Source organism: Caloenas nicobarica, chromosome 22 (assembly GCF_036013445.1).
Source record: "Caloenas nicobarica isolate bCalNic1 chromosome 22, bCalNic1.hap1, whole genome shotgun sequence".
NCBI lineage: Eukaryota > Metazoa > Chordata > Aves > Columbiformes > Columbidae > Caloenas > Caloenas nicobarica.
This window is the reverse complement of record NC_088266.1, coordinates 7,044,519-7,181,029: the sequence shown is the minus strand read 5'-3', so window position 1 is coordinate 7,181,029 and position 136,511 is coordinate 7,044,519. Positions and strand designations below refer to the sequence as shown.

Sequence of the window (136,511 nt, the reverse complement as noted above, 5' to 3'; positions counted from 1 at the left end):
TGGTGGGAGGGGGACTGGGATGCTGTGGTGGGAGGGGGACCAGGATGCTCTGGCGAGTAGGGGACCGGGATGCTGTGGTGGGAGGGGGACTGGGATGCTCTGGTGGGAGGGGGACCAGGATGCTGTGGTGGGAGGGGGACCAGGATGCTCTGGCGAGTAGGGGACCGGGATGCTGTGGTGGGAGGGGGACCGGGATGCTCTGGTGGGAGGGGGACGGGGATGCTCTGGCAAGTAGGGGACCGGGATGCTGTGGTGGGAGGGGGACCGGGATGCTCATCCCAAACAAGCGGCAGGCACTGGCTGTTCTCCCCCGGACCCAGCAGCTCTTCATCCCTGGGAAGGAGCCGGTTAACACAGCCCAGAAAGCAGGTTCTGGGAGCATAACTCCCCGTTCAAATGTCACACCGATACCCGGCACTCACCCGTATCGATGCATCTCTCTCCACCTGGGCAAGTAAACTAACACGAGGATGTCCCTGGCTGCGGTGGGAGGGGGCACGGTATGGGATTCTATACTTCCTCCTCCATTTAGATGGATTAATTGACCTTTAAAAATGTAGCCAGAAAATAAATGACCTAATAAAATGAATTATGCTCTTCCACACAGTTCTCAAAACTCACTGTAACTTGAGAGGAGACTAATGAAACATTGAAAGTGCTGAAGAAATGACTAATGAGAGAAATAAACCTAATAAAGGATAATTGATTAGTCACTTGGAAGCGCAGCAAAGCGAAAGGCTCAGCCAGGCCACGGGCCCAGGAGACCCTGAGCCACTCAGCGACCCCCCGGCCACCAGCAGCTGCCCCAAAATCACATTTTGAATTCCCTCTGGGATGCAGGAACACCAGCCCCTGCCATATTAGTGCTCTGCTGCCCGTTCAGCAAAGCCTGAGCATTGGAGAATGAGCAAAGATCAAAAACCACCTGACCTTGCTGGTTTTCCCCCATTTCTGCCCCCTCGGTGCTGAGCGGGAGCTGCTGCCGAGTCTCGTGCGGGACCTGCACACGACCAGCGTGTTGCTCACGTCAAATTATCCTTCCTGGGACAAAATTAAGGGTTAAGGAAAAGCTTAACGAGACATCTGGAATGGCTGTTGTTTCTTTAATTGTAGTTTACAAGAATTCGGTAAATTGGACGCGGAAAAAGAAAGCTCGCTACGCTGCAATCGTCTCCTCAGGCTGCAGCGATTTTGTGCTTCATTTTTGGCAACCATGGAGCCCTTATCTTGCTGAATAAAAAACATTCCTTAATTTTTATGAGCTCCTTGGTCAGGCCGGTGGAGCAGAATGATCGCAGTATATCCTCCGCTCTCCCCCCGGTTTGGTCTGGGGGGATATGGTTCCCTGGGTGAGACATAAAGGTGAAAGTGTCTGCGCCAAATTTACGGCTCGCAATAAGCAGGGTTTTATCAACAGCCCTCCGACAAATTATTTTTATTGTCAGCCTCTTACTGCCTGGAGCTGCGGCCGTGAAAAAGCAATTCAGTGGCACTGTAATTGTGTCACCTCTTGCGGGGACACGGCGATGCCCAGAGAGGCTGAGACCCTGCGAGCCACGTCTGGGCGGCTCCACCTCGGCTGCCGCGCAGAATCGCGTTTTCCCTGCAAAAGGCGTCATGGAGCGAAGCGAGGGAAGAGCAGAGCGCCGGCTTTATTGGCGTCCGCCGCTAAAACGGATGGATGCAGATTTACATATTTATTAAGCAGTTATTAGAAATTCCGCAAAAGAAAGTCACGCCGAAGTGCTCATTAATAATCCTGCATAGGCCGCTGGGTCTCAGGGCTGTGATGCAATTGTTTAAACAAGCGACATGTTTTACAATACAAATAGGGTGTACTCCTGCGATGATTCCATCCATAATTCTATATTAAAAAGTGTCAGATGAAGCTTGCACTCGTTACTCAAACTCTGTTTCTTCCATTTGTTTATTTGCTCTTCCAGCACAAAACAATTCAACCTTTACAGTTATTTTAAGCAAATTAGGTTTTGCTCAGAGTTTCATTTCCATTTCAAAATATGTCCTTGCATGAGCTGCCGGAGGTGCGGACATTTTCAGCAAATCAATACATTCCAGTTGAACTATTTTTTTAACAGGATCATTAACATCCACAGCAATTGATGGGGCTCCGGTAACGCGACTCGATTGAGCACGAGCACAGGTCCCCCCTCAGGTGTGCCAGTGCAGAAACCGGGGGGCACTGGGTGACCAAACTGGGGTGCGGAGACATGAGCCCGTGGTGCTGCTCCAGGCACGGGCTGATCATCCCGTCCGCCTCATTTCCTCATCTTCCCAATCATAATGACCGTAAGATTAGCTAGAGGTGAAAGGAGCATTAAAACTTTCATACAGCTGTCAAGACTGACACCACCTCCAGGCTCTGATCTTGCCTGTGCATTACCTTTGATTATCATTTATATTATATAAAAAGAGTTGAGATCTGTAGTGGGCTGGGAGGACAAACTCAGGCTCTGGTGTGGTTATTGGTAGTCCCAGAGCTGAGGGGCAGTGACATGAGTGGACCTAGTGATGGGGATGCAGCTGTGTCCGTCCGGGATGCGCAGCTGTGCCCGTCCGGGATGCTGCAGCTGTGCCCGTCCGGGATGCTGCAGGCATGTCCGTCCGGGATGCTGCAGCTGTGTCCGTCCGGGATGCTGCAGGCGTGTCCGTCCGGGATGCTGCAGGCGTGTCCATCCGGGATGCTGCAGGCGTGTCCGTCCGGGATGCTGCAGGCGTGTCCGTTCGGGATGCTGCAGGCGTGTCCGGCTGGGATGCTGCAGCTGTGTCCGTCCGGGATGCTGCAGCAGAGCAAACCTCACCTGCATCCCCACTGCCAGGCTGCAAGTGGAGAAAAGGCTCCGTTCTCCCCGCAAAAGTGTCTGCAAATCCCTGTAAAATGATATTTTTCATCAAGTGGGGCTTCTGCCGGGCAGACCCACAGGGCAGTGGCTGAGGGAGGCGGCAGGACCCAGCTCCAGGATTGTTCCCATCACTCCAGCCCTCACCGATTGATTTTTCTACCACTCGCCCAGCTGCACCGGCACATGATGGATCTGGTTAATAAAAGCTGAGTGGGAGCTCACGTTCATTACCTGGAGCCCCGCTGCTCATATCCCTTGACACCCTTGTCCCCAGCTCCCAGCATCTCCAGGCTCAGAGAACACGAGGGCGATTTGTTTGCAGGTAGAAGAAATTTGGAACAACTTCCAAACTTTCAAGTGCAAATCTAAATGACAAATACATTACAATGATTTTTCTTTCTTTTTTTTTTTTTTTTTAAATCGTCATCTCTCAATTCATCATTTGAGTTAATTGCTTGGAGAAAACAGCTCCCCAAAAGCTTTGACAGGTACACAGCCATGCTGATTCATTTAGTAATTCCTCAGTTCTCGTGTTTTTTCCTTCTGACAAATCTTAGCAGATACAGAAACCCGCACACAAGGAAAGCTGCAATTAATGCTAACGCAACACATCTCCGTGTTGCACAAGTGTATTATCCAGAACAAGGGACAGCTGGGAGCTGCAGCTGAAATGCTTTTAGGTGTGAGATACACGCAGGTTTGGTGGTTGACTCAGGCAATGAGGGGGAGATGAAAAGTCCCCTGTGATGTTACAGGCATGAAGGTCCTTGCACCCCAGGAACTGAATCCTGTCTTTCCTCCAGCTCAGAGCTTGTGCAGAAGAAATGGAACGTTTCTGTGCAGGTCAGGGGTGCGTGGGCAGAATTCGGGATGCAGCAGCTCTGATTACTTGTGATGCTGAACCGTGCACTCGCATACCCTTTGCTAATTAATCTCTGTATCCCTGTTTGTGCAGCCCTGCGATGTTTCGGGCTGACGATTAATCGCAGTGCTGAGTTTCAGATTGCAATGAGTGCAAATTGAACAATAGTTCAAAACCAACACTGAGGTCATTGTCTCGAGGTATTGAAGAAATGTCTGCCCGGCACAATAAGTCCTAATTCGGGTTTATTACAGCTTGGTCGGGATGGCCCTGCCAGCCGGGGTGGCACGGCTTTGCTGCTGCCCCTTGTGCCAGCACTGGGTACCGGGCACGGGAGCATCCCCGGCCCATCAGCGAGCACCAAGTGATGCTGCCGCTGCGTCAGATGGGTGCAGCCTTCATCATAGGACCTTAAGTGGAGACTCCTCAGATTCCACACAGAAATTCGTCTTAAAAGAACAGCTTGACAAGTGCACTTGGTGCTAATGAGATGAAAAATGTTTCTGTTAACATAGAGAAACGCTTAAGACAGCTTTAAATATTGTGCTATTCTGTCGACTCTGAAGTGGACACATTTTCCGCGATGTTCTTATATATATTTGCTCTTAACCTTAAGAATATCATTGTAGGGATAATAATTCAACTTAGCGAGCAGGAGAGAAAGCAAACAGAAAGCTGCCCCGCTGTTGGCCTTGGCAGAGGCAGAGCCCTTGCAGAGCCCGGAGGTGAGGCTGGTGAGCCCTGAAAGTCGATCTGCTTAACCCAGAACCGGAGCCCTGAAATCGCCGTGTTACATAAACCTCGGTGACAGCTGGGGGCTGTTTTGGGGCACTCTGCTTTCCTCGAGGACCGCGGAGCATCGTCCTGGTCATCAGCAGCTTTTCTCTTTTACTGCCAGTGTGTGCAGGGCTCGCACAGCAGCTACTCTCTGCTTGTATTTTCTGCAGACCCGGGTGAAATAGCCGTTAACTGAGAAAAGTCAGCAATAACAAACAGCCCTTTTGTGGGTCCTCAGTTACAGACCCACAACTGATCCTCAGCACGCAGGAAAATCTGCTCAGGAGAAACAAATGCGTTTTCTACCGTTGAGCGATTAATGCTGCAAGTCATTCACGCAGTGACAAACTCGAGCTCTAAATGAACTGAGATTGTCCTCTAGCTGGAGTGCAGGCAGGAAACTCCTATTTTTCATGACAGAAACAACATTTGGATGCAGATTTCCCGGTTCTGTTGGTAATCCTTAACTGGCCAGTGTATCAAAACGGCTATAAATGCAGTTCCATTCCCAGGATATGATACTTACCTCCGGCTCTCAGAAGTGGGCTTATGTGTTTTCCAAATTGTTTTTCAGCTTTGAAAAACCTAATGCAGCCTGAACAACCCAAATGAAGAACTGCAAACCAGCTGTCGTCTCTGTGCAGGATCCAAATCCCTGAGCAGCAGCATCAGAACAGCTGGGGAGCAATAGCACAGAGTAAGTGTTATAAATTACCTGATATCTCCTGCTTCTTTTTTCCCCTTTTTTAGCAAAATGTGAATTTATGAACACAGACTATGAATTATTATCCCAAAAAGGCACATTAGGTGTTTTACACCATATTTCACATAGTTTCTCATCTAAAAAAAAAAAGGCAGATAGTCAGAAGAGTATAAGAACAAACTGTTCTTCGCTAATAAAGTGTCACGGAAGATAATCGGCAATTTCCTTTTACTGTAGAACATGGGCACGGAGCTGGTGTTGCCAGTCCCGGGGGGGCCGCTGCCCCGCGCTGCTGGGGGGACTCGTCCTTCCTCCCGAGCTCCTCGGCGGTGACAAAAATCTCTATTAAGTCCTACAGCAGAGCCTGGAGCCCACGTTTCTGCCTGACATTATGATATCGCTAGAAACAGCTCAAAATCCAGCCTCGCCAAGTCCGCGGGAGTAAGAGGATTAGGAGCGATGAGAAATTAAATGCCAGTTTCTCTGGAAGATGAGAGGGGGAGAGCTCTGCGGGCGCCCTCCTGGGCTCGCTGCTGAGAGGTGCCGCCTGCCGAAAACGTCCTTGCTCGGGCACGGAGCCCGAGCGATGCCCTGAACGGTCCCCTCGCTCTTGGGTGCACCCCTCGCCGAGCCCCCCGGGTTTGGCGTGTCCCCCAGACGGCCCCAGCTCTCGGCTTGGGTTGCCAGGCCAGAGCTGGGAGGAAGAGACGACGTTTGCCTAAAAACGCGAGGCTGAGAAATACAATATGAACTGAGTGTATCCATCTGCTATAAAATATGATTAACTCCCTGACCTGGAGAAGAGTTATGGCCACTTTGGGAACTCTCGGGGAGAGCAGCAATGTTGGGCAGATTGGTCAAGGCAAATGGTAATGAAGATTTATGGGCTCTGCCATTGGCAGGGGTTTATTTAGGTTTTTACAAAGTGCTCCTGAGAGAGGGGTACGGCCGTGTAACTCCAGGGGATGGCAGAGGTGACCAGTCGTGTCCCTCAGCCAAGCTTGGACGAGGGAGCTGAACTGGCCACACGAGAAATTAATGTTGGCACAAGACTCCCCAGTGGCTTTTCCACTGGAAAGCCGCTCACTTTGGGGTTCCTTGGAACCCCCCTGTAGCACAGAGCCCTTTCTGCCCCGCGTTTGGAGCTCAGATCCTGCGCAGGCACTGACCGCACTGTCCAGGGCTGCCAACATCAGCAGGTCTTTCTGCTCCTTCCAGTAACCGCAGCTGGAACCTGCCTCCTGTATGTGGCAGCTTCAGAAAAATGTGCAATTAAACCAGGGGCTGGAAATGAAGTTGGAGAAGAGTCTGCTCTGCTGTGGATGTAGGAAAGGAAACAAATGCTTTCATATAAAGGAAGTTTACGCTGCATATAAATCTGAATGCCAGAAGCTTAATATATTGTGGACAGAAGCTGTTCCATCATTCTGGGGCTATTAAATTTTTTAATCAAACGCTTTAGCTATTAAACTGCTTGGGGTTGGCAGAAGCTTGCTGCTACTATAGGTTAAAACCCATCACGGTCCAAACAAATACAAAATTAATTTCAGGTGCCAAAGGAACAGAGGAGTGAATAGAACAGGAATATTTCCCAGGGGCCGGCTGTTCAGCTGCTGTTTCCACCCCAGCTGATGGAGGTGAGTCCCGGTTTTTGGGAGGTTCCATTATCTGCCCAAAGTACCCAGGGAATGCATGGGAAACCTCCTGGGATCTCCCACCCGAGGGGAAGAACCACCACAGGGAGGAAAATATCTGCAGCCTGGCACTTCGAAGCTGGTTTTAAGGCTACGGAGGAAATCCGTGATGGGTGAGACGTGTACGAGTTCACTTGGATTAATAAGCAGCCTGAAACACAGCGGCTCGCTGCCCTCCCGGGCTCCGGCAGCCGGGCCATTGTTGTTGCTGGTGACATTGCTGGTGTCACCTGCGCTGCAGAGATGCTGGGAGCAGATTTCCCACCCCGAGAGCCGCCTGCCCAGCCCCTCCGCAGGGCAGCCCGGCCGGAGCCGTGACCAGCGGCTTCTCTCCCGGAATAACCCAGCACTGAGGCCATAGACAAACTTCCAGGGCAGGCGGCAGCAGGTAATTATGATTTCCCACCCGCACCTTGGCTTCTTCCTTCACATACTGAAACCCTGGCGTGTTTTCCCTTGTGCAGAACTATCGCTTTGCTCTTTATCCCTCTGAACACAGAATCCACCCCAAACCCCGCTGGTCCCTCACAGCTCATCCTGACAAGGCAGCGCCATGTGCACCTAATAACACATTATTTTAGAAAACATTTGATTTTGTCCCTTCTAGTTGTCTTGCCCTGTAATTTAAGGGGAAAAAATATGTAAATCTGCCAGCTTCTAAGCCTGTGAAGCTGTATCTTCACGAGCTCCCTGCATTCGGACAGCGTTTCTTCGAGGGCGGTTCGCTGCCACTTTTGCACTGCGGGTGCTGACGTCTTCGCTGCTTTCATTACATCTTGTACAATTAGGCTTAAAAAATATATAATGGTATCAAATTAGAATAATAGCCAAGAAAAGACCGAGGCACTTAAGCGGGAAATGGAAGCATGTGCGTGACAGCAGCACAGAGCGAAGACAAGCCGCCCAGGAAATTGAGTTGAGTTTCAATCACTGTAATGACACCTTGTCCGACTGTGCACCGAGGCGGAGGAGAGTTCAGCAAACAGGGACCAGCTGTGACAAACGGCGCTGGGGTGTCGGCAGGGTGACATTCGCGGGCAGGGTGACACTTGCGGGCAGGATGCGATGAGCAACGGGGGTGCTGGAGCTCAGGCTCTTGGACCACGAGCAGCTTCTCCCGTCCTCCCCCTGGCACGCGGACCCTGCCAGCGCTCTGTGTCTGTTCCAGCAACAACATTTTATTCTTTACGGAGAATCCTGGTCAGCACGAGCCCCCTCCAGCTCTGCGTGCCACATAGCGGGACCTGCGCATCGCCTGCCCATAATTCAGCCTTAGGAAAACACGGGCTGCTTAATTAGTGTGTGCAAAGAGAATGATGTGATTTCTGCTTATCGGAGATCTCTGGCTGGAGCTGAAATGATATATGTGGCTTTAGGGACAGTGGGAATGTTTTTTCTTTTAAATAACAGCACCTACACTTTTAATTTAGGTAACACAATAGCCATAAACCCTACAAAGCAATTCTTAATTTCAATAACTCATCTCCTCAAGTTTTACTGTGATTGATCAAAGATATTAAATTTAATAAGAGAATTTATCAAGGTTATCTGATGTCAAAATGAAAGAGCGTCTGGCCCTTTGTCACTAGCTGGGGGACGCTGTGTGTTTGTGCATGTTCACGTCGTGTATCTGGGTCCCAAAGGCAGGGGGTGGTGGGGAAACCGAGGCCACGGCGCTGCCACGGCGTCCCTGGTCGGGGCCGGGAGGGCAGGGCGAGCAGGTCGGAGCCACCGCTGAGCCCGAGCTCGGTCCTGGCGTCCGAACCTGCACGGGGAGGCAGCAAAAGCAGCGTCTTTAATCAAGGTTTCCAAGCGGTTGCATTGACACCGGGAATTTAGCATACATCACCTAACACTGGTGGTGATTAAAATCATTTTGACTTCAATGCTGTAGGTGTAACTCAATTATGGAAGGGAAAACCCGCTACTTTAATGCAGTTATCAATCTGAATTAAATTGAGCATTTTTAATAATGTAGCTCGTTCCAGGAGGCTTTCCATGCCAGCTTCAGCATCTTTACCCCTTCCACAGTTTTAAAAGTGACCCAAAGGGAGAGGTGAGCAGTGGGAGCTGGTGGGGGTCAGCAGGCACAGCAAAGCGTGTCTGTGGGCACAGACTCTGCTCCGGCCACCGGCCCGGGCAGGAGGGGACAGTGGGTGACGCCATCGGCACCGCCCTTGTGCCGGCTCCTGCCGCACAGCCGGCCCCGGCCGGGAATTATTCTGCTCGTGAAGAGGCCAAATTGCATTTTATATTTCTTGTTAATGTTTCATTCTCCCCTCGAGCTGAAGGATAAGCTCCGTTTATGAAAGAGGTTGAATATCCATCGAGAGGTTGTTCAGACAGGTCAAGTGGAAACTGATGTATCCAAATAATAGCTGTAAAAAAATGTCCATTATCTATAAATTAAGGCCTGTCAGGAGCAGATAACTGCGGCACATTAAGGGCTGCAGGCTGAGGTCCTTGGTTTGCAGGGCCACAGCCGGTGGGAGGAAAACGGGTCCCCGTGTGTCCCGAGGAGGAGGAGGAGCCGCCTTCCTCCCCTGGGGGGAAGCCACTGGGCTGACAGCCCTTGGGACACAAATCCTCTTGGCTCGCTGCTCAGGAGCAATTCTGCTTTGGAGCATTACATCTTGCCCAGAAGAGAAAAAAAAAAAAGACCCTTAATTTGCATAGCTACAATATTGAATTACCATTAGGCTTCTGAATAAATAAAGAATGTTGTTGCTGGAAATTCCCATAGATCAACAATCAACGTAAAATGCCTCATTATTGTCGATGTGGTTTATGACAGGGGGCTATTAACAGGAAATGGGATCAATAACGAGACAACGCGCAGGGAACGTGCTGTGCAATGGAAACCACAGCGCAGAAGGTGGTTTATAAGGCCAGTGAGCAAGAACCTGCCTCAGCCTTCCCTTGGGCAAAACCTGCTCCATCGTCAGAGCTCCCAGCAAACGGCCCTGCGCCCAGCACGCTTCCCAGGCAAGCAGCTCCGCTGGCCAGAGAGGAGGAACCATTCATTGGAAAGACTAAAGTACATCTTGCTAATCAGGATTACAAAGAGCAGAGGGAAAAAAAGAACCCAGCAACAACTCTGTCCTCTAAATGCTAAATTTGCCCTTGGATACAAAGAACAAATTGATAATTATTGTTCTAATTATTTTCCCTGGAGGTCTGGCTAGATAATTAAATGTGTGAGCTTTCCAGAGATTGAATACCTCTATTTATAATTTGTTGCTTCCCAAAGCGTGTTGTCCTATTGCTCGTACCTGCTCCGACTCCATCGGCGCTGATTGCTCACCATGCACACCGGTCGCTCTTGTTCCTGGCTAAGGGGTTTCAGGGAGCCCCTTCGTAATTTGTTCTGTGTTATAACGAGTAAATAAACTTGTCAGCTGGTGATCACGAGTGTTCGGAGACAAGGGAGTGAATACAGAACCCAGCGCTGGGAGAGGAGCCGGGGCTGGCACGGCCCCGCGGGTGCGGAGCACTTGTACCGGCACCGCAGCGGGATGGGACGTCTTCTCACCGTGTTAACAGCAAACGCTGCTGCTGTTTGATCCTTTAAAAGCCTCGCCGGGCTGTGTGACAGCTGCTTAGGCATTTCCCAACCCGCCTCGCCTGCCGAGGGAACCTGGTGCTGCAAATCTGTGCCAGCTCCCGCCCCGCGGCATCTCCCGGGTGCTCAGCGCATCCCAGGATGCAGGGAAACAGCATCCCTGGGGCACGCGGCTCCCTCGCCACGACTCCTTATGCTGACAGGAACGAAGCTTTGCTGAAAATGTGTTTGCTTTTCATGTTACAATAGAAGCCCCAAAGCGTGAAGCAAAACTTGCTTCAAAAACCAGGAACATGAACGCTGAAATCACAAGCCACGCATGACTCTGAATTAGGGAGAGGACAGCCCCATAAATCCCCGGGCTTAGACCTTAAAACCTGATCAGGGATATTAAAAGAAAGTAGATTTGAAAGATACACAGGGTCAAATATTATTTAAAGCCTCATAAGTCAGTAATAACGCTTCAAAATCCACTCTAAATCTTGCCAGGAGCCGAGGAGGGTTTGACGCCGGGAGCTGATGAGCTACAGTTTATGTGTCCTGGAGACCATTGTCAGTAACAGGTCGCACTGCGGCGGGGAAGGGACAGACCCTGAGAAACCCCCGGTGTTTGCACCGGCCGGGACACCAGCAGCATGCAGTGATGGCCCCGCACGGGGGGCTCACGGGCAGCATCGGCAGGAAAGCCCTGAGGACCACAGCTTTGTCATCCTGGTGTCTAAAGTGTGGAAGCCACGCGGGGTTATTTAGTTCTCATCCTCCGAGCTTTGCCAGTCAAAATAACAGCGACGTTTCCACCGAGAACCTCACAGCAAGCAAACTGGTGAAGCAAGACGTGACCGTGCTGGCGTCGCCCACCGCCCGGGTAGGATGCAGCTGTTTGCCACTGGCAAGAAAAGCTTCTTCAGCAGTGCAAAAGAGTAGTGTGTGCCTCTCCCCACCACCCAGGCACGCAGAGCCCTTCGGCACCGCTGAACACCGATGGATTTCCCGGCAGCTGGAGCAGCAGGGGTTATTTGGCTTCGCGCCCTCGCAACCCCGCTGAGCCGCAGCCCCCCGCTCCGAGCTCCTTCCCCAGGGCCAGGCGGCCGGCGGGCAGGCACCGCGGGGAGGTGCAGAATGCACACACAGACCCTGGTTCCTCGGCTGGCAATGATGAATTTTCCAGCTGTACTCTGAGTTCAGCCTGGCTGATCTCCCTCCCTCAGCAAAGCCACACGCCTTGACCCCCAGCAGCGCGGTGCTGCTTCAAAACACCCAAAACAGCCCCGTGGTGGGACCGTCGTGCCATCCCGGCAGAAGCACAGCTGGCTCGGTGTCCAGGCTGGCCGTCACCGTGCCCTTCTGCCGTCACAGGGACGTCTGGTTTTCCTCCGGGTTTCCAAGTGCCGCTGTGCCCATCACCGCCCAGACAGAGCGACCCGGATATTTATAGCCTGGCGAGGATGTCGAGAGCCTTGGAGACGAGGGACAGCGGCCGGGGATGGAAACAATAGGAGTGCATTATCTGGCCGCCCTGCCAGCCAAAGGCATCTCTCCTCCCGCTGACCGAGAGCAGGAGTCACCGGTGCCGCCGCGGGAGCATCGCGCCGGGGGCTGCTCCGGCACGCGGTGCGGGACGCGGCACGGAGCCAGCCCGGCGGCTGTCAGCATCCTCACCACCGCCACTCGCTCGTCACAACGTGGGCTGGAGATGGGAGATCTGTTTTTCCTGGTTAATAAGGTTTATTTTTGTTCTGAATGAATAATACATGATTAGTGTCAAAATAAATTACAGTCCTTCCATTATAAACCACTTTGCCGTTCTGTATCTTCTCCTCTCCCTGTCTTTCTGCTTCTTTCAACTATCTTTCTTTCTCTTCGGCTTCTTCTCTTTCTTTAAAGCTCCTTCTTCCTCTTGTCACCGTCACACCATTCATTTTCCCAGCAGCAGAGCAGAATATAAATTCGCTGCCTTAGGGCTCAGCAAAGTTAAGAGCATGTTGCATCGGGCAGCGCGTGGACTGGTCTGAATTATGTAAGAGCAAAGCAAAAGCGGCTGGGAATTCACTCGTCTGCTATAAACAATAACCATATAAAAATCTAAATGCCGGCGTTTTCCGGGCGCGCGGGGTTGGGTTGAGGGGAGGGGGCAGCGCTGGTGCCCCAGCCCACCCGCGGGTGCCAAGTTCAAGTGCACCTGTCACTGTGACGGTGTCCTGGAGCGTGTCCCCCGCAGAGCCAGGGCTCAGCGGAGCGGCCAGCTCCAGCGTGTTTCATTTTACAGAGAATATCGTATTTCAGGCTCTTTCCTAAGACGCCTGGAGAAGGTGACTCAGGTGAAGTGCTGCAGGCTTTGAGATTGGATTGCTGCGTTGCTTTTTATCGCTAAAGACCAAAATGGCTGTATTTTTCTTTATTCCATCATTAGAAGAAGAAGCAGCTTCATAAAATATTTATATTTCTAAAAATAATTGATTTCCTTTTAATACCCTTGAAGCGAAACCTTACAATGGTATAAGCATTGTCTGGGTCATATTCCAAAGAGTAAAAATCGTAATGAAACAGCCAGTACCAGCCACTTCAGAAGGAAGACTGATGGCTTCATTGAATGACTTTATACAATGCAGGCTTTGCTTTTCAGCCCTAATGAGAAATGCTCTGAACCTCCACAACAGCCCAGGGCCCAGGCAGCCGTGGCTCCCGCGGAGGTTTTGGGGGCTCTGGGAGGTGGGATGGGGAGCGGCAGCTGCCCCGAGGTTCCCTCCGTTCCCCCAGCTGCTGGCTGGTACCCAACCGGCTGCAAGGGGCTGTTTGCAAACGCCATGAGAGCAGCAACAACACACAAGCACTCAAATGTAAATATTTTCTATGAAAAGGAAGGATTTGCACAGTGTTTGCCTCTCCTCGTTTGTTAGGAAACCTCGATCCACACAGGTCAGCGGGAGGCAGAGCAGCCGCAGCAACCCCGGCCGGGGCACACGGGAAACCGCAGGATGTGCAAGGCCAGCCCAGCTAAAACTAGATGAGAACAGCTGCAAGGGCCTGGCTTTGCTGTCCATCAGCTTGCTGTGGACTTGCCATGAGCAACGCCTTTCCACCCACAGGTTTTCTAAACAGACACTCAGTCACGCACCAGGGTAGCTGCCCTTGATCTTCCGTGTGCCATAAAATAAGGTGTATCGTGACCTTTCCTGAAAGAGAAAGACGATCTCAGTTCGATAAATTCCAGGGAACAACGTACATCTCATTCTGTTTTATTACCCTTGTCGTAAGGTTACAGAAATGCTGTTTCAGATTATTGCACTTAACCCACTGCCAGCCCCCCAGTAAATCAGCAGCCGCTGCCCTGACACAGAGCAGGGCTCGGGCAGGCAGGGCTCAGCCAGGCAGGGTTCGGGCAGGCAGGGCTCAGCCAGGCAGGGCTCAGCCAGGCAGGGTTCGGGCAGGCAGGGCTCGGGCAGGCCAGGTTTAGCCAGGCAGGGTTCGGGCAGGCAGGGTTCAGGCAGGCCAGGTTTAGCCAGGCAGGGTTCAGGCAGGCCAGGTTTAGCCAGGCAGGGTTCGGGCAGGCAGGGCTCAGCCAGGCAGGGTTCGGGCAGGCAGGGTTTGGGCAGGCAGGGCTCAGCCAGGCAGGGTTCGGGCAGGCAGGGTGACAGCCTCCATGGAGGAATCCACTATAGTTTTAACCTCACATGCAATTTCTTCCAGTAAACCTCCTTCAGGGCGTGAATATATCATAACCGGCTGTTTTACAGGCACGATGTTTCTGCCTTCACAAGGTACAAACCCAGCCAGGGAAATATCTCCCGGGTTGATTTGTGCCAACAGCTGAGTCATTTAAATGGTAGAATTTATACAGCCAGGAACAAATTGGACACCTGTGCTGAGAAAGCTGAGTTAAAGCCAAAATAAAAATCAAACCCCAATTGTTCGGAGATGGCTCTGCTATTATGCATCAAGGGCATTGTCTTGGGCAAGACAATTCATTTTCTGAGCTCATCCTCAAGATGCCACAGGAGAAAAGCAGTATCATCTTTCTCCAGCTCTTGTCAATTGTTCAAGATGATGGCATGTACATAAAAACCCTCTAAATTCCAGCATGTTTCAGCTTTGCTGTTTAAGAATCAGGCCTTAACAATACGCTAGGGGATAAAGGTTAAACCACGGGTGTTATCTAACATACAGCACTTGCTGCTGCGGAGCAGGGTGGCAGAGGGTTTTGCTGTGGACACACACAACGCGATGTCCAGACGAAGCACAAATGGCTCATCTGCAGCAACGGTGCCACGGCTGAACTGGAGCAAACTGAGAAGCGAGTTCTGCTGGACCACGGCGCTATGAATTCCTCATTCCTCTGCCCAGGCTGCTCAGCACGGCTCGGCGGAGGAACGCTAACGACAGAGGCTTGCTCATAAGAAATAAAACACGAGGGCAAAGAGCCGAGGCCACGGGCATTGGCGGCCCCGCAGCAGCGCAGTCAGTGTGAGCAGGACAGAGGGTCCCGCACGGGGCAGGGGGTGGCGGGGACATGGGGACACGGGGTCTGTGGGGTCTTGGGCTTCCAACCTGCTCCACCCAGCTGTGAGGGATTCACATGTCCCTTTTAATCGGACATCAAAACCAGAGTAATGACTTAAAAGTAAGCAAAGGAAGCAGCCAACAAAGACATAAGGGCTTGTTTGATCTTTCTCTAAAAGGAGATTAGGAATCAATTCGTAATAGAAAATGTGTAAGTGACGGTGCTGGAAGGAAAAGACAGACAAGAGCTGGGACCAGCTGCACATGAGGGTTTGTGTCCCCAGGACGCTCTTGGCACCTCGGAAAGGAGGAGGAGGAGGAGGAGGAGCACAGCAAAGCCCCATGATGTTGATCGGGCTGGAGGGCGCAGGGCTGGGAGGGACAGGGTGTGATTACCCCGGCTGTCCTGCCTGCACCATCCCCTCCAGAGCATCTTCCCGGCTCTCCCGTCTCACCCAAGCACCAGCCTCGCTGCTGCCTGGGGTTACGATTTAGTGCCAGGATTTGGAAGAATAAAATCTAAAAGCTGGCATGAGGCACGAAGCGAAGTCGCTGCCTCCAACAATAACAGTGTATTTTGGGAGCTGATTGGAATATGACCCCTCTTATGCAGCAGGTCAGCAAATAAACTGAGGGATTAATTGCTGCTGTCAATACAGATCTCAGCAGTATCCAAACATTTACAAACATGAGCTCAGCACTGCAGTGGCGATGCTGGAGCTGGCATGGCCAGGGCTGGCACCGGCGGCCGGTCCCCTCACACTGAGCAGCGTTGGGGACGTCACCTTCTCGTCCTGCTCTGCTCCCAGCTCCAGACTCTGCACAGCGACTCCAGCTCCTTCCAGCCGTTTCCAAACCCTGGTTTCCCAAGCTGGTTTTGGCCCTGGATGGCGCTCAAGCCCGGTGTCCCCGGGGCACGTCCCCGCTGTGCGCCCGCAGCTCCGCGGTGGCCGTCCCCGTGCCGCCCCGCTCATCACACCGCTTTCAGAAGGGGGCTGCTGACAATCCCAGCATGCTGCTTCTCACGCTCTCCTCCGCTGGCAAACCCTGCCAGCAGCCTCGGCTGCTGCCTAAGAAGCAGCAAAAGAGCAAAAATGGCTCAGCCGCCTGCTCGGAGCTGAGCTACCGGCATGGAACAGGGAAACGGTGCAAAGAGCTGGGGGGAGCGGGGGCTGGAGCTGCCGTGCAGGGCGGAGGATGCTCAGCACCCCCAGCAAAGGCTCCGTGTCCCTGTCCCCAACACCAGCCAGCCGCAGCGGCGGGGCTGCAGCCCAGAGAGGCTGCTGGTCTCGCCAGACCGCGCACATTTAATGTTCCGCTTCGGTATTTTAATTCTGCATCTGAGATTCTACCGCTAATAGAGCAAAACATTATTGAACTGGAAATGTCGCTTAATTATTTTTTAAAAAATAGACTCTAGAAGGTCAGTAAATGGAAATACCAGTGAACACAGAGCGCGTTGCGAGTCTTACAGCAACAAATGTGTCCTCCGCTCGCAGGGCAAGTCAGCTGTGACTTCATCAGCCACCAGCCTGCAAATTATCCCTGTCCTCTGATGACCATCCTCAAGAAATCATGAGTCCTCCTGCTCCTGAAAGAGCTTCGAGATAGATATAATGACCTATTTATATTCATGCATTCATCATAGAGATTATTAATGAACATGTCTTATTGGTTTTGTTAAAATCATCTGTGCTAATTTTAGGGGGGATTTTAGCAATATCATTGCATTAAGTGCAAATAACCTGGAACTAAGGGATTGTTTTTGTGAATGTGGATATTAATGCCTCTCCTGGAGATGCTCTGCAGCGGGGGAAGGGGAAGCATTAATGGTTCCATTACGCTGTATTACACAAACGGCATGTTTCGCTCATGGAGGGGATTTAATGGCTTGGTGCAATAACAGTCTAAAAGCTGGCAAGGATAAGATAATGGACTGTAAAAAATATATGTTTATTGACACTTCTCCCTCATTGTTTGGATTTCTGCAGGGCTGAACCTCCCGGGTGAGCCACACTGTGTGGGACGGTGCCCGTGTGGGACGAGACCCTCGTTTGGTGGCCGGGGCGGGAGGGAGGGGACCCGGCACGTGGTCCCTCCAAGCTGCACTTGGCCACGGTCCGGCTGGGAAATGGAAAAAAACAACCCCTGTAGTGCTGAGTGACGCGATAAGACCCCCCTGCCTGGGGAGGGATGCACCCCACGAGCCAGGGGACACGGCTCTGTCCCCTGTGCCAGCGCCAGCTGCTGGGGGTGTGAGGGATGCGAGGGATGCGGGGATGCTGGCCCGTGCCCCGCGGGAGGGACAGGTCCTGACCCTGCTCTCTGCTCGCCCGTGTGCCCGGGAGTGAGGCAGCTCCAGCCGAATGCTGAGCTCTCCTGCACCTGCCTGCGAGCATCGGCTGACACCGAGGAGAGGCAGCCCTCAGAAATATGTCAAATTAGCGTTCCAGCACAGTGCACAGGCTTTAAATATAAACTTGGTGAAGAGAGGCTGACACCGCTGTCTGTCTCCAGGTCCTCAGAGTCATTTGATCATCTCCCTAACAAAACACTGAGCCCTCCCAAAGACACACTGCTGCAGGCTAAGAAATAAAATCCCCACTAAAGATGCCACGATTTGGCATTATATCATCTCTCGTTACACAATGAGATGGCACATTCTGGCCCCTGAAGTCTAAGATGCATTTGTCAGACGTATGCAGGATGTATTTTTGTTTGACGTGTTCATGCCCGGGCTGCATCCCCACGGAGATGGGGCCCCGTTCCCATGGTGGTTGTGCTGGTCCCAGCGCCGTGAGCTGGGCTGGGACACCCCAGAGCCGGACAGACATCGCAGAGCCGGACAGACATTGCAGAGCCAGACAGACACCCCAGAGCAGGAAAGACATCCCAGAGCCGGACAGACATCCCAGAGCCGGACAGACATCCCAGAGCCGGACAGACATCGCGGAGCTGGACAGACACCCCACAGCTGGACAGACAGCCCAGAGCCAGACACCACCCGCATGTCCCCACGCTGCTCCTCGCGCGGTTTGGGCTCTTGTGAAGGCGCTGGAGCGGGCAGCGCTGCACGGCTGATTTTCTAACCTGGCCAGGGAGTCCAATAGCGCTGACATCCAACAGCGGGCACAGGTTTGTTCATCTTCAGCTTCTAAACATGGGGTTATAAGGGAAAGAAACGGCTTGGCTACTTCCCCAAGCCGTAGCAGCTGGGCAAGAAAGTGCTCTTCCAGCCCAGGGCTGTGCGGTGCAAAAACAAACCGGGGAGTGGGATATGCCTGCGGAGACCGAGGCAGCTAGCGATCCGGCACTTGTGATAATTGTTCTGCTTGGAATCCTATGCGCTGGTAATTATTACTCTCCTAATTTCATTTATTCACTATTGTGATAGGTAGCTTCACCTCTATTTCTCTCTGTCACACAAACCTCTTATTAGCATTCCCTGCAATTAAATTATTCCCTGTCCTACAGCTGAAACAAGCCAAGAGCAGGCTGGTGCACAAGACCATCATGTTACAGGTGATTTCTGCAGCTCCTGCCTTCTGCGCACGCTATGATACCAAAATCAGTGTCACGGGAGGGTGGTGCAGGGCAGCTTCCCAATGGGCTGAGGGGCGCGTGTCCCTCCCCGGGGGAGCACAGCCGGGACGCAGCAGAGACCCCCCATCACCTCCTGCCCCAGGGACTGTCACACAGGTCTCTGCTCCAGACCACACAAAGCTATTTGACGAGGGCTGTTTGATCTGCTTCCAAGAAAAAAAAAAAAAAAAGGAAAACTTCCACTTAGTTATGATCCATAAAACGCTGCTGGAGGCAGAGACAACTGCCGGTATAAAAAAGTTACAGCTGGTAAAGAGACCTTATTGCGGTTGTACGGGATGGCTGTGACTGTGCAAGCGCTAGGCTGCTAATGCAGAAATAAAGCACCGTGGCTGCTGCATTCCCGGGTCGTCACGTGTGCACAGGCCAGGGACACTGAGTGGGCAGCAGAGGGTTAACGGAGGTACCAGAGCACCTAGTTACCCTCAGGTGCAAGGAATCACCTAATTACCCTCAGGTGCAAAGCTATAAAAGCTGCAGGGGAGGAAGGGCTCTAGAGTTCCCTGTCCCGGGGTTGGAAGGTGAGGGTGCTGCTGGCAGGAGGCTGATGGAGCATCCTGGAGGTGAGGCTGGGCTGGGGCAGCCAGGCGATGTGCAGCTCTAAAAGGGGGTCCCTGCAACCCACCATTCGAATCAGGAAAGCCAGAAGCCTCCAAATTCTTGTTCATGATCCATCACCTTGTTTTGCCTCCTGGAAACTTAAGAGGGGCAGGCGTAAGGAGGGAGGGGGTGTGTGGAAGACTAATTGCAGCTACACTTAGGGGCTGTGGGTGCTGCAGGCATTTGAGATGGAAGAAAAAGTAATTTTCAACTGCAAATTGGTAACTGGATCCTTAATGCTAGCTTTGCAGTGCCAGAAAATGCAGCAACCTGTTGTAACGCCCCGTCACACGGCGCTGGGACGTGCCCATGCAGAGCCAGGATGGTGCCCCTGCCGCGGCTCCTGTGGTCTGCAGAGGGCTCATGATGCTCCCATAGGGTTCGTGCAACTGTTTGAGAGCGGTGTTTAAAGCGAGCGGTTGCCATGGCAGCTGCCACCCAGGTTTTTGGTATGGGAGATGCTGGCACAGTGGTCACGCTCCTCTGCCTGCTCTGCTCCCCAGGCACATCGGAGGGTCCCGTGGCCCCGAGCACACCGTGCTCTCGCCCGAGCTCTGCTTTCCTCTGGCAAACACTTGCCTTCCAGCTCCCAGTGATGAGCAGAGTGGGCAGGAGCTCGTGCTATTCGTTAAGCAGGGACTTCTGCACTGGCCGAGAGCGGGCGGCTGCAGGGACGAGCAGGAGTCATCAGGGAGGTGACTCTTCATCTCCCTTGCGGAATCACCTTGTGTGCTGTCCTAATAGCTTAGTTGCTAACTAGGACTAGATCTTTGGTAGTAATAAAAGCGGCCCCTTGGTGGGTGGGGTTTTTGGCATTTCATCTCAGTTCCAAAATGAATAATTTATACTAAGCCTTTATTGGAGCCCAGAGTTATACAATAAATGTTCCATGCAAACACGCTCACATATTTCAATGTTAATATCTCTCCAGCGAATTTCCCTGGCAGGCTGAGCCAGTCTGGGATTGCCACATTGCTTATTTACGTAAAATATCATAATCTCACTTTTATTTGCATTTCTGAAGTGCCATTAGGGTGATTTGGAGCATATGAGCCCAGCCAATTGATTGCAGCTGCAGCTCCTGGTCCAGGGTGCGAAATGACTTTCAGGACTCAGAGGTGAGATGTGGCCAAGAGCAGAGATGCTGTTTGGTGGCAGTTGGGTGCTGTGGGAGCACGGAGCCCAGAGTGCGGGTGATGAGTGTTTGTGTGTTTGCAAGGGGCGATGTGTCTGTGTGGGGCTGAGCAGACGGGGATGGAACAGCTGGTGTCACCAGGAGCTGCTGAGCTGCAGCCACAGCCCATCCTCCTGTCTGGCTTTGGGCAGCAAAGCCTGGGAGGTGGTTTAAATCCAAGGCAGTTTAAATCCAGGGCGGCTCTTGCGGGAGAAGGGTGGCAGCTTTGGGCAGGGATAGCAGGGCTGCAGCCCGACCCCAAACCAGCGTGCTCGTTAGGGGTTTCTTCCTTTCTCAGGTGAAATTGTACCCATCTAAAATGATTTCATTGCTTAAATCCCAATTGTAGCCTCCAGAGACTAATTACCTTCTTCCTGCTTTTGCATCGTTTACATTCAAGTCAGTTTAAGGGCGATGTGATGTTTTGGAAGGAGATGTGAGTCTGAGAGGCAAAAATCTCCTAAGAAGTACAGGGTTTGGCAGAAAGCTGTGAGAACAGGCGCGTGGAGAGCACAGCCATTTTGAGGTGGGTCCGATCCCCGTTCCCAGTGGGACGGGGGTGACGGAGGGTCGGTGTCCCGCGGACGAGCACTTGCCGGTGTCCTGCCCGCGGAAGGGCTCTCTGGTGGGAGCAGGGATGTGTGGCCGTGCTCCTGCATCCCGCAGAGGGAGGGCCGCGCAGCAGCTCCGTGATGCTCTGCCCGTCTGCATCCAGCTGCCTGGCTCCCGTACAGATCTGCGCTGCTCACAGCAGAGAGGCAGCTTGGAGACAGGCAGAAATGATTTCTGAGTGGTTGCTCTGTGCGCTGTTGTCTTCAGCTAAGAGAGCTGCTGCTGGGGCTTTCTGATGTTCTTTGTGTGGTTTGAGGCTCACTTTAAAGCTCAGGACTGTGCAGGTCTCAGGGATGGAGAGGAGGGAATGGTCTCCTTGCAGCTGGGATGCCTGTTGACATGTCTCCGGCTTTGCTCTGCTCCAAAGCAGGACACAGAAATGACTTTCCAGGCCTCTGTGCCTGCCACTCAGCCCTCCCAGCTTCAGCATTTTAAGCACATTCTCATCTGGTTTTCTTCTGTCCCTGCAAACTCTGATGATCCAGTTCAGCTCATGTGGCTGGGAGTCACAGCTCCGCAGGTGGAAGGTGGCCGGGGTGTCCCCTGTCCCGTGGCCGGGGTGTCCCCTGTCCCGTGGCCGGGGTGTCCCCTGCGCCGTGGCCGGGGTGTCCCCTGCGCCGTGGCCAGGATGTCCCGTGGCCGGGGTGTCCCCTGCGCCGTGGCCGGGGTGTCCCGTGGCCGGGGTGTCCCCTGCGCCGTGGCCGGGATGTCCCGTGGCCGGGGTGTCCCCTGCGCCGTGGCCGGGGTGTCCCGTGGCCGGGGTGTCCCCTGCGCCGTGGCCGGGGTGTCCCCTGCGCCGTGGCCGGGGTGTCCCCTGCGCCGTGGCCGGGGTGTCCCATGGCCAGGATGTCCCGTGGCCGGGGTGTCCCCTGCGCCGTGGCCGGGGTGTCCCCGTCCCGTGGCCAGGATGTCCCGTGGCCGGGGTGTCCCCTGCGCCGTGGCCAGGATGTCCCGTGGCCGGGGTGTCCCCGTCCCGTGGCCGGGGTGTCCCCTGCGCTGTGGCCGGTGGCCAGCAGCCCTCCCAGGACCTGGAGCAGCTCGTGCTGTCCGCTAGTTACAGCAGGTTACAGCAGCTCTCTGGGGAATAAGGACTTAAAATGTCACAGGTGAGCTCAGCGGTTTCCCATGAAAAGCAGTAGCAGTTGTTTGAGAAAATTAATTGAATTTATTTGACAAATACTTGCAGATCTAGGGAGCAAGTGCATATATATCAGGAAGAATTTTTTCAAAGAAAGCCTATTGTGGCTGCTGTCGCTTGTTCTGCTCCTTTTTCGTATTTTTTTTCCCTTTGAAACTGATATGAGCTGGAGAGCTAGTGAAAGAGGACTTCATTTCATCCGAAAGCAAACTCAGTGGCACCTGGCATGTTCTGGAGATCTCGATGGGGCGGCATTGTCTGGTCCTGCTGCTGGCTGGGCAAATTTAGCACAGAGCCAGTGGGCTGCCTTAATAGGAGTGCTGCGATTTCAGGAGAGCCATAAATTTCTATTCCCCTGTAATTGCAATAGCACACCTTCGTGCTGCTGCTGTAGCAAGCAAATGGTTCCCCCAGTGCACTGGGGACTTGGCAAAGATGCTGGCACAAACAGGATAATGAATGTTAGATAACTTGTGTGTTTCACAGGCTGAGCTTGAATATTGAAAGAGCAGCATCCCTGCATCGGAGAGGGGCTTGAAATGCTGTTAAATCTGGGGAACGTTTTCTCCTCCGCACATGGGGATTTGCATGGGGACCTCACGTCAGCGTTAATGGGCTTTGTGAGTTTGGAACGTATCTTAATGCACCGCATCCCCCATAGCTCTTGTCTAAGTAAAATGAGTTTGAATTTTTCATCTTAATCGCAGGCTTGTGATCTGGAATAGACATTCTTGTACTGAAAAGCATCCTCTGTTAGATCCATTCCTCAGGGTATAGGATGACAAAGACACATCCCCGGTCTCTGCCGCCTGTACGCTGCATGGGGGGAGCGCAGTTGTGTTTGCATTTCAGGGGCCAGAAAATCTCAGAAAAGCCCCATGGCTTCAGCAAGACCCCCCTTCTATGGGCAGGTAATTCCTTGTGCCCCCAGACCGGCTTCGCCACCCTCAACACCCAGCTAATGGTTCTGGCTACTGCTGCTACCCTGCAAATGTACACACACTCTTGAAAGTTGCTGCTGTAGTGGAATGAAAAGTTATCTCTAACCCTGCAGGGATTTGGCAAAGATGCTGGCACAAAAATAGTTTGTAATGAGCTCTAAGACATATTAATGAAGAGAAGTATAATTATTATTACTGAGTTCAATTACAGCCCCTGGATTACAAATATTCTCCCACAATCCCTCAAGAAAGAAATGCATCTTGTCTCTGCAATTAAATAAACTGCATATCAAGGGGAGGGAAGAGGATTAAACTACAGAAGGAAGAATTGCTTCAACTTGACTGTGGTGGCCCCTCTCATCCCGCGACCAGCAATCTGTGCTTTGAGGAGAGGGATCCCTGCTCAGCGCAGCGCCATGGCGATAAAAATATTCTTTGGGAAACTGCTGCTTGGCTTCCTTCCAAAGTCCTGGGCATCAGTAATGCAGCAGCTGCCATGTTAGTAGAATCTAATAAACTCCTTTCTGAAATATTTATGGATGTGCGCACCTGTACATTTCTGTTTCCCAAAGATGCAACCCAGGCACTTCTTCAGGGGTTTTTCCTTCTCCAGTTACTGAGTGTAGAGACAAAATTGAGGAATTTGCGTGTTTCCCGCAAAGGAGCGTGACCGGGAGCACCGAGCGGTAAGAAATGTGCAGCTGCAAGTGCAGAGCTTTGCCACGGGTCAAGTGCTGGGGAAGCTGCTCATGAAGTGCAGGGAGCTCGACCTTGACTACGCAGCAGAAATGTCAGACAGCGGTAAGAACACCGTGTTCCCTGGAGAACAGCAAGATCCGGGGGCTGGAGCAGCTGCTGATGTGCCTCTGGGCTTCTGGGCCAGCGCAGCTCAGCTCTGGAGAGCGCTGAGGGACGATGAGGGGCACCGCGCTCCTGCCACCTGCGCCGAGAGACCCATTGCTGAGAGGGTCACCCTCACACGGGTGCTGGTGGCAAAGGACCAGGGTCCGGGCACTGGCGCAGAAGAGTCTGCGGGTGCCCAGGAGGTGGGCTGAGGGGCTGCAGAACAGCACAGGAAGGAGCCGTGTTCCCTCCCACATCCCAGCACGGGATGCTCCAAACTGGCCAGAGCGAGGAGTTCAGTGTGGCTCTACCGCTGGCTGCTCTTAACCCTAAACTCTATCCCAAAACACTCCTGGCATCAAACCCCACTGAGTTCAGCACGGGAGCAGAAGCCCTTGGTGACGTCGTGGCTGTTTTTCTGCAGGACATAAAGAAGCAATGATGATCCTCGGCAAGCGTCTGGCCGTGGTCGGAGCCCATGGTGGCAGCGGCACGGGGTAAGACACCAGCTGCCGTTCTGAGCGCTGCCGAGGAACTTGGCTGCTCTTCCTATTAAGCAGGATGACAAAATCACCACCACGCATATTGTAGTAGCTTCTCCTCAAACATTGCTATTGTCTGCAGACAGCGCGCTCGCTCTGCCTGCGCTCGTCGTCCCTGGAAATGACAGAGCTAACACTTGTTTAAGTTCTCTCAGAACCCACTATCTGAATACATTTCTTGTGCAGCCTGGTCATTGTTAAATCTTTCCTACCTAACCTGGTTTACACGCTGTTTCAGGGCTTGCTTTTGATCGCACTGGCTGTAGGACACTTGTTCCTCCTGTGAACCCTGCTGCTTTGTTCCTGCAAGTGTGCTACCCATGGGGAAACCTTTGTCCAAATAATCTCAGATTCCCCAAAGAGCAAGAGCTGCCGGCTTTGCTTTCTAGTTGGAGTGACAGCAAGGAATATATAGATTTATTCTTCTATTCACTAGTGGCTTTCTATTCGTGTGTCCCCACAGCAAATCAAAGTGTCAAAATAACATCCCCGGTTTGCCAGCTATGGCTTCTGGCCACCAGACGGACATCTGAGGAACGGATATTTTTAGTTGAAAAGCAGAACCAGCAAGGGTTATTTAGTGAAGAAGACCCAAGACACACGGTAAGGAGAAACTGTAATGCACGAACTTTCAGCAGAATCTGAGAGGACTGGAATTACAAGGTCGCCCCCCTGGTAGCTGCATTCCTGTGTGTGCCGGGAGCTCCGGTCCTGCCGCGCCCCGCAGCAGAGCCGTGGGGAGCTCCCGACGCCTGGCTGGGTACGCTCCTTGCAGGGATGGCTCAGCATTCCTGTTGGGCACAGGGCACAATGTGCTCAGACACCGGTGTCTGCTGGAGGAGGCGGTTTGCATCACCGCGGACCTGCCCTGGGTGAGGAGGGAGGGACAGAAACTGCGGCAGTCCGGTTTCCAGCTATATGACAGCTTTTGTGTTACTGCAACACTTCTAAGCTTTTCTTTCTAGGTTTTATTTAATTCTGACTCTGTTCAAGTATTGAGCACAATCGGCGCACGCAGAAAAGAGCCTCGGAAATGCGCTGCTTGTGTGGGAGTTCTCCATCAAAGCCTCTGTTCACTTACATGATGAATCTGTCTCCATCCAAGCTGCAGCCACTGCACACCAGCATGGGGTCTGGACACTCACACCATATTTTATTTCCAGCATGCGAGCGGGTGCAGGGCAAGGCACCCAGCCAGCCCTGCAAAGCGGTGGGAGATGACTTCGGTGCCGTGACATTGTGTAGTAGAGCTGCTCCTGCAAATAAACCATTTCAAAAGTGTCAGTACATAGGCGATCCACCAGTGACTTCTTGATGGAGGCACACTTGCATGTCAAAAATACTTAAAACAGATTGTAATGAAGATCTGGCTTCATCACCGGAGCCTTGTAGGGCTGATAACTGAATTGCTCCTGTTGCACTGGAGTCCCCAGTTGGAATGAATGTGCAAATGCGCAGCACTCCAGGCCGCTGGAGCAGTTGTCTTAGCGTGAATCCTGCCAATGGTACAATATTGCTTGCTGTTGCATGAACAGAACATGTCTCCTCTGATTGTTTTTTCCTGCTCTTTTGAGAGAGATGCTGTCTGAGGATCCCCACCGGTGGAAGGTCTTCTCTGAGGAACAGTTACAGCTCTTAACATGTAACCTCTGGCACCGGTAATGGAGGGGGAAAAAAAACCAAGTCTAAGTGCTTTTTGGATGAAGCTTGCTCCTTTTCTGGAAGGAGTTTGTGAGACTTGACAAGGGACTGACTTCAGTGGCCTGTCCCACGCTCCTCTCTAGGGCGTTTCAGCTGTAATTACCCTTTTTTAATTTGGGGAGCTATTGAGCTGTGGTAACGTTCCTGGGGTGGCTTAAACTCCCACTCCTGTAGGATGCCAGGGAAAAAGGTGCCTCTTGGGCAAACGCTGAGGGCTGTTTGCCCTGCTGAGGAGGTGCCACTGGGCCCATCTTGAGCAGTGATCACCTTTGCTGGGGCCAGCTCCATCCCTGGGGACATCATTCACTGCCCAGCAACTGGTGACTCTTAGGAGCCAAGAATTAGACTGTCGAGGCTTTATAAACTTTACGCGTGGAATTATGACAAGATAAGCGATGGAAAATGAGCAAGAGTTAATTATATGATAGAAGGAGAGTGCCACTGTGTAGCAATGATTTGAAAGGCAAATAGAAATATTTATAGGCTCAGGACCGCAAAACTTGCCACTGTGCTCTGACATGAGATGTGCTGTGGATTCACAGAGGACGGAGCTCTGACACCCATGTGGGCCACAGCTCTGTTGACAGGTGAGCCTCATCTCAAGCTGGCCTCAAAGGGATGTGCTAATGTGAAGAAATCGGGTAAAAATTTGTAAAATCAGAATCTAACATATCCTGGTGATCTTCTGTTTCCAGTCCCTCTTTAGAGTTCCCTCTCTGCATCGCTCGCTGATGACCAGAGCAGCCGGGAGGCCTTGCAGAGGTGGCCCCCACCCCATCGCACGGCGTCACCAGCTCAGGGTGTCCCTTCCAGGGAAGGCTGGTCACGGCTGTCGGGCTCGGTCGCCTTTGGGCAGCGCTCGCTGCTGCCTTGTGAGCCTGGATTTCGGGGTGTGCGCAGTTCGTGCAGATGTTCAGACATCCGAGAGCAGCCACCCCAAAGTCACCGGGATGCTCCCTGGCTTTCCCGTGTTGCTCTCAGGGTTACCCCGTGTTTGGGAGCACTTGGGAAGGAGAACAAACCCTGCAGACCTGGCCCGTGCTATTCCTGCATTGACCAACTCGGGGGGGAGCAGCAAGACTTTGCTATTACCTGCAGACAATAGAGGGAAGAAGATAATTCATCTCCATCCCCAAAGCAATCTCTGCAGGTGGGTTTTGAGACAGGTTTCCAACTGTCTCCCTTTGGAGACTACCGAGCAGGCTTTAAAGAATCCTTTGTATTTTTAGCAGCAACATAATAGTGATGGAAATTCAATAAACTTCACCATCAAATATTTATCCCATTACACTGGCTCAAGTAATTTAAGCTGCTGAAATCAACATTGTGGTTTTATTTTTAATGAGCCTTGTGTAAAACAGCATCTTCTATCATTGTCAGGTGTGTATGGAAGAGAGTCGCATTTACTCAAAGCATTTTTAATCTTCCCAAAGAAACAATGTTAAATAATGTAGAACATTTACCAAAATGTTACCTGTCACTGGTAGAAAATCTAGTTTATGGCTGGGGCTTAGGATGGAGGAAGAGCATCCCTTTGTTGTTGTTGTTGTTTAGGGGTTTTAAAAAATTTTTAAATTTTAAATTTTTAAATCACATTTGCCCAGAGAGGTGGTGGCTGAACCATCCCTGGAGACATCCCCGGCCAGGCTGGACGGGGCTCTGAGCAACCTGAGCTGGTGCAGATGTCCCTGCTCATGGCAGGGGGGCACTGGGGGAGCTGGGAAGGGCCCTCCAACGCGAACTATTCTGTGATTCTATGAAACAGAGTGAAGCTGCTTGTTACGGAGCCCACAGGGAGCAGCAACTGTCAGAGCTGCTGAACTCAACAGCTCCTGCTCCCTGCGGTTCCCCGCACAGAAAATGGGGAAAAAAAGGGCATCTGGGCCTCTCGCAGGAGGGCACCAAGGCGCCGTGTGTCCCGTCCCCCCCACCCACGCGTGGCCGCGGGCGCTGCATCCCCGGTCCCACACTGACCCCCCGCGTCAGTCCGAGCTGAACGGGAATGGAGCTGCAGCGACTGGTCAGTCTGGTATAAATTAAACCACCATCCCCGCAGCAAAGGCACAGGGAAAAGAAGCAAGCGGTGGGAAGAGGATGCTTGTTTGCACGGCTGCAGCTAAAGCAACTATTAAGTCAGGAAAAGGTTCCTGCGCGCTGCTGTTCTGCGTTTTAACAGCGGGGCTAAGTTGCCACGGTCCATGTAATCAGATTCCTGGAGCACTGGTAATGATTTGCTCTCAGTGGGATGCTTTGTGCTGGGAAAGATTTCCTCGCATTTTGTGAAACCCTTTAAAAAATCAGAGCCGCTCAAAGCAATTAAGGTCTTTGGAAGGGCAGGAAACCTTGGGCAAATCGGGTGCCCTGAATTCATTGCTTGGTGTTTGCAGAGTGCTTTGGAAAGGATTTGCCATGTAAGCACTAGAGATCGTTCCAAAAAAGGGGTATGTGCACCCATAGCGGGGAGGACCCGCTTGCCAGCAGCCCTGGGCAGGGGTCCAGTGTCTCCGGTCATTCCCGTCACGGGGAGGTCAGTCCCACGCAGCTCCTCGGGCAGACAAGAATTACAATATCCAACTTCATACGGGTTCTCTCATGTCCCTATGGGTTTTTTTTAGAGTAATGGATTTCATAGTTTTTATCATTGTTGCTCTTTCTTGTGAAGCCTATGTACTCCGCTCAGTTGTGTTAATTAATTTCTTCAGATACTGGCTTTCCACATTTGGTTCTCGATAAGATTCTAGAAAGAAATCCAGAATAAGACTCAGAGAGATTTCTTACAAGGCAAGGATGAAGTTTCATTATGTGTCATAAATTTCCTGTTATCTCTATGTTAGGGCTGTCCAGTTCCTGGTGTAAATACTCCTCAGTAATGAAAATGAAGCTCTAATTCAATTTGAGGGGTGCAAAGGTGCTCAGGGCAGCTGCATCAGAGGGTTACAGACCCTCTTGAATGTTTGGGTTCTAGCTGGGGTATCAGCTCATCGGAAATTCATCTGGGAGACAGAGTTCTGGGAGCCCAAAATCAGCAGTTCAATATTGACTGTCATTACCTGAGCTGGCATGACAACATCATTTAAGGGGAGAGAACAACAACTAAAAAGTTGTGACTTCCAGTCCGTACTGTGGATTCGGGCTCTGTGAGAAGGTGGCGGGCAGGAAGGTGCTCAGCGGGTCTGGGAGGGAGTGAAGGTCCCTGTGCCAGTCATTAGGCAGCGGATCCTCCTCCTGCTTCTCCCCTTATGCTGCTAATGAGGAAGAATTTCAGCCACCTGAACTAAAAATAACTTTCCCATAGCAGGAAAAGAGCAGCCAGTGCTCCTGCTGGCTGCCTGTTCGCTTTGATAGACCTCTCGTTCAGCACTTAACAGCCAGTATGTTTACAGGCAACAGTTTTTTTTGGCTGCTGTCCCTAGTATGTCACTAATGTTTAGCCAAATGAACTGGGAGGATTATAACAGACAGGGACACTGGTGCAAGTGACAGGCACAGAGACAAGTGCTGCAAGAAGCTAATTTACACATCGAGTTTCACAGCCCCAACCTCCCTTCCTGCTCAATAAGCTCCTCAGCTGCTGCTTCGTACCCGCCAGCCAGCTTGCAGAAAAATGAAGCAGCTCACAAATTCTGCTATTTTTTTTCCTGCCTGCTTAGACAACAGATTCTAATAAAAACCACTTTTTGATATTGTTGAAAATAAGTCCTCTTTTATGTGGCAATGTGAATTTAGTGTCAATAGTTTGGGCTGCTCTGATTCTCTTTACGGGCTGTTCGTGGTCCCTGCGCAGCTTTTCCAGCCGCTCGGGAGCTGCTGCGGGACGTGGGTGATCGCAGGCGGATCCGCATTCTCACTTGCACCCCTGGGTGTTTTCTGCACTGCACAACAGCTCTGTTCTCAGAGAGGCAGCAGCCGTATGTCAGAAAATGCAACAACATCTGTGGGTGAGAAATTTTCCACCATTTGCCCACAAAGTACTGTGGTTATAGGGGAGAATGCGGTGGCCGGGACACAAGAGCTTTGTGAGGGAGCCCTGGCACCCTGGCTTTGTCCCCTGGAAGTGTCCGAGGACACCTTACACGGCCCCAGGGGCTCGGCCACCCCTGCCCTCATCACTCTAATAACACACATCGGTTATACAGAGCAGCATAAAGAACAGAAACATACAGCACTGTGAGAAGTATTTATTGAAATTGTCAAAATTATTTTTTTCTTACTATTCGCAGTCCATTGAGGAAACTAAACCAACCACCGAGTTTTCCAGCCACAGAAATGCAGCTCTTCAGCCAGTCCTGGTCCTCTTCTGTTTACGAGACAGTAAAAGTTTTCACTGCCCAATAAAAACAATCATCTGTATTCGGTGCCTGCAAGCAACAACGCTGTGAGAGAGCGGAGCAAGTTGAAGCTTTTGGAGGAGAATATGAATTATCACAGCTAAACAACAAAGCTCAGAAGGAGCCCTGAGCACTGGGAGGAATTGCAGAACGTCTCAGGCATGTCTCCGAACCGCCGCAGCTTAGCGGGAAGACTTTCTGCTTTTGAGCAAAAGTGTCGTACTTGAATATTCCCATAGGTACATTCTTGCCACTTACTTCTGCAATTTAAGTTGTTCCTCATGTTTTTTAAGCCGAGGATGAACGGACAAGCATTTTATCAGCTAAGTTGGATTGAGGAGCACAGGTAATATCCTCAAACCACGGAGACTTGCGGTACGGCTCTGCACTGAGCCAGAACATTAAAGGCTGCTATAAAAAAACAAGCTCCTGTGCCCTCAGCCGGACAGAATTATAAAAATCCCCACAGCGTGCTCAAAGCACTGAATTAACAGAAGGGCGAGCTGTAGTTTAATGTGATGGATGGAGCCCCCGGGCTCCGTTGCGGCGGACGCCGCCGTCCCCCCGGCCAGCGCCTACGGCTCCTCCGAACGGGCAGCATGCTGCCTCGCCTCCCCCAGTAAAATAACTGAAGATAATTACATACTTAAATCTAGGTGTCAGGCTGCTTTGCTACACAGAAATTCATCTGCTATCGTCAGAGTCCTTGAAGTTAAAGAGGGATTTGAGTTACTGACATAATTTGTTCCCTGAGGACTGTGGGAGCGAACTGAGAGGCACATCTGAATAATAACTCCCTGGCCGCACATCTTCTAACCGGGGCGAGCATTGCTCCTGAAGGAAGACACAACGGGAAGCGAGATCTGAAATGTTTATGACCTATACAGCCATCAGGCAGAATTTGTTTGGTTTTTTGTTTTTTTCCCCTAGGCAGCAGCCCATCAGGGAGATCTGGAGGCGAGCTCCTCCGGTTTTGCTTTGTTAAGGCTTATTTTAATGTAACGCTGCCTGTGGGTCCCAAGTCAAGGTCTGTGTGATGGGTAGAGCAGGAACGGGGCTTCCCTTCGCCTGTCCCTTCGGGGTCGCTGCCCGGCCGGTTCCCGGTGCCGGGCCCCGGTGAGGCCCGGCGGGGCCGCTGCCCGGCCGGTTCCCGGTGCCGGGCCCCGGTGAGGCCCGGCGGGGCCGCTGCCCGGCCGGTTCCCGGTGCCGGGCCCCGGTGAGGCCCGGCGGGTCGCTGCCCGGCCGGTTCCCGGTGCCGGGCCCCGGTGAGGCCCGGCTGCCCCGGGGCGAGCGGCTCCACAAGATGGCGAGCGCGGGCTGCCGCGGCCTGCCCAAGATGGCGGCGGGCGGCGCCCGGGAGCGCAGCTGCTCGGAGCCCCGCGGGCCGGCCCTGCCGGGGCGCCGTGTGAAGGGGGCCCTGGAGAGCGGCTGCCCGCAAACCGCCGCAGCTCAGCCCGCGGGGGAAGCGCCGCCACCCGCCTGCAGCCGCCGGCCGGCGAGCTCGGTAGGAGGGCCGGGGAAAGGGCGGCGGGGTGGGGGGGGCAGCTTGTCATTAACAGCTGCAAACCGAGCATCGCCATGAGGGAATTACCTGGAGAATTTCGGTAAATTCTTCGCCTTTCCTACCTTCCTGCCCCTTTGTTAGATGCCCGCGTGCAGAAGTGCAGCGTGGGGCACGTTTGTGCGCTGCAGGGCCGGGTTTTGGGTCTGTTCGTGTTGAAATTGTGCCGATAGCCAGAGCGGGACGCTTTGCCGTGCGGGGCGATGGCTCGTTCTGCTCCATTAGTTGCCACCTACAGTATCTCTAAGAAAACATGAAAATGGTGATTAGCCACGTACGGTGCTAGTTTATGCTTTGCGATGGATGTACGCTGTGGTTTTGTGTAAGCTATCTGCTCCTCTTAGCATCTTTTCATGTGCACTTTCTACTCATTATTTTTCTAAGCGATGCAGTTTGGATCAAGGTTCCCCTCGCTTGATGGAGCCCCTCGGTTCCACATCCAGCCTTACAACTAAAGAGATACAGTGATTTTTTTTTTTTTTTTCTAACAGTGTTCTTCACGCAAAGTGGCTGACAGACGACCCTCAAAGAGGCTAAAATGTGAAGAAAATAGTCTAGTAAATTCAGAACTAGGAGGTCTTACATGTGGAAGTGAAAACCTTGCTGCACTGGGGGAAACACCTAAAACACCTGAGGGGGATCAACATTCAGAAGATCCAGGAGAGCACAACGTAATTCAACAGGGAAAAGGTGAAAGCGTTCCAGAGACTACGGGAGACAAACAGGAAAAGGAACGTAATGTTCCTGTGGGGCCAGGTGCAGTGCAATCCAGTCCGTCAGGAAGGGACAGCGATGGCGATGCGCGTGATCCCGCGTGCAGCGAGGAGGAGGAGGGCAGCTGCGGCGCGCGTTCCCACGGGTCCGGCTCGGAGGAGGCCGATCTCCCGAGGGAGCCCGCACAACCAGACAGCAGCGCTTTCCTGGACGAAGACAGCAACCAGCCCATGCCGGTGCACCGCTTCTTCGGGGATGGCGAGTTTCTGCAGGTGGGATGGTGACTGTTCACTCTGCACGTTCAGTTCTGTTCCACTTCAGTCTTGCATCTTCCAGCAGAAGTAGGTTAGCCTCAAAATTGTAGGCACACTTGGCCAGTGTTGGTTGACATCTGGAGCCATATCCCTGTCCCCTAGATAGAATTATTTGCCTCAGAGATGGAATTAATTGCCAAGGCAAGTTAGTTTCAGATGTAAAATCTTTCTTGTTTGGATTTTATTAATTCAGTTCCATAAGATAGATATTTTTACTCATAAAGATGCAGTGTTATTCTGTCAAAATAGATTTTCCCTGGTCATTGGTTCTTAATTGTGTTTACTGTCATTCTTGGGAATGGAGGTGTGTTGGTGCCTCATGTATCGATGTAGAAATGTGCGAACTTGGAGAGGTAGGAGTTCTGCCATTTGCCACAACAGCCTTTCCTTAACCATTTTCTCTGTTTTTAAAGGATCTCCCAGCAGCTGCGCTCCCAAGAACAAGGATGAGCAGGCGAGAATTCAGAAAGCTGCATTTCATTGCAAAGGAAGACGAGGAGGAGGAGGAAGAGGATGTTGTCTAACAACAAACTGTAAATAAATGAAACCTTTTTTCTTTGCAAGCACATAATGACGGTTGGCTGTGTCACTAACATAAGGTGTCTGCGTTTGCCTTTTCTTGAGAGAAAAACTGGTAGAGTTTGTTTCTCTGGAGTTGGCAGATACAGCATTCTCCCACCGTTAGGTGGGGAAAAGATTGACTGAATTTTCAGTTATTTGGAAAAAAATTGTAATTTATCATTTTACCACTAATAGTTAGGAAAAAACCCAGGGCGCGTCACACTGTCAGTGCGAGTTCAGCAGTGTTAATCTCTGGAAGTTCAGGATGTTTTTATTGCACGTCAGTTCTCTGAACAACCCCCCCATGACACTGGGCTCGTCACCCGCCACCAGCGCAGCCCTGAGCGCTGCCTTTTGGAACAGTCGTGTAATGCAGCTTGTGCAGTATTTTCTATTCACTTCTAAGGGTTATGAATAGGAATTTCCTAAACAAATATACGGGTCGTGATAAAGGAGGAATGAAGCCTGTCGGTGTTGGCCTGGGTAGATGAACGAGTATCGATAGCTGAGGATATGGGTGAGTCCACCAAACTGGTTATTCTGGCTGGCATTTATAGAAAATTATGAGCAGCCTCAGATGACTTCAGGAACTGTTAACTCACCCAATGTTTATGATAATACTTCTTTGAAAGTGTGATTATGCAATAAGCTTCCAGATCTTTATTGTTATAAATAGTTTTTTCTATGTTTCTAAAAATATAGAGAAAATGTTATCAGCAGATGGTTTAAATAAATATTAATTTCTACAGCTATAGGCTGTTAAACATTCAGAAGTTGTAAGCCAAACGAATTGTATATGCATGACATGTTAATACATTCACATTTCCACTCCAGCTGATGCATTGTTTCTGTCAACGATATTTCTTGGCTCCTTTTCACTCTAATTCTGTAACACAGAAAAATCTAATTTTTTAATAGCATATTCATGGTTTTCAGCACATCTCCATCTTGAAGTAGCTCTCCCAGCTTTCCTTCAATGCCATATTTGCTACTGTCTCTTTCTAGCAAATATGTCTTCGCACACACACATTCCTTGTGGTTTCAGCACTGTGTAAAATGTTGATTTTAAGTTGGTAGAAGTGTGCCAGACAGACGACACTGTGTTTGTCATCAGAACCTTTGTGGCGGTGCCTTCTCTAACGCCAAAACAGTGCAGTGTGCGTTTCCACCTTGGTGACGTATCTTCAGCGAGGCAATCTGGAGGGATCAATTCAGTGCTCTGCTATTAGAATTCCTGTCTTTCAAATGCACCTGGTCACTTTTCGTATTGAAACATTTGGGACGGGGATTGGGTTGTTTAAAGTGAATCAGTACTCTATGTAGTAAAGCTTGCGCGTTTCCAAGCCGTGGTAAGTTTGGCTCGTATTTCGGCTTGCCCAGCAGCGCTGCGTTACCGTGGTTCTGTGCGGGGTGGAACGAGGGCAGCGCCGTGGGGCGCAACCAAGCTCTTCCCACAGCCCAGTGCCGTTACTGACACGGCAGCTCGCTCTCCGTTCATAAACGCATTTCCCTGTGCTCAGTCTGGCCTGTATCGGCCACACTGTGTTGCACCTGATGAACCACTCGCGCACCGCTGCCTCCACACACACACATACAAAGATGGTGGTAATTTGTTTAAAAAAAAAAATCACATCATTTACACTGACAGTCACTGAAAGTTCAGTTTCTATCAGCTGATATTTAAAAACAAAAATCAAGTAAAAACTGATCTGTTTGCATTTTGTTACCTGAGGTAGAAGTGTTTTGCAGAGCAATATTCTCTAAAGCACCAGGTAAACATGATTATTATACAGTAACTTGGCATGTATTTCTTCAAGCAAACTCAAGCTAAAGAGGCAGAAACTCTTTGAAAGGAGAGGGAAAGCAATGGGGAAGCTGGCAGAGAGCAAAGGTGGTGAAAGCAAAGACATGCCATGGCCTGGCCCTTCCTGCCAGGAGACGCGCATCTAATGCAGCAGCAAGAAATAGGAGTCTGCAAGTCCCCTCAGATTAGTTTTTAAGAAATGTTTTGTCTGAGTTTCATTTCTCTGTACTGTGAGTTTTGGACCTACATTTGTCACGGCAAGAAAGAGATGATAGGGCATAATGGGTGTCTCCGGCCTCATTTCTCTGCGCTGACTCCAGCTGTATTTTATCGTGCTTCGCAGTGTGATCTGAGGACGGCTGCAGTCAGCCAGAGGGCAGGACAGCAGAATTAGGTGCCATATGAATGTATGCTTTGTGAGATTGCACTTGAATTACTTTGCGAGTCTCTTTTGCCAGGGACTCCTAAATCAGTTTTTGTTTAACAAACCAGAGCTATTTAAGAATCATACCACGTGACATCAGTTTTTAAAAAGCACAAGTCACTTCCAGAGATAGCACTACGAAATCTTGTGGTTTTGCTTCCTTTTTCTGTAAATTTTAGATTTGTCACAGCTGAGATTATGATTGGTTTTCTTATGGCAAGCAATATGTACAAGTTTTAAATTATCCACGGTAAACAGCAGCTGATAGAAGTACTCCCAGTTCACTTCTCTTCCATCTCGTGTTTTGACAGCTTCTGCCAGTTCTGGGATGACAGCACGTTTCTTCTCTATTCTTCAGTACACAAAAGAGAAAACAATATTGCCATCAAAAGTTTTTTTCGTAATAATCAAGTCTCCGTCTTCCTTTAAGAGCCAGGCAGAATTTGAATTCTTTCACCATAACTAAGTTTAGGAGGAAATTAGTTTAGCAGATTCTGTTTGCTTCACAAGTGCACAATGCCTGAAAATGGGTCTGAGGGTTTTTGTCAGACAGGAGTCTCCACAAAGGATTAACGCAAGGAGGGGTACGCTTCTGTACAAAGAAAACCTGAACAGAAGCAAAGCAGCTAATGAGGGGCAACATGATGATCTGTCTTCAGGATTTTGTTACCACAATGTACTGTTCACAGCAGAGCTCACTGCCCAGTGGGGGAAGGACGAGGTAAAGATACCACACCTCGCCTGCCTAAGAGGAGCGTGGAACAGGTAGGTCTGGATTAAAACTTGATACGTACATGTGATCGAGATTCCAGGTGCTGAAGAGGATTCTGCTTTCCCTGTTGCTGTAGGGGTTGATGGAATGCTTGCACGGGCAGTCAGCGCTGTCGAAAGGCCCCTGTAAAACACAACGGCTGCAGCGAGGGGCAGAACGCTTGTCAGCAGCGCAGCCCTTCTGCTGGCCCTAACCACAGGCAGCTCACGCGCTGTGACACTGTCACCCTGCCAAACCCGATCCCGTGCCACAAACATCCCAGTAACTGCCTCCTTCCCTCGTGTTGTCACCAGTCCCGCTGCACCACGGCTCTCTGGCACTGACCTGGCAGGAGAACCAGCCCTCCGCCGTGCACAGCCGCGCGGCTGCCTCCTCCCTTCTGTCAAAGTAGCACCCGTTGTACTTCACAGACTTCAGCTTGTCTGACATCAGGTCCATTATCCCTTTATATGCATCTCTTGCTGTAGGATCAACATTTGAAATAAAACTGCTAACCTAGGAGGGAGGGAAAACAACTCCAATCATTCCTCCGTGCCTATAGCAGCCTGAGGCTCTTTTCTACAACCAACGTTGCACAGTAAAAGCATTTTATATATATGTGGGCAAACAATTATTTTTACTAGAAGCTTGAAAATAAGTTATTTCAACAGAAACTTTTACCTCTTTCATGTAGCTTCGTATTCTGCTTTCGCAACTATATCGCATGTAGCTCGATTTGTTCTTAAAACGAGACTGGAGACCTAAAGGGAGTTAGATTGTGTTTTAACTCGGTACTTTTAGTGCTCTGCTTCTGCCCAGCTGGGTGGCCAGCCCTTCTTTTCACAAGCTCAGCATGCACATATTATTTTTCTTTCTCACTTCTATTTTACTGGCTCAATACTACCCTGCTCTGAGCACTTAAAAGGATGATGCAGAGCATCTGCTTTGAGAGAAGTAGCTGATATTAGAGCCATTAAATGTTTCTCATTAATGTGCATACACAGAACACTAAGAGATTGTGAAAACAAAACCAAATTGTTCAGGAGGAACTGAAACAATGACTTGGGAATGGGAGGCGGAACTTGCAATGAGAGTATAAATAAAATGTAACAAGATTAGCTGGCTGATGCATGTAAATTATCAATATATGATTAGCAAACTGTTAAAAGATTGTAAATACAGACCTATGTTAATGGAGAAAAATGTGTTCTGGAGTGAGCCTGGGTAAAGCAATAGGGAACATTGCTTTTTTTACCATTTTCTCATAGTAAATACGCATATATTAAAAAGAAACTTACAAATGCCTGCTACTGTGATAACTTATCCCTGACCAGGTACCGAATCACACCAGCCAGAAGGACTCCCAGATTTTTAAACTACTTAAACAGTCAAACTGACAGAAGCGACTCTTCAGAGCAGAGACCCGCTGCCCCTCAACAGCTCCCAGGGGTGACAGCCGGTACCTTCGAACCACTTCTCGTCGTCGCCCTTGTCCTCAGCCAGGATGTTTTCGCTCAGGTTGTGGATCAGATCCGCCAGCAGCTTTTGCCTGCCGGGGGCCCGCTCTCCGGAGAGCAGCGCCCGCGCCGCCGCCACCACGGCCTCCTGCTGCTTGGAGAACACGGCCAGGAGCCCCGCGATGTCGGTGGCACCTGCGGCGGTGAGGGGACACCGGGTGAGGGGACACGGCTGGGCCCGGGCCCTGCCCAACCGCTTCTTCACAGAACCCCAGCCTGGTTTGGTTTCGGGACCTCTGTAGATCCCCCAGCCCCACTCACGCAGGGTCACCAGAGCAGATCGCACAGGTCGGGCCAGGCGGGTTTGAATGTCTCCAGAGGAGACTCCACACCCGCTCTGGGCAGCCTGGGCCAGGCTCTGGCGCCTCCAGCAAAGAAGTTTCTCCTCCTGTTCAGATGGACCCTCCTGTGCTTCTGTCTGTGCCCGCTGCCCCTCACCCTGGCGTTGGGCACCACTGAACAGAGTCTGCTCCATCCTCTGACACCCGCCCTGAGATATCGATCCCATTGATCAGATCCCTCTCGGCTTCTCTTCTCCAGCTCAACAGCCCCAGCTCTCCCAGTCTCTCCTCACCAGAAAGATGCTCCAGACCCCTCAGCATCTTCGCAGCCCACCACCGGATCCCCTCCGGTGACTCCTTGTCCTTCTCAAACCGGGGAGCCCAGCACTGGACCCCGTTCTCCAGAGGGGCCTCCCCAGGGCCCCTCTCCCCGCCCCCCCGGCGCACTCACAGCCCCGCCAGGTCTCTCCGGGGCCCAGCAGCACCAGCTCGGTGTCGGGCGGCAAGGCGCGGAAGTAGCTCTCGCTCAGCTCCGTCCCGTCCTCGTAGAGGCAGAGCCGGCTGCCTGCCAAGGGAAGCTGCCCCCGGGGCGGGTGAGGGACGGGCGGGCCCCCGCCAACCGCCCCGCGCCCCGGCCCCGGCCCGCACCTGCAGCAGCTGGCAGCCCTTCCGCAGCAGCCCGCGCAGGCTCCCGGCCGCCACCCCGAACTTCCGCGGGCTGCCGCGGCCGCGCAGGCGGAACGGGCGCAGCGGCGCCGCCATGGCCGCGCTCCCGCGCCTGCTCGGCCCGCGCATGCGCCCCGGGGCGGCTGGGGCGGCCGCGCATGCGCAGGGGCGGGCGCGGCGTTGCCATGAGAGCGGGCGGTGGGGCTGCGCTGAGGCAAGTGAGTCCGGGGCCTGGCCCGGCCGCGTCCCCCGCTCCCCCCTTCCCTTCCTCTCCCCCCTTCCCTTCCTCTCCCCCCTTCCCTTCCTCTCCCCCCTTCCCTTCCTCTCCCCCCTTCCCTTCCTCTCCCCTTCTCTCCGCTCCGGCCGGCCGAGCCTCCCCCAGGCCCCGCCAGCCCGGTGCCGTGCGCTAGGCTGCCTGCAGGGAGGCCCTGTCCGCGGCCCAGCCGTGACCCCTCCGGGGCCTGCGGGCTGCTGCCTCGGCCTGGGGACGAGGGGACAAGGCGGGAGGCGTAAATTAACGGCACAATATCGCTGCGGGGTGGGGAGCGGCAGTCTTGGGCCCTTGTCGTGCCAGTCTGTGCCTCCCTGCGCTGCCGGCCCTGTGAGCAGCCCGGCTGGGAGCGCTGGGCTGAATTGATGCTCTGCCGCTTTATTGTCTGGTTTTCCCTTTGGTTCAAGTGCGCAGGTCGCTCCTGTGCGTGTCTTGGAACTCAAATAGTTTCAAGTTCCATCTCGTATTAGCAGGTTGAATTGAGTTCATTGGCAAACTGCTGCACGAATTAGCCAAACCTGCGTTTCGCTAACTACTAGTAAGATGCTCAGCATAAGAATATGGTGCCAATGTTAATTAAAGAAAATTCAGATTTGTAGCCATCAGCTAGTGACTTGTTGGACCACAGGATTCAATTCTTTGGCTGTAGTGTCTCAGTGTTCTTTTATTGACTTTCCAGGGATTGGCTTAAGCTTGAAACATCAGAGCTTTGACTCGCTGGCTTCTGCAGGATGCCACACAAGATCGGCTTTATAGTTGTGAGTTCATCGGGACACGAAGATGGGTTCAGCGCGAAAGAGCTGATGGTTCACGCACCAACAGTGAACGGTTGGCGATCGCCCAGGTACTGCGAGCGCGGGGAATGTGTGTAGTTGTAAAGCACTGAGTTTAAAATGAGTGGGAGATGTACCTTGCATGTTCAGAGTAGTTTACAGCATCCCAGACCAAACTGATTACAATACCAAAAGAGTTACTTTAATCCCATGGATTAAATAAAGTGACAAATTTTTCTGCTCTACTATTTGGTTTCTTTTTACAATATCTATAATGCTGAGTTAAACTATAGTAACTTTGGAAAGTTTCATAAATGTTATTAAGTTGGAAGTGAAGTTGTCTTTCAAAAGATGATTCAGAAATGGTATGTTTTCAGACTCTGTCAGTATCCACAGGAGATTGTCCTGCAGTTGGTGGAGAGATGTCGAATACGAAAACTGCAGTTGCTTGCTCACCAATACATGATTTCAAGCAAAATTGAGTTCTACATCAGTGAAAGCTTGCCTGCATACTTTGCTCCTTATCAGTCAGAGAGGTTTCACAGACTAGGGTAAGTCAAAAAGCTCTAAATGTTTTACTACCTTAATCAGAAAGGCCTCAGCAGCAAATGATATTCATTATTCCTTGCATGCAACATAGATACGCGGTGCTGCAAGCAGTAAAGCAAATCCGTACTTGCTTAGATCTGTAACAAAGCTGAAGACGCAGGTGTAAGAGTCATGATGCAGGTGATCAGCCTTGACAGGTGACAGCACAGTCTGTTGTACTTATGAGGGAGTTTTAAACCTTACCAAAGTACAGCTGTGTCTTTGAACTGCTCCCCTGCTTACTTGTTCCATTTTCCTTCTCAGTTATGTCCCTCTCTCGGACAATGAAAAGACTGATTTCAAAGCACGGGAGTTAAAATCTGTGTATATGGATGCAGTTGGCCAATACCTGAAGCTGATTTTCCATAAAAATTATGTCAATAAATACAACTTATATGGTCAGGTAAGTTAAGAGTCTTTACTCGGTGAGCTAGATGAAGTTTCAGTGGTACAGAACAGGCATAGAAATCTGCTCCCTTGATTGTAGAAGCTAAAAACATTGGTTGAAAGCTTTTGGGTTTATTTTTGGTTTATTTTAAGAGAGAATACAAATAAGAGGTTATGAGTGACTTAGAACCATGACCAAGTGCGTGCACCTTCCCCAGAACAAACAAGTCAAGCGCACGTTCCATTACTGCCTTTCACCCTGAGTTTTGGGCTGCACAGCAGGCTCAGTGCTGCAGACAAAGTTCTTCCTCTGAGAGCAGCTCTGCGGTCACAGCAAAGCCACTCTTAGTCTTGAGGATCTGGTGTGGCATGAAGTGGAGGTGTTCTACAGCCAGTCTGGTACAGAAAAAGCCAACATCTGCCCCAGTTCTGAGTGACTCTTTGTACTTCCAGACCAGAAAAGGGAACGACTGATGACTGTACAATATGGTCTATAGATACAGTAATAAATCTTTAATGAAGCATGAAGTACATTTAGCACTTAGTGCTTTCCTGTGCTTCCATACCACCCTGGAGACCACAGGTCCTAGTTTTTTGTTTCAGTTTTCATAAGATATGGCAAATGTAATGACCTTATGCATTTACATTTTCTTTAAATCTATCCCAGGTTGCCCTAGTAGCTATAAATATTATTGGAGATCCAGCAGACTACAGTAATGACTGTGATAATACTGTAAGTGTGAAGCATCCCTGCCTTTTTACTGTTGCTGTGCGTGTTCAGTTACAGGGTTCCTGGGGTAATGGAATGCATCTCCCGCTAGTTTTGTGCTGTAGCAGAGCTGCCATGTATTGATTTTTAAAATTTTTTTTAATGTTATCTCAAAGCAAGAAAGCTCTCAGAAATGGAGCCTAATTTGTGGATACAAAAAAACCCCCATAATCAATTGGAATGTTTGCATTTTCAGCCTCTTTGAATTCTCTTGTTTCAATATGCCACCAAACAGAAATATTAGAAGTTGCATAGCTTGTGTTGGCTGGGGAAGGTCAGAATTTCTGTCCTGAATGCACACTTAGTGTTGATGAACATGCATCAAGATATTTTTTTCCCCCCTACAAAGCCTTCCAGAGAGAAGCTGGTAGACCACTACCTGGGAATTAAATCAGATGATCCTGCCTTAGATGGAACGTACCTTGGGTAAGGATGTTCTTTTGCATATACCCTGGCAAAATGTCTCCTTGGTCTAAAGTAGTTCTAAGTCTGTATACCTTGTTAGTTTCCTGCTAGTGAAAAGAGGAGACATACACTCAGCCTGGTCTATTTTGGATTAGCTGAAAGCTTATTTTATTCATTTTATGTCTTCAGGAAACCTGACTCCATTTCACCTTTGGATGATTTGGCTTTTGACATGTACCAGGACCCAGAAGTGGCTCAGATAATCCGCAGGCTGGATGAGAAGAAGCGTGAAGCTGTCCATCACGAGCGCTACGACTACGCCAAGAAACTCAAACAAGCTATCGCGGACTTGCAAAAGGTATTATTGAGAGACTGTTTGTCTCTTGGGCCAAGCAGTGTTCCAGCAGGCACCCTAGCATTCATGTGGAGACGTAGTGAGTTCCAGTCTATTTTCAGAATAGTGATTTTAGAATCAGATAGCTTGGTTTAATAACTTGGTTGGAAATACTGAGACATATGTATGTGCAGAAATGTGACTCCAGGCTGGCTTGTTGTACCGTGTTCTAGGTAGGAGAACGACTTGGCCGGTATGAGGTGGAGAAGCGCTATGCTGTAGAGAAGGAGGATTATGATCTTGCTAAAAAGAAGAAGCAGCAAATGGAATCGTACCGCATGAGAGTGTATCAGCAGCTGGAGCTCCACGGCCTGCTGGATGCAGAGCTCGTGGTGGGTGCTGTTATTCCTCATTCAGGAGGCTTTGGCATGTGGCTGTTGTAAATAGAAATGGCAGAGCAACCAAAGTAAATTCAGGGAGTAAGAGTTGCTACATAGGTATTTTATAACAATTACACATGGGTTTTAAGTTTTCTGCTTGGATTGTGGATTTCCCAAACCAGAGACTTGCACGTGGCATTTTATGAACGTGCTCCGTTCTCCATAAATTACATTACATTAAACTGTTAAGGTATCAAGCAAATGACATTAGAATCCTGAATGTTTTGCATGATTTCAGGGCTACCCAATGCAGATTCATAAGGTACTTTCTTGAATTTTGAAGGCGTATAATGGGCTTATGCTGGCATCATACAGAATTCATGTGATAAAATACAGGTTTACATTGTTCTCAGAATGGGAAGCTTTATAATTTCTCTACACACACATTCACACACAATTAATTTCTGATTGTTTCATAAAGCTACATCCAGTGGAAATGATGACACGTCTCTGAGTTAGGTGTGATATTTACTTGAAAGCAGCAGAGTCTTGTTGACTGACAGAGTTGCAGCTGTATGAACAGTGATTTTAGTGCATTGTTAACCTTGCTTTACAAAGTCTCCTTCCCTTCCTCAGATTCAAAAACCGTCTGAATTGCCTTTGGAGTCTATGATTTATACTGTCAGTCCTCAGCGCACAAAAGCTACAAATTCCCCTCCTTGTGAGCACACAGAACTGCAGATGGGAGAGCCGTGGAGAGCAGAGCTTTTGCTGGAGGAGAAGTTGGCAGATCTCACCTCTGCTGAGCCCGCTGTGCCCCACGGGTCACCTGCTCCTCCTGTGATCCACCCCACAACCTCCGGGCAAGCTTTTCTCAAAGGAAATGTGAGTGGTGTTCCTTTGTTAATAGTAAAGCAATGCTGCCTCGAAAGGGGAAAAATGCATCACAGTGTATTCAGGTAGTGATGAAACAACTTCACATCTAAGTAATCCCTGGAATAGCAGATTTTATCTTCTCTGTTAGGTTGAATTTTTACCTTACGATGAGAGACCCCTTCCAGCTGTCTGCAAACAGCCCGAGGAGGTGATTGCGTACCCAGAGGTGGAGGTGACTGACGGGGGTGTCAGCGGTACCCCGAGAGGCGGCATCGCTGGGGAGCCGGAGCCGCTGTCAGAGAAGGTGCTGAGGGAGGCCAGCCCCGCCGTGGAAGTGTTTGGAGAAGCTCTGGTAAAGAACGACAAAACAAACACATAGTGCGTTGTGATCTGTGTTGAGCTGATTTGATACCTGCTCTGTCAACAAAGACCTACTATTTTGATTTTTACATGTTACGTAAAAATCCGAGATTAAAATTTGACCTTGGATATATGTGTGCCTGTTTTCAATCTTTACATGATGTTGTAGCGCTTATAATTGGTCACTTGATGAGCTATTAAGCAGATAGTGTCTGGCAGACTGCTTTAGGGTACGGACCCTGTTGGGGGGAGAGAAACCATCACTGTGTCTGAGCCTGACCTGTTAGTCCATTTTACTCATCATGTTTCAAATATATGTGCAGAAACACCTCTTTTATTAAAAGCCATATTCCTGTGGAAAACACCTGGGGATTTCATGCCCAAGTTCACATGTTCTTTTGAGGATGTTTCTATATATAAATGTTGAATTAATATTGAAGCACCAGTATTGACTTTTTCTGTGTTCAGGTTTCAGGAGCATATTCCAAAACTTGGTCATACCGAGAAGATGCATTACTGGCTGTATATAAGAAGCTGATGGAGATGTCAGTAAACACTCCAAAGGACGATTTAAAGAATGTGCTGAGGGCTGCCATTTTTCTTGTGAGGAGAGCCATCAAAGACATAGTGTCTTCGGTAAGTTGGGATATGTTTGATAAGAAATGCTCTAGTGAAGAACTAACAGCAAAAATTGTAGAACCATGTGGTTAACACACTTTAAGTTAAACAAATAGTTTGTAAAACTGCTTTTGAGTAAGTTATGAAGAAACCCAAAACAAACACTAAACAAATGAAAACAAAACAGAACAAACAAACCAACCAAAATGTCAAGTTTTAGTTAGGATCAAGGACTGGGCAGTGTCAAGGTTCAGCAGTGTGGAAAATACTGCCTTGGGCTGGGTGATGAGCTTGAGCAGCAACTGCTGAGGCAGTAAATGCACAGTGTGCTTGAGCCTTTTTTTTTTTTTTTTTAAAAGTTGAAATAAAGCAATGAAGTAACTTACTTGAGAGACTCCAGTTAGCCTAAGGAGACATAGGCTTCAAATTAGCCTTAAGCAAGAGGAGAAGAAAAAATCAAGAGCTGTGTTAGTCTTTATAAAACAAATTCTGAAGCTTTTCACCTAAGCACTGGCAACAAGTTTTCTGGAAGAGAGTTGTCTGAAGTGGCTTCCATTGAGAGCATTGCTGTAATTCTAGATTCCTGTTGCTGCTCTTCTTTGGAACTACAGAAAAGATTTTACAGTATTGGATGAAAACAGGGATCTGTGTGGTATTTTTGTTCAGTGTTTCCTTTTTCTTTTTAACTTAGGTTTTTCAAGCTTCCCTGAAACTTTTGAAGATGATCATTAGCCAATATATACCAAAACATAAACTAGGAAAACTAGAAACTTCTTATTGTGTGGAAAAAACACTTCCAAATTTGCTTTCTAGAACAGGAGACTCTTCATCCCGTCTTCGCCTTTTGGCTTCTACCTTTATTCAGGTGGGTGTGTTTTCTTCAAATGATGGTTTGATTTCCGTTAGGAATGTCACTGAGCTCACAGGTGGATAATGTCTCGTCAGACTTGACTTCAAGTCCGGAGTTTGCTGTAAAGGTTGATGCCCTATAGGGAAAGTGGTAGCACCTGCTCAGTATCTTTGGGCTGTTGTTTTAGCCGTATATTGTCACCTTTGTTGTGGGGGACAGTGTGGGGAGATGGCAGCTGCTGCAGATGCAAGAAGGTGTAACTCTTATGTTCTTCTTAGTTGCAAGCAATCTACAGAGATGAAAGCAAGAAGGTACAAGGTACTGCTCAGGCTGGTGTGGTTTGATTGCATTTTTGACAGTCGACATTTGAAAGTCAGCTTAGCAAAAGCATCAAAAAGACACCAGTTTTAGAAGACATGGTCCATTCCTCAGTAGTGGCGAAGAGCAACCCTGAATAGCTGCTAGAGGATTACAGACTCTCTTTTCCAGTAGAATTTAGAAGAAAGAAGAGTTGTTCTGTGTTCAGTCCCAGAGTGGAGTGAGTCCCTGGCTCTGGGTTATTTGTCCTTGTTTGCATCCACACATAGAGAGAAAAGACTCTTCTTTCGCTCTAGACATAACTAAAATTTTAACAGGGTTATTAAAGCCTTTGCAAGCAGCTTCTGGCTGCTGTAGTAACAAGTAAGCAGCTGCTTCTTATGGAAGGCTTATTCCGGTTTACTTGTTATAAGTGACTTAGAATAACTCTCCTTAGCAAAGACTGATCCTTTGCCTCATTTAGCATTCCCGCGGGCACACTGCCTCTCTCTGTGTTTATAGGAAATGGCACTGAGCAGTGAAGTTAAACCTCTTCAGATTGTTCCAGTTCATCTGGTTCAACCGTTGAAACCAAACTCCCCAGCACACCTGGCAATGAGTCGAGTGGAATTAGTGGAATGTCTCTTGAAAGACATGGGAACTGAGAACTCTGGGTTTACCGTCAGCAGCGTCATGAAGGTAGGAGCTTGAGTTTACGGCACATGAAGTGACTTCTGTTGTTGTTTTTTATTAGGGCTTGTCTGGTTTGGAGTGCTTGGTGAATTACTAAAGAGAGTTTGAACCTCTTGCAGGTGACAGCACACAACCATGTGAGGAAGCAAGATGCCAATATGGGGAAAAAAGAATCACTGGGTCAAAAAGTGTTTGCAAAACCCTGTCTGTATGAAGATTTCTCCCAATGCAGTGGAGTAATCGTCTTAGACTAATGAACAAGTCCCTAAAAAACATGTGGGAAAGGAGAAATGTAACTTTTTTGTTGTTATTATTTTCAGTTTGCAACGGGAGCTTTGGAACACCGAGTTTGTGAAGTTCGTGATGCAGCATTGCGGATTATCTTTGACATGTACAGGACGCACAAGGCCGCTATACTGGAATATCTTCCCCCAGATGATGCGAGCGTTCGCAAGACTGTTCTCTATAAATCACTCTTTGATGGATTTGCTAAAATAGACGGTAAACTTTCTGAAGCTGAAGTTAGGGTACGTAATAAGATTGTAGAACACACATAGCTGCTTTAAACATGGCGTTGAGTTGGGCAGTGTACTGATTTCATAGCTGCGTTAGACACGGAACGACACACGTAGCAGAGTAGCTGAAGGTGTGTTGTTAACGACACTTAGTGTAAAAAGCTGGTGTTCAGTTTATTCCCTACAAAGACTACAGAGGTAATGCTTCTGAAATAACACGCAATTGTTTTGGAAAATACAGATACACTATTTTATGCTGGAAAGGACACGCACAGAGGCAGTGCTGTGGAGTGCAGAGGAACTGGGGAAGGTGCTGTTCCTGCAGCCGCCCCGTCCTTTAACCACGCCGGATATTTCTTGTGCTGCATTGACTGTTTGTTCCATGCTGGTGTGTTTTGCAATCTTTTCTATATGACAGACGGTTCAAAAACTTTCCTGATTGAAAGGGTATTTCTTGACAGGCACAGAGAAAGGCAGCAACAGAAGAAGCAGAGAAACAGAAGGAGGAAGAAATAAGAGTTCTGCAAGGTCAGCTGGCAGCTCTAAAGGAGATACAAGCAGAAGTTCAAGCTGGAAAGGTTAGGCGGTTTGCAGTTTGATTTTTTTTTTTTAAGTTTGTTTGTTTGTTTGTTTGTTTTTTTAGTTTTTTTGATCCTTTTTTCCTCAGGTATCACAGGTTTAGATCATTAACACTACTGTTGTCTCATTAGAAACTAAAAAAAAAAAAAATAAATTTTCCTAAGACAGTATAAAATTTGGATTCTTTTTTATAACAGCTTTGTATATTGTATGGTGAATTTGAGAGTGTCTGACTTAAATTTCTTTGTTCCATAGGAGAAAGAATCTGATTTTCAGAAGCCAAAGCATCAAGGTAGGTAGTTTCAAATAGCATTAGGAAATTTAGAGATATTTCAAGATGTCTTTGGAACACTCTAGATGCCTAATGGATTATTGAATTCTCTCAGTTAAAAACATGCCAGAGTACTTCGGATTGGCTGAGTCAAACCAGTTAATTTATAACAAGAAAATAGCGTGGCTTGGCTTGAAGCCACTTTAGATTTCTCCCCAATGTGAGGCAGAATATGTGTTATGTGTAAAAGTAATCCGCAGGCTATTTTGCTGTTGTAGATCACTAAAGCAGTAGTTTCCCAGCTGCCTATAGAACTGTTGTCTGTCAGTGCTGCTTTACCAACATGCAATTCTTTACTTCTGTCAGGAGTTTTGCCGCTAAGATCCGGTGAAGCAGTATTGCTAGGCATGCACAAAAATCCAAAATGTGATCTTGGTTTGAATAGTTCTCTTTTTACAGGTTACCAGCTAAACGAAAGCCCACCGCCTGCAGCAGCAGAGATCCCAGATGATCATCCCTCTGTTGCAAATTACTTGGATAAGTAAGTTAGATAAGCAGCTTCTAATCACCTTAAGCACTTAGTATAACCTGCAGGCTAATAATGATAATAATACTGCTCCAGTAGATCAAAGCTAATACCTTCAGCATTTAAACAATTAAACAGAAAGTCTCTTCTAACAAATTTGGAATGATCACCAGGCAATCCTAGATGCTGATTTTTAAAGTTCTTGGACAGTGTGACCTTGAACTTGTTTCCTGAGTATTTGCTTGTGGGGTGTAAAATTGCCACAGTTTAATGTTCAACTGCCGGTATAAACTAAGGCAAAGATATATTGTAGCTTTCATGTGTGGTGTAGGATAAGGGCATAGAAAAACCATTTGAAAATTCTGGAGCCATGAAAGCCAGTTTCAGGGAGCTGTTCTCAGTGCTCTTCTGGAATTGTGTCTTTCTATAGGAACAAATGCTTTTTAGGTGTATTTACCATAAATTGTATAGTAGTATCTGTTCGAGCCCTGTCTGAAGATCAGCACTACATAGGGAAAATGAGCTATACCAGAATGTTAGCTGTTTTTCAAGATAGTTTATAACAGAGGAAACAGGGTTCATCTGTTTCACCCTGGGATGCTACTGATGTTTATATTTTTTTTTCCCTAGCTTATGTATTTTTTGTGGTGAAAGGGATGAATCCTTCACAGAGGAGGGGTTGGATCTGCACTACTGGAAACATTGTCCTATGCTAACCAGATGTGAGCACTGCAAACAGGTTGGGCATAAACTTTCTAGAGCTGCTGCAAGACATTTACTGTTGTTATTCTGGTTTTAAGGTGCCACAAGATATTTAACGCTAAGGCAGATGAATTCTGAACACAACTGTGTGATCTTGGATAGTGCTTTTTGAAAAGAGCAGCATTATATTATAGCAGCAGTATTAACTGGACTAAAATTTCATTTACCCTTTGTCATTATGGAAAGTGAGACTTCTAAAAATCACATAAGCAGTTTTTTAAATCCTACCCTTATTTACATGATACGATACAAATCTTGGGCGCCTCTTGCTCCATTGCAGGTGGTGGAAATAGCGAGCCTGACAGAGCACTTGTTGACTGACTGTGACAAAAAGGACAACTTTGGGAAATGTCACCGATGCGCTGAGGCCCTTCCAAAAGATGAGTTGCCCAAACATCTGAAGAACAAGACTTGCAATCGTGAGTACTTGCCAACAGGAAGGTTGAACTGCAAAAGTCAAGTCAGTCAGACTTTCAAATACTGTGTCTTTTTGGCAAGTCAGACTGCTGCTATTTAGGTACTGACTGTGGATTTAGGAATCTAAGTAAATCCTCCGGAGGGAACACTTGTGGAATAAATGCCTGAGTTTCCCAGTACTTGGAATGCTTCATTTCTGTGAATGCACGTGGGGAGGACAAGTGAGGAGAGCAGAGTCTGTACCGCATCCTTGTGGGTTAAGCCCCACCACTCCTTTTGGTCTTGTTTTGCTGTAGGTGGTTAAACACAGGACTTCTTTGGGAGCAATCAATGGTAATCGGGTAGGAGCTGGTTTAGCCATTCGGTAGTTTCATGTTCTTTGTTGTGCAAGTTCTCTTGTATTTGAAATTAGCCTGTCTTTGCCATTCTTACACTATTTTTCTAATTATTTCAGCTGCCAAACCAGAAAATGTGGCAAACCATTGCCCATTGTGCCATGACAACTTTCCCCCAGGAGAGGAGGTACGACTGCCTTCTAGATCGGTCTGATTTTGTCTTGGTGAAGAGGTGCTCATGTTTTCTGTAATAGCAGCTCCTACTCCTGGTTGCTGAATGTTTTAACTATTATCATAACCATGTAGTTGTGCCCACACTTTTCATGTATACACATTTTTAACTGAAAAAGATTTTCCGTGTTTTTTTCCTGATTTTTAACTCAGTTTTTAATTAATAAAATTTAAAAACCAAAATGAATGTCACTCACTTTCAACTTCTGGCATCTGGCTGTTGTGTGTTTTTTTTTTTTTTTTTTAGTGTGATATGACTTTTAAGTTATATTAAATTGGTATATTAATTTCTGTTCCACTCAGTCATAAGGTGTTCATGCTTTTATGAATGAGCAGATTAAAACGCTATTGCCATAAAATCTGTCTACAACTCTCATTTTCTCCATGTTTTAAAAAGTCTATGTGCACACGTAGTGACCAGCTAATTTTGCTGGGTTTGTAAGATAACTTCTTTTTAATTGACTTTAGGCCTGGAAGTTTCACCTCATGGGCAATGATGGCTGTAAAATGAATCAACGGAGGTTGTCCGCAATGAATAAAACTCTTCTGGTGCAGCCGGGTAAGATACAATTTTGTGATAATGATGATTATGTTTTTTATCGTATCACCTTTACTTAAGTATTTCATCCTTGAAAGCAAGCTGGCTCTTCATTGCTTGTTCAACGTGCTTTTTGCGTTTGTGTAACCTACTGAGATTTCTCATGCTGGTACAGAGGACAGTAGACTTAGGGAGCAAATTCTCAAAATCATTCAATAATAATAATTTCAAATCTAGGGCATTAGCTTGGTTGGTTGGGGAAACTGGCATACTTGAGAGTTTGATCAGTTCAGTCTCGTTTCTGCATAGTAGTGTGGCCGTGAGTAGAACAATTGGTGGTAATACCAAACAGTTAACGTTCTGGAAAGCTCCTGAATGCTGACACAGAGAAGCGAGAGCCTGATTTAGCTTTTAATGTCCAATCAGAGGATGCTAATCTAATCCTAATTACAAGATGAATTGAATAGTTAGTGCTGTGTACTGCTCTTCCTTTTCAGTTCAGACCCAGGAGCTAGGCAGAATTTATGATTGTGCAGCTTCTTCATCAGCAAAGATAAATTGATGCTGATGTCAGGTGTTTTTTTTAACAGTCATCTTTATTTATGAAGCACATGCAAAATCCTTTTATTTCCTGAACACAGAAGTTAAACAAACAAGCTGTTTTCACTGCCTGCAGCACCAAAGCTCTTTCAGCCAGTAACACCCAAAACCTTTCCTCCTTCAGACTCTTTTCAGAGTTCCGCAGTCCACTGCATGTTCGGGTCCTTGCTAGAGTTAACCTCCTCTCTCTGATATTTGTTTCGCTCACATCTGTGTTTCACAACAATCCCAAGTTCCTGGAAAGAATTGTTGAGTTTTCTATTTCAGCTCTTGTAAGTGAATGTGGTTAGACTCGAAAGTTTCCAGTCTTGAACTGGACCTACAATCATGTCTGTCTGTCTCCTCGCTATTAGTGCTTGCTAGTGAGAACACTGGTTAATTTCCTGCTGCTTAGAATTTGGAAACACAGTCAGAAGGAGCTGAAATCCTGCAGGGTAAAGCTAAAGCTCCAGAGCAGTTTCCTGGAGACAGAAAGGGTACCCTGCCCGTTCAGTCCCACCGCTCCTGGTTTGAGCTGCGCCTCAGGCTGGATGCCGGTCAGCTTTCAGTTGCTAGTATCTGTCATTCAGACTTCAAATATCTTGAGAATCAAAATAGGAGATAAAATTCCAGACTGGGACTAGATGTGCTTGCAATAACAATCTGTATTTTCTTTTCACAGGCAAACTAGGTGGCCTGTATTTCAGGAAGCCAGGTCCTTCGGGAGCAAAAGCTCGACCTCCCTCTATAGGAAGCAAGATCCCAACCCCAGTAGGGGGCCCAAATAAAAGCACTGGCAAAACATACTTAAAGCGATGACAGGACATTTTCTCCTTTGTCTTAATAACTGGGCATATAGTTATTAATAGTTTATTTTAAAAATGTGCACTACTCCTATCCTCTTTGTCGTTTGACTATCCAGGGTTGTTTGCCAGCCTGGAGCGGCACTCGCCTAGTGCAGTAACGGTGTTACTGGCTGTGCAGCGCTCTGGTTTTCTCCTAGAAACGCTCATGTTAGAAATGTGCACGAGTTCTGGGACAGCTCTCACCCCGCTCCCTGCGTGGCGCCAGGAAGGTCTTGCGTTGGCCTTTGACTGGTTCCTCGGGTTTGAGATCCAGTAAGGAATTTCCTGAAGGTGCAAACACTGCAGGCATTTGTGGTTTGGCTTTCTCTGGGGGAAGAGCAAGAAACCTACTATGCAGAAATTATACTAGACATGCAGGACAGAGCTGAAAAGCATTTTTCTTTTGATCTAAGCGTGACACTTGTTTGCAGTATATATTGTGAAAGCTTGGGCAGTAATACTTGTATTAGCTGACTTTACTACTTGATCACTTCAATGTAATAATTGCAGAATATATTGCTAATAGTTTTCTGCCAAAATTGACTTTATAACATGCTGAAAGTAATAGTCCAAATAATTTTTGTCTTACCATCAGTCACTTGTGGTAGACAAAGAGGTTGCAAGTTAAACTGTGTGTGCTGGCTGGCTGGGTGTATTTCTGCGTCGCATCGGTGCATTTACAGAGAATTCATCCCAATTAGACTGGAGCAAATGCCATTGAAAATGTGGATATACAAGGAGCAAAACAGGCGTGTTGCAGTCACACGGATTCCTTTGATGTGATGGTGATGTTGGTATCTCAGCAAGGCCATCGCTCATCGGCTGTGATGTGCAGCTGGTGAAATGAAAAATGTGTGCATGTGTAGAAGGAAATACATGTCAGGCTGTAGGAAATGTGTATCTTGGTTATCCGAAGGACTTGTATGATCCTGTATAGATAAACGCTGGAACCAATCAACGGGTAAACAATTCCATCCAGCAAAATCATTCCTCACAGGTTTGCTAAAAGAAAAAAGGTTTTGCTGTGGAAGCCTGGCCTTTGCAAATATTTCAGGTTTCGAGTTTTAAATGCAGTAGAGCAGTACCCAGAGTACTACTCAACGCCGAGAATTAGCACCAAATAGAACAGCGAAAGGGCTGGCTGGACATTGCATAGGAGGGAACATGAAATAGCTGTTGGCGCTGCCTCTCGCTGTGCACTAAGTGCCTTATTAGTCCACTTGACAAGAGAATGAAACTGAACTGTGAGAGTCCCATTTGGTGTGTAATAAGAGTGTGTATTGATGGAACTACTGTAAAAGTTCAAGTTATGCTTTAAAATCTCACAGTTAATTCTGAAATATATCCCTAAGAAATAGCCCCTTAAAGAAAAGAAAAAAAAAAACCTTAGTGGGGCCCTGAAAAGCTTGAATGAATACATGTAGGCTTTTTTCCTGCTGTAGTGCACCTGCTTTCAGCTCGCTCCTAAGCCCAGCTCTAATACTGAGTTTCTCTAGTCAGATCTGGATTGCAATCAGCATCCACAGGCTGCAGCGTGGGACCGTTCAATGGTTTAAAAGAGAACAGTTCTAGTAGGACACACTGAAGCTTTGTACCTAAGGCAACAAGCCTAACATTCCTACCTGTAACATTTCCGCAATTACGTTCCATGTACCCGCAGGTACAGGAATGAGTGATCATGGTGATGTAAGAAGTTTTGGGGGTTGTGTGTTTGTTTTGTTTTTTCTACCACAAAGTGAATTTGCGGTATTGTTTTGTATATGCAGCGCTGATTTTGTAAAATGCGGTTTTAATAGTTTTGCGTGCAGCCTATCTACAAGCATTTGAATTTTACAGGTAGATCAGTGCACTCGTATTTTGGAAGGCTTTATATAAACTGTTTCTTGAACTCTTCCAAATATATATATTAATGGTTATATATATATGCTAGGACTATCTATCTTAACAAATACATATGTATTTCTATTTCTACTTCAGTGACACAGGTTCCTATTTGAGAACCTGATTCCTTATGCAAGTAAAATAGCCATTGATTCTGCTCAGAGATGAGCACAGCAGTACCGCCAATGTCATTTCTCAAGGATGGTTTCACTGGGCTGCTTCCTTTCGTTTAATAAACAACCTGTGTTTTCTGCAGTGGCAAAATACACACTGGTGTGAAAAACACCGGGAAGTTTGTTCCTGTGCCGTGAAGTCTTGAGCAAAATATTCCAGAGCAAAACTGTTGCCCAGGTGCAGGTCTGGCTCACAGCAAGAAGTTCTCCAGAAAAGTTAAATCAGCAATGGTGGGACATCGTTGTTACAGGAGGAACAGACTGTCATCCCTATCCTGTGGGCTTTTTTTCTGTCTGATCTCTCTTTCTGTACTGTACCTGGATGTCAACCAAGCTGTTTTCATCCATCCAAACTGCAGAGACGATCCGGGAGCAGCCAGCGTCCCTGCGTGCAGGAATTCAGCTAAAGTGGCCGCCTGGAGTTCCGCTACCCCAAGAGAGCATTTATACAGTTATGCCGTCCCTAAGTACTGGATAAGCAGATAAGGTATTTGAAGCCTAGAGCTTTTATTGCTATCATTTCAAGAGAAAAGAGTCACTTGAGTGAACATCTAAGTTATTTTTATTGCACTTATTAAATAAATTTGTTTAGCAAGTTTAGACGGTACCTGTGCATTCTGGAGCTCTTGTGACGGCTGTGGGTCTGGGCTGGGACGAGTGTGGCCGCAGGACCAATGCCTGGGTAGCACCTTAGTGTGTTTGTGTTGCACTGCTGTGGCAAACGCTGCTCTGTAGTGATGTCCTTGTCCCAAACCCAGGGTTCTTTACCCGCTGTGCATACAAATGTGCCAAATTTAGCACACACAGATACTGTTTATTAAGGAGTTGTGCAAGTCTGGATGCTGGAATAAAGCCAGCACGCCAGTGAGAAAAGTAACAGCCATTAAATACAAAATGTTACCTACTCAGGGCAGTCCTTAAAGAGCCCGTTGGTTACACATTTGCGTATTGCATTACATAATCATAATGAGCAACGTTGAGCTAAAGGACACTTTATCCAAGGGTCTGGAGAGATGTGTTAGAGCAAGACTCAACTAATTGTGCGGGTTTCAGAGGGTCTAAAGCTGCAAGGTCGGTCTCTCCCATTGGTGTTTTGCAAGTCACTCTTTGTCAGGCTGGTTTAACCTGAAGGGATTTACGTACATTTAGTTTAGCGATTGCGGCCGGGGTTCATTCTTTTGAGTGACGATGACAACAGTGTGATCCCTCGGGTTACGTTTAAGACACCCCTGCCGCGGCAGGTCTTTGGTTGACCCTGGGGCGCGGTGGGGCCGCGGCGGCCGCCGCTCTCCGGGGCTCGGCGGCCGCGGTGCCCGCGCGGGCGGGGCCGCAGCTGCGCCGGGGCGGAGGCGGCGGGCGCGGCCGGGGCGGGGCGGAGCGCGGCCATGGCGGCGGGCTGGCCGGAGCTGGAGGCGGCGGCGCGGGAGCGGCGGCGGGAGCTGGCGCTGGCCGGGCCGGCCGTGGCGGAGCGGGTGGCGGCGGGCGGGGGGCGGCTGCCCGCGGCGCTGCTGGCGCTGCCGCTGCTGCAGTCGCTGGAGCTGAGCGGCTGCGCGGCGCTGCGGGAGCTGGGCCCGGGGCTGGCGGCCGCGCTGCCCGCGCTGCACACGCTGGTGCTGAGCGGCAACGCGCTGGGCCCCGCCGGGCTGGGCGCGGGGCTGGGCGGGCCGCTGCCGGCCCTCCGCCTGCTCGACCTGTCCGGGAACGGCCTGGAGGCGCTGCCTGCCGCGCTGGGCGGGCCGGGGGAAGCCCCGGGGGGAGCCCCGGCCTTCCCGCAGCTGCGCAGCCTCAACCTGAGCGGCAACCGGCTGCGGGAGCTGGGCCCCGGGCTGGCCCGCGCCGCGCCGCAGCTCCAGGCGCTGCTGCTCTCCGGGAACCGGCTGCGGGCGCTGCCCGGCGGGCTCCTGCCCCCCGCCGCTGCCGCCGGGCCCTTCCCGCTGCTCAGCCGCCTGGAAGCGGCCGACAACGAGCTGGAGGAGCTGGGCGCTGACATCGCCGCCCTGCCGGCGCTCAAGGTGCGGGCGGCCCCGCGCTCGCAGCCGCGCAGCCGGGTCCCACCAGCGCCCTGAGCGCCCCGTCTGTGTCTGTGTCTCCTGCAGAGCCTGGACGTGGCCAACAACCAGCTGCGGGAGCTGCCCGCCGCGCTGGCCGACTGCCCCCGCCTGAAGGAGGCCAACTTCAGGGGCAACCAGCTGAAGGACAAGCGGCTGGAGAAGATGGTCAACGGCTGCCAGACGAAGGCCATCCTGGAGTACCTGCGGGCCGGCGGCCGCGGGAAGGGGAAGGCCGAGAACGCCAGAGAGGAGGCCAGGAAGAAGAAGAGGGAGAAGCAGCAGAAGAAGGATGGTGGGGATGCAGAGCAGGATGAGCTGGAAGAGGCGAGCAAGCTGCTGGTGAAGGTTCTGCATGTCTCTGAAAACCCAGCACCCTTGGTGGTCAAAGCGAGCCCAGGCGTCAAAGATGTTCGACCCTTCATTGTGTGCTGCGTGCTGAAGGGAGTGAACCTGAAGCCGGGAAATGCTCTGAAGAGGTTTCTGACCACACAGGTAAGTGCTGCGGTCTTACGTTACTTGTTTGCAACGGGAACATTACTAGCAGCGCGGAAGTGTGCGGTTCTAGACTCCTTCTAGCAGATCAGTTCTGAACTGATGAGGCGGTGAGGGTCCGGCAGTGCAGCGTGGCCTCTGGCGGGGAGTGATTCCATGAAAGCAGAACTGGTTCTCCTGAAGAACCCAACAGGAGAGTTACCTTGAGAGGGTGACGAACACACGTGTGTTTGCGTTGCCTGTGTAACAATAGCTTGTTAGTGCTGTGGAACCTGTTGAGAACTAATAATAAACCTGCTTCCACACCAGAAGTACCCTGGTTTGGCGCCAGGTTCCCTGATCTGTGCTAAAACTGTCTCGCGTGCTGAACCTTCCAACCGAGGTATCGTAACCGCAGACTTTCACCTGGCACATTGTGCACCTCTCCATTAGATGGCAGGTGTTGGCTTCTTTCAGATTATGAGACTTGCGTATTTGTGATTGTTTGCTGATTTAAAACTGTTTATCTCCCAGCTAAGAAACATGCAATGTACTATGATTCATTATCTTTACGTTTGGGTTGTAACTCACATAAAATCATTTCACAGGTGAAGAGAAGGGCTCCATTGAATGCAAAAGGGTTATTCAACTAGCTGATAATGCTGCAAACATTAAATAGAGAAGAATCTGAACCTTAGGAGGAGTAAACCATGTAGATATTTTGGGTATATTTTGATGGCATTCTTTATGTTTTAGACTAAGCTGCACGAAGACATCTGTGAAAAGCGGACTGCGGCCACAATTGCCACCCACGACTTGCAGCTGATCAAAAGTCCTCTGATCTACGACGTTCGGCCTCCCGAGGAACTGAAGGTAGGGCCAGCAGCGTCGCTGGGCCTCTCCACGCCAGGTTCAGCGAATGAGCCTGTTTGTCCAGCGGGTGTTGTGGCTCACATAAAGGTTTAAACTTGGTGTGATCATCACAGTCTGTGTGAAATAGAAAGTGCATTTCCGTGCTGGAGAAGGTGTTGGGAATGGCGGTATTACAGAAGTATGATTGAATTATCAACTTGCTTACAGGAGAGTTTTAATAACCCCAGTGTCTGAGTCACTCTTAAGTTCAAGTGTTTTCTTGTACGGTGTAGATAACACCCCTGGGCCGAAAGGAGATCAAGGCAAAGGATCTTCTCCGCCAGCTGCAGTTAGAAGCTGAGGAGCAGAGGAAACAGAAGAAGCGTCAGAACGTTTCTGGGTTGCACAGGTCAGTACACTGATCTCTTGTTGCTTTTCTTCAGGTGAATTTGGTAACTCGTATGGAAAAACAACACTGCAGAAAGGGTTCTTGAATGTATTATAAAGCATAATCTGTAATAGTAATGGGGCTAACAAACCCAGCACGAGCTTGAGATGAAAACTACTGAGCTGAATTTACACGTAAAGAGTAACCTGGAGGGAAATGAGGGTGATGAATGCCTTCCATTATTTCTAGCTGCATCAAGAGTAAATTCTTGTCATGTGAATTATTCTTAGAGGTGACAAATATATTTAGAATAGGAAATAGGAAACAAGGAGGAATGAAGTGTGTGTCATGCACATTCAATAAACTAAGTGAATCAGAGGTGCGGTAAATCCACATGTAGGAACAGATGAACTATAATGCGCAGTGTCCCTGTTCACTGCCCAGATCCATCACTCGCACAGTGTGGGGAAATTGGGCAAGTACACGATGGGAGAACTGTATATCGCCATAGTATGTCAGAGAAAATAGAGTAAGCTGTCTGGAAGAATCAGGCAGCGGCCTCTGCTATTCCTGTTTGAGCACTGAGAACTTTGAAAGCTCTAGAAGCACATCTGTACTTCGACAGCGTGGATGTTTAAACGTGAGTTACTTTACGCTTCCAGCCCATCGCTTCCTGCAGCTGGTGCTTTCCGCAGCTCTACCACCTTGATACCGTTTTGCTGAAGTTTAGTGCTTTGACTTCTGGTTTTGCCAAGTGCTAGATCAGGAACGCGCTAATTTGCTTTCATCCCTATCTTGTGCTGCCGTATCCAGCTGCTGTTTCAGTTGCCCACTTTTTGTTCTTGGCAGGTATCTCCAGTTGTTGGATGGCAAAGATAACTACCCGTGTCTTGTGGATGCCGAGGGTGCCGTGATTTCTTTCCCACCCATAACCAATAGTGAGAAAACAAAGGTAATCTCTGTTAATGGAAATACATTAATCACAAACAGTATTTCTTTTTACTGATAGATATTTAACTCCAGGTTCAAAGATATGTGCAGTTCTGTGAAACTTGTGATTGCATTCCAAATATAAATCTTCAAAGCCTGAATCTTCTCTGCTGGACCATCAGATTGAGATGGATCTTGGAGTTGTATTTTTACTTTGTGAACGTGCAAAGCTCTGACAAGCTGTTCAATGCACCAGGGTGCAGAGGGGCTTCATTGGGGGCAAGAATAGGGAGTTGGACTTGTAAAGAAAGGCAGCGCTTGGCCTGCGGCTGAATGGAATGAAAAGGCTTTTAACTCCGTCTGTGTATGGAGATGGTGCCAGCTGACCGGGGTGAGTGTGTTGTGATTCCTTATTGTACCTGTGCAATTCTTACAGGTTAGAAAAGACACTCAGGATCTATTTCTAGAAGTGACAAGCGACACCAGTTTACAGATATGCAAAGATGTCATGGACACACTAATTCTGGTAAGAAGTTCAGTAAAATAATGCCATCTATTCTTCGTATGCTGCTTAGTGAAATGTTTAATTGCTCACATGTATCGAGAAGAATACAGAAGTTGATTTTTATTGTCGTAGCAGTATTATTATTCCCTCTGCTTCACATACACTTCTATTCATGCTGTATCACAATAGGTTTTATATTTTTGTATCCTAACTGGCAGACCTGAACATTCACCAGGGTAAATAATGTGTTACCGCAACTGGAAATTTATGGTTTGAGTTTGAACATAATTAATCTTGTTTTCTGTATTTTGCTTTTAACAGAAAATTGCAGAACTGAACAGATCTACCTTGGAAAATAAGGAAGATTCGGGCTCAGATAATGAATCAGATGCTCTTTGTGGACCAGTGAACTTGAACCCCAGGCAGAACGCACAGCCCATGAATGTTCCGTTGGCAGTGGAGCAGGTGCGAGTGGTGGACACAGATGGAAACTTGAAAGTACTTTATCCTTCAAAAACCGACCTAACCACAGTTTCCTCTCTTCTGACTGTAATACGTTAGCAGCTATCAAAGCTAAGAAAATTATTCCTTTTATTTTTTTTTTCCCGTATTCAACAATGCAACTTGTACGCAGTGAGGCGGTTTGTTTTTTTTAAGATGCAGTGCATCCTGCCAGGGCAGGGAGTGTTTCATTCTTTCAGCCTTCACAGAAAGTCATCAGTGTTCTGACCAGGTAGAGATAGCAGCATCTTCAAATGCAAACTTACAGGCAGAGAAGGTATTGGGAGACAGAATGCATGAACTTGTAGAGAAAATCGTTGTGACATCTTAGCATTTATAAAATGAGCGTGCAGTCATATTTTTCTGTAAGATCAGTATTACTTCCTGGTGCTTCAGCTGGATTATTGTTTTGGCAGCTAAACTGAGAAATCCAGTAGGTAACAGCAGTGAAACGAAGTCATGTTATATGTACTGGTACTGAAGACAGAACGCAAAACTGCTTCGCTAACACCTCATTCTGCATCATTTTATATCTGGAGTAATTGTGAAAATGTAGTTGCCGTTAGAACTTGAGGACTGAGTTCTGAAGCGATGGTTCCTGTGTTCAGCTGTGAACACAGCTTCCATTTTCAGGCTGAATTTACTGCAGGGGTTTGTGTGTCCCGGTGCGTTAGAGCCATTGTCCATCCCTGTGGAAGTGCCAATTGTAGTGACCTCATTATGTGCCCCTTGAGTTACTGTTGGTCGAGCACTGAGTTTATCCTTGCTCACGAAGTTCAGTTCCGTTCAGAGAGCTAACGCTGCCTTAGTCAGCACTACTAAAGCTCCTCAAATGCCCAGAATACCAGCACTCTTGCCCAGGGTGGCCCTCCTGGAGCTCTCTGTCACTCCCACATGAAGAATGTTGGGGACACCTTCCAAAATACAGGTGGTTGAGTGGTTCTAAGTTTTGTAGTCCGTGGGGGTGACTTTTCCATCCAGGCTACTACCTGGATGAATGTAAACTTCTCCATGAGTTGGGTGGCCTTGGGACATGGTTTAGTTGTGGACTTGACAGTGCTGGGTTAATGGTTGGACTGGATGATCTTAAAGGTCTTTTTGAACCAAAACGGTTCTATGATTCTGGTACTTTTTTCTGTTAAAAATTATATAGAGAGCTCTAACTGAACTTCCAGATAGCACATCAAATATGGCTGTGTGTTGGGACTTGCATATTGAATGGAAAAATAAACCAGTTCTTGCAGTCAGTGTCACTTGTTCTGGCATTGGTGAATTTTCCAGTCGTGTAACCACACAAACTTGCCAGAGCTGCTATTGTACACTGTGAAAATGGTGACGTCACGCTATCTAGCTACTCATGTTGAAACAATTGAAGTAGATATTCCCACAGAACTTGATTTCAGTAAAACAAGTTTAATTTGTTAGTAAATCAGCATCTGAAACCAAAGGAACAGGAGCCTGAATTGGTGGCGTGTTCTTCTTGGGCATTAGAAGATGCTACCTCGCCGGGCTCTTTCTCCTTCCCTTGGAACTGGGAGGCGTTAAAGTAGACATGTCGATGCTGGAGAGCGATGGGGTCTTGATGCCTTTCTGTTTCAGCAAGTGATAGAAATCCATCCGTTCGTTAATTATTTTCTGAAATGAGGGATGTGTAAAAAGGTGGAAGGCATTAGGTGGAGCGCGGTACTGCAGGGGTTCTCCCGTCAGCCCCTTGCCGGCTGCCAGGAGCAGGGTGGGAAGAGCCCCGTACCTGCATCGCCTCCAGCACCTCCTCATCCGTCAGCTCTGCCTGGGGAGGCTTCATGCCTGCTGTGCTGAATGTAGCCTGGATTATTTTGCTTCGATACCTTTCAAACTTTTGATTAAAAAGTAGGTGTGCTTAGTCTTTATATACAATTCTTTGACAAAGTACTAGTGAATGATGAAATGGAAAGTCTCTATGTGAAATTACAGGCAGTTTGGCTGGACTTTGTTGCAAGTACTGTGATAATGATGTGTTTCTGGGTGGACTGAGTCCCTTACCCAGGTATTGGGCTCTGTACTTGCTACCCAGCACATACACCTGCAGGAAATGGCTTTAAGGTGATACCTGTTATTTTGAGTCTGGAAGGATATTAGAAATCTGGTGATGTAACTGTTCTGAACTTGTTTCTCAAGGGCTCCTGGTATTTGAGGCCTGTTGGCCTTGTGAGTGACATAAGAGCCGCATCCTAAAGAGCTGGGAAGCAAATGGGCCGAGTTTCCTGCACCTCTGACCCCGCGGCCGTGAAGGGAAGCCGGGCCCCAAGAGCAAAGGGCTGCAGTGCCCTGGGGCATCTCCCGCTGTGCTTCTGCCCAAGACATCTCTAAGCTTTTGGATTCTCTGCTTGAAATGGTTCAAGTGTCCCCAGGAGGGAGGTAGGACTCTGCAGGGAGGGTGTCACACTTACCCTGCTGGTGACACACTCGAGTGCCACCCGGGTTTGGAGCTCCTGCTGCTGCAGGGTCTCTGCTTGGCTCTGCACCGCGTCCTGCGCCTGCCGCTGCTTGTGGAGCTGGTACCGGCTGGTCCGAACCTCCTCCTGCAGCTGTCCCACTGTCTCCTGCAGCTTGCTGATCAGCTGGTTCTGCTCAGCCAGTTTGGATTCTTGTTCTGCGACAACCTGAGGAGATACACAAATCATTACTGTGAGAAAGAGGGCAAGCAGGCTTGGCTGCATCTTCCCAGTATCTGGTCCAAATGCTTCTTGTATTTCCTGGGCAGAGTCTACAGATTAACAGCCTTGCCAGTACTGGTAGCCATTACTACTTGGCATTTTCTCTAAAACTACTGGATTGAGTAGGTTTTATTTTTTTTTTATGTGGCAAACTCCCCCAAGCCTAAAACAAGGACAACTAAGCAGCTAATACAAGAATTTTCTATAGAGGCTTTGTGCCAAATTTACTTGTCGAAGATTGCAGTTCTCCTTCTCTATTGTCACCATCATTTCTTTATCTTCCCGTTCTTCTGTCAGACTGCAAAACTTAAAAAGAAAATATTTTACACCTCAGTTTTGCAGTTCATAGGCATATCTCCTGTCTAGGAAAAAGGGAACTGTTGCATAAAGCCCAAATTCCCTGCACCAGCTCTCCTGACACTGATGGGCACCGTGCTCTTGCGGCGGTACCTTGGCAGACAAGCCTTGTAGCTGATTTTCTCGCTCTCTGAGCTTCTTTTGGAGCGTTTCCTTTTCAGATTTGATTCTCCGAAGCTGGGATTCTTGGATCTCCAGTTGTCTTTGCAAGGAAGAAATGACACCTGTAAAGTTGGGGTATGACTGTTCAGCAAACCCAATCCCGCCAGAAGCTTCACGGCTCCTTTTTTTCAGGTAGGCATGAGCAGAGCTGCTGTTGTCTGAGTATAGACTGTGGGTGAAGTTAACGCTACAGCCACAGTGGCAGTGGTCGATAATGCACTTTATAGTACTGTGATGGGATGTATATTAAACTAACTCTCCCGTGCGAGGTAGGAGCGGCTCTGAGGACGAGCAGAGTCGGTAGCACGAGCACAGGTTCCCCAGAGTGCTGACACGCTACTGCTGCCCCAGGATCCTGCTCAGGGCTTTCCCTGCTGTGTTTCCTCAGGCACTTAATTTCTGAGGGGAAAGAGAAACTGGTTTCAAAACAGGTGGCATCTCTGCAAATGACAATCGAAAGCGGGAGGTTTTGCACTCATGAGAGCCTAACCTAGAATTTTCTCTAGGTAAAAGGAGCAGAATCGCGAGGAGATGAGCGTGGCAGCCGGGATAGCTGTGTTTTGTGTGCCCCCCGTACCTGTGGCCATGCTGTACTCGGCCCTCGCTCTCTGCAGCTGCTCCCGGAGCTCTGGGTCGGGTTCCTGCAGCTCCTGCGAGGCCCTGCGAGCATCCGCCTCACCGAGCGCTTCAGCAGGGGCTTCTCTGCTCCCTTCCATGCCCCGGCTGAGGACTCGTGTGGGGGGAGCTGGGCTGAGGATTGAGGCTGAAGCCCGAGGTCCGTCGGTGTCCCGGGCAGGCCGTTCGTCCCCGCTCCCGCCGCTGTCAGGCGCCGGGCACCGCCATGGCGGCTGCTGCCGAGGGGACGGGACGGGACGGGACCGGGGGCCGCTCGGGGCTGGGCCGCGGAGCCTCCGCCTCCCGCCCAGGCCGCGGCGCCCGGTTGCCGGGCAACGGGGCCGCGCCTTCCGCTTCCGGCCGGGCCGCGCCGCCGCCATGGGGCGGAAGAAGAAGACGCTGCACGACTACGCGGCCGAGTTCTCGGAGCTGGCGGTGCGGCGGCACCTGCTGCAGCGCGGGGCCGCGGGCGAGCCGGCCGTGGTGGAGACGCTGTACTGCACCTCCTGCCAGCTGCCCATGCGCGTCCGCCGCGACCGCATCCTGGAGCACCTCTCGTCCGGCCGCCACTACCGCAACCGCCGCCTGCTCCGCCAGCACGGCCTGCGCGGCCCGCTGCTCCTGTGAGTGCGGCCCCCGGCCCGCCCGGGCTTTCCCCGACCCCACCTCGTATCCTGGGGGCAGTTCTGGGCCCCTCACGCCAAGAAAGCCCTTGAGGTGCTGGAGCGAGTTGAGAGAAGGGAACGGAGCTGGGGAAGGGGCTGGAGCACAAGTGTGATGGGAGCGGCTGAGGGAGCTGGGGGTTCAGCTGGAGAACAGGAGCTGAGGGGAGACCTTCTGATCTCTGACCTGCCTGAAAGGAGCTTGGAGCCAGGGGGGTCGGGCTCTGCTCCCCGGGAACAAGCGCCAGGAGCAGAGGAAACGGCCTCAAGTTGTGCCAGGGGAGGTTGAGGTTGGATCTGGGGAACAATTTCATCCCCAAAGGGCTGTGGGGCATTGGAACAGGCTGCCCAGGGCAGTGATGGAGTCACCATCCCTGGAGGGGTTGGACAGACAGAGATGAGGTTCTCAGGACATGGGGCAGTGCTGGGGGTGGGTTATGGTTGGACTCCATGATCTTGAGAGTCTCTTCCAACCAAAACGACTCTGTGACTCTTGGCTGTGGGAGCAGGGAGGCACTGCGGGGCCACAGCCCCTCACCCCAGACCCCCCCTCTCTTCCCAGCTCCGCAGGTCCCGACAGTCCCGGGCTGCCACTGCAACTGGATGCGCCCTCCCTGCTCTCCCCGCCATCCTTCATCCTCGCCAGCACCAGTGCCGGCTACGCCATGGTGCCCTCACCGCCCTCCTGCCACAAGCCGCTGGTTCCCCTCCAGCCCGTCACCTCCACTGTGAGCACAGCCACCCCCAGGGAAGACCCCACACCCTCCACCTCCGCCAGCCGCCCCTCAGCGCTTCCCACCTTCCACACCAGGACCTCTGCACCCGAGGCCTCTGACAGCGCGGCGCCCGCCTTACAGCACAGCAGCGGCATCGGCCTCGCCCTGTTCGGCGTCGGGCTCGTTAATGAAGCCTTGTTTCAAAGCCTGCTGGAGGAAAACGGCTGCTGCTTGCTCTACGTTGTGGAGGACCAGCTGGAGGAGGTGCAGCGTGCCTTCGGCACCGAGTTCCTGGCCGGCACCAGGGTGCTGCGGCAGCAGGACGCCGATGTGGCACTCAGCGATCAGCGGTACTGACCACCACCAACTCCCGTGCGTGTTTTTTTTCCCCCCCACGAGGCTGTAACGGATCCAGGCCATGCTTGTCTGGTCGCGCGTATGGGAGCGGAGTGAGACCGAGGGGCCGTTACAGGCTGAGCCTTACATAGGGTGTCATCTACCTGCAGGTGCTTCAGGAGTCCCTGAGGAGTCAGCTGGCCTCACGTGCCCAGAACCAATGCAAAGAGAGGAGTTTAGCTGCAGGCACTTTTGTTAAGAATCATAAAATCACAATATTTTCTTCTGTTCCCACAGAGCACTGAACGCCACTCTTTCCTGCTGCCTACCAGCTTTTCTGCCTTGGCTGATTTTGGTGTCTCTTCTGAAACTGTTTGAGATAAGCGAGATTTGCTGTAAATAGGAAAAATTGTGACATTTTGCTTTACAGTTCAACTGAACAAGCCACATCTAGTGATGTGGTTACAGTCAGTTCTCAAATCAGTATTTTAAATATCATTGCAAAAGGGAAAGGCAGAGCTTTTAAGAAAGATGGATTTGGTATTAGAAACTAAAGGTGGTAATAAGCCAAGATGTACTGATCACTTGTTCAGCAGCTCTGCCACATAAATACTTTCAATTTCACTGTATGTGTAAAGTAGCAGATTTTAAGTCATTTTCAAAGGACACCTTTAGAAGACTTTCTCCTTTACAATACAGGAAAAGCAATGCAATTGCCTTGTGCCACTTTTAAGCTAAATATGTCATCCCGTATTTCATCCTGCAGGCAGGTGCCGAGTTCCTGTTTTAACATAACTTACTCTTCCAGAGCGGTGGGTTTTTATGTCTTTTTTTTTTTTTTTTTTTAACTCTCTCAAAGTTTAAGGCAGCTATCATAAAAATAACTGTAACTGGAAGGAGCTTTTGAGCATTGTTCATTCTAATGAAAACCTTGTCTTCACTGAAGATCTTTCTTTTGACTTCGGCAGAGTCTCTGGAGCCATTATTTGTTCACCGCCTGAAGAAGCATCCGAGATCGTAATAGACGCTTTACGAGCGGGTAAGAGGAACGGCTGCTGATTCAGCTTTTGTGTGTCGTCAGTGGCGCAGGCTGGGGCAGACCTTGTCTGCTTGCTGAACGCTCTAAATGTGAGCGCTTTCTCATTTCAGCCGTGTCCCTGGAGTTGCGCACACTGTCTTGTTGCATGATTAAAGATAAATTAGTCCGCTGATGCCGCTGGTGTTAATGGCTTAACACCAATGCAGTTTGTGCTGCGCTGGTCCCAGTACGGCCATGCGGAGTGTCTGGTCCTAGAAACACCCCTGGGATGTGCAGGAAGGGTCTGTCAGAGCAGTCGCGCTTCCTGGGTCCGTCACCAGCTGGTGGAACCACAGCTGGAGCCCAGAAGGGAGTTTGTGGCATCTACAAACAAAACCCTGTGCTTCAGCTTTATCCAGCGCACTTTCTAGCACGTATCGATGTGTACAGGTTTTTGCAACAGCAGAACGCTTTGTGCAGGCCGCGTCTTGCCTTCAGCCCTGTGTTCTGTACCATTTTCCCCAGGAAAAGGGGTGTTTTGCGAGAGGCTGCCCAGTTTGGACAGGCAGACGGCAGAAGCTTGTTTCGATGAGGCCGACAGATGTGGAAGGCCATTGGTGTGTGGATTCTACAAGTAAGACCAGCATTTCTCTTCTGATTTATACTTGACGAGAAGCGCCTGTCTGAAAGTAGCATTGATTCCTCGGGCTTTCCTGAATTTGTCCTCAAATAAACTTAGTTTCAGTGCTGCTGTTAATGTTCATCTGGGAGTTAATTGGATTGGATTAATTCTTCATGCTTAATGAAGAGAAGATCTAGCTGTCATGAGATTAAAATAAATGTTCACTCGAATGGATGCTAAGGGAGCTCAAATGGTGGAGCTTTCAAGATGTCAAAGGTCCGTTTTATTTTAGAATGGCCAAAGGCAGTTGGGGTCCACATCTCTGCAGTCTGTTCGAGGTTTTGCAAATGCTGCAGCGAGTTGAAGCTTCAGAGAAGGAAATTTTCTGCTGGTGCTGTCATTTTATTAAGCATCATTAAGTTACGTGGCCGTGAAAATTTTGCTTGATGTTAGAATTACTGGCCTATCCGATGGGAATAGATTTATTAATCTTTATAAAGTGATATTTCCACTTGTGACCTTACATCTGGACCCTTAAGATTAACTAATTGAAACAGAAGGAAAGTAGATTAATTTTAATTCGCTCCTGCTCTGTTAAACTTGCAGGAACCTGGGGAGCTCTGCTAAAAGCTGAGGATGCTGCTTTAAACTTGCGCTTGGCACTTAACACCATTGCTGAGCAGATGTGGGTGGTTAGTAAACACACGGATCATTTGTCCTCCTCTGCTGAGATGAGTTTATTTCATTGCAAATAAAATTTATTTGGACAAATATATGTGTATTTCATATACGCTAGTATGTAATTACACAAAATGTCTGCCCCAGCCTTTGCCTTTGCCGTTTGAGTGCTCTGTGCACAGGTCTGATCACAGCCATAGGGCTGAGCCTCAGCTGAGGTTTTGGGCAACACTCACCTGAAAGTGAACGTGTAGGCAGAGCTCTGAGGAGAGCTGGAGCTCGTTTACTGGGTCTTTAAATGCTTTTAGTCCCTGTAGTTTAATCTCTTCATTAAAGCTCTTAGTGAAGTCTTCACAAGTGCAGATGTTAGGCTTGTGAGCAAGAAGAATCCACACGTGCGAAGCGGCTGAGCGGGGAGAGCTGTGTCTGTGTGACCCTGGGGCGGTGACGGCGGCCGGGGGCACCTCATCCCCTCCAAACCTGCTCCGCATCCCCCGTTTCTTTTGAAGGCGCTTTGACCCAGCGCTGCAGTTCCTGTGCGAGAAGGTCCGCGACAGCCGCGCGCTGGGGAGGATCCACCGCATAGCCACCGTCAGCAGCATCTACCCAGCAGCGTCCCTGAGCTTCCTGAAGGCCTCAGGTACCGCAGCCTGCTGCGAAGTGCCTTCTCCAGGGGCTGGAAATACATCTCGCCCTGTGTTCTGAGGGGAGGTCCCCTGTGTTTGCGCAGCCTTACGATGCGTGGGTTTTCTTTTGAGGGGCATTTTCTTTATCAGTCCTTACTTCTGTTGCATTTTTCTGTTTGCTTTTGCTATTACTTTCCCCAATATAGGAGGCTTTTTCTCTCGATCTTGGGGCAGTTCAGAAATGCACATTGACTGTGGGTTTTAAATGTGGAGACCGTAACGCCCAGTTTCGCTTCTTCCAGGTGGAATTTTTTATAATGCTGCTGTGCACGATATAGATATTGTCAGTTTGCTGTTGGGAGAGAGCAAACCAGATACGATATTTTCCCTGGGGCATGCATTCTGTGCAGGTAAGAGTAAAACTTGTGACAGTTTATCGTGTAAATAAATTTTGTGATTGTGGTACTAGAATTGGGAAGAAAGAGTGTACGAGACCACAGTAGCCATGACATAGTTGTTCCATCATAGACCAGCTGAAAAAAGAGTCTAGTGAAGCAAAAGGCAAGTTTCTCAAGAAGTTGTAGCAGAGGGAGTATTTAGTGATGATTTGTGAATGCTGTCAGTGCCCCGCTGATGTGGAGAGGTTGCTGTGGAGATGTCACCGAGCTCTGTGGCAACGGAGGGATGTCACGTTTGCCGCTTGGTGTGAGCGAGTGCGTTTTTGTCGCTCAGATCTGGCCCAGCTGAAGGATGCAGACACTGTAGCGGTCAGCATGAAATTCCGTAGCGGAGCAATTGTCACCGTGGACGTCAGCCAGCACTGCACCAAAACCTGTGATCACAGACTGGAGGTGCGTTCCTGCTGCTCCGTTGAGTCTGTCGTGACACCGTGGACCAGCACAAAACCACTCAAAACCAGGGTTCTCTTTTTTGTTTGCTGCCTTCTGTGCAGGTTCACGGCTCTCAAGGAACATTACGGGTCGATAATCAGAATCCCCTGGGGATTACGGAGCATGGGACTTCGGTGTCCTTGTATTCCCAGACCCAAGCTGATCGCTACCGGGACGCGCGCAGGGAGCTCTTCCGACACTTCCTGAGGACGCTGAAAGGTGGGACGACGCTGCCGTTCGTGGCCAGTCTGGCTTTGCATTTGCTTTTAGTGAAAACTTCCCTCGGAAGTGGTTCCAAAAGCAGTTGCAGTTGGGTGTTTGTGTCTGAAATCCCCCAAATAAATGAGTAGGTGTGAAAACCAGGAGTGAGATTTGTCATGGCTGAGTTGAAGCCAGTGTTGTGCAGGTGATGGGCAAGCTCCTGGTGAGCACAAGCAGCGTTTCACAGGCTGCCTTTACTTAGGGAAATGAAAATTAACTGCTTGGCTTCATAGGGCTTTCAAGTCCGTGAGATGGGTGAGGGATGGGGTGTCGATCTGAAGCTGTTCTGACAAGAAATGAAAATGTGGAGGGAAAATGACACTGGATTTTACTGGCGTTTGTGAAGGAAGCAGCTGCTTAGAACAGCAAGGAGAACCCCGGCTAGAGGCCTGGCTGCCCAGGAGTAAAACCGTTCCTGTTCTACTGGCTGCATTGACAAAAATAGAGGGTTTTAGTCATGGGACAGGAAGGAGACGGGGGCTGAAACTTTCCTTTTAAGACGTGAGGCCCCAGCTGCAGGATCTGGAGCGGGTTGTGGTGGTGGGCGGCGAAGTCCTGAAAGGCAGAGCAGTGGTAACCCGGGCGTCACGCTGCTGTCCCCGCAGGCAAGGAGCCCCCCGCCGTCACCAAAGAGCAGTTCCTGTGCGCGATCCAGGTCGCTGCGGCTGCTGAACAGTCCTGGAGAAGCGGATCCGCCGTTGACTTGCGCAGCGAAGCAACAGGTGCACCAGTAATCAAGACGGAGATAATGTGATTGCCGCTGTTTCCTGCGGCGCAGGACAATGTTCAACTCTGCTGCAGCGAGATCCGCCCGCCTGGCAATGTGTCCACCATCACCTTAACATAAGACGTGTGGTTTTGCCGTTTCTGTTGGGAATGCCCTGAAGATGGAGGCGGTTTTGACCCAGAAGTGCTCGGCGCTGGGGCCGCGGGTGGTTCCCGGTGCCTCAGCCAGAGCCCTGTGGAAATTCTGGGAGGTTTGATCCCGGCAGCTCTTCCCCCTGCAGCGCAGGGCAGAGCCCGCTGTTCGGGAGGAGGGCTCGGAGCATCGCCAGCCGCGCTGGGAACGGCGCAGGGGGGTTTCCTGGCAGCCGCACGAGCGAGATAATACAACGCTCAAAAAAATACACGGGCGCGTCCCTCTGGTCCGTGCTGGTTTCACTTCAGTACACGCAGGAATGTGACTTCTGTGCTGAACTCACCTCTGGGCCTCCTATTTATTGTTTCATTTGTTATTTTTACTACGTTTTCTAAATATTTTTGGAAAGAAGTTATGAACTAATTTTCTTGTGGGGTGGGGAAAAAAAAAGAAACGAAAAAGCAATGAGGGAAACCTGTGACAGTGGTGACATTAGGGAGAGACTTCGCATTAAGGCCATAAATTAAGGCTATTCCATAGAGGAGTGATGTATTTGGGCGTTTTGGTGACAAACACTGTGTTATCCAAGGACTTTTTGAGGATGCAATCTGTGAATTTGTACAGGGTGCTGTGCAGCGTGTGTGGCTGTGCTGGGCGGCTGTTCCTGCTGCCGGCACCGACGCAGCTCCCCGGGCTCTTCTTCTTTTATGGTAACGTTTCAGTAGCAAAACTGAACTCATAATCACGTTCCTTGAGTGTAGGAAGGGTGTCTGATTGCGTCTTTCACAGGTATTTTTTTTTAGAATCCAGCAGATTTGGAATACACACCGTGAAAAAGTCAGTGCCTTCACCAGCAGGCAGCTCTACTTTAAGCCAGGGTCTTTGTACCTTTTATTTGGGTGTGGAGCTTATTGCACATGTAGAGGTTTGACTCTTCTTGTCTGTTTCTCACATTCCGGTTTTCAAGATCTTTTGAAAGCTGTTTTTATTGTACTAAAATAATGTTCTTGCCTTAAGCGTTAGTTTATAAATGACACTTGGGGCAAGATTCTTTATTTCAATCAATTTCCAATTCCTACGTATGGGATATATATTACTAAAACTAGCAATAGCGGTCACATTTATAACTAAAGACAATTTGCTCGTGGAAATTGTTTTTAACAGTGTAATTTTTCAAACTTGGAAAAGCTATGTCTTAATGATTAATATCAATTCCATTCTCTATTTTCTAGTCATTTATTGAAGAAAACAAAGAAGTTTTACCTATAAAGTAGTAGCCGTTCGCCTGTCTGTGGTCACTGCAGCCGTTTGTGGCGAGTGGGCAGGTCTCTGTTTGCTGGGGGTTCGGGGTTGTGCTCCTGCCCGTGGGGGTCTCGCACCTCGAGCCTCATGCTGGGCTAGGGAGACACTTTCCATACAGTATAGGCAAGGGTTTAGTTGCCAGGTGTTGGAACTCCCACATGTACTTTTATTGTGTTACCAAAAAAAAAAGAGAGAACCCACAGCTATAAAAATAACACATTTTCCAAAGATAACATTACAAAAAAGTACCCTTGGTAGCATGGTTGGGGTATATTGGTTAATACTGCCAGAGGAAGCCTCAGTTCACGTTGGAAAGATGAATGATTGTTTGGAAACCTTTAAAGCATTGAAGTGCTTTAATTCGCCGTTGTCCTAGGCCGGGGTTCGCGTTTGGGCAGCGCCGCAGGACGGGGACGTGACGGTTCCGCCTCGGTTCCCTGCCCGGGGTCAGAGGGGACCGGGTCCCACCCGGCGTCACCAGAGCTGAGCTCCCAGCGGGACCCGGGCTCGTCCCCTCCCCGCGACTGCGGGAAACGTAGTTGGAGGAGGGAAAAAAAAAAAGGAATTTTGAATAGATAAGGCTGGAGACATGATTTTCTGCATGTTTACATGCTCGAACATGAAATTCATTTACTTGACACTAGAGTGTCTCAGGAGTAAGTATCAATTTTTACAGCTTACATGAAAATAAATCTCTTTTCTCCTTACAGCACAATGAGTATACTGTATGTACATTTGCTGTTTATATACATGAATACTTGAAGTACATGAAGACATCAGGAGCTGACCCACGTGTTCTTTTCTGCTCTACGGAGAACTGAAGGGATCGGGTACGTTTTGGCAGTCGGTCAGGAGAGCGGGTCGCGTCCCTTCGCCTGGGCCCCTGGCGCATCCCGCACAGAAAAGGGCACAGGTCGGGGCGACGGCCGCTGCGCAGCGATGGGGGCTTGTCGGTGCTGGACACCATGGAGAACATGGAATATTGGGGGTAGGTGAGCAGTAATGAAGGTTCATCTCGCGAAGAAAACAACGTGCGCTCCTCACAGCGCGTCTGTTGGCTGAGGATCCTCGGGTGAGCGGCACCAGGCGCCCGCGGTGCTCCCCGCTTCGCTTTGCTGAGCTGGCTCCGCCGCAGCCGCCGCCGCTTCCTCTCTGCCGCGGTTCGGGGCTGTGCAGTTCCCCTCCGGACAACAATTTTTTTTTTTTTTCCAGACGCCCAAGGCTGAAAATACTTTTCACAGGGGGTTTCGTTTCCACACACAGTCTTGCTGCTGCGTCCCAAAGCCCCTCAGTTGATCTCTCCCTCCGTGAACTCCTCCTTTATGGACTGTTTGCGGGATTTGCAGTCCGGGAGGTCGAAGCCGAAGTCGGCCCAGTCGTCGGCCGCGCCGCGGTTGGGGATGGTGATGGTGTGGCGCACGCGGAAGTGCACGGCCTCCATCACGCGCTGCCGCTGCAGCTCGCCCGAGCTGCCGATGGAGATGCTGGCGGCGTTGCTGCTGGAGCGGAGCAGCGGCTGCGCCCCGTAGTCGTGGCTCTGCTTCAGCTCCTGCAGCCCGCGCCAGATGATCATCCTGTACTGCTCCGGGATCTTCAGTGCTCCGAGATCCTGGAAGGACAACAGCGCTGAGGCACGGCCGGCAGGGACGCGGCTGCACTGGGGGGAGCGAGCCCTGGACCCCCGAGCTCGTGTGTCGGGGGGACACGTGGGCACGACGCTCGAGCACCCAAAAGTGGGGGCTGGAGCTCCCCTGGGTTGCGGCACCAAGCCCGTGGGTGTTTCTCATTTGTAACCAGTGGCTGGGTGACCACTTACAGGTTAGAAATGTTTTTTTCTTTTTTTGGGCGGGGGGGCGGGTTCACATCAAAGTGGAGTGAAAATGGGAGGGAAGGGACCTTTCCCTTTGGCCGCGGGTTGCAGAGCAGCACGTGAAGCGTCCTCACGTCAGCCAGGTCCTGCACCAGGAGGCTGGAGCAGCACGTCCAGGTGCCGCCGGCCCCGGGGGCTCCAATGGCCTCGGGGACCGGCCGTGTCCCCCGCGGGGCCGGGGTCGGTCACTAACGCACCCGAATGGGCCACGGCAGGTTGGGACGAGCCGAGGGTTGGGGTTGTGGAGCCAAAAGGGGTCAATACCCTCGGGACTGGGGCACCAGCACAAGCATCATCGTAGCACAGAGCCGCCAGGGATCCATGTTAATGCCAAACACAGAGACTCACGTGTTAACGAGAGCAGACAGCGAGCACGCAATTAGTAATTACAGATGCCGACTTGAACACACAGCTCAGTGATCTGATACGAGTTTTGGCCATGCCAGACGTTTCCTTTGACAGCTTGCAGAGGGTCAGGGAGTTAGTTCAGAAAAGGGTCCAAGACCAGGCTACGGTTACACAACTGGCCCCCGCTGCCACTGACAAATCACCGGGGCTCCGGCAGCCCCGGCGCAGTCGTGCGGTTGCTGCGGCTGATACTGCACACTGCCTGGGGGAAAAGGGCATCGGGACAGGAGCTCGTCTGGCCAAAATGCTGGCTCTGGGCTTTAGGGGGCTTGCTAAGGCTCAAAGGGCCTAAGATTATGTATTTTTTAACTCCTCCTCATTCCCCCGCCTTGGTGCCGCCCTCGGTATTGTCACCAAGAGCCTGCACGTTAACCCAGAACGGCAGCAGCAGAAGCTGATGCTGTGCAAGCTCGGGCACCTCGTGTCCCCTCGACTGTTCTTCATGGCAGCTTTTGCCTGACCTGCACTATTTCATTCCAGGGTTCCCTTAATACAAATCCCTGGGCTCGACTCCCTGATTTCAGCCTCTTTTCTCTTAAAGATTAACAGGGGAAGATGTGAGACCAGATCAGATTTAGAAGCCACTGACGAGCAGCGGAGCTGTTCTGCTGGCTCCATGGGCTCCGGGTGATCTTGCTGAGCACCTCAGCCTTTTTTTTCTGTGTTAGGTGGAAAATCTACCTGAGGTCTGGTCTGGGGATCTTTTTGCTCTTTTGTTTCTGACAGTCTGGAAGAACCAGTTGAGACTGTTGAGGTTGCTGCCGATGACTGAGCTGCTGCTAAATCTGAAGGACCAGAAAGGGAAGGTATAAATCCTGGGGAGCGCATGTTCTGTGTGACAGGTTGGTGCACAGTTTTCCCTTTCCTTTAAAGCAGTTTTGTCCTTGCTTTTCAGATCAACAGCTGATAGAAACAAGTGGTAAGAACAGATCTTCCCAAAGCATTTACCTCTATGGATAGGTTCTGCAGGTGGTAAATATTCTGTAACCCTTGTGAGGTGAAATAGTCGATGCAGTTTGGACACCCCAATCCTGTTAAAAAACTGCAGAAAAAATTTGGAAAGTAAAGTGGCGTTAACTTGTCAGGAATCAAAGCTGCGCTCACAAGCGTGGCTGTGGGGCCGACCGCATTTCAGGTCCCTGCAAAGGCGGGGGCTGCGGGGGCTCCTCCGTTCTGCACATCGCGCTGGGTGCAGCTACGCGCCTCTCGTTAAACTGCGTGTACAGCCTCCCTGAGCTTGGGACCGTGTCTGTCGAAAGGTAAAGCCTGAAATGTTCAGAAGTGGCTGCAGACCTGTCAATGCACGTCTGATGGAAATGAGCCACGTGGAGCCACTTCCAGGCGTCGCTGGTGGGGACGGGGAAGGGGGAGGTCACACAGCTACGTGCTGGTTTGACGTGCAGGGAAAGGCTCTCGTTCGGATGCATTTAATTTTTAATTAAGCAGGGATGGATCACCCAGACAGAGGTACACGAGGGCAATAGAGGTTTCTAACTGGCGGGTGGTTGGGCTTTGGTTTCTCAGAGGAGAACGGTCTGTGTGATTTGGTGAGCAGTGATTTCTCAGTTGGGACCAGTGGCCAGGTGACCGGTTGCCAGACAGCTCTGCAGGTTAGAGTGAGGGACAACAGCCAGGAACGCCAGAGGACGAGACAGACGGGGCGTCGGACGCCGTCCCTACCTGACGAGGCTGGGGTCGGGGTTGTAGGGCGGCGGGGGGGTGCAGTGCGATCCCGACACCATGGACTGCGACGAGTGGCCTCCGTTCATCTCCCCGTTGGGCTGCATGGGGTGACTGTTCAGCATCCCGGGTCCTGGCAGCACCGTGTCAATGCAACGAACAGATCCGTTAGACGTCACCGAACCGGGGCACCCCCCCACCCTCGGCAGGACCGCTGCCCGCGCTCCCCGCACCCTGCACGGGCAGGAGCTCACCCATGGGCGCCAGGCCGGGCGCGGAGCCGGGGCCGTGCTGCGCCGGCTGCCCCACCAGCTGGTTGACCGATGGCAGCTTGTTGATTCCGCCGCTGTGAACCTTGTTCATGGGCGAGAGGACGGGGCCGTAGGAGGACGATGTCTGCAGCTGGCTCCTGTGCAGGGGAACGAGCGGACGGCCAGGGGTGGGATGGAGCCCCCGTCCCATCCGAGGTCCCTTCTGCCCATTGCTTTTGCAGCACCCCTAGACGTGCTGTGATACAGCGGACCCCAGACAGGGCAGTTTGGAGCCCCCCGGCCGCTCTGGGTGGCACTTACTGTCTCTGCAGCAGCTGCTGCTGCTGCTGCCGGTAGGAGTCAACCAGCTGCTGCGGGACCAGCTCCACCAGCTCCAGGCTCTCCTTTATCTTCATCAGGATCTCGAAGTTCTCCCGGCCTCGCACCTGGGAGAGGGAACAAGCCCAGGGCTTCGCTCTGCTCCCATCCCACCCCGACACCTTTCTTGTGGCCCCTTTTCCCACCCACCCACACAAGGTGGTTGTCACCAGGGCCAGGGACTATTCAGGGCTCCAGGACTCCTTTGGACGTGAGCATTCACAGATGCTTTTTGCTCCTGCTCTCTCTGTCTCTGCTCAGCACACATGCAGCCCCATCCTGCCCTGCACCCGGTCCCCACGGCATTTCTCACAGAGGGGACGATGCCACCACTGTCCCCAGCCGAGCTGTCACCCAGCGCAGCTCACTGACACTTACAGGCACATAATACATCTCCTCCTCCCCGTGCCTCCGCTTCTTAACACCGGCCCCCAGTGCTGGGATGCCCTGGGGGCTCTGCTTGAAGGCTGGAAAGGAGAGAGGACAAGCGTTAGTGTGCTGTCCTCGTTAGCACACTGTCCTCATTAGCACACAAGGGGACTCACTGCGCTTGTTGTTGTTGCCGTTTTTGGACGCGCTCTCGTTCAGGGCTTGCTGCTCCCGGTAATGGTCTTCATCAGCCTTGCGGTCCCGGCCGGGGCAGGCGCAGATCCGTCCCTCGAACGATCTCCTCCCAAGGACCTGCCCGCTGGGGACAGACAGAAATCGGTGACCCCGGTTCTGCTCGGGAAGCGCATTGCAGCTCAGCCCTGCACGTTACGGTTCCAGAAACCCGAGCAGCAGAGCGCCTGCCCATCGCTGCGTGGGAAGGGATGGTGCAGGGAACAATCCAGCCCCAAGTGCTGGGAGCCTCTCAGCAGCGTCTCCTGGGGAGAGGAGCTCCTGGGGAGAGGAAGGCTCCAGCCGCAGGGGGGACACCGGCGCTGGGCTGGGTCCCTGCTCCTGCCGTGTCCCTGTCCCCCGGAGCTGCTCCCCGCTCCTTCCCGAGGCCGCCCAGCCTCCACAGTGCCCGTCCCTGCTCCGGCAGCCACTTACTCTCTCGTCTCCAGGGTGATGATGATGAGGATGGGCCTCCTGTTCATCCCTCCCACGCAGCTGCTGTTGCACATGAAGTTGTACAGGATGGTGGTGAACTCGGTGCCCACCTGCCCGGGAGGAGAGAGCAGGGGCTGAGCGGGGGCGATGGGGGAGGCAGGCGGGGTGATGTGGGGATGGTCTCAGCTGGGAAGAGGGGACAGTACAAGGACTGGGGGGGTCCTGAGGTCCCGCAGGGCAAGACTGGGGGGCGATCTCCCTTTACATGCCACTTCCCAGGAACGGGATGCTCTGGGATGCTTCCCAGGGCTGGGACCTGTGGATGCTCAAACGTGGCTGCCACCAGCGCGGGGACCGAGCAGGGGGTGACCTTAGATGTGCCAGGGCCAGCAGGATGCTCCTGCCCTCTGTCCCCTTCCAAGCAGCCCCGTCCCCAGCGGGTTCGCCCCTGGAGCAGGGGCCGGTCCTGCCCGCGCCCTGGAGCAGCGGGTACCTGCGGGGGCTCGTAGGGCACCATCACGCTCTGCCGTCCCGTCACCGGGTCGTCCACGTACTGGGACAGGTTGTTGCCTTCCACGCGGATGAGGTGGCTGGCGGGGGCTGCCTGGCCTGCGAGGGAAACCTGGCGTCAGGGGACAGGGATGTTCGGGACCCCTGTCCTGTGCCCGCGGGGGCTGTGGCACGGGGCGGGCGCCAGGACCCCCAGTCGATGGGGGAGCAGCACTCACCGTCGTTGAAGTCACGGCCAAGCTCATGGTTGGGGCAGCGTTTCACCACCTCGGTGACGTGCTCTGCCTTCTTGTAGACGGGCATGGCCCGGATGATGGTGCCTGGCGGCGGCGGGGTGGACACCTTGATCTGGATGGGACATGTTTTTGCAATCTGGCAGTAGAGTTTCTTCAGCAGGGGGGAGTACTGGAAAAGAAGAGATGCCCATGGGGTGAATGGGTTTGATGGGATGAGGGCTGCACATCCAGGGCTCCCGTCCCTGCGTGGGTGCTCGTGCTGATGCTCCTGCCTGCCCTGAGACAGGTGTTTCTGTCCCCTCGGCTGCCCTCATCCACCTGCCTGCTGCTTCCCAACACCCCGAGCAACATGCAAACATGACAGTAAAGCAGCAAATTAAAACAATGACTTGTTATAAAACAAATTGGCGCCTGTCGCGTGGCAGCCGCACCAGAGGGGCTGTGTGGGTGCTGGGGGGGGACTTAACCCACAGCACCCGAGCTCCGTGCAACTCCAGGATGGATCGTTGTGAACTGCAACTGCAGGGTCCCGCGATGGATCACAACATTGCAAACTGCAACCGCAGGGTCCTGCGATGGATCACAACATTGCAAACTGCAACCGCAGGGTCCTGCGATGGATCACAACATTGCAAACTGCAACCGCAGGGTCCTGCGATGGATCAAAACATTGCAAACTGCAACTGCAGGGTCCTGCGATGGATCACAACATTGCAAACTGCAACCGCAGGGTCCTGCGATGGATCACAACATTGCAAACTGCAACTGCAGGGTCCTGCGATGGATCACAACATTGCAAACTGCAATCACATGGTCCAGTGCGTCGCAGGGGAGAGCAACCACAGAAAAAGCCTGTCTTTGGGGTAGCTGTTTGTTCTCTAGGCTCAATATTTGTCTTTCCCCGGGAAATATTTAAATATGACCCAATTCACCCACGCTACACAGTATCCGCTTTCCATGTAAACCAGGTACAACCACCCGCAGGTCAGGGCCGGGTGCTGTAGGAAGGTGCAGGGGTGCTCTGCCACAGCGGGAACACTCGCTACACTGGGACTTAGAGGAAATATTGCTGGAAATTGGCATAAACCCTTGTTCATCCAGCACTCAGTCCATTTTGGAAACATTGTCCTTTGTCACATGCGGCCCCTGGCTGAGCCGAGGGCTGGGAGCAATGAGGGTGCCAATGCACCACAGCCCGAGGAAATTGTGCTTTATGTTGTGAACAGAATCACAGGTAATTATGCAGGACCTTGCAGTTTAATTCTGACCAGCACGGGTGATACAAGCGGGTTCATCCTGACCACGACTCGATCCTTTGCAGCCGCTCACCGTGGCAGCCGTGGCTCACGGAGGACGTGTTGGGGACCACTGCCCGTGGGAGGAGGATGATGGAGGCAGCACCCGGAGTCACTTCTTATAAAAACAGCTCATGAGCAGTAAAACACTTCTTGCAAGGGCAGAGTGGGCTGTGCTGGGCTGGGAGCAGCCCGTCCTGTGCCTTCCCGCCAGCGCTCCCAGGTGCGGGATGTGCAATTCCCTTTCCCTCGCCAGTGCCACGCTGTTTTCCAGCTCCCAAGGAATGTGTTTGCTCTGCCGGAGCCCACCCCTGCCGCACAGGGAGCAGCCGGTCCCTGCATGGCAGGGCATGTTCCTGCGCAAAGTATTTTATCTCATCCCCACAACATAACACCCGGTGCCAAAAAAATACCACCGTGCAGAGTGTTTGTGAGGATGTTAAAGCTTGTCCTGAGCCATCCAAATACAAGTGTGCGGAGGGTGCGAGGCGCCCGCCGCCGCTGGCCAGGGCTGCCTGGAGCAGGAGGCAGCAGCAAACTGCTCACCCCGCACTGCAGGCAAGGATTTGGAGAGCTGGCAGGGATTTGGGGGGGCTCAGCCCTCACCTTCTCACTGCTGTAAGCCCAGTCTAGTGCACCCGCACAATGGGGAGGTTTGCAGAAGGGATCTGTGCTTCCCCATGCTGGTGCCCTTTCTGCAGGAGCAGATCCATCCCTGGGCTGAGTGAGCATCTCCAGAAGCTGCTAACAAGGCAAATGAGATAAACCATTTCAGGTGGTACTTCTAGGGAAGATATAAAGGGCAGAGGCTCAGGTCAGGGCAGAGTGCAGCAGCTCTGGGGTGCTGGGGATGTGCTGGACCATGGGTGGTGGCAGCAGGTCCCAGCTCCCTCCCAGGGACTGGGGGGGACATCCCTCGGTCAGACTCTGCGCTGGCGAGAGCAGGGAGATGCTGTGGTGTTTAGAAGGTGTCATTGGGGGTGTAATGCGATGCTGAATCTGGCAGCAAGAATTAACCCTCGGTATTGGAGGCATTTGGACTTGCCCAGAGAGAGAGGATGCTCGGAAACACCACCTGCCACTGAAACCCCCAAATCTTGTACCTGCTGGTGCCGACTGCCCCTCGGCTCTGCGGCCAGGTGAGTGTCCTGGCTGTGATCCTGCGTCCCCAGCAGAGACTGTGCCCGAGCTGGGAGCATCGGGGACGCTGTCCCCGCTCTCTGCCCGGAGGGAGCAGGCGCCTCTGGCCGTGGCCCCGTAACCCACTCACCTGCGGTGTGACGGGGGATTAAGACCCTCGTTGTGAGGAGACAGCATGGCAAAACAAGGGTTATTTGGAGGGGGGCTCTTCCTTGCCAGGTGTTAAAATACTGACAACTCCTGTCAAAGGATCCTTTCATGTAGACATTCCCGGGCAGCCCCCAACATGCCTGGGAAACATAACTGCTCTGGAAGAGCAGAGGTGCATTATGGCAAGTTCTTTGGTAACAAATTCTCTCATTATACCATGTTATGACATGGATAAATCTCTGTTAAATAGCAGAGCGATTGCCCTGCAGGGAGAGAGGCTGCCGATCAACACCGGCATGCCTCCACTGATAACCTTATCATGTCTTAACAGCTCCAGGATTGCCTTCAAAGATCCCTCCGCAATAACAAGCTATTCTTTTAAAGAACTCCATGCTGATAACTCTGGGCAGGAGAAGTCAGGGCCGTGCCCTGTGCGGCCGTGCTCCCTGCCCCGCAGACCCAGCCTGTTTGTGGCCACCCGGCAAACGAACGTGATGTTTGTAGGAGGCTCAGCATCCCCAGCTGTGTTTTCAGGCAGGGAAAGCCCTCAGCAATGTACGGGCTCTGAAGGGGACAGCAAAGTGCACGTTGTGCTCAGGCTAAGAGCAGAGTAGGTGCCTCTGCTCCTGTGTTGTTCTCTGTGCTCACTAATAACCTGCCACATGTGCATCTCTGTGCAGGGCTGTGCTGCATCATCTGATTTACGGGTACTTTACAAGCCGCAGCTGAAGTGCAGGCGCCCGGCACGCGGAGAGCACGAAGGCACCGCGCTTCCCTCAAATGCAAGACAAGACGGTCACAAAGTGGAACGTGGGACATCAAAATACAGGTATTTAGTCACACAGGCTGGTGCAGCCGCCTCACTGTGCTGCTCTGCTCCTGGCCCGTCGGTGTCTGCCCGCCCGGTGCTGGGATCACCGAGCCCGTCTCTGCTCACAGAAAGTGCCAGAGCGTGTCTGTGACTGCGTGTTTGCAGAGCACAACAGGCTCACGTGTCACTGTGGCTTGTGGGTGCTGGTTCGCTGTAAACAGCAGGAGCAGCGCTGAGCAATCCACCTGGAGCTTACGTAAACTTGCAGAATGTATGTTCCTCTGGGTTTTTTTCTGCAGGAAACGTTCTGCACATCACAAGATCCCTATGAGCAGATGCCCCACCGTGATCCACGGTGGCTGATAGAGCTGCAGCTGTGGAGCAGCGTTGAAATTCAGTCTGAGCATCTGCTGCTGCTCACCCTGCACAAGGACATGGGACCTGCTCTGGAAGAGGCCACCGCACTGTGCAGACCCACAGCTGCCTCTTCTGTGCAAGAAGGAGCAGCGGGGAGAGCTGTTTTTCCCTCTGGATGCTGACAGCCTTGCATAAAAACAACTTGAATGTTCTGCCTGGAAAGCCCTCCCAGCAAAGTCCATCTCCCCCCAGCCCTCCCTGGGCAGCAAAACCGCTAGAAGGATGTGTCCCGACAGATTCGGAGCTGATAAAATCTTATTTATCTTCAACTGTTGACACCGAAGCGTCTAGACTTGCCTGTTTCGGGAGGGCTGCAGCCAAGTCCTCTCTTGAAGGAAATGATTTGCTCAACAATTACTTTTTTCCAGAAATCCTCCTCCCTCCTCCCTACCAGCCTCCTCTTCTACATTCCAGTCTCCTCATTAGCTCTACTCGAGACGTGTCCAGGGCTGCAGTCAATGGATCCCAATAAAGCCACTAGCCTGGCAAGGGAGGGAGAAGAAAAGTGCTGCCTCCGGCTGCTAATTTCCTTGCGCTCCCCGGCAAGCAGCTGCGGAGCCGCATCCTGGGACAGGTTCGGACAGATCGCAGCAGAGAGGTGATAATAATGTGTCTGTCATCTTCCTCAGACATGTAGCATCTTGCAAACCGCAAATACCGTTAACCGGCTCGGACGAATCTGTTACGACAGATCCTGGAAGACATGCCGACTACAGAGCTAATTCTTTTTTTTCTTTCTAATTTTTTTTTTTTAATAACTGCTTTTTAATCACCGGCCTATATAGCTTCTCACTGAGCTGGAAATTCCTCCCACAGTTACTTTGCAGCTCATCTACTATGAGCTGGGTTTCTCATGTGTCCAGTGCATCACTGATGCCCAAGGGAGAGCACCCGCCTGTGCTTGAACCCTCAGAGACAACTCGAAGGCTGCCCCGACACCCCCAAAGGAGTCCTCTCCCTTTCCTGGTGTGCACATCCTTCAAATAACTGCCAGCCAGGATCCCAGCCGCTCTTAGTCACTGCTCAGCCAATTGCTGGCACACTTGGGGCTTGGTTTAATCTCTTCTAGTAAGTCTGAGCCCTCCTGTGTCTGGATACCCGGGTCCTCTGACCAAGCTGGCACTGGAGTTTGCTCCTATCCACAAAAGCAGCTGAAAATCCAGCAAGGTGGTTATTTCATGCTGCATTATCAAGACTGGATACGAGGAGCAAGAGGCTGAGCTGGGCTTGGGAATCTCTGCTAGAAACAAAATGCAAAAAGCAGAGCAGCAAGACCTGGGCTCGGGGGGATCCGCTGCCTCCCACAGCATCCCTGGCTGTGTGGAGCGGGCAGGAGCTGCTGCTGCGTTCTTACTGCCAGGGTGAGCATGGGCAGAGAACGTGGTTTACCGGGGCACACCCAGCCTGTTTATAGTCTCTGATGCTTCAGCAGGTCCCTCCGTCCCCACATCCCCATGTGTTTTGGATCCCCAGGAGCCGGCCAGAGCAGCATCCGTCCCTGATGCCTCTCCAGCCCTGCCGCCGTCCCGCCGGAGCAGCGCTGCCAGAGTCGTTCCCTGACCTGCGCATACCATACGCGCTGGAGATAGTGGGGCTGATAGCGGGATCGTGTTGGAACATCACACGCTGAATTCCTTTGCCTTTCTTCTTAATTCCATTGTGTCTGGAGCTCCTGGAGCCTCATCCACGCCCTGCGAAGGCTGGTGGGAAGCCTGCAGCGGGCTGGCTGGGCTCGCGAGCGGACTGCTGCTGGGGCTGCTTTCCTAGCCTGGCACGCCAGAATAGCCACACTCTTCTGCCCAGCTACCCAGATACAAACAACGCTGTTCGTGGCGGAGAGGTGGGGTGTGCTGAGCCATCCCTGCCCGTCCCTGGGCTGCTGCTGTTGGACACGTACCTCCCTAAAACACCTCCATAAAGTGCAGGGGGAGTTTAAAGAGGGGGCTTGTTTGCTATAGATGCTCCTGAAAGTGTTTCCCTCCTCTTTACAACCACCTCTACCCCAACAAGCAGAGCATCTCACCTTGGCTCTGACATCTCCAGCCTTCCCACCGCAGGCTGTTCGCTCCGCAAGGCAGCAAGTGAGACCCTGGATATGGCCTGGACCTCCTTGTACCCAGGCTGTGGAACCCCCCCATGCTTAGCTTGGAGCTTTGTCTGTCTGTCCCCAGCACCGGGGGCTCCGTGCGAGCCTGGGCAATTGCCCTGCACAGGGGGCTTGAGCCCCCACGTCCTTTTGCAGCCCGGCCCCGGGAGGCCAAAGACCCCATCAACGCTTCTGCCGGCTCTGGTGCACACGATGGCACTGGAGAGGGGAGGGAGCACCGATCTGCGCAAATCCGACTTGAGAAAAATACTGATTATCTATCAGTTACCAGCTGGCTGGCGTGGCGAGGGGCTGCCTGTGTGAAAACAGCCGAGATCAGCTCGTGGCGCCGGCGTGTACGGGCAGCTCCGCAGAGCCGGGAGCCCTGATGGCTTCCAGCAGCCGGGCAGCTGCCGGCGTGCCCCGTCCTGCCGCTGCCCCCTCCCCGCCCGCAGAGCAGCCTGCCCGAGGGGCTTCCAACCTGCAGGGAAGAACCTTATTTTCAGCATCTGGCCATTGCTCTCTGCTGATAAGAAGGCCATTAAAAATGAAAAGGGAGGTGGTGGCAGCCTGGGGGCTTCCCGCAGCACAGACCAGCGTGGCTGCTTTGGTTCGGAGTTTGTGGCAACGCACGATGCTCAGAGCCCAGCCTGGGAGCTGGGACACCCAGTGTCACCAGCATCCCTCTGCAAGGACAGAGCTGCTCCCGGTAACGCCAGCTCCAAACCCCTGTCCCAAATCTTTGCCCCTTCTCCATTCACTCATTTCTTACATATAGAAATCCAACGTTTCAGGGCTAGAGAGAACAGATGATTCTCTGGTTTCGTTCCCTGTGCTGCTGCCCTAAGACCCCTGCCTACTCCTGCACTGAGCCAACAGTATCTGCTTGAAGTACAGCTTATCTTTCCAGAGATATGCAGGCTCTTCATTTGAATACTTTAGGAGCTGGAGAATCCACTGCGTTCCTATGGTTAATTATCCTCACTGTTAAAAAATTTCCACCTTGTTTCTAGTCTGAATTTGCCTGGCTTCAGCTTCCAAGCACTGGATCTCATTATGTCTTCTTCTAGTAGATTAAAGGGCTGCCTGCTATCAGAAACCATCTCCTGTGCAGGCTGACATCAAGCCAGCCTTGCTCTTCTCATGGAGACCTTTCATGCAGAATGTTTCTCTGGTATTGCCCTACAAAGCATCCGTTCCAAATCTTCCCTTTTCTTTGGATCTCCCTCCCAGACCTGCTCTGTTTTGTCAGCGGCGGGTCTGGAGTGTGGACACGAGGGCAGTGGGCTGGGTGATGCCCAGGGGATGCTCATCTCCAACCACGCCATGGCCCTGGGCTCCTGAGGAGCCTCCTTCCCTGAGCATGGAGCATGGATAACACCAAATCTGCCAGAGGGAATCAGTGAAAACCCTGCAAACCCAGGAACCTCTAGGGCTGCACACTTCCATCAACCAAAGCTCACGATCGTGTCAAAGAACTACATGAAACAATTTGACAAGACAACTTGCACCGATCTCTTTGGTTTGGTGTTGCATGTGGTCCAGCTGCTCATTGCTCCTTGGCTGGATTCTCCACCATCTGCCCCCAGATTTGGTGCAGTTAATCTTAAAGTATTCAAAAGCCACGAGGCTTCCCTAGCCATGGATGACATAGGAAGTGTATTTTACCATTGTTGCTTTCAAAGTGCTGAATCAAACCCCGTGTGTCCTTTCACACACCAAGACGGTTAATTCAGCCGCCCTTGGCTGGCCCGTGGCCGAGCTGTCAGATGTCACTGTCCCCAGCCCACTGACTGTACGTTCAGCTTCCCTCCCCAAGGGCCCGTGTTTCCCAGCGGCTTGCCTTGTCTTGCTTGCACGCTGCTACATACACATTCACTGTTTATGTAGAGAATTGCACTGCGTACAGGCATAATTTGTATATTGACTGACTGGCACTATATACCATATGGGGGTTTTTTTGCCAAATTCCTTTCCCCATTTAACCAGGATAGGCTTTCAAAAGCAGCAGTGGCAATGCAGAGCTCAGGGTGAGAGCAGCCCTGGCTGCCAGCACAAGGAATGCGGCTGCGTGGCTGTGACACGCGGGAGAAGACGCAGCGAATCTGGCTGTCACCACAGCAAATCTGGCTGTCACCGCAGCAGAGCCGCTCTCCACCTGGCAGCCTCGGTCAGGACAGTCTGCACCCACATCAGTGGTCCTGCAGCGGTTACTTTGTGAATGAAACATCCCCCATGCTCTCCAGGGTGCAAGATGCTGCTGACCCGGTTCTGTTCTCTCCAAGGCTCAGCTTCTGCGTGGTGAGATCTGGGCTCCTGGCTGTCGGGGGATGCACAGCCACCCGGCACCATGGGTCAGAGCTCTGCACACCTCACTGACTGCCCTGACAAGTCTTAAAGCCAGTTCAGGCATCTAACTCCTCCACTCTGGACCACTTCCCTCGGCTCCCACGCCAGGAGCATCCTCCACAGGTGCTCACAGCTGCCCGTGGCTGTTTGCCGGCATCTCTCCAGTCCAGCTGCTCCCCAAGATTCGGGAGTCTGCCTGCTCGAATGCATCCGAGGATACCTTCTGTCTACCATGGGAAGGACTGCCTTGGCAATTAAACACATCATCTTCCAGAAATAAAAGTCATTATCACACCTCGGGCTGATCTGTCACCCCTGGTCTGCTCTGCCTGTTCTGTGCTAATGTCAGACAGCTGCCCTGGAGAAAACCCCATCACTCCCTTGTTGTGTCAGTTGTTTCATCTCAGCCTTTCTGCTCCGCTTGCATTTCCCAGAGGAGAAATCCCGCCTGCCCCGAGCGTGCCGGTGAGTGGCTCTCCCAGTGCTCAGGGAGGCGTCTGCCACAGAAATGCCTCCAACATCAGCCGCAAGTGCCTTTTTTTCTTAAAAATAGGGAGAGCGCTAAACTGAGCCAGGATGTGAATTTGGGACTTTTTGCCACAAAAAGCAAAGCAGCCGTCACACAATCTGCAGGTTCCCGGGTCCCTGACCTGCAGCGCACCCCTCTGCCGGGCGCAGACATGCGGTCAGACAGGTGCTGGACCAAACCTGCATCCCGGCTGCCGAGGACCAGGCTGCATTGCCTGCATCCCGCACAGTGCCATGCCGCACAGCGCTCCCGCCACGATTCAAAACCTACTCTGAGATTAAGTCACTCTTCTGATACGAGATGAAAAACGTTTGTAAATGACAAGCAAGAATTTATGGCACAGCTGAGAATGACCCTGGTAGATGAGAGCCAAGGTCCCTCTTGCCCACTGACAGCGGTTGCTGGGAAATGCACAGGGAAGCACCAGGAGAACAAGGCAGGTACTTCCCCAGGACATTTCTCCAGCTTTGCAATTTTAGGGGACATTTACCCATAGTTTAGGGAATTGCTGCAAGAGAAGTTACATTCAAACTGCTGTGCTTAACATCCCTTTTGAAGAAAATCCCTGAGAAACAACCACTGATGTTCCCTGCTCATTTTGGTTTCCAGGGCCACCTGTGCGGGTGAAGACCCCATCAGATGGTGGCAGTGTCCTGCAGCCACCCCGTGTGACCGTGTGCTCTGTGTCCCATTGCAAAGCGCCACCCAGACATTTGGGCATTTGCAGCCGGCGGAACACCCAGTCTGCAGCAGCAAGCATCCCTCTAGCCAAGGCAAGAAGACATGCAACTTACTGTCCAGGTGGCCGACTTGGCGGTGCTGGATTGCTGGAACGTCACCTCAAAGTGGTGGGGACCGGGGTAGTCAGTGTTGGAGGGGATGACGGGAGCTGGGGACATGGCGTCGAAGGTCGAGCTGGGCTGCGAGTAGGGTGAATGCGTTGGGACATTGGAGGTGTGCTCGGAGCTGTAGGGGCTGGTGGAGGCTGCTCTGCTGCCGATGCTCTGATCCATGCTGTTGTTCAGCAAATTGAACTGGGACTGGAGGAAGGGAAAAGGGGAGGAGGGAAAAAAGAAAACACCAGCCAGTTTAGAGAGATGGAAACCTCAGCCACCCTTCTGCAGGGCTCCAGGTGTCCTGTTACAGCCTCCTTAAAGGGCCAGCATGCAGGAGGGCCAGCCAAAATCACTGCTCTAGGTCACCTGCGGCTTGGCACAGGTCACCACTGGTGCAAGGGACAAACCGAATACCCTTAAATCATCTCCTTCTGCCCATTCCGTCCTCACCAGAGGCAGTGGGATGCCCCGGGATCCCTGGATTTCCAGCACATCAGGCTGTGCAAAGCCACTCTCTGGGATTTCCTGGGGTTTGCTCAGGTGTGGGACACATCTCGCTGCAGGACGGGTGGTGACAGCTCCATCCTGTGCACGGGGCTTTGCTCGGCGGTGGCTTTTCCAGCAGCTGGAGCATCGAGGTTTGGGGCAGCTGCCAGCACAAGGGGACCACCAGCCTCGGACAAAGCATCGTTCCCATCGCAACCGCACCACCCAGCAGCCGACGTGTCTTCCTGACACTTCCCGCACACGTTCCCTTGTCACGAGTGTACCCGGGCGCAGCACCTCTGCAAGTGTTTCTCGATGAAGAACCAGCTCTGAATGGCGGTTTGTGCGATTCATTTCCTACCCGGGATGTTGCTGTCAGCAGCTTTCACCGATGCAGGGCTAATTTGGGGAAAACCTCAAGCCTACAAAGCGTGCAGTTGCGATGTGGCGTGCTGCAGTAAGGTTGCAGAGCAAACGTGCCTGTTTATGCATCTACTGACTCTTATTCCAGACATGCTGGACAAAATCCTGGCTTTTTACAATTTTTTTGTTTTAATTCCACTTCTGAACAATTACGGTCAGATACTCCCAGTGAGAGCTGGCAGGTCTTTTATCTGCAGGTATAGACTAAGCAAAGCTGCGCTCTCAAAAGCCATATGGCTAAAGCGGCCTTAATCTTTCATCTGAAAATCAGACTAAAAAAAAATTATATAGTAGACAAATAAACTAATATTAAAAAAAAAAATCTCAAACATAACTGTTTCTCAAAGCAAGTGGGATGGGTTTTCCCCAGAAATGTTCAATTCCCGAATTGCTCAAGCGCTGCTCTGTGGCACTTGCCGCCTGCCTGCTCCTCCGAAGGGCTGCAAGGCTCACGGCTCAGGAATCAAGAGACGTGTTTTAACTTGGGATCCAACCTCACCCAAACAGCTCCGATGTATAATGGTTTAGAGGCAATCAGCCTTCTCCAAGAAAGTTCTCCTGTTGTCTGCATCTCTCACAAGGTCATTGGAGCCTGTGACTAACTGGAGGAATGCTGAACAAGATCTGGCTTGCTTCTACACATACAGCCATTTTCTCCCCTAAAATATGTGCGTAAACCCCTTGGTTCCTTCTCACCATTCTATAAATAGCTCTGCCAAAAACAAAGCACCCCCGTCCATACTTTCCACAATCCCAGGCTTCACCTGGAGAAAAGGTTACGAGAAACTTTGGCAAACGGGCATTAAAACCAGCCGTGGAAGCTCGGGGAGGGCGGCAGTGGCGGGAAGGCTGCAGCACCATCACCCTTGGGAAGCAAAGCTCAGGCATCGGCCGGGGAGAGCAGCGAGGGAACAGGGATTGCTGCTCCTTAGGGCTGATCTGCCGCCCAAATAAGCCCTGAGGACCACGACGGAGCTGTTGTTCTCTGGGATGAGGGAAGGGCTCCAGGAACAGGCTGCTCCCGCGCCCCAGCCCCACCACGTGCCTTAGGAATGAATGAGGAGCAAGTGCTCAGCACTTGAGCCAAGGAGGCGATCTCAGCGCTTCCCTGGCACAGGTATGTGCATATTCAGGGAGCTCAGGCTGCATCCAGACCGCCCAGCACAGCACGGCGTGTGCTCCCACGGCTGCTCATCTCCTGCTGAAGTGGGATGTAACCGGGAAGCCTTTTGCATCCCGGCGATGTCTCTGCTCAGAACCACGAGCTCGGGAGTTGCAGGGCAGGCGAGGGGTTCAATGGCCCTTGGAAGTGGCCGGAAAAAAAACTCCACAAAAGCCATCCCTGCATGATTTTGTGAGCTGGTGATGCTGAGAGCCAGGACTGCGGGCAGCTGAAGCTTGTGGCTGTAAAGCTTAACAGGTAGGTAAATGAAGCATCCTGACCTCCGTGCAGGAGAGAGCCTTCCCTGGGAAAAACCAGTGACTTCTTCACACATGAAGGGGATGTGAGATGCAGATCAACAACCCTGCGAGCCGGGCTGGCTACCCAAGTGGGTCCCCTGCCCGCACAGAGCAACCCAAGTACCGCAGTTTGGGAACCCGCTGGCCGAGATGCCCAAAGTCAGGTGCAGGGGGAAAAGCGACCGACTTGTTTTTAAAAATTGACTAAATTTTGGAAACATTCCCTTAAAAGACAAATGGAAGGCAGCAATGTTTGTGTGTGTGTGCAAGTGTCAGCAAACCCAACACACTGCTTGTGTGTGTTTGTCTGTAAACATATACATATACATGCATATGTTTATCCAACACAGAGAGAAATATTCACATGACTGCAGCAATGAACTCCCAAGGAACAGCACTACAGCACAAAACGAACCCAGGACATACATGCTTTGTGTCAATACACACAAGGCAAAAAACAGGAATGAAGTAATTTCTGGTCAGGAAGCGGAGCACCGCACCTTTCCACCTCTAACCGTGTCTATGCCTGTGTTTGACTTTTCTTAGAGCAGACACAAACCCCTTTTGACCAAGAAAGCAACCTCAGCACTTGCAGACAGGGCTGGAAATGTATCGTCTGCAAGCTCAGGTACCGTTCCATCTACTTTACCCTGCCAGAGGCTTTAAACCAGGGCAGAAATCCTGGCCGTGGCCACAGGGATGTGCCCTGAGCTCAGCTGAGGAGATCCCAGTGGCAGACAAACTGGTGCTGCTGGTGCCCAGCACCACAGGGCGTTCCTCAGAGGGATGCTCCAGCTGACACCCACATCCGCACGGATGCAGGTGAGGGAGCCTGCACCCCGTTGCACCAAACCGTAAACTGCACCTTGGGCTCTGCGGCACCTGATCAGGCAAAGCAGGAGCAGAATGCCGAGCTGAGCATCTCACACGGACACAGCGAATCGTTCATGAGTGGGGCTGGGGCAGCCGCAGGACGGGGAAGGTTTGCACCACCATGAGCCCCTGGTGCAGCCCTCAGTGGTGGAGGAGGATTCCAAATGAAAGCAGCAAGGCAAAACCCATTAATAACAGGTAGTACCTACCGTGGTATAATGCTGCATCGGGTCGCTGATGTACAGCATTTTAGTTGTCTGGGGATTCACGGAGCGCTGGGAAGTGTCCTGCCACGGGAGTCATGGGGTCAGGGTGGCGATGGGGACGGCCAGGGTGGGAAGGCGGGTGGGATGAGGGAGTGCAGGAGCGGAGCCGGGGCGGGCAGCGACAGAGATGCTGCGCTGGCCACCGTGTGCTGCCGTCTGTTGGCTTTTTTGCCTTTTTCATCTCCCTTAGTTCTGTCAACTCGCTGCATCCAACAACAAAACGGGGCCCACCCCTTTCTGTCCCTCATGACTATTCATTAAAGCGCAGGGCAGGTCCCAGCTTGCCCAGCGATGGACTGGGCGATACCAACCATTCCCAACTCAGGGAGAGCGGGGGTCCAGCTCCATTGTCGCCCCCCACCAGACTCCATTCCAGAAAGCTGCTCGCAGCCGCACGCGGCTGGAAACCCATTTGGCCACCCGAGGTGGCTGCCCTGGCATCAATCAGGTGATGCAGTGACTCTGAGATAGCTCCATGTCTTGGAGACGTGAAGTTATCCCTGCCTAGATGGAGACATATGGGTAGGTGTGGATAGATGGATGTCTAGATGGAGAGACAGAGATAAAGGTAGAGATAGAGATATATAGAGATGATAGAGATAGAGAGAGATAGAGACAGAGATGATAGAGATAGAGATAGAGATAGAGATAGAGATAGAGACAGAGACAGAGATAGATGAGATAGAGATGGATAAAGATGGATAGATAGGGATGGATAGATAAATAGATATAGATAGATATAGATAGGGATGGATAGATAGATAGATAGGGATAGATGGCTAGACACATATCTAGGTGGATGGATATGGATAGATGTATAGGTGGAGAGATATGGATAGATACATAGATGGATATCTGGAGTGACCAGGCAGATTTCCTTTCAACCTGAGGCAGATAGGGGAACGGTGTTTCCTTCAGCCAGCCCCACCGTGGGGCTGCATGCCAACACAGACCAGCAGTTCAGAGAGCAGCACGGTGTATTTTGAAAGGTGGGAGCAGGGTGCATCACCCGCCTCCCAGCACCACTGTGCCCGCACGGACCCACATACAGCAGTGTCGTACACAAAGCTTAAAGCTCAAACTACCAGCCCTGATGTTACCATCTCTAAGAAAAAAGGGTTGCATGGTAGGGCCAGTGTAAATATTTAGTACCGGCTCATTATCCCGAGCAAGGGCCAGCAGCCACTCTGCCCTGCCCCAGCGCAACCAGCAGCACCGTGGGCTGCACCAGCCCTGCCACACTCGGCTTTGGTTACAGCGGGAACGAGCAGAAAGGCGGCGTGAGCTCAGCAAGGGGCAATTAGCAATTAGCACCTCAGCCCTGCCTGACCCCTCTGCCCGGCTCCTGCTCGCTGAAGACAAAGGCCGTGGAAGGGAGGGAAAGCAAGAGAAAAGCGAGGGAAAAGGGGCTGGGGGAGGGGATGTGGGCTGGCGGGGAGGGAAACAGCGGCTTTTGGGAGGGAGATGCTGCCAAGGGCCAGCGCTGCTCCAGGGACACTCCCGGGAGGCCATCCTGCTCGGGGCACGGAACACGCATAAGCGACCCGGACATCTCACATCAGCTTTCGGAACGCGATGTGACCCTCCAGCAGCTCTGCCCTGCTCACAAACAGCTTCGCTGCACAGCACATTTATACTGACACAAATTGTACTTTCCTCCTGCCGTGGAACTTGACCTCCGCCATCGTTACAGCACTGAGCCCCTGCCGCTGCATGCGGCAATGTTATCTACTAACCAGGAGCAGCTATTTTACAGAACACTGAACCATCCAGCTGCAAACCTGCAGAACAGTCATTGGTTACATACAGGTTATCAGACCCTGTACAAGTGCAGTCCTTGTGTTCAGTTCATGAACCAGCCACCATCCCACGTCCTACCCCAGAGCCCCCAGCTCGCCGCAGGGAACACGCGGTTGTGTCGGATGCAGCTCCCACATGTGCGGGCTGAGCACACTCACCATGACCGAGTCATTCATGCTTCTCATCTGGAATACATCCATCGTGACCTCCGTGCGGTTGGCCACCTCATCGCTGCCTGCATGGTCGGACGGAGGGAGGTCGAAGTAGGTGCTGTCCGGCTCCCTGGGGACACGGGGACAGCAGACACTCAGGTCTCACGCACCGCCTGCGCCACCACCTCCCAGCAACCTGCAGTTCCCATGAACATTCTCCCGTTCTCAATTTCTCCCTCCGTGCTCTGCTTTTATTTTCCCATGGCACAGCAAGCTGTGCTCAGGCAAACTGTTGCCTGGTAGGTGAAGCAAGCAGAGGTGGGAAGTTTTCCATCCACCCAGCTGCTCGGGCATATCTGTCACCTCAGGGTGTCTTGAAGTGAAAGGAGACCAGGGAAGAAAGAGGATGAAATGAAGCACAGTCCTTCTTCCTTGCTTGATTAGAGCGTGAGGCTCAAACGCCAAAAGACTTGCAAAAGTTTTGGTGTGACTGGAAGATGTTTAATTTTAGAAAATACCCATTTTATTAAGGCAGCCACCAAGCCTCATGAGCTCGTGAGTGGAGACTGAGGAGTAAGAGCGCATCCTCCCAGGCTTGGTCCCTTCATCCCCTGGGAGCAAAATTCTCAGTGTGGAGATGGAATATGTGAAAACTGAAGCATGCAAAAGAAACTTGTCTCCCTTCAGGCCTCAGTAATGATTTGCGCTAACAGATTACAGAGCAAAGGGCTCAAGATCAGCCACCGCTTACAGCGTGCTCCAGAGGTGCTCAAACGTTGTGCCTTCGTCAGCTGGCGATGACTGGGACATCTTCACAGCGGGGGAGTCTGGCAGAGGATAAATCACTCTGGGGACAAAGAGAAACAGCCAGGTCAGCGCTGCTGCAGAGCATCTCACCTGGAGGCACCTTCCCTGCAGAGCAGGACTACAGGTAACACAAACCCGCCAGGCTTTCCCGGAGGGGTGGTACTGCTGGAGATGGCATTGCAGTTCTTACAAATATGTGTTCCTACGAATATGTGGGTATTGTGGAAAGGGCCAAAGCGGTGTTGGTGTGTCATCCCATGTCTGCCCAGCACCGACCCTGTGGCTCAAGGCTCCCATGTAAGATGTTCACGATGTGCTCCAGTGAGGCTGCAAACAGCTCCCCCAGCCCCAGGGAGGCTTCACACAACTGCTCTCAGTGATCATGCTGGACCAGCTTCATTCAGCACAGAGTTCAGACTCCCCAGTTAGACACAGCAAAACCAAACTCTTGAGTGTCAGCTCTCTGAATCAAACTGAAACCCCAAGCTAGGTGGGAAAAAACAAACCTTGCAGCAAGAATCAGAGCTGGAGGCAGCCTTGTTGCAGCCTGTGCCTGGCTGCTCCGGGGCCAGCGGGGCGGTGGGGAATCCTCCTCTGCGGATCTGGGGAATATGGGAGAGACGCTCCTGTCCCTGAATGCCAGCAGAGCCAGGGAAGTGGGATGGCAGGGCTGGGAGTGCTGGCAGGAGCTGGGGCATCCCCGCAGCCAGCGACCACTTAAACAACCGCAGGAGAATTCTGCCTATTTTGATCTAGCCCTTCAGTCCTCATCCTGTTTTTTTTTTAGGCATGAGGCTGCTTTTATCCCAAGAACATCATTTACCAACGGGCTGAGATATTTTTCTCAGGAAGCTTTAGTTGGAAATGTGCACAAATCCGTAAAGGCATGAAGACAGCTCAGACACCCGGATGCATGGTGCACGTTTACAGCAACGCCATGATGGAGACATCCTAAATCTGACCTGTTCAGACATTAAAATGACCTTCCCACTTCTAAGCAGCTTGCAAACATTGCTGAATGGAATATTATGCCTCCCAAATAACGCAAAGCAGGAATGTTGCCTCTGCTCTGAGACGAGGAGATGTTACTGGGAGGAATTTCCCCCAGGACGGCGCACGAGGGGTCTGTGGCAAAGCCCGCTCTCCAGCCAAAGCCTTCTGCACAGGCACGACCAGAGTCATCCTCAACCCGTGTGCTCCTCCGGCGCCTGGACAACGCTCCCTGCCCTCTCTGCGGCCGAAGGCAGCGAGCAGCACAGCACGGCTCTCCCTTCGTGCCCAGCAGCCGGAGCGGCACATTTTGCGGAGCCATCTTGAGCCCTGTGCCGCCTTCCTCCTCCGCAGCCCCGCCATGCGACCGTCCTCCTCCTCGCCCAGCCGCTCCTGGGAGCAGCGGGACCCCGTCCCTGCCCTGCCAGACACGGGTGCTCCCCAGGCACCCCCCGGCTGCTCCTTTCCCACACCGGTGTTTATAGCATCTCATTTCAACTCGGTACCGACATCTCATAGTGAAAGCCTGAAAACTTCCTGCTTTGAGGGCCGGAGCCGCTGAGCGCGAGGGCAGCTGAGCGATCACCACTTTCTAACTGAGTGATGCCAGGGTCGCCCAGGCCCTTCTGAGTCAGCTGGGGTGGCCGCAGGGGCTGGGAGCTAAAACAAAAACAGGGCGGTGTCCCCGGCCACCGTGTTCTGCTGCATCCGTGAAAACCGGCATCCGCGGATGCTCTGCCAGGAGCGTTTGCCAGGGCAGAGGAAGATCCTCCCCCGCGGTTCTCATCACAAAACAGCTCATGGTGGGAGTCTGGTGTCCTCCCATCCCTCCTTGTCCCACATGTGGCACACAGAAAGGACCTACGGGGCAGCTTTGAGAAAAGGAAAAGCCTGGAGCCGAGGCAGGCGAGGGCTGGTGGCCTTACCCTGCATCCACGCGGCTTTCCCAGGCGCGGGGCAGCGGCAGGTTCCGGAGGGAGCTGGGCCTTTCCCTTCGGCAGAGCGAGCACCTCCGTACCGCCCCAGCTCTGTGGTCATGATGGGTGACACCAGCTGTAACCACGTGGCTGCACCCGTTTTCAAAAGGAAAAAAATCTGAATATTTTAAGGGCGTTTCGGAAGTTCACTTTCTCTTTCAAAGCACAATCAGCGTGTGCAAAGCCAGGCCAAGTATCTTCTCACATTTGAGCTCTAAACTCCATGGTACAAAGAGAAGGTCGGGCTGTTGGTGTTAATGTGCATCCCTGCTGCAGCAATCATTGCACACCACAGGAAAGCATCTCTGAAGCAAGAACGACAGCCTGACAGCCGGGCATCTATGGTGATAAAGAATCACAACAGACTTTGCAAAAAGTGAGCTAGGAAGAGCCCTAGAGACTAATTCTGCATTGCTAGAGATGCATTACTAGATGGCTTGGATGCAATTACCTGCCCTATAGACTCTGGGAGGTGACTAAGCTGGGACTAAACACACCAGCAGCAGCAGAGCTCGAGATCAGCCCCAGCCCAGGTTCAGCTTCTCTGTCACTTCCAGCCCCCCAGGTCCGTTTGGGGGATTTCGCCTCTGCCGTGAGTGTGTCAGCTCCCTTATGTCACTCGCTTCCCAGCACCAAAGGAAAGACCTGAGGCATCACCCTGACTCCTGCCAGAAGTTCTCTAGCCAAATCCATACACCAGATTTATCACAGGCTTCTGGAGCTGGAAAGACAGAAATCTGCAGCGCAGGGGGTCAGTGCTGGGCACCACGGCTGCTGTGGGATTTGCCCATTTTCTCTCCAGAGAGCTGCTCTCCCTGTGCTTCCCCAGCTCTGCCGATCGCTGGATTGCTGCTTCCCTCTGTTGCTGGTCAGGGCATTGCAGGGAAACTGCACACGGGAAAAAAAAAGCCAGAAGTACAGAGACAGAGCCTGTGGAGGGTCCAGCAGCTTATTAACAATTTTCTTTGCAAGGAGCAGGCAAGTTTGACAGAAATCCTCTCTGACATATAGAGTTGTCGACGGGCAGCTCATGATGGGGCAGGAGGCTAAAACAGCCAACTCCTCCTCCTTCAGCCTCAGCATCCCGCGGTACCCAGCCCCACCTCGGCTTTTCCAATCCAAAGTTTGGCTGTTTTTTCCTCCGCAAGCACTTTAGCTCCAGATCTAAGGCACTTGGGAGCAAACTTTCCAAGATGCTTTAGAATGGTGTAACTAGCCTACAAAGCAAAGCGGCCGCAAATCATCTTCGAGCTGCATTATCGAGCCCTCAAGAGAGGGTCGGGCTGAGTAACTCACGCGCACAAATAGCAAGGGGTTTCCTTTTGTAGTTTTTTTTTTCCTCCTACCTGCACTGGCTCCCCAAGTGTTCCGAGTTCCCCTGGAGGTCTCCCGCGGGCAGGAGTGGCCTGGGATTGAGGATCTGTGTTATTTACTGCCCTACAATCAAGTAGCGTCCTGGTCGCCTAGGCAATGACATTGGAGCTGTTGAAAGCTATGTGGAAAGTGAGGCAAAGGCTCGTGCGCTCCTTCCTGGAGTAGGAGGCAGTTGCAAGGGGGTGGAGAATGCTCAGCCAAGCGTGCCGGGGAATTAAGCTGGTCACCAGTGCCAAAGTGACTCGGGGGCAAGCTGGCTCTTGGGGCTCCGGCAGTGGCAGCACCCAGCGGTGCCGTGCTGGGCTTTAATCGTGATGGAGAGGGAAGGAGACTCAGCGTGGACCTCGGGTCTGAAGGAGGGTCTTCCCCTTGCCAAACTGATGGCTGAGCCGATTTTGTGCTTGTGTCGGTCAAAATAACCAGCGCATCTTTCTCAGGGTGTCAGAGGACCAGGACAGCCCAGTCTGGGAGAACAGCTTGCCAAGGCACACGTGGAGGGGCAAGGGATGAAGGCGGAATAGTTCTGGTTAAAAACCATCAGCCACGAGATTCTAATGCACTGTGTGGACTCACGGATGCACCTTCTCACTGACACGTGGTTTCAAAAGCTGCTGTTTCGCTGTCACTTGCCCTTTCCCCTGCTTTTGGTGACTTGGGGTGTTTGTTACTGTTAAATCATTGTCACCCGCCTCCATTCAGAGCGGGACAGACACCACAGGCACCCACCCTTCACTTCCTGGGGCACACGGTGACCGTGAGCAGCTGTCACGTCTTGTCCCTCCGCTACGGGCAGGAGCAGAACACAGACATAATGTCCCAGCCCCAAAACGCATCGGGGCGGCTGCAACCAGTTTTGGGGGCTGTAACCAGTTCTGGGAGCCTAAACACCCAGTGTGTAATGAAACCAAGGCTCGAGCGTTTGCTGTGATCAGCAGGGAGGGGACACAGACCCCCCCTCAGCTTTTGTGCTCGTTGCCCGAGGGCTCAGACCACCTTTAGGACACAGATGTCACCGCCATGGTCCTCGGTCCCGGCAGCCGGCTGCACTGGGGCTGTTTCCCAAGGGAATATGTGCCTGGGAGGGCTTCTCCAGGACTCCCCCTGCGCTGGCGATCCTTCCATGCTCGGCTCTTCCACCCCCAAAACTTTGTTTGTTTATTTGTTTTGTCTAATCCAATTAGCATCCTGCTTACTGGCTTATTTCTCTCGCAACTTGCAGTCCCTCTGTCCTGGCTGGGGAACCTCCGCCTGTTGCCCCGTTGCTGTCAGTAATTAACCAGGAGTAATTAGCCGGAGCACCCGGGCGCGGGATGCTGCCCGCGGAAACGCGCCGCGTTAGGGGCAGCGCTGTGACCGGGGGGCCTTGGCTGACTGCGGCTGGCCGCGGCGGGGCAGACTGTCTCATTAAACGGCTCATTTGCACCATAATTACTTCGCCTGGCGGGTTCCCGCCCGCTTCCCGCCACCGCACGGCGCCGCCCAGGACTACAGCTCCCGGCGTGCCGCGGGGCGGCGCCCGCCGCTCCGATTGGCTACTGCGCCAACGAGGCCCCGCCCCTTCCGCCTGCTTCCGGCGCGGGGCGAGGCCGGGGCGGCGGCGGGCGGGGCGGGCGGGTTTGAATCGCGGCGGGGCCGCTGCCCCCGCTCGCTCCGCCATGGACTTCTCGGAGCTATTCAAGCTCTCTGGCCTTCTCGGCAGGTTCTCCCCCGACGGCAAGTGCCTGGTGAGTGGAGGCCGCCGCCCGCGGGGGCTGCCGGAGGGAAGCGGAGCCGCGCCCGCCCGCCGCGGCCTGAGGAGGCCGCTGGGCCCGGGCGAGCGGCCGGCAACAGCCGCTCCCGCCGCGGGGACCGGTGGGGCCGGCCCGGTGCGTGTGTGCAGCGCCGGGAGCCTCCAGACAGGGCCCCGGGCAGGGCCCTCCCCGAACCGGGCTCCGAACCGGGCAGGGCCGCCCCGAACCGGGCTCCGAACCGGGCAGGGCCGCCCCGAACCGGGCTCCGAACCGGGCAGGGCCGCCCCGAACCGGGCTCCGAACCGGGCAGGGCCGCCCTGAACCGGGCCCGCCGCGCTCCGGAGCGGGAGGCCGAGGGAGCAGCGATAGCGCTGTGGGTCCTGCAAACACTTAACGGGGTGTGCCGGACGACCTGCTTGCTAAAAGGCTCGTAGTCAGCAATGTAGTAAAGATGTGACTAAGCTTAATTAAATAAAATAATAGTTATGAGGCAAAGAATAATCTTTTTAAAAGCAGAGTTAGTAAACCAGCAGTGCTAGAATGAATGAGGATCCTTGTTATTAAGATAACCCCCCTTCCCTCCTGGTTTAACTGTTTTTACTGTAGAGCAGAGCACACGTTAAGCCTTTCTGAAATTAAAGCCGCTAATTGTGGCGGAGGTGGCAGGACAGCGGTTGGTCCTGGTGCAGCCACAGCCCTGAACTGGTGTTGGTGCCAGCTCAGCTTTCATAGAATCATAGAATGTCCTGAGCTGGGAGGGATCCACAAGGATCATCAAGTCCAACTCCTGCCCAGGACAAGCCCAAAATTCACTGAGGGCTTTGGTTCTGCTCCTGCTCAGGCTTCGTGCGTGCAGTTCCGTCTGGTGGTGCGGGACGCCAGCACCCTGCAGGTGCTCCAGCTGTACACCTGCCTCGATCAGATCCAGTACATCGAGTGGTCCTCGGACTCCCTCTTCATATTGTGTGCCATGTACAAGCGCGGGATTGTCCAGGTGAGGACAAAAGCAGGGCGGAGTATAATTTCCTACTGGGGATTCGTGTGTGGCATGAGCAAGAGCTTCTTAACAGCAAGCGCTAGTTCAGTGCTTTTGCTAAAATAGCTGCTGATGTTGTTGATGGGTTGGAGGGTAGCCCAGCATGCCATTATTTTTAAAACAATGACAAACATCTTAGTTGGGAAAAAAAAAACAAACGAAACCAAAAAAACACAAACAAGCAAAACTCCAGACAAACCCCAAACAAATTTAGAATAATAGCACAAAAAAATCAAAACTGGAGTTTATCTTGCCATTTTTCTAGTTCAGTAGGAAATAAATACATGCAAACTTGCTAAATGAACTAACCCCCTTTTTTTTTTTTTTTTTTAAGTGTTGGACGTTCAGAATATTTGCACAGAAAAAACCCACCTTACTTTACAATTTGTATTAGCACACAGGTGTGGGGCTTACTTCTGCAGCGGGACCCAGCGCCAGTCCTTCATGGCCAGGGGCTTTCGGAGCTTCCCGACCTCTCTGGGCTGCAATGCCGGAGCTGTGGGGTGTTGTTGCCAGCAGAGGTTTTGCTGAGCTGCCCGTTCGGTTTCCTCCCCGCCCCAGGTCTGGTCGCTGGAGCAGCCGGACTGGCACTGCAAGATAGACGAGGGCTCGGCGGGGTTGGTGGCTTCATGCTGGAGTCCGGATGGTCGTCACATTCTCAATACAACCGAGTTCCATGTAAGTGTGAAGTCACGGTTACTCTCGACCGTATCAGATGTTAGTCTGCCCTTTGCCTCTTAAAATAACCTACAGCTCTTAAAGCTGTAGTGGTGGTAAAGAACACTGGTATAGGTCTCCTGTATTCATATCTAGATTAATTCTGGTTCAGGTGTTAGTTGTTCTCTTAACTTTTTATCCTCTTGCTTCTCATGATAAGATAGAAAATGGACACTTAGCTTTGAAGGTAAAATTATGTGTTTGAGAAAAGTGTAGGGATAACTGGCATTCATTGAAGCAATTTTAGAAACTGAATGTGCTGTTTGTAGCTTGGGGTAGACTCAGGATTTCTAGAAAAAAAAAAAAAAGTATGGTCTTAGGTGAGGTGTGAGGTGAGATTTAGATCCAGATCCTGGAAATACTTTCATAATTGTTTGATGTTACACATGGGACTCAGACTGCTGTTGATAGAACATCTTGCAAAATTAAAACTAAAACACCTGTAAGTGCTTATTGATTAAGAACCATTTACTGGAATCCACGCTAAGGTAGAATCCAAATCAGTTTGTGGCTGCTGGACACTGGGCTTGTTGGAAGGGACATGGAAGACCCTCCACCTTCATTAGAGCCGACAATTCATGTTATTCAGTACAATGATGAACGGTCAGAAATAGCCAAGAACTACATGCAAGACATTTTTCTCTTTGCTGTGTTTCCTCTTCTCAAAACTAGATGGATTTTAGATGACAAATTATTCTATCATAACCCTCGCTAGCACTGAATTGAGATCTTACCGGCGAGATTTTTCCTTCTTTTTGTGCAAATTCCAATGTCAATGGAATACAGACTGGGGACACTATCATCTGTGTGTGTGGACTGGAGTTGGCGCAAATGCTGGTGCTCTCAAGGGAACCTGGGGAGAAACTTGCACACGCTACAGTGCAGTTCCTGATGCACACGTGGTGGAATTCTCTGGCAAGGATTTTTAGTGCTGACTGGGGTAGAGATTTTCTGGCTATAAAGCAATCTTTTTCTATTCCCTTACCCCTTTAGATAGTGGGTCACAAGGAGTAATGAATTTAGGCCTTAGTTTTCCGAGGAATGAGTCAGCCTGGTGGTGATTAAAATTTTAAGAAAGTCCAGAATTTCAACCTGAAGTCAGAAAAGCCATGCAGGTCAAAAGCTGGTCAGGCAGAGTGTGGTGATCCAACCCCAACGGGAGGCTGGTACACATGCTACTAGTGAGTATCTCATGGCACGTGTGTGTGGGGGTGGACGAGCAAGTATTTATTGCCTCCCAACAGAACTCGGTTTGACCTTAGAGGATTTCATTAAGCCTTTGCCAAGTTGGCATCTGTGTTGGGATAAGTTTTCATTCCAGCTGTAAACAGGTTGCTAAATTAGCTTTTGTCAGACAGCTGCCTGGGTTGTGCCGGTGTCTGAGTTGTGTTTACGCTCTCTGCTAAATCCGCAGTCTGGTGGGACAGACGCGAGTAGTGCTTGAGACAGAAACTGTCAGGATACTTAATATTGCTGTGTTATGTACGTTATCAAATTCAGTGATTGCTTGGAGGGCTTAGGGGTTCCCTGTCAACCAGTGCAGCTTGGCTTTGGTAGCCTGACGCTTTCAAACAGTGCCAGCTAATTACTCATACTTGTAATTCTTCAGGTCAACATGTGAGCTCCTTGGTAAGCTCACAAATAACTTTCTTATTCCTAGATATTTTTTTAAAGGATATGGTTGTGCTAATTCATTTGTAGTAATCCATACTTACCAGTGCCTCAGAAAAATTATTAATCGGCTAACTTGCAGTCTAACTGGCAGATGCAGAGGAATTTACCGTGCTTAATTGCAAAAGTGTGCATAGTACCCCATTACTTGCCCCAGAATTTTGAAAGCATCTTTGTGCTGTACATTAGCTGAAGAGTTATGTATGCAGGGGTCATACTGTCTGTGGAGCATGGAAGTCCTGCTGAGATGTAGAAAAGATGTGGGCTTGTTTGTAAACTCTTGCAGCGCTGGACTGGAGAATTTCCCTCTGTTGGGGACTGTCGGTGCTGCTCTCCAGACTGGCAAACTGCAAAATGAGACTAGTTTTACTGGGCAGCTGAATGTATTCAAAGGTACTTCCAAACTTGGAAGGCTTCTTTTTCTTTAGGTGTCTGCTTATGCCTTACAGCTCCACATGAGAAGTGGTCAGAATAGTTGCAACTTGATTTTTCATCACCTTGTTGTTTATATCAAGCTAGAGTACAGTTCTATTAGGAAAAGCAGGTTCTTTTGGGGGAAAAAACGGAGGTAATGTTTTCCTCATTTAACTAAGAGCAAATCTAAATTAGTTGGAAAAACACTTTTTGAAAGCCTGCTACACAAAGTCTGTCTGGATCTGAAGAAGCTGGAACACCATGTAAATCATACTGATTCATGCAGTGCACTGGAAAGCAGCTGTTTGTCCTGTAGCTTTCGCTTGTCACTCATTTTGTAGCAGGTGCTTCCTCTCCTGCTGCCAGCCCCTCCGAGGCAGGTCTGCGTGCCCATGCAGTGGAACACAGAGAGCTGCTGTCTGGAAGATTCCACATGTTGAGTTTGTCCCCTGGAAGGTGGTGAAACAGGTACCTCTCCTCTTATAGTGCCCTCGTTCCACCCAAATTCACCTGGAGCTTGAACAAGAGCTGCACATAAAAGACATGGAGAAAGCAAATGGAGCGCCTGCTTCCTCAGGACTCAGGTTTTGTGATAGTTTGAAGATCAGCAGTGTTGTTCTTGGGTGTTTCTTTTAAAAGCCACAGATGTTGTATGTCTCTAGTTCCGCATTAGGTTCTGAAGCATTAAGGAACTTCTTTCAGGCTACAGCAGGAGGGAAAAGTGTGTGTGTTTCTGTGTATATTGGAGCTAATCCTTGGTAACTGTAAATGGCTCCGTTGCTTGAAAAATGCTTTCTGTCGAGGAATGTGCTCTGAATAATCTTCTGAAATCCGGTGCTGACAGACACTGCTATGTAAGGGGCCTTGTGACCCAGTCAAGTCTGGGACAAAAGTTGACAGTCATTTGAGATGCCAGGTTGTTTAAAAGTGTGTTTTTATCTATTGAAAATCACCAGTCTTACACCTGCCTATAGCTGTCAACATCGGGACATGGTCCTGAACCCAGCACTGGAGACTGTTTATCACGTTACCATCTAAATACTTTTTATTTCTCAGCTGTTTTTAGGCTATTTTAAAAATGCTTCTGCTTTTGGTTTGTTTTTCCACTGCAAAACAACAGCTGAAAACTTCTCAGACACCATTGTCATTAGGATTTGAGTTTGACAACTCTGCTTAATCGAGTCATTTACACTAAAGAGAAAGTACCAAAATGATCGGTGAAGAAGTGCTTGCTGCAGACTTAACTAACCACTATCTATTCCCCACAAAGTCTCTGAGAAAAGCAAAGAGCAGCAATGCAATTTATTGTAATTTTTGAAGTGTTTGGCTTTCCCTTTAAATCCTCTGAGCATTATTGCAATTTATGCTGTACCTGCTGGCAGTGACGTGTTGGGGACATGTATATGGGCGCTCCTCCAACAATACCAGTGTTTAATGCTACTGAAACTTCTGGTGTCAGCTCAGCAGTGAAGCGCAACATGACAAGAATGAGCAGGGAAACCATTATTAGGGTCTTCTTTGGGGAGCTACAAAACTTGACCCTTGTAGAGACGGTTCTGACTGAACAGCAGAGGACAGTCCTAAGGGTGAGGCAGCGATGGGTGCAGAAAGGCTGTTCAAGGTGTCCTTGCCTTTCCTGCGTGGGGTGTCGGGCAAGGCAGAGGTGGCAGCAGGAGCTCTGCATGCCGTGGGCTGTTTCTCACCTCAGAGATTTTCCTTTTGCGACGGAGTGTGAGCAGCGCGGTTCTGCCTCGCGCTGGGGACACAGCGGGCCAGGGGAGCTGATTGTGGGGCTGAGCAGCAGCGTAAACCTCAACTTGGATGCCTCTGTCAGGAAAAATCATGATCCAGACCTCAGCATTCAAAGCTTGCAGCTGCTAAGCTTGTATTAAGTAGCTGGAGAATGCGCGTTGTGTGCGCTGCGTGTTTTGGTCCAGGCAGGACCAGCAGCCAGCGCGTTTAACACTGCAATTAATAGGAGCAAGGAACATATCACTATTGCAGTTGCTATAGAAGAATGCGAGTAGGCATTGTGTTGGTATTTTTAAAGTAAATCTTGCATGAAGAGCAGTCTAACTATGCTGTATTTTTGTATGTCCGGAAGTGAGCAGTTGCGGTGATAAAACATGATTAATGTTCATCTAGTGGATTCCTTTGCGACCTGCTAAACGTAAAGGTGGTACTATAGATGTCTAGTTGTAATTGCACACCTGTAAAATAAAGGAAGAGAATAATAAACACTGCATTAAACAGTGGTCCAATACCTTTTTAAAACTTTGGATAGAAAGGGACAGCAATCTGATCTGGTTGTACTCTTTCCTATAACAAATTTTTAAAAATTAAATAATATTTTGTGTGTTGTCTCTTCAAATCTCAACATTTTCTTCTGTATCTAAAAAGCAGTGGGGAGAACAGCTAATGCTGCTCTGCATTGGGACTCCATGTATCTCTGGGGGGAGGCAGCATTTCTTAGGATTCTGAAGCTTGGTTTGAACAGTGTCAATTACTTGAATTGTGCTTTCTGGCAAAAAATGATAATGTCAGCAATGAAAAAACCCCTCCAAGTTCTGCCGCATCACACAATCTGTAGCGTTACCTGGTAGAACAGGTGTAGATGATGCTAGCTGGGAGTCCTTTGGCACCATGGAGTAGTATCAGTTACTTCAGAGAGGAAAAACGCATGTTGAGGACAAACATGCAAAAAAGCGTAGTAGAAACGTCCAGGACTGCAGGTGATGCTGGTGGCCTGCATCCCATGCAGAAGGATGCTGAGAGGGTAGACAATGCTGAAGTTCTACTTATATAATGGACGAGGATTAATTATGTTGTTCAGTAGTTCTGGGAAAGGCAGCTTTATGACCGTGGTGCTTTATTGCAAAAAGAGTTTTACCTGCGTCTCTTCCAGAATCTCTTACCTTGGTGCAATAAAATGCAGGAAAACACAAGAAAAAAATGACACTGCATTCCTCACTCCAGCTATAAATGCAAAGGTTCACATGACATACTGATTAATGCACATATGTCTGGTGTGGCTGCTGTTGCTAAGGGAGAGTAAGTATTTGTTTTTAATTGAATAATCTGCAGATGGCAACGCGGAGCTCCCAGAATGCCGGCTGTGACCTTGAGGGGCTGTGCAGAGCTGGTCTGGCAGCTGACGGCCTCCTCTGCTCTCCTGGGGCTTTGTGGGTGCACCAGCCTCCAGAAATACCCCAAACGGGATGTTTCATGCCTTGCTTTGCATACAGTATTATCGTGCTTTTCTAATTCTTTCAGTAATTACATAGCGTTGCTTTCTTGTGTGTCGCTGAGGAGGGAAGAACGTAGTGCAAATAAGCTGTCTAAGCTGACTGTGTCTAAAAGTTGAAAATACAGCTACATTTTCATACTTAGTAGCCCTGTCCCAAGAGATACAAGGTCTTTAAGCTGCTGTAACTTCTCATTTCTCATCCAGATTCTGTGATGAAACGGTTGTTTTTTCCAGCTGAAAAATGTCTGATACATTGCCAGCCATGTAGCTGGGTTCCTGCTAATATCAGTAACTTGAATTTAATGGAGAGCTTTTATCCTTGTTGATGTTCTGCATGTCTAGAGTATCCAGTGTGCCTGTAATGCTGATTTGGAAAAAGTAGCCTTGCTAACTGAAGGGAATGGGAGACAATTCCTCGCAGTTACTTCTTAGGGCTTCTCGATTGAGCTATGCAGAATAACTGCAAAGTTTAAGCACAGAAGGTATATTGATCTGTTTTGTGTTGCTGAATTAGGTTTATGGGTTTCTATTTACTTATCTTTTTTTCACCTGCAAAACTAAACAAATTCTTCCTTGTCTCTTTGTGACAGCTGCGGATAACTGTGTGGTCCTTGTGTACAAAATCTGTATCTTACATCAAGTACCCCAAAGCCTGTCAGCAGGGTAAGTGTCACAAATGTAACAGACGAATGGTGGTTTTTCCTATGGCAGAAAGCATGCTGAAGTTCTGCAATAGCTGGAAGCTGCAGCCTTAGAAATGGTGCATTCAAAGTTTAAGAACTGCCAACACAAGCAAATTAGGAACACTCTGTATTGACTTGATTAATGTGATCTTCTGTGAAGATATTTTTCCTTCTCTCTTCTTCAAATTGGGAGTAGCTGCTTGTCACTGAAGAATTGTCACCTATCCTGTCCTGTTTTCTCTCTTTTAATGAACGTTGTCTCATTGGCAGGGATTGCTTTCACCAAGGACGGCCGCTATATGGCAGTAGCAGAAAGACGTGACTGCAAGGACTTCATCAGCATCTTTGTGTGCAGCGACTGGCAGCTCCTGAGGGTAAGACATGTCCTTACCTTCCCTTGTTGCTTTACTAATCTGGTTTTAGACTTGCCAATGCATTTTCTATCCATCATCTGGCTTCTTCCTTGGCTGCAGGCACACTTGTGTAGCAGTAGTTCATTAGTATAATATTTCAAATGGGTTTGTTTTTTCTCTTTTGAGTGCAGCATTTTGACACTGAAACACAAGATCTGTTTGGGATTGAATGGGCTCCAAATGGCTGCGTTCTGGCAGTGTGGGATACATGTCTGGAGGTATGAGGACAAAGCAGATTATTTTCCTGGAGAGTTCAAGCTGGTTTGTAGCCACCATGTATAAAGCAGTAACTAAAGTAACTAGTGTTAGCCACTGTTGAGATAATGAAAGCCTGTATTTACGTTTCAGTATAAAATATTGCTGTACTCCCTTGATGGCAGACTGCTGTCCACGTATCAGGCGTATGAATGGTCGCTAGGCGTCAAATCAATCGCCTGGAGTCCCAGCAGTCAGTTTTTGGCAATTGGCAGCTACGATGAAAAGGTAAGAAATAGGTTTATTTTCTGTCTTTTATCTAAACCACTTGTAGAGCTTTGTCATAACAGTTTTGTCTTGCAATGCTGTCTTGAATGAGGTGCGTATCTTGAACCATGTGACTTGGAAGAAGATCACAGAGTTTGAGCATCCAGCAACCATTGCGAACACCAAAACTGTAAGTATGGATCCAAAATAGTGCTTTGCTGCTATTTGTATCTGAAAGACGCTAGTAATTCCATTGCGTTCTGGAGACTTTGCTTTTCCTCCTCATAATGTGTAAATAGGGCTTGGGAAATGCCGTGAAAATTTGGGGATGGAAGAGAAATAGAGAAGTCTTTTCAAGTTTGATGGAATACGCATGTATGATCCTCTTAGCTTTAGCACTAGCAGATCTCAGATGACTTCCATCATATGCCAGCGTGTTTCTGCTGTAGGTGGTGATGGCATTCCAGGTTTGGGTATGCAGATGATGGCAAACTGCGGAACTTAACAGGAGAGATTTGTCTCAGCTTTATACAATTCGTGATTTTAAACAGCGTTGGAACTGGATTGTGATCAGATTTACATCTTGTATGTACAAGCCCATCCATCTCACCTAACGAGCGTTTCCTGTAAACATCTGCCATCATTTATTTTGATCCTTGCATACACATACATGCAAGGCCCAGCAGATTCTGGGTAGTTGGCAGCAGGCAGAGAGCTGTAGCTCTTGTTCCAAAAATCGCAAACTGTTCTCATCTGCCAGGGTAAAAAGAACACGCAGTGTAGTGGTGCTGCGTGCACGAGTCTAGTGTCTGGACAGACTGTATCACTGGGCTTTGAAATTGGGTCCCTCTTTTTGAAACACCCTGTACACTTGAGAATGGGTTGGTGGGATGTGGATGGTTTGGTAATAGCCCATGTTCCAATTCTCCCTCTGTAGAACTCTCACTTGGTTCTTTGCAGATTGTGTATAAAGAAGTGGAGAAATCCCCGTCTGTTGAAACTGAGAGACTCTCTTTCCCTCCAACAAGAGCACTGGCTAGTTCTCTCTTCAGCACACAAAGTAAATGTAAGCCAAAGTTTACTCAAATGAGACACTTGAGTTTGCCATGTCAAGTCTTAGTGGAAAACTTGATTTTTTTTTTTTTTTTAAAGTAGTTTAATCTCAGACTTGCCTGGATTTTCAGCCTTTCCCTTCCTAGAGAGGGGCAAGAATAGTAAGCTGTTTATATGAAGATGCAATATCTTAAAACAATTGAAGTTTTTGATTCGAACCTCTTAAAGAAGAGTAAAATATGGCCCTATCACTTCAGAGATGAGGGGATTTTAACAGTTAGAATTTAAATATTTTGTTCATTCAGGCTTGCTTTTATTTTATTGCTTTTATTTCACATTGCAGATGATGTTTCCCAGGTGCCAGTCTCTTTACAGTATATCAAACCAGTTGCCGACAGGGCAAATCCCAAAATGGGAATTGGGATGTTGGCATTCAGTCCAGATAACTGTTTCCTGGCAACCAAAAATGGTGAGTTCCTACTGCCCTGTATTAGAGGGCAAACCTGTTCATTGTGTGGTGTGTTTTCAGAAAAGAAACAAGGACAACTGGTCAGTTATTTAGCACTATGGGAAGACTCCTGTCCCCATTTAAAATCGGCTCTTTGTTATGCAAACGTGTTGCTACAGGGGGAGCTCAGCCCGTGTCTTCTATGTACGTGAAGTATTGTGAGCTGCTGCCAAAACTGCTTATTGGTGCATTTCCTCAGTCCTAGCTCTGTATTTAATGAAAATAGTATGCTTTTTGTATGCCTTCATATGTATGTGAGCTCACATGTTATCCCCCTCCTCCTTTTCTGACAGATAACATTCCTAACGCTGTCTGGATCTGGGACATTCAGAAGCTGAAGCTGTTTGTGGTTTTAGAGCAGCTGTGCGCCGTCCAGTCCTTCCAGTGGGACCCCCGACAGCCCCGACTCGCTGTGTGCACAGGGAACAGCAAAGTCTACCTGTGGTCCCCAGCGGGCTGCGTGGCCGTGCAGGTTCCCTTGGAAGGTAAGACACAAAACCACACGTGAACCGAACTCTTAGGTCAGCACACGTGATGAGAGATTTGGGGGTTGGCAGTAAATGAAACAAGGCTGTTAGCTAGATCACATCAATGCCTTTCTGCACATTGAACAGAAAGGAAATCACAGAGATTGGACTCTTTCATTGCACACGAGTGGCAGCATCATCGGGGTGTGCAGCTCTGCACCAGTGAACAATCTTGTGATACCTATCTGCATTTAAAATGACGAGTCTACAAAATCTCCAGTGGTCTATGGAGTACAAAGGAGCTGCAGGTTTGGACAAAGAGTCAGTAGCGCAGCTCGTCTGCATGGCTGTGGAGAACAGAGGCTCTGCTGCAGCAGGAACAAAATCAGATGCCCTGTTGAGGCTGCCAAGGTGGGGAGGGGATTTGTTGCAATGTGTGTGACTTAGTCCAGCTCCCTTTTCCCAGCCAAGAGGCCAGACTGCCAGCTGCTCGCTGACAAACTGCTCTGTGTCGGCAGGTGACTTCCAGATCGTGTCCCTCTCCTGGCATGCGAGTGGAGACTCCATGGCGCTTCTGAGCAAGGACAACTTCTGCATGTGCTACTTAGAAAGAGAAGAGGTAAAATAACAACCAGAAGTTTGAGGAAGAAAGAGGAAAGGGGTCAAACCCTGTTGCCCAATCTGAAGTTTTTGTATTTATAAATTATTTATTTGACGGAGCGCACCCAAACTCCAATGTGTAAAGTACTGATTGCATATGAATGACATGATGCAGCAACTAAAGCGTAGAGAATGAAGTCTGGATTTCAGGAAAACTTTCGTATTGATGTAGTTGAACATTCTCCTGCAGTTTGTCAACTATGAAACCTTATTTTCTAAAATTGTAGCTGTGTGTACATACTGTATAGCTATTATTTAAATTTTATAATTTCCAATAAATATTTTGATAGTTACATACTTGGTATGACTCTAACTATAAATGGGCACATCTCATTTCTAAAGGCTGTTTCTGTATTATCAGTGATGTGATCGTGTAGCTGTTTATCCCAGCACAAGGAAACAGTTATTTGCACACAACAGTGTCTGGTCTTGTAAGACAACATATTTTTCTGGTGTATTAGAATTAAATATTGTAGCAGAGGTAGATACATCAGTAAGGCACTTTCTAGCAAATCAATTACTGTTAAAGCAAAACAAGTTCTTTGTTCAGAAAGCAAATTAAGTCATCTGTAATAATAATTTTGCATTTCCAGACTAAGATGTTAGCAGGTGACAGTAATTGTGCCTGGTCTACCATAGATTTATTACACTGAATCTTTACAAGAAGGATCATAATGGATACTTTAGAACGATATATTACAGGCAGCTGAAATGGGAGCTTCTGACCCAACTATCCAGTGCCAAATGGGAGTGGATGGTTTGGCAAGAAAGAGCAGTCTACTGTCTGGCCCTTCTGTTACCTGGGCAGCCACCACTGGATTCAAGGGAAGGGAGCTCTTGGTTTAGGAATTATTGGATGGCTTTTCTTTTGCTACTGAATTTCACAGCCTCAGTCTCCATAAAATAAAGAACGAAGACCAATTTGAGTTGAAATTTAACTTTACTGCAAGATTAACAAAAATGAAATAGATGTTTTAGGAATGCATTAAGAAGGACATGCAACTTGTTGCATTCCAGCGTGACTTCAGCTTTATTTAAGTTCCATAAACACAGATGTACTTTAGGTTCAGAAGAACACCACTGCAGCACAGCAGTTATTCAGCATTGCGTCTGCGCAGATAAACGCTCTGATAAGACGGCATGGACAGAAGGTTGGACACAATGAAAAAGCTTGTTAGAGTAACCTCGTGAGCACTGTCAGTTGTCTCTCTTGTGCTGCTTCTGAATTTCATTATGGGACATTAGTGCAAGAAGGTATAAATCAGGATTGTACAGTGTTTAAAGCTTTACCTGGTGCCATTAAAAAGTCCTGCACTGCTGCTGTCCCAAACTAGAGTAGATTTAAGAAAAATGGCTAAGAATAAAAATCTAGTCAAAATAGAAATACTTTTCAGTTTTATAAATAATAGCTTTGAAGGCAAATGTGTTTGTCAGGACTTCGGCACTATTCTCTCAAAAGAATCTTAATTCAATGGCTGCAGCAAGAAAACGTACGTAAGAAACTAGGAAGTTAGTTCTTAGAGGCAGGTATTTTTACAAAAAGCTAATAAATGCATATTCAGCCATATACTTGAGTTCACAAAGCATTAGTTCACTGCGCTGCTCTGAGCCGCCGTAACAGCACGGCTTCATCTGCTGCTGCCGTTTTGCTAAAGAATGACTGACACAGCTTTCAAAATTCATAACAGGCATTAATGAGAATGCTAAGATTACAGTAATTGTGAACACTAACACCTCTTTAATCAATACAGATCAGTCCCAAGCACACTACATGATTCAACACCAGCTGTAATATGGCATGGACATCCCACTGCATCGTGAATATCCGTGCGGCGTGTTTGTAGCAGATACCAATTGCACTTTAATTAACGGGGAAGAACATGTAGTTAGAAATGGAAAATACCGCTGCTCACTAGCCCTGTGTAGGAACTGTAAATTAGGTACAAATTACAGGAATGACACTACCTGCTGTGTGCTCGGCTGACCGGGGGCTGTGCATTCCCAGAACACCCGGAACCGGTGGTTCTGCAGCCACCCCCTTCGCTCCCGCCTCCTTCCCTTTGATCACAGCCCGCTCTGCCGCACAGCATCCCCTCCCCAGGAGGGCCCTATCAAACCCCTCTCCCTTGAAAAGATTAGACGCAATGAATTTAAAATCCAATTTTGCCTCTTGTCATGGAGTAGCCGAGCTTGGCCTCGTTGTTGATGAAGGACATCAGTCCCAGGTAGGTCTCGATGAGCAGGGGCCGCTCCAGCACCAGCACGCCGCTGGCCCTCCCTGGCACCGCACACTCCTTGTGGGCTTTCTTCACTGCCTGGATTAGCTGAGTTTTAAAGCTTTCCAGCTGAAAGAAAAGAATCACCTTGATGTTTTCCCATTGTTTTAAAAATTGCTAAGCAAAACAGCTGCTGATGTTGAGTTGTAGAGGATTAACACTAAAGCTGTAGCTGTTATGGATCTTGCATGCCATGATAAACTTTACATTCTGACATTTAACCTTAACGAGACAGTTAATTTCATACCAGGACACTATTTATGTGTAGCTTAAAGATGGGCTAGATGTGTAAAGACTTCGTTTCTGGCTGCACTTCTGCCCTTATCACTGATGTGCTGAACTTAAATTGCCATAGTTAACTATTTTTAAGGAAACTTTCAGAGGAAAGCACCTACTGCAAGAAAAACTGGGAACTACCTACGTGAAGGTTTACAGTTGGCAATTAAACTGTTTAATTAGCTGGCAGTCCTAGAGGAAAAGCCAGCCACCAGCCTGTCGGGTAAGCAAGAGCAGGAATAGCACCAAGATCCACTTTCTTTTGGGTTTTACAGGACTCTGCACTTTTTGCAAGTTTCAGCTTCCTCCTTGTAGAAACCGTTTATGGGTGTCTGTGACAGTTGTGCCGCCCTGAGAGCCGGAATTTGGAGAATGGGGAAATGCAGCTTACAGCTCTAAGTTCCGCCTCTTTGCTTTAACTGCTTCTATTTGATTTAACTGCTCTGTCTTTTCAAAATATCCTAAGCCGTGTCCAGCCTGTGAGATCAACAAGCCCCCTAGAACAGGAGAGGTGACGTCCGTACCTGGCAGAGGGATGCGATCTTCTCGTCGGCATCCGCCATGGGGTGCTCGGTGAAGGTGACATACGGGATGTTTGTGGACCACGGGTTCCATCTGTTGATGAAGGAGGCGCGACTTTGCTTGTCCCACTGAATTCGAATTCCAAAACCTTCTCGCCTGATATAGAAGACAGCAGAATTCGAGTCTTCGAGGCAAGTTTAATTAGAAATGTACTGTCTGAGAAAGACCTGCTTAAAACTGGACGCTCAAATGTAAGTTTAATAGTAATTTTTTCCTGTAGAACAGTAATAGAAGAATTCAGCCCCTGAAATACACACAGGTACGTTCTTACAAGCTGTCAACTTACTTGTTCAGAGATTTTGGTGGGAACTCAAACTCGCCGACCGAGATGGTGTCGACGGCAGCGAGGGCGATGCGGGTGACGTGCTGGCACTGCAGGCTCAGGAAGTTGTACTTGCAGATGAGGAGGGACCGGTCCGTGATGAGGACCAGACGCTCCTTCTCGTTGTTCCAGTGATCGATTCTGGTAAGGAACAGCAGGGAGCTTTAGCAGTTGTGATTGCTGCCTAGAAACAATCACTTGACTGATACAAGAGTCACTGAGGAGAACAAACTGAAGTCTCAGTAATGTTGTGTTTGCCATTTCGGCCTTTGAATCACCAAGTCTGATAAGAATTTGAATATCTCAACACAGGATAATATTAAGAAAATCAGAATAAGTCTGAAGATCTTGAGCTCTTGTGCTGTCTCCTGTTATATGAGAATAAAGGATACTTAGTGGGGCAGACATGTCTCTGACAACAGTAAGTGTTTAATACCATGTTGTTAGCGTGTTGCCACATCTCCTAAATTATTAACTGCGTTCGTGCATGTTCAGGGGAGATAAACAGTTCTCTTTAACTGTGTGGTCTGGCAGTGTTTTCCTCTGTAAGAACAGTCTGTACATTCAAAAACTTGTTGATTTCTTCAAATGTCATGAATAAAAGCCGCTCCCTTTCCCTGAGTGTTTTGCCACACTGCGTTGTTGAACCATCACACTGTTTCCTCCTTAGGGCAACCTCAGAGTACATCATATTTTCACTCTAAGGGTGACGACCTCAGCTTTTAAACTGGCACCTTTGGAACCTGCTACAGCTTATTTTTAGTGTTATTGATCTCTTTCCTCACTAAAATTTAAAACTGTTGTATCAACAGAACACTGATACAAAGCTGACGCGACCAGAGCCACCCTCACAGTGTAAACAGCGAGACCAGGCACTGGGCTGGGGCATTTCCACCTCCGTGGACCTTTCTCGCTGTCGGTTCAACTTCTGCCACGGTGAAAGGACCGAAACCGTCCTGCCCTCTGCTCTCCCAGGGGTGTTCACATCTGGACAAGCCTTGTTCCGAAGGAGTGGCCATACCCAGCTCATTTTGCTCCTGTCCCCCAGTCCAGATCCATTGCAAATTCTGTCAGCTGCCCCTTTGTTCGGCGGTGAATTATACGGCTGTCTGTAACTTCGCGCACAGGCACGGCTTTTGATGGAGTAGTTTATTTAAAGCTACGTTAGTGGTTTTACTGCCTGAGTGGATTCTGTATTGCACTGCACTCTATAATGAGTTAATTTGCAATCTTTCGCCTAAACCCTTCAGTGGGCTGGATTATAAAGAGCGATGCGGCACAGCCGCCCCAGCCCACTTCAGGGTGCCGATGCCCGTTTTGCAAGCGTTTGTATTTACAAGACTTCAACACAAAAACGCGCTGCGGAACGCGCCGTTTTGAACCGCCCGCGGGAGCTGCGGACCCGGCCCTGCCCCGGGTCTGTCTGTCTGTCCGCGCCGGGAGCAGCACCCTCGCCCCCGCCCGCCGGTACTTACTCGGTGAGCAGCCAGACGCTCTGCACGCCCCCGTCCTCGGCGGGCAGCACCACGGCGCGGATCTCGCTCACCGCCTGCTCGATGGTGCCGGGCTGCGGGGGAAAGGGACAGGGTTACGGGGGTGTGCGGGGGCTCCCCCCCGGCCCCCGGCCCGGCCGTACCCGGAACACGAAGTACTGGCGGAGGCGGCCGGCGCGGGTGGCGGTGCGCACGCTCAGCGGCCGCAGCTGCTGCCGGGGCGGCTCGGGGGGCGCGGCGGCGGGCGGGACGGGCGGCTCGGCCTCCCCCGGCACCAGCATCGCCGCCGCCGCGGGGCTGCCGGGGCTGCCGGCCGGGCCGCCCTCCTCCGCATCCCGGAGCTGCAGCATCGCGGCGGGGACCGGGCGCTCGGCGCCTTCCGGGGCGGGGCGGCCGGTGACCCCGGCGGCAGAGCCCGCTCGCCCCGCCCCGGGAGGCGGCTCCGCAGCTCCGGCGGCGCTGGGCGCGCGTGGGCGGGCGGTGGCCGAGCGGAGCCCGGCGCGGCCCGCGCGTGGCACCGGGGACCCGAGCCGGCGGTTCGCGGCAGCGCCGCCCGCTCCGCGGCTCCCGGGGGCGGCGGGACCGGCCCCGCTCGGGTCCCGGGCGGGCGGGTGCGGCCGCTCCGCCGGGTGTGCCCGGGCGGCGGCGAAGCCAGAGCCGGCGCGCCGCTCTGCTCCGGCTGCGCACGGAGTCTGGTGCAGCCGCGGAGCGCTGCGAGCTGCGGCTCTGCAGAGCCCGGTCGGAGCCACTTCGGGGCAGGTCTTGGTCAGATGTACCAATTCCTTAAATACCGTCTGGTCAGAGTTTCCAGGTGTGATGGGGCAGAGGAAGCACAGGAGGGTGATGGAGTGAGGCAGAACAAGGGGCACAATTGCGGGTTTGAGCCCTAGAGCCCCTGCCGTGCTCAGCGTACTTGATAGCAAAGATTAGATAATGCTAGGGAATGAATAGCAAGTTAATATTTCTATTTCTGCGGGCTCTGGCATTGTTGCAGATATTATCATCACTATTTATGGAACCATATTATATCTTTGACTGCTTTCCAGGGCTGTTTTACCCAGAGCCAGAGGATGACATCTTCTGGAAATGGTACCAAATTGAAAACATACTAAATTGACTTCACAGACAGTATTGGATTTCAGATATCCATCTCTCACATGTGCTTCATGGATTCTCTGCCGTGCTCTCTGCATCCCTTGCTCACAGGAGCCTGTCAAAGCAAGGAGCCTCATGGCTTTCTTTAAAGTGACTTGCAGCAGAATTGCAGAGCTGGCTTTGTGCTCGGTGAGTTATCATGCCGTGCTTGAAGCGCAGTTTTTTCCATCAGAGCTCCTCTTCTCTCTGCAGGCAGCCCCTGGGTTGCCCACAGCCAGGAGGTGCCGGTGTCGGTGTCCCTGTGCCCGCTGCCGGGAGGTGCTGGTGCCGGTGTCCCTGTGCCCGCTGCCGGGAGGTGCCGGTGTCCCTGTGCCCGCTGCTGGGAGGTGATGGTGCTGGTGTCCCTGTGCCCGCTGCCAGGAGGTGCCGCTGTCGGTGTCCCTGTGCCATCTGCCGGGAGGTGCTGGTGCCGGTGTCCCTGTGCCCGCTGCCGGGAGGTGCTGGTGCCGGTGTCCCTGTGCCCGCTGCCAGGAGGAGCTGGTGCCGGTGTCCCTGTGCCATCTGCCGGGAGGTGATGGTGCTGGTGTCCCTGTGCCATCTGCCGGGAGGTGATGGTGCCGGTGTCCCTGTGCCATCTGCCGGGAGGTGATGGTGCTGGTGTCCCTGTGCCATCTGCTGGGAGGTGATGGTGCCGGTGTCCCTGTGCCATCTGCCGGGAGGTGATGGTGCTGGTGTCCCTGTGCCCGCTGCCGGGAGGTGCCGGTGTCCCCGTGCCCGAGCCACACCAGCCTGCACCCTCAGTAAGTTGTGTCCTGCCCGCCTGGTGTCAGGGCTGGCGCCTGACACCCCATTTGGGAGCTGTAGCTGGGCCAGGATTTATCCCTGTCCCAGGATGCTGAGCTGTGTCCTGGAGAGGGAGCCACACTCCTGAATGTATTGTGTCCTGCAGCTCTCTCCATCATCATAAAACATCTTTATGTAGTTGCCTTTCTTCTCTAGGGAGATTTAAAGATGTTGTCTTCCCATCTGTTAGGCTTGGCAGATACTTTACTTCTGAGTGGAGTCATTAGCCCTTCTTACCTGCTCTTTTCTCTGACCTCGGTGATTTATGTGACTGCTGTTAAGGTGTAAAAAGCAGCTGCCGCAGTTTCTTCCAAGAGCTACCAAGTTTTGGGCATGGCTCGCTGGTGACTTTAGTCTTGATGTAATGGTTGTCTTTCAGAGGCAAAATATGTGCATGGTGTGGGCCCTGAAACCACCCAAGCCTTATCGTATTCCTGCCACAGGAATCGGTATTTGCCACGTTGGGGTCTCCTGGGGCAGCGGGCTGTGCCCAGCAGCTGCTCCAGCTCCTCCTCGCCCTTGGGGGGAGCGTTTGCCGGCAGGTTCTTGGGGCAGGACCGTCACCCAGTGTCAGCAGAACCCTCATCAACACCTCCTTTTGTGCTGCTTGCCCCCGTAGTAGGGAGTTTGGTGGGAAAAGGCAGATGGCAATTTAATCTTGTTCCCCAGCTCTCTCTTTGCTCAGCGGATTCCCCCGCCAGCCCGGGGACGGGTTATTGACAGCGCTCGAGCAGCCAAGTGCAGGTTGGATGTGTCCCTGTGCGCTTGACGTGCACAGCGGAATTTCCTTGGGAAGTGATTGGTCTTGTTATCTGTTAGAGCGCACAGGAAAGATTAAATCTCTCTGGGATATTTTTAGAGCTGCTGGGAAAGAGGTTTTGGGTGGCTCGTATGGAGTTGGCCTGAGGTAGTGCAGAAGAGCTGCCTTTGGAGAAACAAACCCGAATCGTTTCTGCTACCATTCTGCAGGGTTTCCCCCTCCTCTCCTCGGGGTTGGACACAGCTGGTGGGAGGGATTTCTGAGTGTCAGCAAGAAAAGAACCAAGAGAGCATGTGAGGAAAAGGAGCTAGAGCTGGGAGAGGCAGGAGGAAGGTTTTGTTGCTCCCCTGGAGCGCAGGGAGGCCGCTGGGGTGCGTGTGCAGGGGTTACTGAGTCCCGGCGGCAGAGGGAGGCTGGGGGCTGCAGCAGGAGGGCGGCTGCAGCTCTGCCCAGGGGCTGCAGGATCCCTCTGCCTGGTTTGGGGCGAGCCCTCGGGGTTGCACCTTTCTGGGGCGACCTCTCCTTTTGCCTTTCCTGTCCTGAGCGCTGATTTTTGCATTGCCTGGTGAAGTGGATCGCGACTCCAGATCAGCTAAAGCCACATGGGGCTTCATTGCTGGACAGAACCCAGGTCTTGTGAGCCACCGGCTCTTTGGGCTTTGTCAAGAAGTAAATGCCAGACGGAAAAGTCGCTTCAGTACAGTTCACCACAAGCAAATGAGCGTAAGAAGCCGGGTTTGGTTTTGGGAAAGACCCAGCGACAATCCGCACTGTAATCATTTCCCATGGACTGAAGAAACTTTGCTGAACTGAACCCACATGGGAGGAAGCATCCAGGAGTGAAAAATCCGCTCTCCTGGCAGAGGAATCGCTGTGTGCTCCGATAGCATCGTCCTTTGCCAGAGACACCGGTCTGGTGGGGACAGGAGGTGGCCGGGGGTGTCCTGGGGAGCAGGGACGCGCAGGTGGAGCTGCGGGAGCCGGGGGTGTGGGGACCCCCCCGCAGCGCCGGGCAGAGGGGCTGCTGCCATGGGGCTCCGTGCGGCCGCACTGTCCTTCATCCTCGCGCTGCGAATATCCTCTCTGGCTTCTGGCAGCAAACTGCAGCCCCATATGTAAGTAGCAAGAAAAGAGAAGCAGAGGGGTTTTGTAGGGCAGGGAGCTGTGAAGCAGAGCCTAAATACAGTGTTTTAAAAGCAAGGGTGAAGGGAGGAGCAGAGAGGGAAGGGGAGGGAGGGCTGGTCTGTGGTTCTTTACCCAGTAGCAGGTATCCGTAAAGGTGAATAGAAATCTGCAAATCTGGACAGGCTTTGCTTGTAGGAGGTAACTCACTGTTTTTAGCTGAAATGTTGCTGTTGCGTGAGCACAAGAGGTGGTGGTTGTGTAAATAGCTTGACCATTCTTCACAGACCTGCTGTTCTTATTGCACTTCATGTATCTCTTTCTTACTGCATGTTTCTGTCCCCCTTTTGCTGTTGCAGCATGTAGTCTGTTCTTTTTAATTAAATTTTACACTTACAGTTTGGTGTTAATCATTTGGCTTCTTTGGAAAACTTCCTTGCAAGTTTGGTCTCCTGCCAGAAGATGATCTCTCAGTGCAGGGGGATTGTTCTAATTCTTTTTGTAAATGAACCCAGTGTTGCATGGCGTGCTAACTCCAAGCCACTCTCCCTGATGTCTTTAACTTTCTGGTTGAAGGGGGGGGACCTTTTGAGCAGATAAAGGTTTTGCAAGAAGATGCCTTTTCTCCCGATGTCACAGATTTTGTGCTCCCGCCTTGACAGGGACTTTTAGAACTTCTTGGGTGAGCTGCTAGAGATGAGATGTGTGCCAAAGTGTCAGAGAAAAGAAAACGCCGGCGCCTGGGAAGTGCTGCGGGTTCCCACAGGGCACAGCTGCCCGTCACACCCCCACTGTTCGGGGCACACAAGAACCTTGCTTTGCTGCAATAAATTGCACCAAAACGCTGCTGCTGCCAACCTTGTTCTTGCGGTGCAGCCAGCCCGGTGGTGATGCTGAGAGCAGAGCAGGTCCAGGGGCAGGGAAATGTCAATGCCACTCTGTGCACCAGCTCGCGGTGTGTAGACACTCCGCGCTCAAACCGCGGCTCTGGCAGCACCGGTAGCGCTGGGGCTGGTTGTGTGCGGGGCTCTGCCGCCAACCGGCTCGGCAGTGGCCACACGGCGGGTGAGGAGAGGAGCTTTGGGGGCTGGAGGGGGCAGGGGGCACCCCCGAGCCCCCGAGCCCCACAGGCACTGCCAGCCTTGCTGCCGGAGCTGTGCCGGTGAACATCCCGGCGCAGCCGGGTGCCGCCTGCAACCGCTGTGCTCACCACGGCCAAGCTGTTTAGTTTAACCTCTGTTACAGAAATTATTTTTGTGAAAACTCTCGGTCCGTTTTGAGGAGCTGGAAGCACCGATTTAATTAAACGGGGAGGCAAATACTGTATATTGCACAAGACCTTCCTGCTCTTTCAGTGAGGAGATGAAGTTGCCCTCAGCCAGTGCCTGTTGAAGCCGCCTGAGCACGTTTTTCCCCGCAGACCCCCGTCCATCTCTGTTTCTCTGTGCAGGCTGAAGGTGTGCGCGGCGCGGGAGCTGGCGGTGCTGCGGCAGCGGCAGCCGTGCGTGTGCTTCTCTCTCCGTTTCTCTGTGTGTTTCTCTGTTTCTCTGCAGGCCGAACGTGTGCGCGGCGCGGGAGCTGGCGGTGCTGGGGCAGCGGCAGCCGTGCGTGCGCGCCGTGCCCCGCGGCGCCGGGCTGCGGCCGCAGGGCTGTGCCGGCCGGCGCTGGTGCCCGGGTGATGAGCACAGGTACGTCCCTTCCCTGGAGCTCGCGTGGCTCCCGCCTGGTGAAATCAGGTTCCTCTGTGCCTGCAAAGGGCAGAGCTCTGAACCCGCTATTTAGCCACAAAGAATGGAGTTATTTTGTTAGGTGTTTTTCCGGGAGACGATGAGAGATTTGTAGACCCTGTGTGCATCCAGCTGGAGGGATTTCTGGCCCTACCTGGCATCCTTGTGCCACTAAGAGTTTTTAAGCTGCGAAGGAATTCTCGAAGATATATTGCTTTTGTTCTGAAGCAGCTTCGTTGCGTGGTTAGCTGCTCCCTGTCTTCTGACGATGTATTACATCTGTTTCCTGTGATCATGCCATGTTAATGAAATGACTTAATCACCTCACGTGCCTTATTCCTGTATCTTTAGATGTCTCAGCTTCAAAGCAGAGACTTGTCGGTGCCTCTGCAAGGTTTGACAGAGCTGCAGGCAGCAGCTGGGTCCAAGTGAGGTTAATTGTGCATGGGCTAATAAAAAAAGCCCCAAAGTGGCAAACAAAAGTTGTAGTATCCCCTGAGTCACCTGCTGGTCTTTACTGGGAGTCGGGAGATCAAGCAAGGAGGGGTTGAAGAAGGAGGGCTGTGGACACGTGCAACCGTGCAGATAATGAACTTTCCTTATGTACACAGCGGCCAAACTGCAGTGTCCAACCTTCTCCTGTGCTCCACCTGCTTTTCCAGCCTCATTAGGCACTTACAAGCCTTTACAAAATCGTAATGGTCCGAGTAGTTTCAAAGAAGCATCTTGGACTAGAGGCAGCTTTTAAGTCTTGACTTCAGGAATTCCTCCTAACCTGTAATTGCCAGTAATTATCTTGGTGATGATGTCTGTGTAGCAGTAATAAAGGAGCAAACAGAGTCCATCTTTTGACGGTGTTTTAAGAGAGGACTTTGAAATGATAGGTGGGTGCCCTGCCTGCTGCTGCTTCAAAGGCTGGGAACGTTCAGACCCAGCTGTCCCTTTCGTTCTTCAGTGTGTGTTTTTGACATTGTAAATCAAGGAACTGAAAGGAAAAAACTCCTTATCCTAAAGCTGTGGGTTTGCTCCGGTTGGGAAATGTTCCCGAATTAGGGGACAACAGACGGTGGCTCTGTCAGCCCTCAATGAGGAAACCTGGAGGGGTGACAGTGCTGTCCCCCAGGAGGGGAAGTGGATTTTCCAGCTGTGGGACACAGCAGGATTTTTAAGCCTGAGTTCCATTAGTTCTGGCTCATTTGACATTTTCTGTGCCAGGGACTCCTTAAAACACAAAAGAAAACAGAAACGTTGAAGATAAAGTATCTCCTGTGTGGTTCTTTCCAGTCTGCAGCATCCAGATATGCACAGGCAACCGGTGCTGTCCAAATATTTGCATCTCCCTGAGAAGCCCCTTGGGCTGACGCCAGGGTCTGAAGAGTCCGGCAGAGCCCGTGGTGGGGATGAGGTTGGTGGGGGTGCCGTGGGGCAGAGAGGAGGCCGGGGGCAGGCTGAGCGATCCTGCGCTCCAGGGGCAGGCTGAGCGATCCTGGGCTCCAGGGGCAGGCTGAGCGATCCTGGGCTCCAGGGGCAGGCTGAGCGATCCTGGGCTCCAGGGGCAGGCTGAGCGATCCTGGGCTCCAGGGGCAGGCTGAGCGATCCTGGGCTCCAGGGGCAGGCTGAGCGATCCTGGGCTCCAGGGGCAGGCTGAGCGATCCTGGGCTCCAGGGGCAGGCTGAGCGATCCTGGGCTCCAGGGGCAGGCTGAGCGATCCTGGGCTCCAGGGGCAGGCTGAGCAATCCTGGGCTCCAGGGGCAGACTGAGCTCTCCTGGGCTCCAGGGGCAGGCTGAGCGATCCTGGGCTCCAGGGGCAGGCTGAGCAATCCTGGGCTCCAGGGGCAGACTGAGCTCTCCTGGGCTCCAGGGGCAGACTGAGCAATCCTGCGCTCCAGGGGCAGGCTGAGCGATCCTGGGCTCCAGGGGCAGGCTGAGCAATCCTGCGCTCCAGGGGCAGGCTGAGAAATCCTGTGCTCCAGGGGCAGGCTGAGCGATCCTACGCTCCAGGGGCAGGCTGAGCGATCCTGCGCTCCAGGGGCAGGCTGAGCGATCCTGGGTTCCCGTTTCTTGGAATACCTTTTCCCCCCGTTCCCGAGCTCGCGTGGCAGATGGCGCAGGCTGCTCGCTGCCGTGCACTCCTCTGGTTTGGGATGGGAAGGACGGTGTTTCCCAGAACGGCCCGTGCAGGGAGCGCTGCTTGTGTGGGCACCACCCCGAACCCATCGCATCCTCCCGTGCCCCCCAAGTCCCCCCAAACGCCCCAGTCTGTGCGTCAGAGCCTGGGCTGGGCTGGGAGCTGGTGGCTCCCAACAGCGAGGGGATGCAGATGGAGCCGCTGGCTGCTCTGCTGCCCGAGCGACCGAAAATTGCTTTCTCAGCTGCTTCTGGAGCACAAGCATTTCCTTCGTAATTTGCTAACAGCTCGTACAAAAAAAAAAAAAAATTGGTATCTGCTTTTATTCTTCTCAGCTGTGCTTCCATATGCTGGTTGGCACAGAAGAGCAGCCGAAGGTTCCCTTCAGGGGAATCAATGGTTCGCTGTTATTTAAGGGGTTTTTTTGTGGAAAGATTCAGACAAAATCAAACAACTAGACTGAGTTAGGATAAATATTTTCAGTGGACATGTACAACACATCTGCTGTGCCAGATATTTGTTGTTGTTTGTCTGATTTGCTTTGGTGAAGTAGTTTCATGTTCTGCCAAAGGAGCTTTTTAAAAATCGGCTTCAAAAGTTTGATCCGTGTTTCAATTTTCATGTACACACCGCATCAAATTTCCGGGAAAAAAAGTGTCGCTTTTATGTACTTATGCTTCAGGTCAATCCCTGCGTTACTGCCCCAGCTCCCACCCCGGCAGGTCACCGGGAGGAGAAAAGCGCCAGGGGCGTTATGAGGACCTGGACGCTCCAGTCTCTCGTGTTTCCGATTAAAGTAAATTAAGACGTATTTTCTCAGCATCAGCGATCATTGCTAGACCAGGTGGAAAAAAATGTCAGCACATTTAAAAACCAAATTCCTCATTTTATTTACATCCAAAATTAAAGTTACAACGTTAGTTCTTCCCAGTTTCCCCGTTCTGCAGGAGTTAACGTTGCCCGGGGGTGTCTGGCTTTGTTGTGTTTCAGGACCGTGTACCACACGGGCTACAGGCTGGTGTACACCGTGAAGTACCAGACCACGTACCGGTGCTGCCCGGGGTGGTCCCAGCGCGCCGGGGACGCCGGCTGCCTGTACCGTAAGTACCGCGCTGTTCGGTGACATTCTTCCTTTGGCGCCGTTGGTCTTTTTCTTTTGGCTGAGGGAGCTCATTTCAAGTCCTCTGCCTGCAGCAAATACTATAAAATTGTCTTTAAAAAGAACTGGGTTTTTTGTTGTTTGCTTCTGGGTTTATATACGTATATATATATTTATTGCAACTGTGTGTCGGAAGGATTTTCCTCCGGCTCCCTCTGCAGCCAAAGGGTGAGCGTTTGGGTCCGGGGCCGCTGGGATCCAGCGAGGGATGCCGCAGCACGAGCCTCCGGGCGATGGCACTCGGAAGGTTTGGGGTGGAGACCCAGAACCGGACCCTTTGCGCTGCTGCGCCTGGCGCTCCTCCCGTCCCGTGCTCTGGCGCGGTTCTGTGCCCAGCAGGCGCGGAGCTGCCCTGTTCCCAGCTGTGTATTCAGATCTGCGCGTGAGTCAGGCGAGGGATGTGCAAATATTAGTGCACAAGATGATTTAATGCTGTGATCGCAGGAGGCAGAGGCAGCGTTATCCCCCCGGGCCCCATGTTCCCACCTCCCCTCCAGCCTGCGCTGCTTGGCGTGGGAGGCAGATGCTGCAGCTCCCGGCTCCTTCCCCAAAACGCTGCGGCCACGTCCAGCTGGGGAAATATTTAACTTTAAACTTTGGTTTTGAGGTGTTGAGAGCAAAGCAAAATCTTCTCTTGAATCAAACAAAGGTTTATCTGAGCATATGCGTAGCAATAAATGTCGTCGTCAAGGCAGACTCGCACACGTGCGCTGTGATCTATTACTAGTTCTTTGCCTAGTTGCATAATGGAGCGCTGATCTTTTCTGAATTAGACTTTGAGGTGCACTCCTGCCCTCGCCACAGAAATGCAGCTTTTGTTTTAAGGAGCAGGCGGGCGAACCAACAAAACGTTTGGGCTCTGACCTGCCTTGCCGTCAAGGAATGAGAGCGAGCCGTGTCCAACGCTGCTGCAAAGGCCATTTTGATTGTAATTGACCTACAATATGGAAGAATGTCTCCCACAGCTAGTCAGCTTTTGTTCTGTAAAGAGGCCGTGTATACCTTCCTTGCGCTTTGAGGCTTGAAGCAAAGGTTTAAAAAGAAGGAAAAAAATAGGTGTGTCTAGCAAGCCAGTCCTTATTCTTCCTATTCAAAAGCCTGCAACACAGGAGAGCAGCCCCGCCGTGCTGGAGGAAACTCCGTGGGTGCCTAATGACCCACCGTCGGCGAGCAGATAATAACCTCGGATGAACTCAGAAAAGTGCGCTCTGAAACGATTTTTCCTGCTGAGGAAGTGAGTCATTCCATCTAGGAAGGAAGCGGAGAAAAGGAAATAAAGCTGCCCGGGGCACGCTCCGAACTCGTCACCCTCAGGAGGGCGATGATCCCCACCCGCTGCTTCCGGAGAGCCAGTCTGCAGTGAAACGAGAGGGAGCTCCAGGTTTTTTGGAGATAAAATACTTGGACTCTCCTGTTAATTTCAAACTTGCTGCTGATGGGACGGAGAAACCGTCGGTGTTTATTTTCTTGTCACACATCCGTCAGTAGTTCCTGTTGATCTCTTTTGAATGGGTCCTGTTAATATGTTTTCTGCATATTATTCCCAAGAGTAGGGAAGCTCGTATACAGTTTGCAGCTGGAGTATCAGCTGAAGAACAGGTTACAAAGTCCTTGCTCTTCCCTCGCTTCCATCCATTAAGGTTTGCATTTCAAAGCGAGGATGAGGGTGACCCAGCCGGGACGGGAGGTGCGTGCAGCTTGGGGCTCCGGCTGGGTTTGGGGAGGGACGCGGCCAGCGCTGCAGGCGCCCTGTGCATTTTTGCGTGGCATCAGGCTCCTGCCCTGCCTCGTTGCTGACAGCTTGACTTTCAGACTGACCTTCTCCATTTCAAGTGGCCTCTGAGATGCTACTGAAATTCCGCAGGGGTTCAATAATGCGCTTCAAGCCCTTGCTGATTAGGACGAGGGGTCTGCGTGTCTGGTAGTCTCTGTGGTCTCTGCTTTCAGCTCAAGATGTTGAAAAGCCGAGTCGCACCAAGTCTGTAGCTCTTGGTCTGCTTGGCAGGAAACATGTGGGGTTAACAATTTAATTTCCCCGTTAGGCTGGCTGTGCTTCGTGCATCACCTCTGGGCTCCTGGAGCTCATTGTTTTGTCAGCTGAAAGGCTTTGCCTGAACTTCTGAACCTTTTGCCTGGGATCAAGCCCAGTATTGGTTAAATGTCTAACATACCATCCTTGTCCACGCAGGGTGGCTGTGGTGCACTTCGGTGAGCCCGGACGTTGGAGGAGAAATGCTGTTCTCCATCACTCTTCCTTTTAAATCAGTCCCTTGTCTCTGAATTTCCAAGAATCCTGCCTTGCCAAATCCTCACAAAAGGCATTTTCTGGCCTTTCAAACAGGAGAAGGTGGCACTTTCTGTAATTTATCCTTTCTTTCCTGTTTCCCAGAACAGTGTAGTTTCCCTTTTCCCAAATTTAATTTCATTAAAATCACGTCGCCCTGAATTAGGGGCTGGTTTGCAGAAGGAGCCGCGGGCCCCTCAGCCCCCCTGGGCTGGGAAGTAGGTTATTGTGATTTCCACTCGGTGTGCGCCAGCCTGGAGCACAGAGCAGGGGATTGTCCGGGTCGTTCAGGAAACCTGGGCCACAGCCAAGAATAACACCCGTATCTCCTAATCCCTGATTTGTGTCGCTGCAATTGCTTCTAATATTTTCCATTGTTGTGCTCTGGGTCTCCCTGAGCTGCCCCCGAGGGCCGAGCGCCGCTGGCAAACGGTGCAGCGTGCGCCAGGCTGAGCTTTACTGGGACCCTGTCGAAGCTTTTTAGGTGATTAAGGTAGAGGCTTTGGGGAAAACCAAACCACTGTGTGATTTGGCCACACGGTCAATTCTATCTAATGATGTTGAGGCTTGAAGGAATGGCAGAAAACAGAAGACAGACCAGAGCGAGCAAAAGCTTCAGGCTGCAGCCCTAGAAAATCTTGGGGCAGCTGGAGCTGGGAAGTCGCGGTGAAACGCTGGGTGCGGGAGCTCCCGCTGCCTGGTGTGCGGGAGGACGTGCACGGGGCTGTGTTTGCGGTCGCGCGGAGCGGCTCGGCTGAGCGGGATGTCGGGACGGTGTCCCCAGCTCCAGTATCCGCACCAGCAGCCGGCCTGCGATTGATGCGGGATCACCGTGGTCCCCAAGGATAAGTGGCTATGAAAAGCGACTAAAGCGTTAGATGAGAAGATAACTGGCTTTTTGAAGCAACATTTCATCACTGTTTCGTTAGTTTGGGTAGATGGGCATTTGGACTTCAATGCTACTTTTGTATTACTAAATAATCTCTTTTTTTGGAGAGGGGATTTAAAAAATCATCAAGTCCTTAAAAGAGCCAACACGGAAACTCAAGTATTTCAGGTCTAGTGCATCTGAGGTGCAAAGTTTGGGGAGCTGGGCTGTCGGCGAGAACGAGACTTGGAATGAGCTGAAGTTGCGGTCCGGCTGGGGCCGGCGCGGCTGCGAGGGAGCCCCCATGCCCACAACCAGGGCGTTCTGGGGCTTGTGTGGTACAAGTGATGGAGCAAACATCCTTCAAGTGTCTAGCAAGCACGTGCGTTTTGATAGCAAGCGTGCACATTTGCGGAACGTCGTATTCACCTAAACCTTCACAAAACTCTCTTCATCACCGGGGTTTGACCCAGGGCTTTGACTTTCACCGAGCCCCAACACAAAGTGCTGATTTGCATCTCTCCAAACTATTTTGCAAATTTCTGTGCACAAAATGTCCTGCCAATGTGCCCCAAAACCACTAACACCTCCTTGCCCCGTTCCCGTCTGTGATTCCTTTTTCTCAAGAATACACAATTGCTGTTTTGAGCAGGCACAGAATATTTTGTGCCAAGTATTTTGGAGCCATTTTTCGAAGCCTGCACGGGGTGCCTTTCCTCTTCAATTATAATGAGACAAAATGAAATGTGTAATCACAGGCCCGCTTTTTCTGTTACTAATTAGTTACGGCTTTAGCTGGAATGGGGGGAGAATCTGGGGGCTCCCAGCTTGCAGATGGGAGGGAAGGGTTACAGACAGACAGCGTGTGGAAACCTCGGCCCAGTGAACGCTGATATGATTGTTTTCAGGTGGTCCCGTATCATACGTAGCTTGGTAATTTAATCACATATTATAATTATATTATTCTGGAAGGTGCTTTTCTTGATCATGAAGCGTTGCTGTGCGTACGTGTGCTGTACCGGCAGAGCCGGCTGCACCAAACTGGGACCAGTTCCAACCCTGGGTCTGCAGTGGGGTCACTAACTGGGACCAGCTCACACAAACCAGCAACTCCCCTACCCGGCGTGCGCCTTGGGACTGGAATAACCCCCAACTCTCCTAAGCAGGAGAAAATCATTGCACTCACTAAAGCCAAAGAGAAACCTCATCGTGGTCGGGCAGAGGAGCCTCGGCCCCTTCCCAAGGTGCGGGACACGTTGCAGGTGGATGGTTCGCTCATCTGCTGGCAAGCGGCTTTGGTGGCAGCAGCCGGCACACGATCCGCAGTAAATCGCAGCGTGAGCTGCTCTTGGCTCCGGCGCCTCAGTCTGCTCGCCCGCCTTCTGGGCTCTTTCTAGTAAATCTGCGCTTCTGAGCCAACAGGTTTGGGTTGCCAGGTCTGCCTTTTGTAACTTCAGCTACTTGAAATAATTACGTTCTCTGGGTCCACCAGCTGGATCAATAGCACACGAGGGCCCCTGTTGCAGGTGACTGTGACACAGTTGGCGGCGGCAGCGTGTTCCTCCCCAGGACAAATAAGCTGTGACGCGTCGGTCCCCGCGGCTGCCTTTGGCTCAGAGCTGTCCCCAGCCCCGGGCCAGGGACTGCCGTGACATCTCTTGTGCCGTGGGGACAGGCGAAGCTCTTCTTGCTCCCGTTATCTGGTTTCCCACGGCTTTTTCTGAACTGTATTCCTACCCAATCCCACTGTTCTTGGATTTTGTTAAAGTCCGTTCAATGAAAATGAAAAGGGAGAGAAAAAGAGGAGGTGCAGGAAAAAGGAAAAAAGAGAGAAATTGGCTGGCAACACAGCTATGTCCAGATCAGTGAACAGAGAGAAAATTTCATTGTCTGAATCTTTAAGTAGACTTAAAAAGGGAGACAGGCACTTGTTCTGCATCCTTACACTTTGACAAAGCACAGCGCACATGCCAGCATCACTCATTAACAGTCCTCCTTTGGAGATGAGCATCTTCTAGCGGGAAACGCAAAACATTGGCTGCGTTTCGTGCCTTATGAGAAATACACCTTTCACTGGAAAAACATCCTTGTTTGTGGGTTTCTTCAGACGATTCGGAAAGGTGGATTTCAGGAGCCCGACTGAGCATTCTCAGGCTCTGTGTACGTTTCGCGCTCGGCTGGGTGAGGACAGAGGAAGGGGCTGCTCGCGCTCCCGCTCCGTTTAGCTCCGTTCCGCCCTCGGGTCCGTCCCGAAGGCGCCGCCGCGCTGGGGCAGCCGCTCTGCAGGGCGCGCAGCCGAGGGGCGCGGAGCAGCTTCTCCGCGTTTGCTCCTGAAAGGTGCCTCCAGTTTCAAAATAAATAACTTCTCTTTGTTGCTACAGGGTCTGGCGTGATCCTGCATGAGTCATTTTGTGACTATTTCACCCACTTGTCGGCAGGAAAAGTGTTATTTCATCAGCAACCCTGCAGCTCTGCTGATGTTTTCCTGTGAATTCTCACTTAGCTGCACTTTAAGAAAAACCCTTAGGCATCGCCTAAGGTATTTTACTTCCTATCCTAAATTTTGAGAGATTTTGTTTAGTTTTAAGTATTGTATTGCCCACGAAAAAAGAGTCACCTTTCAAAAATGGTTGAACAGTATTTTTATGTCTATTCGAGTTTGCTACAGGGCTGTGGGAACTTAACCAGTGAACGGGCATTTATTGGTGCACGTATGATTCTGATGTGATCCAGGAATGATTCTCTCCCTCTCCCCACAGCTGTCTGTGGTCACGGGGTTTGTTTCAACGGTGGAAATTGCGCGGAGGGATCCTCGCAGCTCTGCCATTGCTCCTCTGGTTTCCAAGGGCCTCGCTGTCAGTATGGTAAGCAGGCTTTTCAAGTCCTTCCTTTAATTTGGAGTTGGAAGTGGAGAGGATAAAGAGCAAGGGATGCTCCAATTTTTTTTTTTTGTTTGTTTGTTATCGTAGCCATTGTTTTATCTGCAAAACTCCAATAATCTGCTCTCTACTTTCTTTGGCCACTGTTTCTAATGTTTGGGGAACTTGGATGTTTGGAAAGGAAACGCTTATCACGACTTGCTGCGAAACACAGCTCCGTCCTGTACAATAGCCTTTATTCCTGGCTGCCGCTGGCCGAGGGATTTGCTGGAATCAGAGAAGGAAGCTGATTAAAGTTGGGTCAAACAAAGAAACGCCGGGGTGGTGGCCTGGGGAGCGTGGGGCTGCCGCAGCAGAGGGGCACACAGCTCAGCCCTGACCCGCTGCATCGCTTGCGTCTTCGGCCAGGCTTTATTTTTGAGACTGCTGAGCTTTATTTAGTTGAGTTCCGCGCAGTATACAAGCTCTCTCGTGAAGGTTATTGGGTTTCCTGTGTTTGGTGATTCAGAGATGGTCAGAGTTGGTAAGGTGATACTCTATAGCAAACGACTGCAAGAAGCTGGAATGGTTCTTCATGCCGCATGTACGACGAGAGAAAATGTGCCTTGTGCTGTTGTAGAGAGAAACACCCGCCCGTTCTTCCTCCAGCTGCTCAGTCTGCCAGGTACAGGCCAGTGACAAGTACTCAAATTATCTTTAGGCAATACTGATTTAGAACAGCAAATTAAATAATAAGACTTTTTGCCCGCTCTTTGGTATGAATCGTTAACTGGAGTTAGAGCTGGGTTTATTGCAGCCGGAGGCTTCCCTTGGACTCGACTGGGACAGCGGTTTGTGCGTGACGGTTGAGTCCCCTGCCCTGTGTTCCAGTGGTGGCACGAGTTTTCAGTTAGGCAACGCGGCAATTTCCTTGGTAATAATAAGAAAAAAAGGATTGCCCCGAGCCGGGGTGTCCAGACCACAAGCCTGGCTGCTGCTTTCTGGCTGCGGGGCACCCGAACCGAGCAGCTGCCAGAAACTCAGGCTCCATTTGGCAAGAACCAGCCAGACAACAGCTGTTTGTGTGCGGGCTGCGTCCCCGCTCCAGCGCCCGTCGCCAGCGAGCCGTCCCTCTGCTCGCAGCGCGCTGGGACACCTCTGCTGGGCTCGCTCTGGGAGAGGTACCTGGTCCTGCACTGCTGCTCGGGTTCGCGTTTGCACGTCACAGGGTTTTCTAGGAAATAAACAGCCCTTAAATTGTCCCTGCGATTTTTTGGTCATAGCTTCTCTTGTATAAATTAATAATATAACATTGGGAATCTTCCTGTGCAGAACCTGAGAGGTAAAAAACTTTTTCACATTTGGAAACGTTTAGCAACTCCCGCAATTATAATTGGTTGCAGCTTTGAAAATAAAGCACGTGTTTCTGAGACCCCCAAATATTTTTTAGAAGGGAAATGACTGGCTTGTTTTGGAGGAGAATCAAATACATCTGTAGTTCCAGTGACGTGCCCCCCCTTGGATCTGGGACCCAGAGTCAGTGCTTTGGCGCTAAAAGGTTGGCCTGTGGACGGCGGCGAATTTGCTTTTATTTTACTGCCCTGCAAAGGGGCAACACAGCGTTTTCCAAAAGCCACGGTCCTTGCCACAGAAAATGTGCCGATGGAGGATACGGGAAGACCCCAGCCACAAGCTCATCCTTCCCTTCATCTTAGTTTCTTACTGACTACTGTAAATTACTCTTTCGGTAAATATTGCTTTGGGCAAATTTCTGGTGGAAATTTAATTGTTTGGATTCTCATCTTCTCTTTCACTGCCAAAAGCACGCTGGGTGTTTAACTTCTGTGCTGGTCAGTCGATATTTGCACTGGATTTTAATGACAGGATGGGAGGCTGCTTCAGAGAAGACAGCTTTGGGGAAGACATGTCGTGTTGATCGGTGGATCATTTTTTCTGTCACCTGTATGAGATGGTGCTACCTTCTTGAGAAATAGTTCTCCAATGGAGCTGTGCAGCATCTGGCTGGGATGAATCTGGACGAGGCTGTTGGATGAAAACAAGAAAACAGCCCAGAGCAAATGAAGTTGCTCCGCAGCGATATTCCGTGGTGTCATTCGTCTTCCAGAAACCTCTCTGTCTGATCTTAATGGTATCACTTTTTCTTTTCTGGAAAGAAATACAGACGTGTTTGTTTTAAAGGCAGGATGTTCTCCGTCCTGGCCAGACTCTTATCATACCTTTCAGCATGGGCTATTTTTACTGGCCAGCCCGGAGCAGCAGCAATCCCGTGTTTACCCTGGCTGGAAAACAGGCGGTACCCAGCGGGTCTGGCCCCAGCGGGAGGTGCTGTCCTTCCTGCTCGCCTGAGCCGCTCAAAGTGCTAATATTTGGGCACTCTTCATCTGCATTGAGTCATCTTCTTGAAGGCAGAGCTCTCCTGGGCCCGCCGGCGCTCCTGCAGCACATCCACTTTACCTGTCTGGGTTTCAACACCTTTTCCGTTGCCTCTTGCTTCTTGGTGGCTTTTTGATCCTCTGAAGTGCTGTCAGTGTAGAGATTTGTGTTCTTTTTTCCCCATGCAACGTGGCATCTCCTACCTGCTGTAAGTGGGGCTTTGCCAGAGCAGCAAACCAGAGGAGGAGGTTGAGCTGAGCGATGTTCTGTGTTTCTACGATTCTGATATTATAGTGTCTGCAGAGGCTGTTGCTGAATGGAGGAAGCAGCTGGGTTGTCCCGAACTCCTTCGTTATCTTCCACGTCTGGTAGATGAAAGGGTTGTAAATTGAGTGTCTGAGCTTTGGTTTGGGCTGAGACTTCAGGAGCTGCATCTTTGAGCTTGGGCGCAAATGACCTTTCTGTGCAGGGCTGGTTGCTGGGAGGGAGGGGGTGTCGGGGAGCCCGGGCGCTGCCCCAAGCCCGCGCTGCCTTCCCGGGGAGCCTCGGACCACCCGGCGCCTCGGGGTCCGGTTTGGGGAGCTTGGCCTCCCCGAGCGATGGCAGCGGAGCAGCTCCCAGACCTCCGCGCGCCCCGGGGTCGCGTGTTCATGGCCGGGACCCTCCGGCCACGGGACGGGGGGCACAGAGGCCGTTGTTATGTGCATCTCGTCCTGTAAATCAGCTGCTCGGCTTCAGTGTTTGCTTACGGAGAGCTTCACGGCGGAGCGGATCGTCTCAGCAACACTCAGGCTTCGGGGGCTCTCGGGTGGGAGCTTTGCTGTGCTGTGGGGACGAGACCCTTCCTAATTAGCCTGGCTGCGTTTTGAAGGATCGGCCAGACCAAATCTTTGGCTTTGCACTAAGGAGAGGTCAACTGCAAGCAAGCAGGGCCCATGATTAGTGTCTGCTTTTGCAAGGCCAGCTGAAATGGCTTTGTCGCCACTTCAGGAGACCATTATTGTCTCTTTCTTTTATAGCACTGCCCTCATTTACACAAGCATCTGACGTTCCCTCAGTGTTGTTTGATTGACTAATGACCCTATTACTCCTGCTAATCTGCTGGAGCTGTTCGGTTGGAAGCCTTGGGTGTGTTAGGGCATGGGCAGAGGGGTGGGAGAGACGGGTTTGCTGCAGCCTTTGGGCTGGAGGTGATTTTCAAAGGCTAATGCAGAACCGCAAAGGCCTCGAAGGTGTTGAAGTCAAAACAGGAAAGGTTTTGTCTTTGGAAGCAAAAGAAAGCACCTTGTAGTGCTTCTTGGATCCAGGAGCCAGGCGCTTCCTCCTGAGATGGAGAGACATCCCCAGCGGTGCGCACGTGCGGTGGGACCTGCTTGGACTCGGGTGACATCCCTGGTCTGAGGGGACCCCGGTGCTGGCTTCAGAATGACAGCAGCAAGATATTGTATTCAATGTTTCATGGGTTTACAGTTCACAAGGCCGATTTAAAATCAGTTTGGGGGATTAAATAGTAGCAATTGTTCTTCAGCTGTCAGTTTATTGGAGAGAATCCACTGTTAATAATAGCTGGGCTAAATTAAGCAGAGCACTTCTCCTCCAACAGCCAAGAAGTCCGAATAGTTCTATTTACAAACAGCCTTGTGGTTCCAAGGTTTGTGCTGGGGAGTGGAGCCCGAGCGCAGAGGAGATTCCTGCGGCTCCTCAGCACCACCGTGCGAGTCTGCATCATCACCCTGCAGCCTCGTCATGCAGCTCCGCGGCATCGCCGTGCGGCTCTGCATCATTGCCCTGCGGCATCGCCGTGCAGCTCTGCATCATTGCCCTGCGGCATCGCCGTGCAGCTCTGCTTCATTGCCCTGTGGCATCACTGTGCAGCTCCGCGGCATCGCCGTGCAGCTCTGCTTCATTGCCCTGCGGCATCGCCGTGCAGCTCTGCTTCATTGCCCTGCGGCATCACCGTGCAGCTCCGCGGCATCGCCCTGCGGTATCGCCGTGCGGCTCTGCACCATCGCTGTGCGGCTCTGCACCATCGCCCTGCGGCTCTGCTGCTGGGATTGTCTTGCTGTTTGGCTCGGGAAGGCAGCGGAACAAGGGCGGCTTGTGCAGAGGTCTGCTCCGTCCTGCACTATCTGCTTGTCCATCAGCCAAGCGCTAGGTATTTAATAGCTGGCAACCAGGTAGCGCCGAACTCTTTGAAAAAGTTAGCGAGAGGAAACAAGCCAAAGCTATGTAGGGGTTTATTCAGTTAAAGAAAAAAAAACCTCTTTTGTGAAGTGAGTTTTGAAGAAAAGAAAAAATGTGCTGGAACTGGGGGAACAGCTGAGGTTGTACCCGCGAAACAAGGTTCCTGGCGCTTCCGTCTGTGCGGTGTCCTGGGGTCCAGCATCCGTCGCCAGCTTCCTGGCACGGCCTTGATTTTACATATCTGGACGTAAATGCAGGGCAATTTATTAATAAATTCATATGATTTCAGTTTCTAAAGGTTAACTGGAGTACAGCGAACAGCCTTTTGGATGTACACTATCACGGTTAAAGTTGTCCAGCTTCACCGATGAGTGATGGAGCATACGCATGGGCAAAAGTATCACTGACATGTTTGTTTGAAGGAACATGATAGGAGTGAAAAATAGCTGCGAGTTTAAGAGACGGAAATCTTACGGACTTTAGTGAGTTCAAAATACAGCTTTCTTTGTTCTTTTCAAGCTTTCCTTGGGTTGAACTTAAGAATGAAAGATTTTGTTATCATTTAAAAGAGGTGATTATATTGGGTGTAAGAAAATGCGTGACATCAAATGCTTTAGATGAGCTGTAGCCTTCTGCTTAGGTACTGGCAAACAAATGAAAGTGGAATCCTGTTGCTGACATTGCACTGTGTGAAATTTTCATATATACCTTTACTGCTCCTCGCCTTAAGATCTATCAGGAGTAAGAAAAGCTTGGAAGGAAACGGCTTATTGTGCCACCTGGAGAAGACCAAATCTACGCTTGGTTTGCGGGGATTTGTACCTCAGGCCAAGTCCCGTGGAGGGCTGGGTGCCATCCTCAAAGCGATACGCCTTTTCCCTTTAGCGAGGGTCGAAACTCCTCCGCACCTCCCGTGATCGCCTGCTTAATTATTACAGTGCCCGTACCGTGGTGGAATGTCAGGCCCGCTCTAATCTCCCGGCGAGGATTTCTGCGAATGTTCGCAGCCAGCTGTGACCAATTAAACAGGGGGTTGTGTTTGCAGAACCTCAGCGACTTGCAGAGTTGAGCTGGGGCTCCGGAGAGCTTTACATTTTGGAGAGCTGTGTAGTCTACCCTAAGCATTTTCTTCTCGTAAACCATCTGCTGAAAGTCAGACTGTAAGCACGGAGGTGAGTCAAGGGATATTTTTATAGGAGAACAGATTATTTTCCAAGCAATGAAAACATACTCCAGTCTAAAAATGGACCACTGGGATCCCATCGTGTGATTGGGAATAAGAAGAATTTGATATGTGAATGCCAAGTAGACTGAATTAATGCTGAATCCTTGGACCATTACCGGAGAGGAGGAACCATCCCAAACTTGCAATTGCTCGCCCAACTGGCTGGTTTCTTGGAAGGAGAGAGGACGATGACAAACTGGTCCATCTGTTCCTGCCCCAGATGTTCTCATGCCCTCCTGCTGCTCCCTTTGGCCTGGGGCTGGTTTGTGTCATGGAAGAGAAATGACAGAAGGCAGCTGAACCCTCAGGACCCGTGATCTTCCCTTGTTTTCTGGGGATCTGGTGAAAATCAGCGGATCCACACTGTCCGCAGGCACGAGGGAGCAGGTTCCAGCCGAAGTGGATGGCTTAGCGAATGCGATGAGGAGTGAAGGCCAAAGCAGAGAGATAAGCATTGCTGCAAACCTTCCTGGAATCTGTAG

At 50.8% G+C, this 136,511-nt stretch overlaps 9 protein-coding genes across 25 annotated transcripts; 5 read left to right on the top strand and 4 right to left on the bottom strand.

Moving 5' to 3' along the window:
• Positions 1–30,334: 30,334 nt before the first annotated feature.
• DFFB (DNA fragmentation factor subunit beta) lies at positions 30,335–39,143 on the bottom strand. 6 transcript variants are annotated; one of them, XR_010607443.1, is made up of 8 exons: positions 39,014–39,143; positions 38,817–38,943; positions 38,031–38,219; positions 37,249–37,328; positions 36,913–37,083; positions 36,611–36,711; positions 32,030–32,242; positions 30,335–30,483 (listed from the first exon to the last, which is right to left on the bottom strand). XR_010607443.1 is itself a non-coding variant. In XM_065649982.1 (7 exons), exons 1-7 carry the CDS (start codon positions 39,125–39,127, stop codon positions 35,952–35,954), a joined length of 999 nt encoding a protein of 332 aa, XP_065506054.1. In that variant the 5' UTR covers positions 39,128–39,143; the 3' UTR covers positions 35,043–35,951. The 6 variants fall into 6 exon arrangements, 3 of the variants coding, with proteins under 3 accessions (XP_065506054.1, XP_065506056.1, XP_065506055.1); XR_010607445.1 differs by having other exon boundaries at positions 32,065–32,242; XR_010607444.1 differs by having other exon boundaries at positions 30,335–30,468; positions 32,065–32,242.
• Positions 31,742–36,680, top strand: C22H1orf174 (chromosome 22 C1orf174 homolog). Of its 2 annotated transcripts, XM_065649987.1 has the most exons (4): positions 31,742–31,942; positions 32,491–32,985; positions 33,441–33,560; positions 36,128–36,680. In XM_065649987.1, exons 1-3 carry the CDS (start codon positions 31,742–31,744, stop codon positions 33,549–33,551), a joined length of 807 nt encoding a protein of 268 aa, XP_065506059.1. In that variant the 3' UTR covers positions 33,552–33,560; positions 36,128–36,680. The 2 variants fall into 2 exon arrangements, with proteins under 2 accessions (XP_065506059.1, XP_065506057.1); XM_065649985.1 differs by lacking the exon at positions 36,128–36,680 and having other exon boundaries at positions 33,441–34,529.
• Positions 39,144–39,193: 50 nt separating the features above from the next.
• CEP104 (centrosomal protein 104) lies at positions 39,194–54,884 on the top strand. Of its 8 annotated transcripts, none has more exons than XM_065650149.1 (22): positions 39,194–39,249; positions 39,982–40,146; positions 40,453–40,626; positions 40,928–41,066; positions 41,718–41,783; positions 42,169–42,245; positions 42,414–42,582; positions 42,792–42,950; positions 43,575–43,823; positions 43,963–44,166; positions 44,643–44,810; positions 45,484–45,657; positions 46,462–46,638; positions 46,953–47,159; positions 47,609–47,725; positions 47,982–48,018; positions 48,457–48,538; positions 49,154–49,262; positions 49,566–49,704; positions 50,157–50,224; positions 50,737–50,827; positions 54,644–54,884. In XM_065650149.1, exons 2-22 carry the CDS (start codon positions 40,034–40,036, stop codon positions 54,760–54,762), a joined length of 2,838 nt encoding a protein of 945 aa, XP_065506221.1. In that variant the 5' UTR covers positions 39,194–39,249; positions 39,982–40,033; the 3' UTR covers positions 54,763–54,884. The 8 variants fall into 8 exon arrangements, with proteins under 8 accessions (XP_065506221.1, XP_065506223.1, XP_065506218.1 ...); XM_065650151.1 differs by having other exon boundaries at positions 54,368–54,734; XM_065650146.1 differs by having other exon boundaries at positions 52,068–54,734.
• Positions 54,885–55,666: 782 nt separating this feature from the next.
• Positions 55,667–61,233, top strand: LRRC47 (leucine rich repeat containing 47). Its single transcript, XM_065649953.1, has 7 exons — positions 55,667–56,296; positions 56,381–56,827; positions 57,563–57,679; positions 57,952–58,067; positions 58,896–58,998; positions 59,413–59,502; positions 59,803–61,233. Exons 1-7 carry the CDS (start codon positions 55,670–55,672, stop codon positions 60,040–60,042), a joined length of 1,740 nt encoding a protein of 579 aa, XP_065506025.1. The 5' UTR covers positions 55,667–55,669; the 3' UTR covers positions 60,043–61,233.
• A 175-nt stretch (positions 61,234–61,408) lies between these two features.
• On the bottom strand, positions 61,409–64,192 carry CCDC27 (coiled-coil domain containing 27). The gene is made up of 5 exons (XM_065650300.1): positions 64,107–64,192; positions 63,775–64,048; positions 62,412–62,624; positions 61,733–61,837; positions 61,409–61,617 (listed from the first exon to the last, which is right to left on the bottom strand). The coding sequence occupies exons 1-5, from the start codon at positions 64,190–64,192 to the stop codon at positions 61,480–61,482; spliced, it is 816 nt and encodes a 271-aa protein (XP_065506372.1). The 3' UTR covers positions 61,409–61,479.
• LOC135997399 (myo-inositol 2-dehydrogenase-like) lies at positions 64,191–72,553 on the top strand. Its single transcript, XM_065649954.1, has 9 exons — positions 64,191–64,435; positions 65,037–65,540; positions 66,495–66,565; positions 67,070–67,178; positions 68,354–68,484; positions 68,773–68,880; positions 69,203–69,321; positions 69,423–69,579; positions 70,227–72,553. The coding sequence occupies exons 1-9, from the start codon at positions 64,191–64,193 to the stop codon at positions 70,373–70,375; spliced, it is 1,593 nt and encodes a 530-aa protein (XP_065506026.1). The 3' UTR covers positions 70,376–72,553.
• Positions 72,554–73,070: 517 nt separating this feature from the next.
• Positions 73,071–91,254, bottom strand: TP73 (tumor protein p73). Of its 4 annotated transcripts, XM_065649781.1 has the most exons (12): positions 91,216–91,254; positions 87,722–87,967; positions 78,133–78,319; positions 77,898–78,013; positions 77,405–77,514; positions 76,915–77,057; positions 76,748–76,836; positions 76,313–76,437; positions 75,995–76,149; positions 75,741–75,873; positions 75,009–75,102; positions 73,071–73,391 (listed from the first exon to the last, which is right to left on the bottom strand). In XM_065649781.1, the coding sequence occupies exons 1-12, from the start codon at positions 91,252–91,254 to the stop codon at positions 73,071–73,073; spliced, it is 1,758 nt and encodes a 585-aa protein (XP_065505853.1). The 4 variants fall into 4 exon arrangements, with proteins under 4 accessions (XP_065505853.1, XP_065505852.1, XP_065505854.1 ...); XM_065649780.1 differs by lacking the exon at positions 91,216–91,254 and having other exon boundaries at positions 75,995–76,146; positions 87,722–87,955; XM_065649782.1 differs by lacking the exons at positions 75,009–75,102; positions 75,995–76,149.
• A 7,773-nt stretch (positions 91,255–99,027) lies between these two features.
• Positions 99,028–110,615, top strand: WRAP73 (WD repeat containing, antisense to TP73). The gene is made up of 12 exons (XM_065649784.1): positions 99,028–99,096; positions 99,944–100,096; positions 100,700–100,816; positions 106,778–106,850; positions 107,141–107,244; positions 107,415–107,501; positions 107,632–107,766; positions 107,858–107,935; positions 108,706–108,811; positions 109,142–109,267; positions 109,600–109,791; positions 110,292–110,615. Exons 1-12 carry the CDS (start codon positions 99,028–99,030, stop codon positions 110,399–110,401), a joined length of 1,350 nt encoding a protein of 449 aa, XP_065505856.1. The 3' UTR covers positions 110,402–110,615.
• A 1,879-nt stretch (positions 110,616–112,494) lies between these two features.
• Positions 112,495–115,733, bottom strand: TPRG1L (tumor protein p63 regulated 1 like). The gene is made up of 5 exons (XM_065649818.1): positions 115,526–115,733; positions 115,365–115,456; positions 113,854–114,030; positions 113,510–113,663; positions 112,495–112,778 (listed from the first exon to the last, which is right to left on the bottom strand). Exons 1-5 carry the CDS (start codon positions 115,730–115,732, stop codon positions 112,584–112,586), a joined length of 825 nt encoding a protein of 274 aa, XP_065505890.1. The 5' UTR covers position 115,733; the 3' UTR covers positions 112,495–112,583.
• Positions 115,734–136,511: the final 20,778 nt, after the last annotated feature.

Coding starts and splice junctions, on each gene's coding strand:
- C22H1orf174 (XM_065649987.1), top strand. CDS start 31,742: ATGGCGAGCGCGGGCTGCCGCGGCCTGCCCAAGATGGCGGCGGGCGGC. Junction 31,943..32,490: donor GCCGCCGGCCGGCGAGCTCG/GTAGGAGGGCCG, acceptor TTTTTCTAACAG/TGTTCTTCACGCAAAGTGGC. Junction 32,986..33,440: donor GGGATGGCGAGTTTCTGCAG/GTGGGATGGTGA, acceptor CTGTTTTTAAAG/GATCTCCCAGCAGCTGCGCT.
- DFFB (XM_065649982.1), bottom strand. CDS start 39,127: ATGGCGGCGCCGCTGCGCCCGTTCCGCCTGCGCGGCCGCGGCAGCCCG. Junction 38,944..39,013: donor AGGGCTGCCAGCTGCTGCAG/GTGCGGGCCGGG, acceptor CCCCGGGGGCAG/CTTCCCTTGGCAGGCAGCCG. Junction 36,169..36,610: donor ACCTGGAATCTCGATCACAT/GTACGTATCAAG, acceptor TGTGTACTGAAG/AATAGAGAAGAAACGTGCTG.
- CEP104 (XM_065650146.1), top strand. CDS start 40,034: ATGCCACACAAGATCGGCTTTATAGTTGTGAGTTCATCGGGACACGAA. Junction 48,539..49,153: donor GTTGCAAATTACTTGGATAA/GTAAGTTAGATA, acceptor TTTTTTCCCTAG/CTTATGTATTTTTTGTGGTG. Junction 50,225..50,736: donor ACTTTCCCCCAGGAGAGGAG/GTACGACTGCCT, acceptor AATTGACTTTAG/GCCTGGAAGTTTCACCTCAT.
- LRRC47 (XM_065649953.1), top strand. CDS start 55,670: ATGGCGGCGGGCTGGCCGGAGCTGGAGGCGGCGGCGCGGGAGCGGCGG. Junction 58,999..59,412: donor CCAATAGTGAGAAAACAAAG/GTAATCTCTGTT, acceptor CAATTCTTACAG/GTTAGAAAAGACACTCAGGA. Junction 59,503..59,802: donor TCATGGACACACTAATTCTG/GTAAGAAGTTCA, acceptor TGCTTTTAACAG/AAAATTGCAGAACTGAACAG.
- LOC135997399 (XM_065649954.1), top strand. CDS start 64,191: ATGGGGCGGAAGAAGAAGACGCTGCACGACTACGCGGCCGAGTTCTCG. Junction 67,179..68,353: donor TTGGTGTGTGGATTCTACAA/GTAAGACCAGCA, acceptor TTTCTTTTGAAG/GCGCTTTGACCCAGCGCTGC. Junction 69,322..69,422: donor CCTGTGATCACAGACTGGAG/GTGCGTTCCTGC, acceptor CCTTCTGTGCAG/GTTCACGGCTCTCAAGGAAC.
- CCDC27 (XM_065650300.1), bottom strand. CDS start 64,192: ATGGCGGCGGCGCGGCCCGGCCGGAAGCGGAAGGCGCGGCCCCGTTGC. Junction 61,838..62,411: donor TCGAGTGTGTCACCAGCAGG/GTAAGTGTGACA, acceptor TTTAATCAAAAG/TTTGAAAGGTATCGAAGCAA. Junction 61,618..61,732: donor AGGTGCTGGAGGCGATGCAG/GTACGGGGCTCT, acceptor CCCTCATTTCAG/AAAATAATTAACGAACGGAT.
- TP73 (XM_065649781.1), bottom strand. CDS start 91,254: ATGCTGTACATCAGCGACCCGATGCAGCATTATACCACG. Junction 77,058..77,404: donor ATCACCCTGGAGACGAGAGA/GTAAGTGGCTGC, acceptor GTCTGTCCCCAG/CGGGCAGGTCCTTGGGAGGA. Junction 73,392..75,008: donor TGCAGAACCTATCCATAGAG/GTAAATGCTTTG, acceptor TTGTCCTTCCAG/GATCTCGGAGCACTGAAGAT.
- WRAP73 (XM_065649784.1), top strand. CDS start 99,028: ATGGACTTCTCGGAGCTATTCAAGCTCTCTGGCCTTCTCGGCAGGTTC. Junction 100,817..106,777: donor TCAATACAACCGAGTTCCAT/GTAAGTGTGAAG, acceptor TCTTTGTGACAG/CTGCGGATAACTGTGTGGTC. Junction 107,767..107,857: donor TTGGCAGCTACGATGAAAAG/GTAAGAAATAGG, acceptor GTCTTGAATGAG/GTGCGTATCTTGAACCATGT.
- TPRG1L (XM_065649818.1), bottom strand. CDS start 115,732: ATGCTGCAGCTCCGGGATGCGGAGGAGGGCGGCCCGGCCGGCAGCCCC. Junction 114,031..115,364: donor AGCGTCTGGCTGCTCACCGA/GTAAGTACCGGC, acceptor GTTCCTTACCAG/AATCGATCACTGGAACAACG. Junction 113,664..113,853: donor CCACCAAAATCTCTGAACAA/GTAAGTTGACAG, acceptor CTTCTATATCAG/GCGAGAAGGTTTTGGAATTC.